The 144,179-nt window shown below is 46.2% G+C and overlaps 1 protein-coding gene and 1 long non-coding RNA gene across 4 annotated transcripts; one reads left to right on the top strand and one right to left on the bottom strand.

Annotated features, from left to right (window-relative positions):
- The first annotated feature begins 81,010 nt into the window (after nt 1-81,010).
- LOC123406395 (senescence-associated protein OSA15, chloroplastic) lies at nt 81,011-116,531 on the top strand. 3 transcript variants are annotated; one of them, XM_045099899.1, is made up of 13 exons: nt 81,023-81,190; nt 81,750-82,180; nt 82,624-82,794; nt 82,913-82,986; nt 83,071-83,147; nt 83,251-83,322; nt 83,545-83,613; nt 91,591-91,637; nt 91,804-91,885; nt 91,965-92,033; nt 92,115-92,218; nt 115,351-115,426; nt 116,132-116,531. In XM_045099899.1, the coding sequence occupies exons 2-13, from the start codon at nt 81,864-81,866 to the stop codon at nt 116,282-116,284; spliced, it is 1,311 nt and encodes a 436-aa protein (XP_044955834.1). In that variant the 5' UTR covers nt 81,023-81,190; nt 81,750-81,863; the 3' UTR covers nt 116,285-116,531. The 3 variants fall into 3 exon arrangements, with proteins under 3 accessions (XP_044955835.1, XP_044955834.1, XP_044955833.1); XM_045099898.1 differs by having other exon boundaries at nt 81,024-81,190; nt 83,059-83,147; XM_045099900.1 differs by lacking the exon at nt 115,351-115,426 and having other exon boundaries at nt 81,011-81,190; nt 83,059-83,147; nt 116,132-116,290.
- LOC123406396 lies at nt 88,345-90,205 on the bottom strand. The gene is made up of 2 exons (XR_006612110.1): nt 88,979-90,205; nt 88,345-88,743 (listed from the first exon to the last, which is right to left on the bottom strand). It is a non-coding gene; the product is annotated as an uncharacterized LOC123406396 (long non-coding RNA).
- Nucleotides 116,532-144,179: the final 27,648 nt, after the last annotated feature.

The following is a 144,179-nucleotide window of genomic DNA, read 5'->3' as shown; positions in this document are numbered from 1 at the left end:
TTGTGCACCTGCAAAAGTTGCACGGCACTAGAGGGACTAGCAATGGTTGAAGGTGAAAGTGCATCTATTCCATGGACTCACATTAGTCATGAAGAAGTCATATACTTATTGCGAAAGTTTTATTAGTAATCGAAACAAAGTGCTAAACGCATACTCCTAGGGGAAGGGTTGGTAGGTGTTGACCATCGCACGATCCCGACCAGCACACAAAGGATGACAATCAATAAATCAATTGTGCTCCGACTTCCTAACATAGCGGTTCACCATGCGTGCATGCTACGGGAATCACTAACTTCAACACAAGTATTTCTAGATTCACAACACCCTACTAACATAACTCTAATATTACCAAATCCATGTCTCAAAACTAATTGAGAGGAATCAAACTTCTCTTTGTAAGCAATGCACATGAATATGGAAGTTTTTATTGTATCCTCTTTGGATGCCTATCATCTTTAGGACTACTTTCATAGCACAAGACAATTACCAAGTTACTCAGAGAGAGCACTCTCAAAAAGATATAAGTGAAGATTGAGATTTCTTATTTCTCCAAAATATGACACCGTCGTGCTCTAAAAATATCTAAGTGAAGCACTAGAGCAAAGTTATCTATCTCAAAAGATATAAGTGAAGCACATGCGAGGTAAATTGCCTAACTCAAAAGATATAAGCGAAGCTCAATGAGTATTCTAGCAAAATCACGATGAGTGCATGTCTCTCTAAAAAATGTGTGCAGCAAGGATGATTGAGACACAACAAAAAGAAAAGACTCCTATAATATGCAACGCTCCAAGCAAAACACATATCATGTGGTGAATAAAAATATAGCTCCAAGTGACGTTACAGATGGATTGAAGACGAAAGAGGGGATGCCTTCCCGGGGCATCCCCAAGCTTAGGCTTTTTGGGTCCTTGAATTTGGCTTGGGAAGCCTTGGGCATCCCCAAGCTTGAGTTGTTCCCACTCTTTATCCCATTGTCTATGAGAACATCACCCAAAACTTGAAAACTTCACAACACAAAACTTAAACAGAAACTCGTGATATCATTAGCATAAGAAAACAAACCACCACCTCTTTAGGTACTGTAGAAAACTTGATTTCTATTTATATTGGTGTTATATTACTGTATTCTCACTTTTCCATGGCTAGTACCCCCCCCCCCCGATACTATCCATAGTTTCATCAAAATAAGCAATCAACACAACAAAAACAGAATATGTCAAAAACAGACTAGTCTATAGCAATCTGTATACTTTGTATACTTATGGTATCTCAAAAATTCTGAAAAATTATGACAATTAGGGCAATTGGCATATCAACCAGCAGCAAAAATAATCAACTCAAAACTCATTTTGGATATGAATGAAAAATAATTTCGTGAGCGCAAAGTTTCTGTCTTTTTCAACAAGATCAAACAACCATCACCAAAACTAGTCATAAACGTTTTACTTGGCACAAACACAAAAAGAAACTTAAAAAACACAATCATAACAGAATTATGATGGTGTGGACACAAAAGAACAGAAAGCAAAAGCAAAGATAAATTCATTGGGTTGCCTCCCAACAAGCGCTATTGTTTAACGCCCTTAGCTAGGCATAAGGCGATAGAATCAAGTATTGTCGTCTTTGGTGCTCAAACCATAAGTAGCCCTCATCATGGATTCATAAGGCAAACTTATTTTCTTTCTAGGAAAATGTTCCATGCCCTTCTTTAATGCAAACTGAAATCTAATATTCCCTTCCTTCATATCGATGACAGCATCAATAGTCCTTAGGAAAGGTCTACCAAGAATGATAGGACATGTCGGATTGCAATCAATATCAAGCACAATGAAATCTACGGGTACATAGTTCCTATTTGCAATAATAAGAACATCATTGATCCTTCCCATAGGTTTCTTATCAGTAGAATCCGCAAGATGCAAATTAAGGGAGCACTCATCAGTCTCATTGAAGCCTAGAACATTACATAAAGACTTTGGAATAGCGGAAACACTAGCACCCAATTCACACAAAGCATTGCATTCATAGTTTTTGATCTTGATTTTGATAGTAGGTTCCCACTCATCATGAAGTTTTCTAGGAATAGAAACTTCCAACTCAAGTTTCTTTTCAAGAGATTTCATCATAGCATCGATGGTATGATCGGTAAAGGCTTTGTTTTGGCTATAAGCGTGTGGGGAGTTTAGCACGGATTGCATCAAGGAATTACATTCAATCAAACAGCAACTATCACAATTGAATTCCTTGAAATCCAAAGTAGTAATTTAATTACTACTCAAAGTTTTGATATCCTCTACTCCACTTTCAATGTTTTTAGTATCAAGATAGGTAGACTACGAATCATTGGGGCGTTTCTCAACCAAAGTGGATTCATATCCAGCCCCATCATCATTAGGTTTGACATTAGAAAACAAGGATTCAATGGGAGTCACACCAAGCACTTTAAGATCTTCATGATTGTCATCACGAGAACACGCCTTTTTAAGCCATTCATGTCTAGCACGAATTTGTGCGGTTCTTTCTTTACTCTCATTCATGGAAAGACGCATAGCTTTCAAAGTTTCATCCGTATTGATCTTGGGAGGAGCACATCTCAATTTCAAAGCATCAGTATCAAGAGACATTCTATCAACGCTCCTAGCAAAGTCATCAATTTTGAGCAGTTTTTCTTCTATGGATGCATTGAAAATCTTTTGCGAGTTGATAAACTATTTAATATTACTCTCTAGATCAGAGGGTAATTTATCGTAATTTCCATGAGCATTGTTGTAGGAATTGCCAAAGTTATTAGAGGGATTACTAGGAAAAGGCCTAGGTATATAGTTTCCTCTAAAAGCATTTTTGTTGCCAAAATTATTCCTACCAACAAAATTAACATCCAAGCTCTCATTGTTACTCTCAATCAAGGAAGACAAGGGCATATATATCATTTGGATCTAAAGGAGCACTTTTACTAGCAAACAATTTCATTAACTCATCCATCTTAGCACTGAGAGAGTTAATTTCTTCTATAGCGTGCACTTTTTTACTAGTAGGTGACCTTTCAGTGTGCCATTTAGAATAGTTTGTCATGATATTGTGTAGGAGTTTTGTAGCTTCTCCTAATGTGATTTCCATGAAAGTTCCGCCGGAGGCGGAATCCAAGATATTTCTAGAAGCAAAATTCAAACCAGCATAGAAGATTTGTATAATCATCCAAAGACTCAAGCCATGAGCGGGACATTTTCTAATCATCAATTTCATTCTCTCCCAAGATTGTGCAACATGTTCATGATCTAGTTGCTTAAAATTCATGATATCATTACGGAGAGGGATAATCTTAGCCGGTGGAAAATACTTGGATATATAAGCATCTTTGCACTTGTTCCAAGAATCAATACTGTTTTTGGGCAAAGATGAAAACCAAGTTTTTGCTCGATCTCGCAATGAGAACAGAAATAGCTTAAAAAAATTGACCAGCTACTGTAGGGAAAACCCCCACAACCTTTTTTCCTTTATTCCCATATATGAGAGCAGTATGTACAATAGGAAATTAGAATGTACAAAGGGGAAGAGGAGCAAAGACTACAAACCTCAAGGAGGCAAAAAGGAAACCCATTTAAGGAGATCATCCCTGAAACTAGCCTTAATTCTATGAGCTAACAGGGAAATGTCATGAATGAATCCAGATCTCCGTTTTCTGAACTTTGGCTGCTCCTGGTTGAAGACCTTTGCATTTCTGATAGTCCAGATGTTCCAACATGCAGTGAAGACCACCTCAGCAAAGAAGGGGTTATGGAAGTCCCTTTTAGCAGCAACAGTAGAACTCCACATGGATGGACCCTGCCATGTGATCTGTAGGTAATTTCAGACCCTGGTACTGAAAAGACAGGTGAAGAATAAGTGATCCCTGTCTTCCTTGACTCGAGCGTGACATAGAACACAGAGATTGGAGTCCGAAACATTCCAGTGATGCCGTTCAAGCATGTCTTGAGTATTAAGCCTGTCCATGATGAGCATCCAGGCAAACATCTTAATCTTCATGGTACAGCAGCTTCTCCAGATCCAGTTGAGTCAAGGGTTTGGTGTAATACTGTTGTGAATGTGAGCATAGTAACTCTTGGCTGTGTAGGCCTTAGCATCCTTTCCCCAGACCCATCTGTCAGAGGCCTGATGATCAAGATCCAGGTCTTGAAGCAAAGATTCGACCGAAAGCAGCTCCTGGTAAGCTTGAGCAGACAGTGGTAAGTGGAACATGGAGAGCATGCTGTCATCATAAAAGGCTGTAAAGACCTCTTTAGCTGTGCACAAAGGATCGGTCACAAAAGAAAACAGTCTTTGGAATCTGGCAGCCAGTGGCATAATGGAGTTTCCAATCAACCAGGAGTCAGACCAAAACAGGAAGGAGTCACCCTTGTTCGGCAGAACATATGTAACTGATCTAAATTTGTCAAGCCGTTTACAGATATCCTTCCACCAAAAAGAACCACAAAAGGCAGTTCCCTGAGGTACTGTGTCATGATAATAAGTGTTCCAAATCAAGTGAACCCAAGGGATATCAGCATGATTGAGGAATTTATCAACATGCTTGAGCAGTAGTGCTTCATTCTGGACTGCTAGGTTCATAATTCCTAGCCCCCCTTTATTTTTAGGCCTGCACACCAGAGGCTAGGAAGCAAGAGAGGGTGCATGATCATTCCCATTTCTTCTCCATAGACATTGCCTTTGAATTCTCTCGAGCTGCTTTAGTATGCCTGGTGGGATATCCAGACTGCATAGAAAGAAGATAGGCACAGAAGACAGTGTTGAGTTTAAATACTGTAGCCTTCCCCCCCTGAGCAAGAAAGGATGAACTAGCACTGAGTCTTCTTTCCATGTTATCAACCAGTGGCATGAGATCAATGATTCTTGGTTTAGTTGTCCCAACAGGAAGGCCAAGGTATGTGAAGGGCAAAGATCCCACTTTGCAACCAATGGAGTCTGTCAGATCCTGTAGATGCTTAGGAGAAGTGTTAACAGGTAGAAGGGCAGATTTGTGATAGTTCACATGTAATCCACTGGATTGGGAGAAAAGTAAGAGCATTTTATTGAACTGCAACAACTAAGGTTTATCAGCAGGTAGGATGATAAGGGTATCATGAGCATATTCCACTACGGGGAAATCCTTATCATGACAAGGTATGGGCAGCTGAATCAGACCCTCCACCAGCAGTTGATTAACCAGAGTTTGTAGAAAGTCAGCAGCAATAGCAAAAAGCTGTGGAGACATGGGATCTCCCTGCCTGACACCTTTCTTGCACATAAACTTCTTTCCAGGCACACCATTGATCAGAACTGAAGATGAACCAGAAGTTAGGAGCTGCTTGACCCAAAGTATCCATCTGTCATTGAACCCTTTGTGCTTGAGAATCTGGAAAATGAACTCATGTTCCACATAATCAAATGCCTTTTCAAAATCCAGCTTGAGAATGACTATAGGTTTCTTGGATTGATGGCATTGGTGCAGGTACTCCAGAGTCCATCCAACACAATCTTGAATGGTCCTAGACTTGATAAAACCATACTGATTCTTGTGAAGACACTTCACAATCTGCAACTATAGCCTGTTAGCAATCATTTTGGACAGAAATTTGAGACCCATCCCAGTAAGTGATATTGGTCTGTAATCTCCCACATGTTCAGGTGATCTCTTCTTTGGAATCAGAGTAATATAAGATGAGTTCATGTTCTCAAGTTGAGCCTGACCAGCATGGAAAGCAGCACAAGTTGATAAAACTCAGGGGAGATAATGGGCCAGCATTTCTTGAAGAAAAGACCATTGAACCCATCAGGACCTGGAGCTTTGTCAATGGGCATATCCTGAACAGTCTTGTCCATTTCAGACTTAGAAAAAGGTTCTGTGAGAATATCTAGACCCTCCACCTCATGTAGCATGGATTGTAAATCAAATGCCATGTTAATGCCAAGAGAAGTTCCCATTCTATCCTTAAAAGATGCCCAAAAGCATGCAACAATTTGATCATGATCAGATATGATAGAACCATCATTTAACTTGAGAGATGCAATGGAATTCCTCCTATATCTCTCAGTAGCCATAGAATGGAAGAATTTAGTGTTTTCCTCACCAACCTTTACAAATCTGATAGTGGCTCTCTTTTTCCAGTATAAGCACTGAAGATGCAGAAGATGCTCCAAATGTAATTTGACAATTTTCCTGAAATTAGCTTCTGGTCTGAAAAGTGACCTCAACTCCTCAAGCTCATCCAAACATAGCACAACTTGATTACATATGGAAATAAAAAAAATTAACTGTGATAGATTTGTCTGCCATTTTTTCAGAGCCTGCCTCAGATGCTTCATCTTATCCATAATGACAGCAGTAATGTGGGTTTTCCTTGAAGGAATGAGCCAGGATTGCTGAACACATTCCATGAAGCCCTCCATTTCAACCCAGTGGTTTTCAAAGCGAAATAGGTTGCATTTAGGGATGGAAGTGTTGACAGTGACCACACAAGGAACATGATCAGAAGCAGTCTTTGCAAGGGGTAGCACTTGTGTAAGAGGATATGAGGAGATCCAGTTGGCTGATGTGAAAAACCAGTCAAGCTGCTCCAGAAGAGGGGAATGTTGCATATTGGACCAAGTGAGAGATCTGCCTTTAATGGGTAGTTCTAGCAATCCCAGATGCCCAATAATTTCATTGAAGATGAACATGTCATTTACATCAGCCCCAGGAAGGTTTCTGTTGTCAGGGGATCTAATGAAATTATAATCTCCAAGAAGCAACCAATTAGCCCCAGTGGGAATATGAAGATTATAGAGCCAGCTAACAAAAAGATCTCTGGCTTCACCTTGACAAGGACCATAGACATTCACTAAAGTCCATGATTCACCAGTGTGATTTGAGGTAAAAGAGATGATCAAGCCATAGGGTGTGCATTCCACTAATTGACCAGTAAGAATGGAAGAGTTCCAAAGGGTGATAAGCCCCCATGATGCACCCCTGGAAGGAGAGTAGGCAAACTGATTAAAGCGTTTGGGACAGAAACATTTAACTGTACGAAACTCGATTGACTACATTTTGGTTTCCTGCAAGCACACCACAGCAGCTAGGCTCTCATCAATCTTGTTACGGACCGCACGTTGCCTATGGTCCGAATTTAGGCCACGCACATTCCAACACAGCACACGCCAACTTCTCGTAGAATGACTATCCATTGCACAACATATATAGCAAATGCAGGGCTATGTAATAGCCAGTACGACCAAGGTTCAGAAAACCAAAAGACAGAGCAAGAGAAGTTTCACAGTACATGGAGCCAGTATAGTAACAAATTAACATAGGTGGATTAAACATCAGCAGACGATGGCGCGGAATCAGCAGGATCTTCCATAAGTCGATCCACCGTTAGCTTCTCAGGGGCAATGCCTAATGACTGCCCAACCTCCTGAATCACTGGAATAGGAGTGGCAGGAGGTACTTGCACATCCTCAGTCTCCTGCGATGTAGAGGGCATTGGCTTGGCCTTGGGCTTCCTCTTCTTGGGGACGTGCGCAGGCAGCTCCTGCAGGATTGGTTTGAAGCCGTCACGCTTGATGGAGCTACGAGTACAACGACGGACACAGGAGTCAACGACATGAGTGGTCTTCTTGCGGGTCCCCTTCTTCGATGGAACAGGAGAATGAAAAGATAAGTCCTCTACAGATGAAGAAGGACTGAGAGGGATTACCTCCTGCATTGAGAGAGAGCTACTAGTAGGCTCTGATAGTGGTGGTTCTGGAGCATCAGGGTCGAAAGCCGCCGCCCAGGATCGCTTGGGGATCATAATAGGCTCCAGAATTGGCATCTGCAGTTGGCGAGGCACGTGCATAGAAGTAGCAGCTCCCATCAGAGCATCGAAAGTGCGTGCCCAGGAAAGAACTGGCGACAGAGGAGGCCCGTACACAACCCTTGCAGCCCCAACAAAGATGTTGTCAGTCTGAATGTGAGGGGGTTTGTAGAGGACAATTGCCAGAGGATTGTCATCATGCGCCTCCTCCATCACAGGCGCATCTTCCTCTGGCTCAGCATCGCGGCCCTGGGCAGCCGGTGACATGTCAGCATCAGGGGCAACAGGGTTAGCCACTATCCCCTCCAGGTCAGGGGCCGGGGGTTCTTGATCAGCAGGTTCCGCCTCCATGTCACCCTGCGACTGAGGGTGGAGGTCCACAAGCTCATGAACCGAGTCCGAAGAAGAAGGACTCGGTTGATCAATCACCATAGACTCTTGATCCTGAACAGGATCGGCAGCAGGTGCTTCCGGGGCCGCTTCAGGTTCCCATCCTCCTCCATCAGCGGCAGCAGGCGGCTGTCCCCAACCTCCGGCATCAGCAGCAGGAACCACTGGATCTTCAGGCGCCAGCGGCACCACATTCCAACCCAACGCAGGATACGGGGGCAGAGGAAATTGCAGATTGTCATGGACGAGGTGTCCAGGGAGCGGGTGAGGTTTTCCATTGAGGGGCATGGGATCCTCATCATTAGGCAGAATCTCGGCAGCCGCCATTCCCAGGATGTATACCAGCGCAGACCAGGAGACCTTGGCACCCCCCCCAAGCAACATATTCAGAAAAGTTGATACTGCGAGGGACCAGTCGGTCATCTGGGAACGAAGCAAACACGATGGAGCAAACCAAATAAGGATCATCACTGACCCAATGGTGGAACTCTCCGAAGGTGTTGACAGCAGCCCGGAGATCTTCAGTGTTGCGGAAGTCGAGGGGGACCCCTAGAATCATGAGGCAGCCATGACGAAAACCCTCTTGTCCACGGAAACCAACACCCTGATCATGTCACAGGAAGCGCACAATAGAGTTATGAGCAATTTCCTGCAGAACCATGTGGACCGCAGCATAGCTCTCCGCCGCATCTCGGAGTTCAAACAATCCAACGCCCTTAATCCATGGCTGGGCAGACCGAACATGTAACCCTCGGTGAAGAAGAAGAGCAGCAACTTCTTGCCATACCTGGACCACGTTGTCAGCCGGAGGTGCTGGGTGGACGTCAGCAATGACGAAACGCTCATGATGTCTGGTGATGGGGACCACAGGCGTGGTGTAGGTCCGAGGCAGCCGGTCCGGACCTCCGTCGATGATGTTATGGCCAGGCGGGAGGAAGAACTCAGGATCAAGCTCGAAGTTCGCCATTGCGGGAGGCGTTGGCGGAGTGGCAGGCGGCGTCTCGGAGGGAGTTCAAGGATGCGACGGCGATGAGACAGGACGGAACTGTGTTGCAGGCGTTGCGGTTTCACCAAGAGTATCAGCAGTTCCCGAGATATCAGCGACAGGGGAGGTGGTGGGTCTCTTACAGTTCCAAGTAAGACAATTATTACGCATAAAAGAGGCTCCTCTAGATCGTGCGTGGCCCACAGTGCTATCAGCGAATCCAGGAGAAGCCGTGCTAGATGGCCCCGAGCGTTGCAAATTGAGCAAGAAAAGATATCCTCGACCATGCCATTAATGAGTTCATCAAAGGCCAGATGGGCTTCCTACGAGGAGGGAATATCCATCCTAGGATTAGGGTCGGGCCGAGAGAAGGAGGTAACCTTAGCAGGCTCATTAATGAGCGTAGAAATAGGCCGAGAATCCAAACTTGCCACCGAAAAGTGATTCTCATAATTCAAAATACCATAAATCTCGGCGAGATCAGCTGCAGCACCTTGTTGCACGGGAGAAGTTCCGTTTAATTTGGCAATTTGAAAATCATCGCCGGGAGATCCGGGGGATGAATCTTGGCGAGAAACTGTGCCGAACGTAATATGCGGCGTGGCTGTCGTCCACCGGAGTTCTGCCGGCGATGGCGCCGAGATGATGACACGTTCAGGAGAAGGCACCGAATAACCAGCCTATTCAAGCGTGAGTAGCTCGTCGTGGGAAATAGGACATCTGTAACCCTTGCAAACTTCATATTGCTGGAGGGATGCGAATGTGAGCTTCTTACGAACAGATGATCCAGATTTAAGAGAAGATTTTAGGGGTCTGGAATGCATCGCCATCAGACCTAATGAGGCTGTCCTCTTAGAAGGACTCACAATAATCCATTCAGCATCACATTGCTTCTTCCATAGAGCAAATTCCCGACGCCAATTAGGACCACCATGTCCCCATAGATGGAAAAGGCACTTAAAACTTGAGCACTTGAACGAGCGTAAATCCAGAATATGAAACCCGACTTGCATGCAGGACACTTTGAAGGAGAAAACTGAGTCTGTCACTTGAGAGACACGAAACTCAATAGCCGATCCCCCAATCACCGATTCCAGAGCTGCGACAACTGTGTTCGTCGAGAGATGGAACACATTACGACCAAAAGAAACCACCATGATGAAAGAGCGGCGGTGCTTCATAGGGTGCACCGTAACACCAGAGTGACGATAAACCTCATCAGAGAAAGCCAAACCATGCGAAAAATCCAGATCCAACATAGAACCACCCATGCAAGCCATGCATGACCACGTGAGGAGGGTCGGGAGGGTTCACCTGAGCAGAGGAGCGGCGAGGAGAGAGGATACGCCGGCTAGAGTGCCAGATCGCCATTGGGTCGCCGCGGAGGGAGGTGGGAGGTGGGAGTCGCCATCCTATTTTTGTATCTATTCCACTTCCTCTTCATATGCTTGAAATAGCTTAAAATTAATCACATAATTATCCACATCTTTCTTCTTTTGCATATCGCATAACTCAATGAAGGTATTAAGATGGGATGCGGCATCTTCACTACGAAGGCCGGAAAATTGCTCTTTCATAACAAGATTCAGCAAGGCAGCATTGATTTCATATGATTTCGCACTATTGGCGGGAGCAATCGGAGTACTAATAAAATCATTATTATTAGTATTCGAGAAGTCACAAAGTTTGGTGTTTTCAGTCATGGTGACTTCACCAAGCAAACAGGCACACAAGCGAACGAAAGCAAGCGAAAGAAAAGGGCGAACGAAAAAAGCAAACATTTTTGTATTTTTTGTTTTCCAGAAGTGTGGGAGACGAAAACGAGTGGCAAAAAAAGTAAATGCAAGAGATGAGTTTGCGACAGATACTTGGATGAGCTTCACTTGGAATAATCCCCGGTGCCAGAAATTGACACGTTGAAGGAAGACTATTCTTGACTTGATACTCCCCGGCAACGGCGCCATAAATTCTTCTTGCTACCTCTTGATCTTGCATTGGTTTTTCCCTTGAAGAGGAAAGGGTGATGCAGCACAGTAGCAGTAAGTATTTCCCTCAGTTTTGAGAACCAATGTATCAATCCAGTAGGAGTATCAAGGCAAGACTCCAACGTACCTGCGCAAAAACAACAAACTTGCACCCAACGCTATAAAGGGGTTGTCAATCCCTTCACGATTGATTGCAAGGTGAGATCTGAAGGTGGAAAGTGCAACAAAGTGAAAGTGTAGAGCTGAAAAATATGAAGTGAAGTAGACCCGGGGGCCATACTGTTCACTAGAGGCTTCTCTCATGATAGCAAGTATTATGGTGGGTGAACGAATTACTGTCGAGCAATTGATAGAACCGCGCAAAGTCATGACGATATCTAAGGAAATGATCATACATATAGGCATCACGTCCGAGACAAGTAGACCGATATTGTCTGCATCTATTACTATTACTCCACACATCGACCGCTATCCACCATGCATCTAGTGTATTAAGTTCATGACAAATGGAGTAACGCCTTAAGCAAGATGACATGATGTAGAGGGGTAAATTCATGCAATAGATATAAACCCCATCTTTTTACCCTTGATGGCAACAACATGATGCGTGCCTCGCTACCCCTTCTGTCACTGGGTGAGGTCACCTTACGGTATGAACCCAAAACCAAGCACTTCTCCCATTGCAAGAATTATAGATCAAGTTGGCCAAACGAACCCCACAACTCGAAGAGAATTACAAGGATACGATATCATGCATATAAGAGATCAGAGAAGACTCAAATAATAATCATATATAATCTGATCATAAATCCACAATTCATCAGATCTCGACAAACACACTGCAAAAGAAGATTACATCAGATAGATCTCCATGAAGATCACGGAGAACTTTGTATTGAAGATCAAAGAGAGAGAAGAAGCCATTTAGCTACTAGCTATGGACCCGAAGCTATATGGTGAACTACTCACGCATCATCGGAGAGGCAATGTTGTTGATGAAGAAGCCCTCCGTGTCTGAATCCCCCCGCCGGCAGGACACCAGAACGGTCCCTAGATGGGATCTTGCGGAGACAGAATCTTGCGGCGGCGGAAAAGTGTTTTCGTGGCTCTCTCCCGTGGTTTCATATTTTTAGGGAATTTATAGGCGGAAGAAGTAGGGAAAAGGAGCCACGGGGGGGGCACAAGCCTGGTAGGCGCCCCCCCCCCCCCCCCCAGGTCGCGACTAGGGGGCTTGTGGCCTCCCTCGGGACCGTTTGCCTTGATTCTCAAGTTCCCTGCGTATCTTCTGTTCCAGAAAAAATCATTCGGAGATTTTATTCCGTTTGGACTCCGTTTAATATTCTTCTCTCAAAGGGTCAAAAACACGGAAAAAACAGGAACTGGCACTTGGCACTGAGTTAATAGGTTAGTCCCAAAAAATATATATAATGCATACAAAACATCCAAAGTTGACAAGATAATAGCATGGAACCATAAAAAATTATAGATACGTTGGAGACGTATCACTCAACATCTCCAACATGACGACCAACGCCATCACCATGAATCATACAATCCTTTTCATGGAAATGGATTGCAACATCAACTTCGCGAGCGTGACTGATGTCACCAACAAGAACAAGAAGCTTTGGAGCAATAACGACAACAAGATCACCGTGAAGAACGAACAATTTAATCACAACATGTCCTTCATGATGCAACACGTGCGTTACAAGAACGTAACTGGGAAGCATGCGGGTAACATGAAGCACTCCAGTGTGAACATCAATAGGAAGTCGAGCGCCAAGAGGAGCACCAAGAACAATGACACCGGGTCCGAGGACCTCGCCAACGCCCTCAAGCACAATATGTTGAGCCCAATGAAGACTAAGACCCAAGGAAATAGCAACAATGTCAACTCGACAACAACAATGATGCACCTCCTCCAAGATCGCCAAAACAATCACAATGAAGAACAACGCTTCAGCAAGCTCAAGTTCACCATGCCTAAGTTTTCTGGAAGCAATGATCCCGAATACCATCTCTCAAGAAGAGAAGAAGATCAGCATGGCTTCACTTGGGTTCGAATACTACGTTCTCATTTGGTGGTAACAAGTGACTAAGCAACGAAGAGAAAAGGGTGAACCCCCTATCTCTACTTGGGCCCAAATGAAGGACCTCAGGTGAGCTCGCTTCGTGCCAACCGACTACAACTGTGTTCTCTTCAAGAAGCTACAACTCCTCAAGCAAGGCACCAACTCGGTAGAAGAATATTACCAAGAGCTGGAAGTGGCCATGATCTGAGCCAATGTCAAGGAAGATGATGAGCAAACAATGGCGCGCTTCCTGAATGGTCTCAATTACCAAGTCAAGAAGATTGCAGATTGATGTCTACTACACAACCTTCTTCTTGTAGACTCGTGTTGGGCCTCAAAGCGCAAAGTTTCGTAGGACAATAGCAAGTTTCCCTCAAGTGGATGACCTAAGGTTTATCAATCCGTGGGAGGCGTAGGATGAAGATGGTCTCTCTCAAGCAACCCTGCAATCAAATAAAAAAGAGTCTTGTGTCCCCAACACACCCAATACAATGGTAAATTGTATAGGTGCACTAGTTCGGCGAAGAGATGGTAATACAATTGCAATATGGATGGTAGATATAGATTTTTGTAATCTGAAAATATAAAAACATCAAGGTAGCTAATGATAAAAGTGAGCACAAACAGTATTGCAATGCTTAGAAACAAGTCCTAGGGTTCATAACTTCACTAGTGCAAGTTATTTCAACAATACTAACATAGTTGAATCATATGTAAATACCTCTCGTGCGACAAAGAGTTCACTCCAAAGTCACAAATAGCGGAGAACAAACGAAGAAATTATTGTAGGGTACGAAACCACCTCAAAGTTATCTTTTCCGGTCAATCTTATGAGCTATCCCTATAAGTGACACGAACAACCCTAGAGTTCGTACTAAAATAACACCTTAAGATACACATCAACCAAAACTCTAATGTCACCTAGATACTCCAATGTCACCACAAGTACCCATGGGCTTGATTATATGATATGCATCACACAATTTCAGATTCATCTTGTTCAATCCAACACAAAGAACTTCAAAGAGTGCCCCAAAGTTTCTACCGGAGAGTCAAGATGACAACATGTACCAACCCCTATGCATAGATTCCCAATGTCACGGAACCCGCAAGTTGACCACCAAAACATACATCAAGTGGATCAATAGAACACCCATTGTCACCACGGATATCCCATTGCAAGACATACATCAAGTGTTCTCAAATTCTTAAAGACTCAATCCGAGAAGAAAATTTCAAAGGGAAAACTCAATTCATCACAAGAAGATAGAGAGGGGAAAACTCCATATGATTCATATATATTAATAAAGATCGCAATACATCAAGGTCGTAACATCTCAAGAACACGAGAGAGAGAGATCAAACACATAGCTACCGGTACATACCCTCAGCCCCGAGGGTGAACTAATCCCTCCTCGTCATGGAGACCACCGGGACGATGAAAATGGCCTCCGGTGATGGTTTCCCCCTCCGGCAGGGTGCCGGAACGGGCTCCCAATTGGTTTTTCATGGCTCTGGAGGCTTGTGGCGGTGGAACTCCCGATCTAGGTTTCTTTCTAGGGGTTTCGGGATTTATAGGAATTTATTGCATGGGTCTCACGTCAAGGGAACTCTCGAGGGACCCACAAGCCAGGGGGCGCGCCCTCGGGGCTTGTGACTGCCTCGGGACTCCTCTCTGGTATCTTTTTGCTCCAATATTTTTTATATTTTCCAAAAATATTCTCTGTGAATTTTCAGCCCTATCTGAGAACTTTTATTTCTGCACAAAAACAACACCAGGGTAGTTGAGCTGAAAACAGCGTCAGTCCGGGTTAGTTCTAATAAAATCATACCAAAATTATATAAAATTATTGTAAACATGGCATGAATAGTTCATAATTATAGATACGTTGGAGACGTATCAACATCCCCAAGCTTAATTCCTGCTCGTCCTCGAGTAGGTAAATGATAAAAGAAATAATTTATGAAGTGTGAATGCTAGCAAGTGCAGAAGTTTGATCAATGAAAATTCCACTCACTTTTTTCTAGAATCATTATATATCATAAATAGTAGCTCATATTATAAAACTTCTCATGATGAAGTAACAATCTATTCAGATGTTAAAGTCTATACCATAAGTTTCTTGAAAACTAACAAACTATGCTTTCAGTCACCAAACATTTGTAATTCATCTTATTTTCAGGAAGGGTCTATGTAAGAAATATTGATTTAGCAAATTACACATACTCAACTATCATATATTCTTCCATGATTGCTAACATCAAAGCATATTTTTAGAGCAAATGGCATCCGTCGAACACAGAGAAAGATAGGGGCTTAAAGTTTCGCCTCCCAACTTATTTATCATATAGATAATTGTCAACAATAATAATTCATGATCAAATATATTTCTATGGATATATATGTCTAGATCATTCCCCAACACATGACGCTTGCCAAGAGAAAAAGGAAAAATATAGGAAGTGGTGAAGATCACCATGACTCTTGCATAAAGGTAAGTACCAGAAAGTAAAAGATAGGCCCTTCGCAGAGGGGAGCATTGATTTGCAAAGGTGCCACAGCTTGAGATTTTAAAACAGAGAAGAATAATAATTTTGAGCGGTATGATTTCATTGTCAACAAAACAAGCGAGAGATCTCGATATCGTCCATGCTAGATACACTATAGGTGGTTCCCAAACAGAATGGTAAAGTTTCTACTCCGCCTCCACCAATCAATCACACTCCACGGCGAGCCGAATCCACGGGTACCGTCCATACAAACAATAATCATGGGGGAGTTTTGTTTCATTATATTTTGATTTGATTTTTTTAGCATGGGACTGGGCATCCCGAATACCAGCCACTTTTTCATGAATGATGGCGAATCAACACATATCGTGAGAATAACTCACCTAGCATGGAAGATACTGACAGTCCCTAGTCACTATATTGAGCGATTCAGACATACAAAATAGATTATTATATGAAGGTTTAGAGTTTGGCACCTGCAAATTTACTTGGAACAGCAGGTAAATACCGCATATAGGTAGGTATGGTGGACTCATATGGAACAACTTTGGGTTTAAGGGTGTTTGGATGCACAAGTAGTATTTCTACTTGGTGCAGAAATTTTGGCTAGTATGAGGTGGAAGCAAGCACCACATGTTGGAGGATCCATAACAATATAACTTCTATACAAATATACCCAAGCATAACTCATTACGTTGTCTTCGTTGTCCAACTTCAACTAATTTGATAAAGTTTGATAATAATTAACGGGTATTCACAATCATAGAAGATTTCCAAGATAGTATATTTATATGTGAAATCTCTCTTCCTTCAATATCCTTTCATGAATTGTTCAAGTGACCAATGCTGTGTTTGCTAACTTTCAATAAATTTTACCACCTATACTTCTTATATGTGAAGCCATTACTCCCCATGGGATAAGCATATAAAACATATATAATCTGAGATTTATGATATTCAATTCATTCAACCATTTACTCATAGGATATAAGTGAAGCACGAAAGTAAATGACAAAACTACTCCAAAACATATAAGTGAAGATCAATAAGTAGTTAAACAATTAAGTACCTATGTGAGGACTTTCTCTCTCTCTCTCTCGTAATAAATATTTTCATATTTGAGTATTTTATTTAAACAACAAGTAAAATAAAAATAGCACTCCAAGAATAGGACGCATCCTGTGAACGAATAAAAATTTAGGCTCAACATAGGCTAACCGATAGTTGACGAAGAGAGGTGGGATGTGTAGTATCCTCAAGCTTAGATGCTTGAGAGTTCTTAAAATAGTAATTTGTGGTGCCTTGGGAATCCCCAAGCTTGAGCTGTTGTATCTTGTTCAATCCTCTCGTATCCCGGTTTCACCTATTCTCAAAAACTTCATCCACGCAAAACTTGTAAAGAACTCATGAGATAGGTTAGTGCACATAATAATAAATCAACTCTTTATGTATTGCCAAGACAAGTTGCATAATAATTGCAGACATCATCTACTATTTACTATCATTTCCACAATTTATATCTATCAATATAGGCTATGGAAACTATAGGACAAGTAGATAACAAAACTATGACAGCAATTTGTCCAAACAGAACAGTCCGTAGCAATTTATGGAAACAATGTACTTATGTAACTCAAAAAATTTAATAAAATTTAGTACATGATATAAAACTTATATTGTAACACTATGTAAAAATTTCATAAACTTTTCACGTTCTAGTAAAATATGAAAATTCAAACACTATAGTACCAGTTTCTGTTTTTACACAGCACCAATCAAAGCATGCAATGCAAGCATCCTAATGCAATTCTTGGAACTTTTTATTGAAACAAAAGATTATAAATCACACCTAATAGATAACAACATAATAAAATGATACTCCAAGAAAAACTTGTATTATGTGATGAATAAAAATATAGCTCCAAGGAAGATATACCGATAATGTTGAAGACGAAAGAGGGGATGCCTTCCGGGGCATCCCCAATCTTAGGCGCTTGAGTCTTCCTTGGATATTACCTTGGGGTGCCTTGGGAATCCCCAAGCTTATGTTCTTGTCACTTCTTATTCTCCTCATATCGGCATCTCACCCAAAACTTGAAAACTTCAATCACACAAAACTTAACGGAACTTCGTGAGATGGGTTAGTATAATAAATAATGATCATTCAGTTTGGTAGTGTCAAGACAAGATCCATAATTGTTCCCACATGTTACTTACTATATTATACTATTCCCATAATTTATATCACTTAATATAAGCTATGGTAACACTAAAACAAGCAAACCATGCATGCAAAACAAAATCTGTCAAAAACAGAACAGTCTGTGAAGATCTGTAGTGTAACCATACTTATCTGTCTCTAAACATTCTGAAAAATAAGGACAATCCAGATAATTTGTATATCAATCATGCGTAAAAAATTCATATCAAAAGCACATTCTAGTGAGTTTACAAAATTCCTGGACTGAGAGAAAATGTTTCTATTTTTGCACAGAATCAAGTCAACTATCATCCACACTATCCCAAAGGCTTTACTTGGCACTTTATCAAAATAAAAGGCATGAAACATGATTACTACGGTAGCTTAATAATGTGAACACCAAAAAACATAAAGTAAAAGTGTTGGGTTGTCTCTCAACAAGAGCTTTTCTATAAAGACTTTTAGCTAGGCATGATGATTTCAATGATGCTCACATAGGAATAATAATTATACCATGCAAAAGAGCATCACGAATCTCATGACAAGCACATTTAAGTCTAACCCAATTTCTATGCATAGGGATTTTGTGAACAAAAAATTTATGGGACCAATAATCAACTAGCATAGGACGGCAAAACAAGCATAACTTCAAACTTTGAACACATAGAGAGGAAACTTGATATTATTGCAATTCCTACAAGCATATGTTTCTCCCTCATAATAATTTTTAGTAGCATCGTGAAGTAATTTAACAGTATAACTAGCACATAAAGCATTCTTTTTATGATCTACGAGCATAGAAATTTTACTACTCTCCACACAAGAAAATTTCTTCTCATGACTAATAGTGGGAGTATCATAAAAGAATTGAATACTACAAATTTATTCCACATTAAAAGAGTAATATTCAGCAAAAGGATATTCATAATTATGGCAAGTATCATAATAGTAATAATCACTCTTTTTCATCGCATAAGTATCATCACAATAGTCATCATAAGTAGGTGGCATGCAATCATTATAACAAATTTGATCATTCAAAGTAGGGGGAATAAAAATATCATCTTCATTAAGCATAGCATCCACAAGCTTGGGAAAACCATTAATTGTAGCAAATAAATTCTCAAACATGTCATTTTCATCAAACATAGCATACCCAAGCTTGTGGATTTGTATATCATAAACATGATCACTCTCATCATTAATAGTATGAATAGCACCAATAGTATAGCAATTATTATCATCATCATCCAAGTTGGTGCCATAACTATTTTCAAGATTATAAGAAGTATCATTATCTTCCCAATTATAATGATCACAACAAGCAATAGTCATAACAAAATCATCCTCAAGTGTATCACCTTCCACAACTGTTTTTGATTCATTCTCATGAGTTCTATCAATAATGGGAGCAACATTATTTGGGAGAGATACCTCTTTACCTTTACTTTTCCAGCTTTTCTTATTCTTCACCGCATTATGTGTGGGTTTATTCGATTCCTCCAAGCTTCTTTTTGAAGAGATTCGTTGAATAAAAAGCTCCTCCTCATTACTTGATTCATCATAAGAAAAAATAGGAGGATATTGGGAAACCTCTTCCCCTTAATTAGTATTCTATTCATCTTCTATTTGTTTTCTTGTCTTTAAGTAATTCGTAATATAAGGATTCTCAATGCAATTTACCACGCAATACATATAGATTTTATTTAGATCAAAATCAATCATTTTCATGAGAACCCAAGCTGGAACATCCTTAGTTTTATGTTTCATTTCTTCATACCCCAAAAATAGACTAAGTTCATTACGATGCTCAAGGGTAATGAGGTTATCACAATTTTTGGACACAATTCGATCATGAAATAATCCACATTGGAAATTAAAATGACCACTTTCATTGCAAAGTTCACAAGGACGGCAGAAAATATTAAGTCTCTGAGCACAAACATATAGCCTCTCTTGCAACCATTTAGTTTCTGAATACTTATGTCTCTTACAAAATATATCTTCCCTTTTAGGCATGTCTTCACAAACTCTATGCACTCCACAAAACATGACATGCTTATAAGAAATCTTTTATCATGACTAGTCCAATCATCATTGGTACTATGGATATTCAAACAATTCATACTAACAACATTGCAATCATGCTCATCACTCACAGATTTAGTGCCAAACATTTTAATAACTTCTTATTCTAACACTTGAGCAAGATTTTCCTTTCCATCATTTTCACGAAAGACATTGAAAAGATGAAGCATATGAGGCAACATCAATTTCATTTTTTTTGTAGTTTTGTATTATAAAACCAAACTAGTGAAAAACAAGAAACTAAAAGATTTAATTGCAAGATCTAAAGATATACCTTCAAGCACTCACCTCCCCGGCAACGGTGCCAGAAAAGAGCTTCGATGACGGGTTGTGTGTGCCGCTTACCTAACCTCCCCAGCAACAGCGCTAGAAAAGAGCTTGATGCCTATTACACAACTTTCTTCTTGTAAACTCGTGTTGGGCCTCCAAGCGTAGAGTTTTGTAGGACAATAAAAAGTTTCCCTCAAGTGGATGACCTAAGGTTTATCAACCCGTGGGAGGCGTAGGATGAAGATGGTCTCTCTCAAGCAACACTGCAATCAATTAACAAAGAGTCTCTTGTGTCCCCAACACACCCAATACAATGGTAAATTGTATAGGTGCACTAGTTCAGCGAAGAGATGGTGATACAAGTGTAATATGGATGGTAGATATAGGTATTTTTGTAATCTGAAAATATAAAAACAACAAGGTAACTAACGATAACATTGAGCACAAACGATATTGCAATGATTAGAAACAAGGTCTAGGGTTCATACTTTCACTAGTGCAAGTTTTCTCAACAATACTAACATAGTTGAATCATATGTAAATACCTCACGTGAGACAAAGAGTTCACTCCAAAGTCACAAATAGAGGAGAACAAACGATTAAATTATTGTAGGGTACAAAACCACCTCAAAGTTATCTTTTCCAATCAATCTTATGAGCTATCCCTATAAGTGTCAAGAGCAACCCTAGAGTTCGTACTAAAATAACACCTTAAGATACACATCAACCAAAACCGTAATGTCACCTAGATACTCCAATGTCACCACAAGTACCCATGGGCTTGATTGTATGATATGCATCACACAATTTCAGATTCATCATGTTCAATCCAACACAAAGAACATCAAAGAGTGCCCCAAAGTTTCTACCAGAGAGTCAAGATGACAACATGTGCCAACCTCTATGCATAGATTCCCAAGGTCACGGAACCCGCAAGTTAACCACCAAAACATACATCAAGTGGATCAATAGAACACCCCATTGTCACCACGGATATCTCATCGCAAGACATACATCAAGTGTTCTCAAATCCTTAAATACTAAATCCGATAAGAAAACTTCAAAGCGAAAACTCAATTCATCACACGAAGATAGAGAGGGGAAAACTCCATATGATTCATCTACATTAATAAAGCTCGTGATACATCAAGATCGTAACATCTCAAGAACACGAGAGAGAGAGAGATCAAACACAATTGCAATATGGATGGTAGATATAGATTTTTGTAATCTGAAAATATAAAAACATCAAGGTAACTAATGATAAAAGTGAGCACAAACAGTATTGCAATGCTTAGAAACAAGTCCTAGGGTTCATACTTTCACTAGTGCAAGTTATCTCAACAATACTAACATAGTTGAATCATATGTAAATATCTCTCGTGCGACAAAGAGTTCACTCCAAAGTTACAAATAGCGGAGAACAAACGAAGAAATTATTGTAGGGTACGAAACCACCTCAAAGTTATCTTTTCCGATCAATCTTATGAGCTATCCCTATAAGTGACACGAACAACCCTAGAGTTCGTACTAAAATAACACCTTAAGATACACATCAACCAAAACTCTAATGTCACCTAGATACTCCAATGTCACCACAAGTACCCATGGGCTTGATTATACGATATGCATCACACAATTTCAGATTCATCTTGTTCAATCCAACACAAAGAACTTCAAAGAGTGCCCCAAAGTTTCTACCGGAGAGTCAAGATGAGAACATGTATCAACCCCTATGCATAGATTCCCAAGGTCACGGAACCCGCAAGTTGACCACCAAAACATACATCAAGTGGATCAATAGAACACCCATTGTCACCACGGATATCCCATTGCAAGACATACATCAAGTGTTCTCAAATTCTTAAAGACTCAATCCGATAAGAAAATTTCAAAGGGAAAACTCAATTCATCACAAGAAGATAGAGAGGGGAAAACTCCATATGATTCATCTATATTAATAAAGCTCGCAATACATCAAGGTCGTAACATCTCAAGAACACGAGAGAGAGATCAAACACATAGCTACCAGTACATACCCTCAGCCCCGAGGGTGAACTACTCCCTCCTAGTCATGGAGACCGCCGAGGTGATGAAGATGGCCTCCGGTGATGGTTTGCCCCTCTGGAAGGGTGCCGGAATGGGCTCCCGATTGGTTTTTCGTGGCTCCGGAGGCTTGTGGCGGCAGAACTCCCGATCTAGGTTTCTTTCTGGGGTTTTTGGGATTTATAGGAATTTTTAGCATCAGTCTCACATCAAGGGGACTCCCGAGGGACCCACAAGCCAGGGGCTCACGCCCCTAGGTTTGCGACTGCCTCGGGACTCCTCTCTGGTATCTTTTTGCTCTAGTATTTTTTATATTTTCCAAAAATATTCTCCGTAAATTTTCAGCCCATTCCGGGAACTTTTATTTCTGCACAAAAACAACACCATGGTAGTTCTGCTGAAAACAGCGTCAGTCCGGGTTAGTTCTAATAAAATCATACTTCCTCCGTTCCTAAATATATGGTGTATAGTTTTTGGCACAGAAATTAAAGAACGCACGTGGAGAGAAAATTTCACAAGTTCTGGGTGAGATTACACCTGACTAATTGACATCAGAAAATAGAGGAGCTTGCCTGATATAAGGAAATGTAATCAAATCCTTAAAAAATATCCAAACGAGTGGAGCAACGTAATACACCTTATATTTCGAATTTTTTTCAAAAAACTATACACCTTATATCAAGGAATGGAGGGAATACAAAAATCATATAAAATTATTGTATACATCGCATGAATACTTCATAAATTATAGATATGTTGGAGATGTATCACGGGTTTCCAACCCTACTCCAACTTACTCGAGCTAGTGCGTCAAGCAACCAAGGTGGTAGCCAAATTCAAGATGAATACAAGAACTCCAAGTTCTCTTCCAAGACCTACGACTCAAGTAGACAAGCTTCTCTGACTACAACGCCTTCGACTACGAAAACTCCAATGAATAAAGATGACAAGCCAAGTTACAAGGACAATACGACTTCATCAAACCGCCCTCCTACTACAAGTAACTACAAGCCAAGAGATTCATCATCTAGCCCAACACCGAATGCTACCGCTAAATCAAGCTCAATCAAGTGTTTCACGTGCCAAGAACGCGACCACAAGACATTCGAATGTCCAACAAGACGCACAATGATCCTTCAAGATGATGGAATCTATGACTATATGAACAATGATGAGATGGAAGCTTTGGAACACGTGGCCATGCATCAACAAGTCAATGAAGATGAAGATGCACAAATCTATTGCAACAATTATCCGAGCCCCACTATCGTTGTTTCCACAGTTTTGACTCCTCAACAACAACAAGACGAGGACCAACGTTGCCACATCTTACATACAAAGGCATACATCCAAGGAAAATCCATCAAGGTCATCATCGGTGGCGCAAGTTGCCACAATTTGGCAAGTGAGGATCTTTGTTCCAAGCTACAATTGGTCAAGAAGAACCATTCATGACTTTACAAGGTCCAGTGGCTTAGTGATTCTGATACCCTCCAAGTTGACCACACCGTGCAAGTATCCTTCAAGATGGGCGCATATGAAGAAACTATGGAGTGTGATGTGGTTCCCATGTCCATTTGCCATCTCCTCCTTGGGATACCTTGGCAATTCGACCGCGATGTCAGCCGCAACGGTCGGACCAATCACTATAGCTTCAAGATGAAGGGCGGGGAATATGTACTTCGATCAATGTCTCCAAGTCAAGTGACTGTTGATAAGCAAGCCTCATCCCACCGTGGAGATAAAAGTGAGAGAGCGGTACACCTAAAAGATAGTGAGCACCACAAGAAAAATTCGGTGACTCCATGATGACGGACAATAAATATCTAGTTCTTTTAGCCACAAAAAGAGACTTGAGGGATGTGAGTGAGAGCCCATCGAGCGTTCTTCACTTTGTGCTTGTGTGCAAATATGAAGTACTACGGACTAATACTTCACAACATCTAGCTCGTGTGTTATCTCGTTTGTTGCAGGAATTCCAAGATGTTTTTTCCCGATGAGCTACCTCTGGGAGTACCACCAAAACGAGGGATCAAACACCGCATCGACCTCATACCCGACGCACCACTTCCTAGCAAGGCACCATACTGCGTCAACCCTGACGAAACTAAGGAGATACAAAGGCAAGTGCGGAAACTCTTAGACAAAGGGCATGTACGCGAGAGCTTAAGTGCTTGAGCGGTTCCGGTGATACTAGTGCCTAAGAAAGATGGTAGCATGTGCATGTGTTCACATTGCCGACCTATCAACGCTACAACCATTAGATATCACCATCATATTCCTCGCCTTGATGATATGCTTGATGAACTTAGTGGTGCCACTATATTTTCCAAAATTGATTTGAAAAGTGGTTACCATAAAATAAGCATGCAAGAGGGCGATCAGTGTGAAACAATTAGTTATGCCAATGGGTCTATCTCAAGCACTCGGTACATTTAGGCGTGTCATGCATTATGTCTTGCATCATCTCACTCGATATTATCTTGTGGTGTACTTTGATGACATTCTTTTTTTAGCAAATTTATAGAGGAGCATGCTAAACATGTTAGGTAAGAATTGCAAGTTTTTAGGAATGAAAAGCTATATGGGAACATGGAAAAAATGCACTATTGGTGTTAACAAGGTTGTTTTCCTAGGATTTGTGGTATCTTATAAAGGTGTTCAAGTTGATGAAACTAAAATTTATGCTATTAGAACTTGGCTTATCCCTACAAATTTGTAACAAGCATGTAGTTTCCTTGGACTAAACGGATTTGACTGTTGCTTTGTTAATGATTTTGCCACAATTGCATCTCCTCTACTTGATTTGAGCAAGAATAATGCACCCTTTGTGTGGGGACCATCGCAAGACATCGAATTCCATGAGATTAAAAACTTGCTTGCTCATGCACCGTTGCTTGCCTTACCCAACTTTGATAAAACTTTTGAAGTGCATTGTGACGCTAGTGGTAATGGCATATGTGGCATGTTAATGCAAGAGAAATGCCCAATTGCATACTTTAGTGAGAATCGTTTCGAAGCTTAACTCAATTACCCCATATATGGTAAAGAATTGTATGCTTTGGTGCGAGTCTTGTATATTTGGGAGCATTATCCCCGCCCTCATGAATTTGTCATTCATATCAATCATGAAACTCTCAAGTATCTTAAAGTTCAAACCAACTTGAATAAGCGGCATGCTAAATGGAGTGAATTCATTTAGTACTTTCCTTATGTAATCAAATACATTAAGGGTAAATAAAATGTTGTGGTGGATGCTCTTTCCCGCAAATTCATTCTAGTTACTCAACTTGAATTGAATGACATTGGTTTTGAGAATATCGAAGATTTATATGAGCATGATATTTCCTTTGCGGCTCCATATGCTAAGTGACATGTTAAACTTTGTTGGGAAAACTATTACATGAAACATGGCTATCTTATGCGTGCTAATAAATTTGTATACCTGAGTCTTCTCTTTATTTGTTGATTTTGCACGAGGCTCACGGTGGAGGACTCATGGGTCACCTTGAACGCGACAAGACATGTGCCACACTCTCCAACAAGTACTTTTGACCAAAGATATTTCATGATGTTGCATGTTTTACCAACCGATTCTCTACATGTCGCAAAGCTAAGTCTAAAGCTCAATCACATGGTATTTAAATGCCTCTACCTATGCCTTTTCAACCTTAGGAAGATATAAGCATGAACTTTGTGCTTGGTTTGCCAAGAACTAAAAATAGTCATGATTCTGTGTTTGTTGTTGTGGATCATTTTTCCAAGATGGCTCGTTTCATTCCATGTCACAAGATAGACGATGCTTCACATGTTGCAAATCTCTTTTGTAGGGAAATCTTGCGACTACACGGAGTTCCCAAGACCTTCAAGTCGAACCGCGACATCAAGTTCCTTAGCTACTTTTGGAAAACGCTATGCGCCAAGATCAGAATCAAGCTCCTATTCTCGTCGGCCTACCATCCACAAACCGATGGCCAAACTGAGGTGACCAACTGAACGCTATCAACGGTTCTCCCACGTGTTGATCAGAAAGAACTCAAGGAATGGGAAGAATGTCTCCCCATATCCGAATACGCATACAATCACACACGTCACTTAACCACCGGCAAGTCTCCATTCGAGGTGGTCTACTGCTTTAACCCTTTGTCCCCATTGGACATACTTCCACTACCACTTCAAGGGCATGTAACACATGGACGCAAGTGCAAGGCAAGCTATATGAAGAAGATGCATGAAGATACAAGGTGCATGATAGAACGTAAAGTGGAACGCATCACGGCCAAGCACAACATCAACAAACACCTACATGGTGTTTACGACCGGTGATCTTGTGTGCCTACACCTTCACAAAAATTGATTTCCCAACAAGCAGAAGTACAAGCTATGACCTCAAGCCGATGGACCCTTCAAGGTATTGGAATGCTACAACGACAATGCCTACAAGATCGACATTCCACTCGACAAGTACAATGTAAGACACACCTTCAACATCAAGGACCTATCCCCTTATCATGGTGATGAAGATCTCAATCCGAGGACGGATCTTTACCAAGGGGGGGTGATGCGGAGCATCCCATGGTCATCCCATGGATCCACGACCAACACCTCAAGCTCAAATTGGTCCTATGATAAGAGCCCGTGCACGTGCCAATGAAACCTAGGTGACATCTCTCCTTCGTGACTCTTCCTTTGGTACTCTTGGAACTTGGATACTACCTCAAGAGTAAAGCCTATGTATACTTAGGTACCATGAGAACGACCTCAAAGGCGTTAGGAGTGAAGGCCAAGACACCATGAAGACGAGGGCACAAATGAATGAAGAAGGCTACCAAGGGAAGGCTGCAAGACCCTGCAGGCCCCGGACATTCGGCCCACTCTCTGAACATCTGAACCCTCCGGCCCACTCTCCGGACATTCGACCAGCGCCAAGGCAGGACCAGAGCAACTACACGTGCCATATGGCCCCTGGCCAACCATCCGGCCTTCACCCCGGAAATTTGGCTGAGAAATGCGAGAAACCAAAGCTCTCTGACTTCAATGAGCCCACACATCTGGCCAAAAGGCCCGGACATTCGGCCCCCACTTGATGTCCCGGACATCCGCCCCCCTGTGCTGGCCAACGCGGGCCTAAGACCATGTATCTCTCTTCCTCTCCCTTATTCCGTCTAGTACTATATAGAGGACCCCTCATCCTCTTTTTAGAGTTAGAAATGTGTTGGCTCATAAACTAGTTGAGCATTGCTCCGTCCATATCCTCATTCCTTGGAGTTGAACACCTCTAAGGCGGTCTGAGACTAAGGGGTTCTCGGGCCGCCAACCTATATCTGCAGGGCGGACTCCTTGGCCACTTCGGCTAGCCGATAACACATACGAGGAAGATTCCACAAGACTTGGTGATCAAGACAAGGACTCCTCTACACGGACATAGCCGACTAGGACTCTTGTTATCCTAGGCCTATGGAGCATTATATGAACCGAGGCCAGACCAATCGATAGACAATCTCATATAGAGACACATTAAGCTCATTACGATTAGGGTTTTAGACCACGATAGTCGATCTAGAGGTAGATCAACTCTGTACTATGTACTACTTCATCAATACAACAAGAGAATGGACGTAGGGTTATACCTTCATCAAGAGGGCTCGTACCTGGGTAAACACTGTTTCCTTTGTCTCTTGTTACCCATCGATCCAAGATCCACATTTCGGACCCCCTGCCTGAGATCCGTCGGTTTTGACACCGACATTGGTGCTTTCATTGAGAGCTCGGTTGTGGGATTGCCAAAGGATAGATGTCTCGTCTGCTTATTGTCAGTAATTTTTTCTGGACAACGAATTAGTGTTCGCCGTCTCCGCTTCCTCGAGCGCCTCTTTAATGATTCTGGTGAAATTGTGTAGAATTTTATCGACAACAACCCTATGAAATTTCTTTGCGTTCCCATGGAGGAATCTCCGGCGATCTTAAATATACCGGAGCCGTGTGGAATCTGGACAGGAATCTGGAAGAATTTAGGGCGAGGTGTCCACTATCTAGCTTGGACATCCATTGGAAAATCCCACCATTCATCGGCTCCGGAATTCCTATATTAATCACCCCTCAAACTTTCAGCTCGATCCGACTGTTGAAACTCTGGGAAACGTCCGATGAGTGCATCAATTTTTCGGATTTGCTTTCTTTGCGAAAACAAATCTAACCCGAGTTCATCTTTCTTCATGAACGGGGTTTGGACATCCTTTTTGAAGAAAGTTTTTAAGGTATTATGTGTTGTTCTAAAAACACATGCAAACAAATTTTGATCATTTTCCAAGGCAATCTTCACCGTCGCGCCAGTGTCAAACCGGCCCGACAGCGTTGCTCCACGACTTCCAAGTTGTGCCGGCATCGACTGTGCCGCCGCTCTATCGAGCCAATGACGACCATCTCGGATCATCATCTCGGTCAGCCGACCAAGAGTTCGTTTCACGAGGGCCAAATAATCATTAAGAGCACCTCGCCACCCACAGATTGCACGGGTCTGGTACGTTGTTGCTTCATCAAGCCAGCACTGACATCATAAAAAATCCAACCTCATCGGCATTGATGTGTCGTCGCTTTCTTCGAACTGGCGTTTAACACGCCGACCTCCTTCGATATGTCGACTGGCATGGGGGATCCAAAGTCACCATACCGACGTGCTTTGTCACCTCGGGTAGATCGGGGACTTCGTCATCTCTTCATCAACCAGCTCCACGGACTTCGGCATCACCAGCCGACCAGCTTCGTCATGTTAGCTAGACCGGGGCCTTCGCCTCGCCACATCGAATGTGCTGCGTCACCACTTCATCAAGCCGAGCTCTTCGTCGGCTACCTCGTGACCGACTTGGTGGTTGGGACCTCAACCTGCTACAAGATCGGCCCAGGTCATCAACACCGAGCACCTTAACCAGCTAAGTTGCTTTCATGCTCAACCTTTTCCAGTTTTTTACTTTTGTGCAGTTCAACCAACAATTATATTTGTGTTAAACAAAAAAAGTTTGTGAAAAACTTAGCTTGTTAAGAGCATTATTTGTTAGAAAAACTTCTTTTACCCATGTTACATGGGGATCTAAAAAAATTATACGAGCCATTTTTTAAATGTGTTTTCTTCTTGGTCATTGCAAAGTCTTTTTCTATTGCTCCTTTCTCGACTCAAGTGTGTGGCCGATAGCTGGATTGTCTGGTTTCTTTCTAAATCCACTTGAGTTTAGTTCGCTAAACTGACCTCGAAGAAACACTCCACCTCGGAATATGGAGGTTGAAGCCGAAGGCTGAGCCGCTTGAAATCCTGAGATCGGATGTGTCATGTTAAAGCACGACGGAAGCACAAACTAATTTTAAGACCAATTTTCGTATTGGCATCGAGAAACCTGATTTAGTTCAGAAGAAAAGCTTTTGCTAAAGTTTTTTGGTTTTTCAGGCTTGTGGCACCTTTAACCTATTTTTATATTTTCCTTTCAAGTGGCGGAACATCCTCTTGTTCGAGGTGTTCGACGTGGTAGTTCTGCTCGGGAAATCTTTTCCGACCCACAATTCGGCATCTTTCCTGCCGATGTGTACTCTGGCGTTGTCAAAACGTACACAACAAGTGCAGAACAGTTTCTGAGGAGATTATGATCCTTAGGTTGGTCGGCCGCATCCAACATGAGTATCGAGGACTATGCACACTACATTTTCTTTCCTAAGTAGTAAGTCTGTTGCCGAGCTAGGAGTTGATCCCCAGTCCGATTTTGCGAATCGACCTGGGTCTCACGGGCTACTGGTATCACAGGTTTTTATCCTTGAGGTGAAACTAGGGATTTAGACAAACACACGCCTTGAGGGCTATCGGCTATACATCTCGGTAGAGAATAAATTTCATCGATCGAAAATATCCACAAAAAATCAGCCCACGGCTGAGATGGTGCACCACCTCGGAAGCAGTCCGACATAAAACTCGGGCACAAGTAGCTAGCTTCATAGGAAGCATTTCCGGCGTTAAGCACGGTTGAATTCCTTCAACTTTTTTCAAAGACGAGGTAATCTATGACACCTCGGATGTCAACCATCATCGAAGCCCGAATGCAAGAAAGATACCTTGGATGCAATCCGGTGTTGGAGCTTGGACGCAAGAGGACACCTTGAATGCAGTATGGTGTTGGATCTTAGACGCCAGAGGACACCTCGAATGAAGTCCGACGTTGGAGCTCGGATGCAAGAGGACACCTCAAATGCAGTCCGGGTTGGAGCTCGGATGCAAGAGGACACCACCACATAAGAAACATTTCGAAACCGAGTTGTGGCGTGAAAAAAATACAAGGCATTAATAAAGGCCGATAACTTAAAGAGGCTCCTCGGATGTCCGACGTGTTAAATATTCGAATACACCTCGGCGATCCTCAAGATCAGTGAAGGGGAGATTTGTTGAGCCAATTTTCAAGACCGACGACCAAAGATGAAGAACGGTTTGGAAGAACCGAGGAGCGTCCCGAACTTGAAGACCTGTCCTCGACCTATGCTCGGAAATCAAGAAGTCATTGGCAGCCGAACTGGTGTTGGCTGGACATAAATGAGGAGAAGAACACACCCCGCAAGCCGAAGACTTTTGGTACTAGAAGCAGGTGGGAATCAAGACTACAACATTGGTGGCCAGTTCGGGGGCTACTGAGGGAGTCTGGGACTAAGGGGTCCTCGGGCCGCCGACCTATATCTACGGGAAGGACTCGTGTGCCACTTTGGGTAGCCGATGACACGTACGAGGAAGATTCCACAAGACTTGGTGATCAAGACAAGGACTCCTCTACAACGACGTAGCCGACTAAGACTCTTGTTATCCTAGGCCTATGGTGCATTATATAAACCGAGACCAGGCTAGTCGATAGACAATCTCATATTGAGACACATTAATCTCATTACGATTAGGGTTTTAGACCATAATAGTCGATCTCGAGGTATATCAACTTTGTACTCTATACTACTTCACCAATACAACAACAGTATGACATAGGTTTTACCTCCATCAAGAGACTCGAACTTAGGAAAACACCATCTCTCTTGTTACCCGTTGATCCAGGATCCACAGTTCGGACCCCTACCCAAGATCCGTCGGTTTTGACACCGACAACCTCCACGGAGAAGATCCTATGAATGTCAAGGTCCCTATCTCAAGAAGATCCCACTAGATATCAAGGCCACTCCTTCGAAGTGGAAGACTAACCTTACTTGTATCCTCTTGTTGTCTTTGGATCTATGTATTTTGTGTATTTCTATGGATCTAGTGGATGTGTGCTCGGAGATTGTTCTTGGGAGTTTGTGTTTTCTCGTTGGTTTCTCCCTCTCCCCTCTAAGTGCAAGAAGACTAACATCCACAGAATTGCCCCGTATCTATTGCCAAGGGATAGAAAACTGAAGAGAAAGCACCTCCTCATGACACCAATCCAGCCCCAGGAGAAGACCATCGGTAGATTGCGTGAGTTTGAGAGCTGCAACTTTTACCATAGTACAGGTGCAAGCGCTCACACACACACGCATACACTAACTCATATGAACGCACACACGCACACCATACCCCTATGAGCACCTTCGAGAGACTGAGCTGACATATCATCTTGAAATTTACGAAGTCATCGTAGGTACCTCGTCATCGACGGGAACGCCTGTTCCCACTGAATGCGCGTCGCCAAAAATCCTGAAATAAATCCAGAAATAAATACGAGCATCAGGGTTTAAACCCTGGTGGGTTGGGAATACCACAATTCCTCTAGCCATCCAATCACAGGTTGATTGGTTTGAGAGCTACATATACTATAACACTAATCTCCTTAGAATTGGAGAGCCCACATTAAATTGAGGTCTCCAGTTGACATTGTGACACCCGATTTTGACCTGGTCAACAATTTCTCAAAGCTCTTTCATTTAATTATTTTATTTATAACCCCATAACACTATACTCCCTAGATTTACAGAGTCACATTCAAGTGAGGTCTCCAAGATTCATACTAAAATTGGATCACCCAATTTTGACCCGGTCAACAATTTTTCAAAACCCTCTTGTCCAATTCTTTAGACAAATACACTATGCTCCTTAATGGATTTAGTTTACGATTTTCAAATCAATCAACAACAACCGGCCTATAGAAACATATCAATCACGCCCAAGCAATCGTTGACGTAGAAATTTTCCCACATATATAAGGTTGGTTAACATATAATATAGAATCACACCATGAAAGACCCATCAAATTACCTAACTATAAATAAAAATAAAACACATTATGCCATCTCCCCCACAAATCAACTGAAATATTCCATTAGTTTCAAAATATAAGGGACGTAAGTTTTTTGGAAAGTCAAATTCTTCAACTTTGATCAAGTTAAGAGCAAAAATATCGACATTCACAAGTTTAAATAAAAATATGAAAATTTTAAAAAGTGATACACATTATATTTTGAAATATAATGATTAGTTTTTCTAATCTAACGACGCAGCAAGCGTGTCCAATCCTTCTAGTTTTGTTGAAACTTGAAAGAGAGACGGAGGAAGAGCGACAATCGCCATAGAATATCAGATCACTAAATCATTGATGGCACGCGTTGCCGCACCCCATCTATTTTGCAAGTTGTAAGGTAATGTTAAAAATTGATGTCAAAAGATGGAGTTCATGTTCATTTTGAAATGACACATTGAACAGAAATGACACATTGAAATCACCCAATCTATTTATCATGTTCTTTTTAAAGGTTCCACTAGAGGACTACATACGGGCGTATATAGACATACTTTAGAGTGTAGATTCACTCATTTTGCTCCGGATGTAGTCCCCTAGTGAAATCTCTAAAGACTTATATTTAGGAACAGAGGGAGTATTTTACAAGCAATCATGGAGTATAAATCATTTTTCAGTTCAACTTACCTGCCCAAGTATGGTTTGCTTCTTTGGTTGGGAACATTCTGTCTTTACTTAGGAGGCTTATCGATCATATACATTAATGCTTCAAACACAAGACTGCTCGAAGTAAATTGTATATGCACATGGTTCAAATTAGTATCTATTGCAATATATATAACCTCACACAAAAGAACAATAACCAACTGAAACTGGACAAAGATTTTCCCAACTTCTCATGGATAAAGGATCTGCCCATCATCTACCCGGTTCACTAACCATCCAAAAATGGATTTAATAAAAATAAAAATATTAACAATTGATTTAACCGTATATTAGTATGATGCCAACACAAATAACATTATCCGGTAGCAAGGTGGTACCTGCAATGGATAATAGACTACAAGCTTGCTATTGGAATCTGAATAAGGCATTTTGATTATTTATTTAGAGATGAGACTACACTTTTAAGCCAGAGCAAATGAGTGAAAAACATTGAGGAAATATCATAACAGATTGTATAGCAAATCCAATCCCCCACCATATTGAGTAAGATGTGTGAACCTCCGTCATCTTCTACATGGCATGGCATAAGACAAGCGGTGTTCACGTCCAGCTCATAGTAGCTGCACTTGGAATCAGATAAAGAAAATGTTAAGATATCTTCATCATACATTAGGTGATTTCAGTATATTTCCTCCTTAAGCGCTTCAACTCTTAGGTAAAATTAACTGTACAAAAAGAAAATAATACATTGATTTCTCGATGTTCATAAATTCTGCTATTCCATCAGAGCAACTACTCGTACAAGCAACCATACTAAAACCTGCCAAACATTGGTGTGCATATCGTCATATCGACAATTTTGAACACCCAAAAAATATAAATTCCAAACAGGAACTTACCACTAAAGAATTGTATGCAAGTCACTCTCTAGTGTTTGTATGTTCGATATTGATATCCTAAGCAAGCTCCATCTGAAAAAATAGACTGAAACATAACAAGGGAATTACTATCATAGTAGTTTGGTCCCAAAGAATGTTGTTACACAAGTTCAAATTCAGAATTTTAGGTGCAGGAGACTCACCTATCCTAGGTTTCTCTTGGGTTTGTGGCCTGGCCACCAGAGGTGGTCGACATCACACTGTTGTGGAGGAGGTGTTCGTCTTGGCCACCCTAGGGTGCCGAGTAAAATGAGAGTTGCCGACGCTGATGATTGGTTGTGTAGTATATCGCGCAAGATTCGCTCTCCGAATGTTTTTGAGGCCGACAAGGTGACCTTTGTGGCGTACTTTCTGGAAGGACCCACCAATCTGTGGTGGGAGAACTTTGAAGCTACGCGTCCTGCTGAAACAGCAGCCACATGGGCAGACTTTAGTGCAACCTTCCGTCTGCACCATATTCCAGAGGGCCTGGTGGACAGAAAGAGAGAGGAGTTATGTGCATTCACCCAGGGAAAGTTGATCGTGGATGCCTATAGCCGCGAGTTCGGTAACCTCGCCCGCTATGCAACAGAGGAGGTGTCTACTGATGCCAAGAAGCAAGCAAGAATCCGTAAGGGTCTGAGCCCTCAGCTTCGTCGTGATTTGTGCCTCCATGAATGTACAAGCTTCCAAGCCCTGGTCAACAAGGCGATCAGTGCTGAGACTGGTCATACCGACTATGAAGCCACAAAGAAGCACTCCGTGACTCTGGCTCATCATCTGGTTCCGCGTTTCCGAAACGCAGGTTGTGGGTTCCAAATAGTTCCCTGCCGCCAAGATATACTCCGAGGCCATCCTATGGGGCGCCTCAGACGAATCAGACCAACCCTCCAGCAAAAACCTATGGTGGTCCAGCTAGCAATGCTGCACCACGTGCCAATCAGGTGATCGGTTACGAGTGTGGAGAACAGGGCACTATTCCCGACAGTGTCCTCAGAATGTGGGTGCCAAGCAACCCGGGAAGTCCGTTGGGCAAGGAAAGTCGAGCAAAGCTTATTATGTGAAGCCAACTCCTGCACGTGGCCGTGTGAACTATGTTTCAGCAGAAGAAGCTGCACGGGATCCCGACGTCATACTGGGTACGCTCCTTGTTAATCATCACCCAACGTCTGTTCTTTTTGACACTGGGTCTTCTCATTCCTTCATTTCAGAAAGTTATGCACAGATGCATAACATGTCTTTCTGTGATATTCCAATCCCATTGGCTGTCCAAACCCCTGGTAGTATGTGGCAAACCTCTAGGATAACCTATGACAATGAAATTCTAGTAGACAGGCTAGTTTTTCTAGCATCCTTGATAGCCTTGAAATCTTCGGATATCAATATCATCTTCGGTATGGACTGGATGTCAGCTCAGTATGCCAAGATTTATACTCATTTTAGAAATGTTCAGCTTACCCAACCCTCGGGTGAGATAGTGAATGTCTCTACTCGAGTTGCCAAATGCCAACTCACTGTTTGGATAGCTCTTGTCGTCCTGAATCCAACAAGCTTGGGTTTGCTCGATTCGGAGCTCGTATGCGAAAGTTATGGTTGTTTCAGTGGCGAGCGGTAATATCGCTGGACCTAGCGGTAGTACCGCTAGAGTTGGCGGTAGTACCGCTGGCCCTAGCGGTAGTACCGCTGGCTGGCGGTAGTACCGCCCCTTGGTCAGCGGTAGTACCGCTCCAGGAGCTTAGTACCGTCTGCCTAGCGGTTGTTCGTGGACGGACCTTTTTGCGAAGACTTTCTTGGCGTTGGTAGTGCCTTTGCACTACCAGGGGCCCAGCGGTAGTACCGCTGAGGAGCCGATCCATTGGTCTTATGGATTGGGGGTCACTGTTGACATGGCAGTACAAGATGTTGCCTATTCAATGCCGACAATCATGAGGGCTAGACATGCACTGCTGCAGAATTCAGAGTTCTGCTGTGTTCCTGCCTCTCAGCCACGTGAAGAAGGATACCTCAGTGGGGTCTTCTTGGATTCCTCTATGGAGGATCTGCTACTGCAGTCCACTACTGAGATGCTAGAGAATAGAGACAGCGATGCTCGTGCCCTTCATATGGAGCTCTATGCTACATGTGCCCGTCTGTGGACGGCTTTGACGCAGCTGGCACCTGTAGTCCAGACATGGTATGGAGATATGGAGATGTTGAACCCTGTTAAGACCCATCTTTCGGCTCATGTTGACTGGCCTGCTATAGGAGGAGTCACCCCTCTTCGGGGACCTCTACTACCACCAGTCAGGGGACCAAGGCCACACCCGTGTCCTTACGGATCCCAGGGGTCTCACGCTGGAGTATTTCCTGATCCACAGGTTGAGCTTCCAGGCCATGGGGGCAATCTTTATGAGATGTTCTATGCGGATGCCTGAACCGTGAGAGAAAGGATAGTATGGTAGTAGTTGTACTTCCACAGTCCTGTGTGACTTATGAGGTATGGTTGTGTCATGAAATGAATTCCGGAGGCATAGATAAATAATGTATAGGAAGCTTGGGAGACTCTGATGAGTAGTTTCATGTTTTCAGTAGTTTGCTCTTTGGTTAAGGTTGTACTGAACTATGTAATGGTGTGTAAGAACCATGGTGTATATATGGCAGTTGCTTGTTACCATGCTGTTCGGATATTCATTTCCGCATTCCATGTGTTCAGTGCATTCTTAATCCATAGTTAGTATTGATGTTGATATTGGTCTAAGCTGTGAGTTTGTTTGTCAGGATGGTGTTCACCAGGTTGAACCATGCCCCTGCTCATGAGCAAGGCGAGGGTAGTCAAGCGTCACAGGAGGAACTGCCTCACCCGCCCTCTCTGGCGGAAGTTATTCTTGAGGCAGAGAGAAACAAAAGGGAGACCAACCGTCTGTTAGAGCGTATTGAGCAAAATACGGCTCGTCAGCCTAGAAATGATGCAGTGTCCCTCAACGACTTTGTGAAGCTGAATCCTCCAAAGTTCCATCACTCCGTCGATCCCCTCGACGCTGATGATTCGTTGTGCAGTATATCGCGCAAGATTCGCTCTGTGAATGTTTCTGAGGCCGACAAGGTGACCTTTGCGGCGTACTTTCTGGAAGGACCCGCCAATCTGTGGTGGGAGAACTTTGAAGCTACACGTCCTGCTGAACCAGCAGCCACATGGGTAGACTTTAGTGCAACCTTCCGTCTGCACCATATTCCAGAGGGCCTGGTGGACAGAAAGAGAGAGGAGTTCTATGCATTCACCCAGGGAAAGTTGACCGTGGATGCCTATAGCCGCGAGTTCGGTAACCTCGCCCGCTATGCAACAGAGGAGGTGTCTACTGATGCCAAGAAGCAAGCAAGATTCCGTAAGGGTCTGAGCCCTCAGCTTCGTCGTGATTTGCGCCTCCATGAATGTACAAGCTTCCAAGCGCTGGTCAACAAGGCGATCAGTGCCGAGACTGGTCATACCGACTATGAAGCCACAAAGAAGCACTCCGTGACTCTGGCTCGTCATCTGGTTCCGCGTTTCCGAAACGCAGGTTGTGGGTTCCAAATAGTTCCCTGCCGCCAAGATATACTCCGAGGCCATCCTATGGGGCGCCTCAGACGAATCAGACCAACCCTCCAGCAAAAACCTATGGTGGTCCAGCTAGCAATGCTGCACCACGTGCCAATCAGGTGATCTGTTACAAGTGTGGAGAACCAGGGCACTATTCCCGACAGTGTCCTCAGAATGTGGGTGCCAAGCAACCCGGAAAGTCCGTTGGTCAAGGCAAGTCGAGCAAAGCTTATTATGTGAAGCCAACTCCTGCACGTGGCCGTGTGAACTATGTTTCAGCAGAAGAAGCTGCACAGGATCCCGACGTCATACTGGGTACGCTCCTTGTTAATCATCACCCAACGTCTATTCTTTTTGACACTGGGTCTTCTCATTCCTTCATTTCAGAAAGTTATGCACACATGCATAACATGTCTTTCTGTGATATTCCAATCCCATTGGCTGTCCAAACCCCTGGTAGTAAGTGGCAAACCTCCACGGTAACATATGACAATGAAATTCTAGTAGACAGGCTAGTTTTTCTAGCATCCTTGATAGCCTTGAAATCTTCGGATATCAATATCATCTTGGGTATGGACTGGATGTCAGCTCATTATGCCAAGATTGATACTCATTTTAAAAATGTTCAGCTTACCCATCCCTCGGTTGAGATAGTCAATGTCTCTACTCGAGTTGCCAAATGCCAACTCGCTATTTGGATAGCTCTTGTCGTCCTGAATCCAACAAGCTTGGGTTTGCTCGATTCGGAGCTCGTATGTGAAAGTTATGGTTGTTTCAGTGGCGAGCGGTAGTACCGCTGGACCTAGCGGTAGTACCGCTAGAGTTGGCGGTAGTACCGCTGGCTGTCGGTAGTACCGCCCCTGGTCAGCGGTAGTACCGCTCCAGGAGCATAATACCGCCTGCCTAGCGGTTGTTCGTGGACGGACCTTTTTGCGAAGACTTTCTTTGCAGTGGTAGTGCCTTTGCACTACGAGGGGCCCAGCGGTAGTACCGTTGGGGCCAGCGGTAGTACCGCTGAGGAGCCGATCCATTGGTCTTATGGATTGGGGGTCACTGTTGACATGGCAGTACAAGATGCTGCCTATTCAATGCTGACCATCATGAGGGCTAGACATGCACTGCTGCAGAATTCAGAGTTCTGCTATGTTCCTGCCTCTCAGCCAGGTGAAGAAGGATACCTCAGTGGGGTCTTCTTGGATTCCTCTATGGAGGATCTGCTACTGCAGTCCACTACTGAGATGCTAGAGAATAGAGATAGGGATGCTCGTGCCCTTCATATGGAGCTCTATGCTACATGTGCCCGTCTGTGGACGGCTTTGACGCAGCTGGCACCTGTAGTCCAGACATGGTATGGAGATATGGAGATGTTGAACCCTGTTAGGACCCATCTTCCGGCTCATGTTGACTGGCCTGCTATAGGAGGAGTCACCCCTCTTCGGGGACCTCTACTACCACCAGTCAGGGGACCAAGGCCACACCCGTGTCCTTACGGATCCCAGGGGTCTCACGCTGGAGTATTTCCTGATCCACAGGTTGAGCTTCCAGGCCATGGGGGCAATCTTTATGAGATGTTCTATGCAGATGCCTGAACCTTGAGAGGAAGGATAGTATGGTAGTAGTTGTACTTCCACAGTCCTCTGTGACTTGTGAGGTATGCTTGTGTCGTGAAATGAATTCCGGAGGCATAGATAAATAATGTATAGGAAGCTTGGGAGCCTCTGATGAGTAGTTTCATGTTTTCAGTAGTTTGCTCTTTGGTTAAGGTTGTACTGAACTATGTAATGGTGTGTATGAACCATGGTGTATATATGGCAGTTGCTTGTTACCATGCTGTTCGGATATTCATTTCCGCATTCCATGTGTTCAGTGCATTCTTAATCCATAGTTTGTATTGATGTTGATATTGGTCTAAGCTGTGAGTTTGTTTGTCAGGATGGTGTTCACCAGGTTGAACCATGGCCCTGCTCATGAGCAAGGCGAGGGTAGTCAAGCGTCACAGGAGGAACTGCCTCACCCGCCCTCTCTGGCGGAAGTTATTCTTGAGGCAGAGAGAAACAAAAGGGAGACCAACCGTCTGTTAGAGCGTATTGAGCAAAATACGGCTCGTCGGCCTAGAAATGATGCAGTGTCCCTCAACGACTTTGTGAAGCTGAATCCTCCAAAGTTCCATCACTCCGTCGATACCCTCGGCACTGATGATTGGTTGTGCAGTATATCGCGCAAGATGCGCTCTGCGAATGTTTCTGAGGCCGACAAGGTGACCTTTGCGGCGTACTTTCTGGAAGGTCCCGCCAATCTGTGGTGGGAGAACTTTGAAGCTACGCGTCCTGCTGAACCAGCAGCCACATGGGCAGACTTTAGTGCAACCTTCCGTCTGCACCATATTCCAGAGGGCCTGGTGGACAGAAACAGAGAGGAGTTTTGTGCATTCACCCAGGGAAAGTTGACCGTTGATGCCTATAGCCGCGAGTTCGGTAACCTCGCCTGCTATGCAACAAAGGAGGTGTCTACTGATGCCAAGAAGCAAGCAAGATACCGTAAGGGTCTGAGCCCTCAGCTTCGTCGTAATTTGTGCCTCCATGAATGTACAAGCTTCCAAGCCCTGGTCAACAAGGCGATCAGTGCCGAGACTGGTCATACCGACTATGAAGCCACAAAGAAGCACTCCGTGACTCTGGCTCGTCATCTGGTTCCGTGTTTCCGAAACGCAGGTTGTGGGTTCCAAATAGTTCCGTGCCGCCAAGATATACTCCGAGGCCATCCTATGGGGCACCTTAGACGAATCAGACCAACCCTCCAGCAAAAACCTATGGTGGTCCAGCTAGCAATGCTGCACCACGTGCCAATCAGGTGATTCGTTACAAGTGTGGAGAACCAGGGCACTATTCCCGACAGTGTCCTCAGAATGTGGGTGCCAAGCAACCGGAAAGTCCGTTGGGCAAGGAAAGTCGAGCAAAGCTTATTATGTGAAGCCAACTCCTGCACGTGGCCGTGTGAACTATGTTTCAGCAGAAGAAGCTGCACAGGATCCCGACGTCATACTAGGTACGCTCCTTGTTAATCATCACCCCACGTCTATTCTTTTTGACACTGGGTCTTCTCATTCCTTCATTTCAGAAAGTTATGCACAGATGCATAACATGTCTTTCCGTGATATTCCAATCCCATTGGTTGTCCAAACCCCTGGTAGTAAGTGGCAAACCTCCAGGATAACCTATGACAATGAAACTCTAGTAGACAGGCTAGTTTTTCTAGCATCCTTGATAGCCTTGAAATCTTCGGATATCAATATCATCTTGGGTATGGACTGGATGTCAGCTCATTATGCCAAGATTGATACTCATTTTCGAAATGTTCAGCTTACCCATCCCTCGGGTGAGATAGTCAATGTATCTACTCGAGTTGCCAAATGCCAACTCGCTCTTTGGATAGCTCTTGTCGTCCTGAATACAACAAGCTTGGGTTTGCTCGATTTGGAGCTCGTATGCGAAAGTTATGGCTGTTTCAGTGGCGAGCGGTAGTACCGCTCGACCTAGCGGTAGTACCGCTAGAGTTGGCGGTAGTACCGCTGGCCCTAGCGGTAGTACCGCTGGCTGGCGGTAGTACCGCCCCTGGTCAGCTGTAGTACCGCTCCGGGAGCTTAGTACCGCCTGCCTAGCGGTTGTTCGTGGACGGACCTTTTTGCGAAGAGTTTCTTGGCGGTGGTAGTGCCTTTGCACTACCACGGGCCCAGTGGTAGTACCGCTGAGGAGCCGATCCATTGGTCTTATGGATTGGGGGTCACTGTTGACATGGCAGTACAGGATGCTGCCTATTCAATGCTGACCATCATGACGGCTAGACATGCACTGCTGCAGAATTCAGAGTTCTGCTATGTTCCTGCCTCTCAGCCAGGTTAAGAAAGATACCTCAGTGGGGTCTTCTTGGATTCCTCTATCGAGGATCTGCTACTGCAGTCCACTACTGAGATGCTAGAGATTAGAGACAGGGATGCTCGTGCCCTTCATATGGAGCTCTATGCTACATGTGCCCGTCTGTGGACGGCTTTGACGCAGCTCGCTCCTGTAGTCCAGACATGGTATGGCGATATGGAGATGTTGAACTCTGTTAGGACCCATCTTCCGGCTCATGTTGACTGGCCTGCTATAGGAGGAGTCACCCCTCTTCGGGGACCTCTACTACCACCAGTGAGGGGACCAAGGCCACACCCGTGTCCTTACGGATCCCAGGGGTCTCACGCTGGAGTATTTCCTGATCCACAGGTCGAGCTTCCAGGCCATGGGGGCAATCTTTATGAGATGTTCTATGCGGATGCCTGAACCGTGAGAGGAAGGATAGTATGGTAGTAGTTGTACTTCCACAGTCCTGTGTGACTTGTGAGGTATGCTTGTGTCGTGAAATGAATTCCGGAGGCATAGATAAATAATGTATAGGAAGCATGGGAGCCTCTGATGAGTAGTTTCATGTTTTCAGTAGTTTGCTCTTTGGTTAAGGTTGTACTGAACTATGCAATGGTGTGTATGAACCATGGTGTATATATGGCAGTTGCTTGTTACCGTGCTGTTCGGATATTCGTTTCCGCATTCCATGTGTTCAGTCCATTCTTAATCCATAGTTAGTATTGATGTTGATATTGGTCTAAGCTGTGAGTTTGTTTGTCAAGATGGTGTTCACCAGGTTGAACCATGCCCCTGCTCATGAGCAAGGCGAGGGTAGTCAAACGTCACAGGAGGAACTGCCTCACCCGCCCTCTCTGGCGGATGTTATTCTTGAGGCAGAGAGAAACAAAAGGGAGACCAACCGTCTGTTAGAGCGTATTGAGCAAAATACGGCTCGTCAGCCTAGAAATGATGCAGTGTCCCTCAACGACTTTGTGAAGCTGAATCCTCCAAAGTTCCATCACTCTGTCGATCCCCTCGACGCTGATGATTGGTTGTGCAGTATATCGTGCAAGATTCGCTCTGCGAATGTTTCTGAGGCCGACAAGGTGACCTTTGCGGCGTACTTTCTGGAAGGACCCGCCAATCTGTGATGGGAGAACTTTGAAGCTACGCGTCCTGCTGAACCAGCAGCCACATGGGCAGACTTTAGTGCAACCTTCCGTCTGCACCATATTCCAGAGGGCCTGGTGGACAGAAAGAGAGAGGAGTTTTGTGCATTCACCCAGGGAAAGTTGACTGTGGATGCCTATAGCCGCGAGTTCGGTAACCTCGCCCGCTATGCATCAGAAGGGGTGTCTACTGATGCCAAGAAGCAAGCAAGATTCCGTAAGGGTCTGAGCCCTCCGCTTCGTCGTGATTTGCGCCTCCATGAATGTACAAGCTTCCAAGCCCTGGTCAACAAGGCAATCAGTGCCGAGACTGGTCATACCGACTATGAAGCCACAAAGAAGCACTCCGTGACTCTGGCTCGTCATCTGGTTCCGCGTTTCCAAAACGCAGGTTGTGGGTTCCAAATAGTTCCCTGCCGCCAAGATATACTCCGAGGCCATCCTATGGGGCGCCTCAGACGAATCAGACCAACCCTCCAGCAAAAACCTATGGTGGTCCAGCTAGCAATGCTGCACCACGTGCCAATCAGGTGATCTGTTACAAGTGTGGAGAACCAGGGCACTATTCCCGACAGTGTCCTCAGAATGTGGGTGCCAAGCAACCCGGAAAGTCCGTTGGGCAAGGCAAGTCGAGCAAAGCTTATTATGTGAAGCCAACTCCTGCACGTGGCCGTGTGAACTATGTTTCAGCAGAAGAAGCTGCACAGGATCCCGACGTCATACTAGGAACGCTCCTTGTTAATCATCACCCAACGTCTGTTCTTTTTGACACTGGGTCTTCTCATTCCTTCATTTCAGAAAGTTATGCACAGATGCATAACATGTCTTTCTGTGATATTCCAATCCCATTGGCTGTCCAAACCCCTGGTAGTAAGTCGCAAACCTCCAGGATAACCTATGACAATGAAATTATAGTAGACAGGCTAGTTTTTCTAGCATCCTTGATAGCCTTGAAATCTTCGGATATCAATATCATCTTGGGTATGGACTGGATGTCAGCTCATTATGCCAAGACTGATACTCATTTTAGAGATGTTCAGCTTACCCATCCCTCGAGTGGGATAGTCAATGTCTCTACTCGAGTTGCCAAATGCCAACTCGCTGTTTGGATAGCTCTTGTCGTCCTGAATCCAACAAGCTTGGGTTTGCTCGATTCGAAGCTCGTATGCTAAAGTTATGGTTGTTTCAGTGGCGAGCGGTAGTACCTCTAGACCTAGCGGTAGTACCACTGGACCTAGCGGTAGTACCGCTAGAGTTGGCGGTAGTACCGCTGGCCCTAGCGGTAGTACCGCTGGCTGGTGGTAGTACCGCCCCTGGTCAGCGGTAGTACCGCTCCAGGAGCTTAGTACCGCCTGCCTAGCGGTTGTTCGTGGACGGACCTTTTTGCGAAGACTTTCTTGCCGGTGGTAGTGCCTTTGCACTACCAGGGGCCCAGAGGTAGTACCGTTGAGGAGCCGATCCATTGGTCTTATGGATTGGGGGTCACTGTTGACATGGCAGTACAAGATGCTGCCTATTCAATGCTGACCATCATGACGGCTAGACATGCACTGCTGCAGAATTCAGAGTTCTGCTATGTTCTTGCCTCTCAACCAGGTGAAGAAGGATACCTCAGTGGGGTCTTCTTGGATTCCTCTATGGAGGATCTGCTACTGCAGTCCACTACTGAGATGCTAGAGAATAGAGACAGGGATGCTCGTGCCCTTCATATGGAGCTCTATGCTACATGTGCCCGTGTGTGGACGGCTTTGACGCAGCTGGCACCTCTAGTCCAGACATGGTATGGAGATATGGAGATGTTGAACCCTGTTAGGACCCATCTTCCGGCTCATGTTGACTGGCCTGCTATAGGAGGAGTCACCCCTCTTCGGGGACCTCTACTACCACCAGTCAGGGGACCAAGGCCACACCCGTGTCCTTACGGATCCCAGGGGTCTCACGCTGGAGTATTTCCTGATCCACAGGTTGAGCTTCCAGGCCATGGGGGCAATCTTAATGAGAAGTTCTGTGCGGATGCCTGAACCGTGAGAGGAAGGATAGTATGGTAGTAGTTGTACTTCCACAGTCCTGTGTGACTTGTGAGGTATGCTTGTGTCGTGAAATGAATTCCGGAGGCATAGATAAATAATGTATAGGAAGCTTGGGAGCCTCTGATGAGTAGTTTCATGTTATTAGTAGTTTGCTCTTTGGTTAAGGTTGTACTGAACTATGCAATGGTGTGTATGAACCATGATGTATATATGGCAGTTGCTTGTTACCATGTTGTTCGGATATTCATTTCCGCATTCCATGTGTTCAGTGCATTCTTAATCCATAGATAGTATTGATGTTAATATCGGTCTAAGCTGTGAGTTTGTTTGTCAGGATGGTGTTCACCAGGTTGAACCATGCCCCTGCTCATGAGCAAGGCGAGGGTAGTCAAGCGTCACAGGAGGAACTGCCTCATCCGCCCTCTCTGGCGGAAGTTATTCTTGAGGCAGAGAGAAACAAAAGGGAGACCAACCGTCTGTTAGAGCGTATTGAGCAAAATACGGCTCGTCAGCCTAGAAATGATGCAGTGTCCCTCAACGACTTTGTGAAGCTGAATCCTCCAAAGTTCCATCACTCTGTCGATCCCCTCGACGCTGATGATTGGTTGTGCAGTATATCGCGCAAGATTCGCTCTGCGAATGTTTCTGAGGCCGACAAGGTGACCTTTGCGGCGTACTTTCTGGAAGGACCCGCCAATCTGTGGTGGGAGAACTTTGAAGCTACGCGTCCTGCTAAACCAGCAGCCACATGGGTAGACTTTAGTGCAACCTTCCGTCTGCACCATATTCCAGAGGGCCTGGTGGACAGAAAGAGAGAGGAGTTCTATGCATTCACCCAGGGAAAGTTGACCGTGGATGCCTATAGCCGCGAGTTCGGTAACCTCGCCCGCTATGCAACAGAGGAGGTGTCTACTGATGCCAAGAAGCAAGCAAGATTCCGTAAGGGTCTGAGCCCTCAGCTTCGTCATGATTTGCGCCTCCATGAATGTACAAGCTTCCAAGCGCAGGTCAACAAGGCGATCAATGCCGAGACAGGTCATACCGACTATGAAGCCACAAAGAAGCACTCAGTGACTCTGGCTCGTCATCTGGTTCCGCATTTCCGAAACGCAGGTTGTGGGTTCCAAATAGTTCAGTGCCGCCAAGATATACTCCGAGGCCATCCTATGGGGCGCCTCAGACGAATCAGACCAACCCTCCAGCAAAAACCTATGGTGGTCCATATAGCAATGCTGCACCACGTGCTAATCAGGTGATCTGTTACAAGTGTGGAGAACCAGGGCACTATTCCCGAGAGTGTCCTCAGAATGTGGGTGCCAAGCTACCCGGAAAGTCCGTTGGGCAAGGCAAGTCGAGCAAAGCTTATTATGTGAAGCCAACTCCTGCACGTGGTCGTGTGAACTATGTTTCAGCAGAAGAAGCTGCACAGGATCCCGACGTCATACTGGGTACGCTCGTTGTTAATCATCACCCAGCGTCTTTTCTTTTTGACACTGGGTCTTCTCATTCGTTCATTTCAGAACGTTATGCAGAGATGCATAACATGTCTTTCTATGATATTCCAATCCCATTGGTTGTCCAAACCCCTGGTAGTAAGTGGCAAACCTCCAGGATAACCTATGACAATGAAATTCTAGTAGACAGGCTAGTTTTTCTAGCATCCTTGATAGCCTTGAAATCTTCGGATATCAATATCTTGGGTATGGACTGGATGTCATCTCATTATGCCAAGATTGATACTCATTTTAGAAAAGTTCAGCTTACCCATCCCTCGGGTGAGATAGTCAATGTCTCTACTCGAGTTGCCAAATGCCAACTGGCTGTTTGGATAGCTCTTGTCGTCCTGAATCCAACAAGCTTGGGTTTGCTCGATTCGGAGCTCGTATGCAAAAGTTATGGCTGTTTCAGTGGCGAGCGGTAGTACCGCTCGACCTAGCGGTAGTACCGCCCCTGGTCAGCGGTAGTACCGCTCCAGGAGCATAGTACCGCCTGCCTAGCGGTTGTTCATGGACGGACCTTTTTGCGAAGACTTTCTTGGCAGTGGTAGTGCCTTTGCACTACCAGGGGCCCAGCGGTAGTACCGTTGGGGCCAGCGGTAGTACCGCTGAGGAGCCGATCCATTGGACTTATGGATTGGGGGTCACTGTTGACATGGCATTACAAGATGCTGCCTATTCAATGCTGGCCATCATGAGGGCTAGACGTGCACTGCTGCAGAATTAAGAGTTCTGCTATGTTCCTGCCTCTCAGCCAGGTGAAGAAGGATACCTCAGTGGGGTCTTCTTGGATTCCTCTATGGAGGGTCTGCTACTGCAGTCCACTACTGAGATGCTAGAGAATAGAGACAGGGATGCTCGTGCCCTTCATATGGAGCTCTATGCTACATGTGCCCGTCTGTGGACGGCTTTGACGTAGCTGGCACCTGTAGTCCAGACATGGTAAGGAGATATGGAGATGTTGAACCCTCATAGGACCCATCTTCCGGCTCATGTTGACTGGCCTGCTATAGGAGGAGTCACCCCTCTTCGGGGACCTCTACTACCACCAGTCAGGGGACCAAGGCCACACCCGTGTCCTTACGGATCCCAGGGGTCTCACGCTGGAGTATTTTGCTGATCCACGGGTTGAGCTTCTAGGCCATGGGGGCAATCTTTATGAGATGTTCTATGCGAATGCCTGAACCGTGAGAGGAAGGATAGTATGGTAGTAGTTGTACTTCCACAGTCCTGTGTGACTTGTGAGGTATGCTTGTGTCGTGAAATGAATTCCGGAGGCATAGATAAATAATGTATAGGAAGCTTGGGAGCCACTGATGAGTAGTTTCATGTTTTCAGTAGTTTGCTCTTTGGTTAAGGTTGTACTGAACTATGTAATGGTGTGTATGAACCATGCTGTATATATGGCGGTTGCTTGTTACCATGTTGTTCGGATATTCATTTCCGCATTCCATGTGTTCAGTGCATTCTTAATCCATAGTTAGTATTGATGTTGATATTGGTCTAAGTTGTGAGTTTGTTTGTCAGGATGGTGTTTACCAGGTTGAACCATGCCCCTGCTCATGAGCAAGGCGAGGGTAGTCAAGCGTCACAGGAGGAACTGCCTCACCCGCCCTCCCTGGCGGAAGTTATTCTTGAGGCGGAGAGAAACAAAAGGGAGACCAACCGTCTGTTAGAGCGTATTGAGAAAAATACGGCTCGTCAGCCTAGAAATGATGCAGTGTCCCTCAACGACTTTGTGAAGCTGAATCCTCCAAAGTTCCATCACTCCGTCGATCCCCTCGACGCTGATGACTGGTTGTGCGGTATATCACGCAAGATTCGCTCTGCGAATGTCTCTGAGGACGACAAGGTGACATTTGCGGCATACTTTCTGGAAGGACCCGCCAATCTGTGGTGGGAGAACTTTGAAGCTACGCGTCCTGCTGAACCAGCAGCCACATGGGCAGACTTTAGTGCAACCTTCCGTCTGCACCATATTCCAGAGGGCCTGGTGGACAGAAAGAGAGAGGAGTTATGTGCATTCACCCAGGGAAAGTTGACCGTGGATGCCTATAGCCGCGAGTTCGGTAACCTCGCCCGCTATGCAACAAAGGAGGTGTCTACTGATGGCAAGAAGCAAGCAAGATTCCGTAAGGGTCAGAGCCCTCAGCTTCGTCGTGATTTGCGCCTCCATGAATGTACAAGCTTCCAAGCCCTGGTCAACAATGCGATTAGTGCCGAGACTGGTCATACCGACTATGAAGCCACAAAGAAGCACTCCGTGACTCTGGCTCGTCATCTGGTTTCGCGTTTCCGAAACGCAGGTTGCGGGTTCCAAATAGTTCCCTGCCGCCAAGATATACTCCGAGGCCATCCTATGGGGCGCCTCAGACGAATCAGACCAACCCTCCAGCAAAAACCTATGGTGGTCCAGCTAGCAATGCTGCACCACGTGCCAATCAGGTGATCTATTACAAGTGTGGAGAACCAGGGCACTATTCCCGACAGTGTCCTCAGAATGTGGGTGCCAAGCAATCCGGAAAGTCCATTGGGCAAGGCAAGTCGAGCAAGGCTTATTATGTGAAGCCAACTCCTGCACGTGGCCGTGTGAACTATGTTTCAGCAGAAGAAGCTGCACAGGATCCCGACGTCATACTGGGTACGCTCCTTGTTAATCATCACCCAACGTCTGTTCTTTTTGGCACTGGGTCTTCTCATTCCTTCATTTCAGAAAGTTATGCACAGATGCATAACATGTCTTTCTGTGATATTCCAATCCCATTGGCTGTCCAAACCCCTGGTAGTAAGTGGCAAACCTCCAGGATAACCTATGACAATGAAATTCTAGTAGACAGGCTAGTTTTTCTAGCATCCTTGATAGCCTTGAAATCTTCGGATATTAATATCATCTTGCGTATGGACTGGATGTCAGCTCATTATGCCAAGATTGATACTCATTTTAGAAATGTTCAGCTTACCCATCCCACGGGTGAGATAGTCAATGTCTCTACTTGAGTTGCCAAATGCCAACTCGCTGTTTGGATAGCTCTTGTCGTCCTGAATCCAACAAGCTTGGGTTTGCTCGATTCGGAGCTCGTATGCGAAAGTTATGGTTGTTTCAGTGGCGAGCGGTAGTACCGCTGGACCTGGCGGTAGTACCGCTAGAGTTGGCGGTAGTACCGCTGGCCCTAGCGGTAGTACCACTGGCTGGCGGTAGTACCGCCCCTGCTCAGCGGTAGTACCGCTCCAGGAGCTTAGTACCGCCTGCCTAGCGGTTGTTCGTGGACGGACCTTTTTGCGAAGACTTTCTTGGCGGTGGTAGTGCCTTTACACTACTAGGGGCCCAGCGGTAGTACCGCTGGGGCCACCGGTAGTACCGCTGAGGAGCCGATCCATTGGTCTTATGGATTGGGGTCACTGTTGACATGGCAGTACAAGATGCTGCCTATTCAATGCTGACCATCATGAGGGCTAGACATGCACTGCTGCAGAATTCAGAGTTCTGCTATGTTCCTGCCTCTCAGCCAGGTGAATAAGGATACCTCAGTGGGGTCTTCTTGGATTCCTCTATGGAGGATCTGCTACTGCAGTCCACTACTGAGATGCTAGAGAATAGAGACAGGGATGCTCGTGCCCTTCATATGGAGCTCTATGCTACATGTGCCCGTCTGGGGACGGCTTTGACGCAGCTGGCACCTGTAGTCCAGACATGGTATGGAGATATGGAGATGTTGAACCCTGTTAGGACCCATCTTCCGGCTCATGTTGACTGGCCTGCTATAGGAGGAGTCACCCCTCTTCGGGGACCTCTACTACCACCAGTCAGGGGACCAAGGCCACACCCGTGTCCTTCGGATCCCAGGGGTCTAACGCTGGAGTATTTCCTGATCCACAGGTTGAGCTTCCACGCCATGGGGGCAATCTTTATGAGATGTTTTATGCGGATGCCTGAACCGTGAGAGGAATGATAGTATGGTAGTAGTTGTACTTCCACAGTCCTCTGTGACTTGTGAGGTATGCTTGTGTCGTGAAATGAATTCCGGAGGCATAGATAAATAATGTATAGGAAGCTTGGGAGCCTCTGATGAGTAGTTTCATGTTTTCAGTAGTTTGCTCTTTGGTTAAGGTTGTACTGAACTATGTAATGGTGTGTATGAACCATGGTGTATATATGGCAGTTGCTTGTTACCATGCTGTTCGGATATTCATTTCTGCATTCCATGTGTTCAGTGCATTCTTAATTCATAGTTAGTATTGATGTTGATATTGGTCTAAGCTGTGAGTTTGTTTGTCAGGATGGTATTCACAAGGTTGAACCATGCCCGTGCTCATGAGCAAGGCGAGGGTAGTCAAGCGTCACAGGAGGAACTGCCTCACCCGCCCTCTCTAGCGGAAGTTATTCTTGAGGCAGAGAGAAACAAAAGGGAGACCAACCGTCTGGTAGAGCGTATTGCGGAAAATACGGCTCGTCAACCTAGAAATGATGCAGTGTCCCTCAACGACTTTGTGAAGCTGAATCCTCCAAAGTTCCATCACTCCGTCGATCCCCTCGACGCTGATGATTGGTTGTGCAGTATATCGCGCAAGATTCGCTCTGTGAATGTTTCTGAGGCCGACAAGGTGACCTTTGCGGCGTACTTTGTGGAAAGACCCGCCAATCTATGGTGGGAGAACTTTGAAGCTACGCGTCCTGCTGAACCAGCACCCAAATGGGCAGACTTTAGTGCAACCTTCCGTCTGCACCATATTCCACAGGGCCTGGTGGACAGAAAGAGAGAGGAGTTCTGTGCATTCACCCAGGGAAAGTTGACCGTGGATACCTATAACCGCGAGTTCGGTAACCTCGCCCGCTATGCAACACAGGAGGTGTCTACTGATGCCAAGAAGCAAGCAAGATTCCGTAAGGGTCTGAGCCCTCAGCTTCGTCGTGATTTGCGCCTCCATGAATGTAGAAGCTTCCAAGCCCTCGCCAACAAGGCGATCAGTGCCGAGACTGGTCATACCGACTATGAAGCCACAAAGAAGCACTCTGTGACTCTGGCTCGTGATCAGGTTCCGCGTTTCCGAAACGCAGGTTGTGGGTTCCAAATAGTTCCCTGCCGCCAAGATATACTCCGAGGCCATCCTATGGGGCGCCTCAGACGAATCAGACCAACCCTCCAGCAAAAACCTATGGTGGTCCAGCTAGCAATGCTGCACCACGTGCCAATCAGGTGATCTGTTACAAGTGTGGAGAACCAGGGCACTATTCACGACAGTGTCCTCAGAATGTGGGTGCCAAGCAACCCGGAAAGTCCGTTGGGCAAGGCAAGTCGAGCAAAGCTTATTATGTGAAGCCAACTCCTGCACGTGGCCGTGTGAACTATGTTTCAGCAGAAGAAGCTGCACAGGATCCCGACGTCATACTGGGTACGCTCCTTGTTAATCATCACCCAACGTCTGTTCTTTTTGACACTGGGTCTTCTCATTCCTTCATTTCAGAAAGTTATGCACAGATGCATAACATGTCTTTCTATGATATTCCAATCCCATTGGCTGTCCAATCCCCTGGTAGTAAGTGGCAAACCTCCAGGATAACCTATGACAATGAAATTCTAGTAGACAGGCTAGTTTTTCTAGCATCCTTGATAGCCTTGAAATCTTCGGATATCAATATCATCTTGCGTATGGACTGGATGTCAGCTCATTATGCCAAGATTGATACTCATTTTAGAAATGCTCAGCTTACCCATTCCTCGGGTGAGATAGTCAATGTCTCTACTCGAGTTGCCAAATGCCAACTCGCTGTTTGGATAGCTCTTGTCGTCCTGAATCCAACAAGCTTGGGTTTGCTCGATTCGGAGCTCGTATGCGAAAGTTATGGCTGTTTCAGTGGCGAGCGGTAGTACCGTTGGACCTAGCGGTAGTACCGCTAGAGTTGGCGGTAGTACCGCTGGCTGGCGGTAGTACCACCCCTGGTCAGCGGTAGTACCGCTCCAGGAGCTTAATACCGACTGCCTAGCGGTTGTTCGTGGACGGACCTTTTTGCGAAGACTTTCTTGGCGGTGGTAGTGCCTTTGCACTACCAGGGGCCCAGCGGTAGTATCGCTGAGGAGCCGATCCATTGGTCTTATGGATTGGGGGTCACTGTTGACATGGCAGTACAAGATGCTGCCTATTCAATGCTGACCATCATGAGGGCTAGACATGCACTGTTGCAGAATTCAGAGTTCTGCTATGTTCCTGCCTCTCAACCAGGTGAAGAAGGATACCTCAGTGGGGTCTTCTTGGATTCCTCTTTGGAGGATCTGCTACTGCAGTCCACTACTGAGATGCTAGAGAATAGAGACAGGGATGCTCGTGCCCTTCATATGGAGCTCTATGCTACATGTGCCTGTCTGTGGACGGCTTTGACGCAGCTGGCACCTGTAGTCCAGACATGGTATGGAGATATGGAGATGTTGAACCCTGTTAGGACCCATCTTCCGGCTCATGTTGACTGCCCTGCTATAGGAGGAGTCACCCCTCTTCGGGGACCTCTACTACCACCAATCAGGGGACCAAGGCCACACCCGTGTCCTTACGGATCCCAGGGGTCTCACGCTGGAGTATTTCCTGATCCACAGGTTGAGCTTCCAGGCCATGGGGGCAATCTTTATGAGATGTTCTATGCGGATGCCTGAACCGTGAGAGGAAGGATAGTATGGTAGTAGTTGTACTTCCACAGTCCTGTGTGACTTGTGAGGTATGCTTGTGTCGTGAAATGAATTCCGGAGGCATAGATAAGTAATGTATAGGAAGCTTGGGAGCCTCTGATGAGTAGTTTCTTGTTTTCAGTAGTTTTCTCTTTGGTTAAAGTTGTACTGAACTATGTAATGGTGTGTACGAACCATGGTGTATATATGGCAGTTGCTTGTTACCATGCTGTTCGGATATTCATTTCTTCATTCCATGTGTTTAGTAGATTCTTAATCCATAGTTAGTATTGATGTTGATATTGGTCTAAGCTGTGAGTTTGTTTGTCAGGATGGTGTTCACCAGGTTGAACCATGCCCCTGCTCATGAGCAAGGCGAGGGTAGTCAAGCATCACAGGAGGCACTGCCTCACCCGCCCTCTCTGGCGGAAGTTATTCTTGAGGCAGAGAGAAACAAAAGGGAGACCAACCGTCTGTTAGAGCGTATTGAGCAAAATATGGCTCGTCAGCCTAGAAATGATGCAGTGTCCCTCAACGACTTTGTGAAGCTGAATCCTCCAAAGTTCCATCACTCCGTCGATCCCCTCGACGCTGATGATTGGTTGTGCAGTATATCGCGCAAGATTCGCTCTACGAATATTTCTGAGGCCGACAAGGTGACCTTTGCGGCGTACTTTCTGGAAGGACCCGCCAATCTGTGGTGGGAGAACTTTGAAGCTACGCGTCCTGCTGAACGAGCAGCCACATGGGCAGACTTTAGTGCAACCTTCCGTCTGCACCATATTCCAGAGGGCCTGGTGGACAGAAAGAGAGAGGAGTTATGTGCATTCACCCAGGGAAAGATGACCATGGATGCCTATAGCCGCGAGTTCGGTAACCTCGCCCGCTATGCAACAGAGGAGGTGTCTACTAATGCCAAGAAGCAAGCAAGATTCCATAAGGGTCAGAGCCCTCAGCTTCGTCGTGATTTGCGCCTCCATGAATGTACAAGCTTCCAAGCCCTGGTCAACAAGGCGATCAGTGCCGAGACTGGTCATACCGACTATGAAGCCACAAAGAAGCACTCCGTGACTCTGGCTCGTCATCTGGTTCCGCGTTTCCGAAACGCAGGTTGTGGGTTCCAAATAGTTCCCTGCCGCCAAGATATACTCCGAGGCCATCCTATGGGGTGCCTCAGACGAATCAGACCAACCCTCCAGCAAAAACCTATGGTGGTCTAGCTAGCAATGCTGCACCACGTGCCAATCAGGTTATCCGTTACAAGTGTGGAGTACGAGGGCACTATTCCCGACAGTGTCCTCAGAATGTGGGTGCCAAGCAACCCGGAAAGTCCGTTGGCAAGGCAAGTCGAGCAAAGCTTATTATGTGAAGCCAACTCCTGCACGTGGCCGTGTGAACTATGTTTCAGCAGAAGAAGCTGCACAGGATCCCGACGTCATACTAGGTATGCTCCTTGTTAATCATCACCCAACGTCTGTTCTTTTTGACACTGGGTCTTCTCATTCCTTCATTTCAGAAAGTTATGCACAGATGCATAACATGTCTTTCTGTGATATTCCAATCCCATTGGCTGTCCAAACCCCTGGTAGTAAGTGGCAAACCTCCAGGATAACCTATGACAATGAAATTATAGTAGACAGGCTAGTTTTTCTAGCATCCTTGATAGCCTTGAAATCTTCGGATATCAATATCATCTTGGGTATGGACTGGATGTCAGCTCATTATGCCAAGATTGATACTCATTTTAGAAATGTTCAGCTTACCCATCTCTCGGGTGAGATAGTCAATGTCTCTACTCGAGTTGCCAAATGCCAACTCGCTATTTGGATAGCTCTTGTCGTCATGAATCCAACAAGCTTGGGTTTGCTCGATTCGGAGCTCGTATGCGAAAGTTATGGCTGTTTCAATGGCGAGCGGTAGTACCGCTGGACCTAGCGGTAGTACCGCTAGAGTTGGTGGTAGTACCGCTGGCCCTAGCGGAAGTACCGCTGGCTGGCGGTAGTACCGCCCCTGGTCAGCGGTAGTACCGCTCCAGGAGCTTAGTACTGCCTGCCTAGCAGTTGTTCGTGGACGGACCTTTTTGCGAAGACTTTCTTGGCGGTGGTAGTGCCTTTGCACTACCACGGGCCCAGCGGTAGTACCGGTGAGGAGCCGATCCATTGGTCTTATGGATTGGGGGTCACTGTTGACATGGCAGTACAAGATGCTGCCTATTCAATGCTAAGCATCATGAGGGCTAGACATACACTGCTGCAGAATTCAAAGTTCTGCTATGTTCTTGCCTCTCAGCCAGGTGAAGAAGGATACCTCAGTGGGGTCTTCTTGGATTCCTCTATGGAGGATCTGCTACTGTAGTCCACTACTGAGATGCTAGTGAATAGAGACAAGGATGCTCGTGCCCTTCATATGGAGCTCTATGCTACATGTGCCCGTCTGTGGACGGCTTTGACGCAGCTGGCACTTGTAGTCCAGACATGGTATGGAGATATGGAGATGTTGAACCCTGTTAGGACCCATCTTTCGGCTCATGTTGACTGGCCTGCTATAGGAGGAGTCACCCCTCTTCGGGGACCTCTACTACCACCAGTCCGGGGACCAAGGCCACACCTCTGTCCTTACGGATCCGAGGGGTCTCACGCTTGAGTATTTCCTGATCCACGGGTTGAGCTTCCAGGCCATGGGGGCAATCTTTATGAGATGTTCTATGCGGATGCCTGAACCGTGAGAGGAAGGATAGTATGGTAGTAGTTGTACTTCCACAGTCCTGTGTGACTTGTGAGGTATGCTTGTGTCGTGAAATGAATTCCGGAGGCATAGATAAATAATGTATAGGAAGCTTGGGAGCCTCTGATGAGTAGGTTCATGTTTTCAGTAGTTTGCTCTTTGGTTAAGGTTGTACTGAACTATGTAATGGTGTGTATGAACCATGGTGTATATATGGCAGTTGCTTGTTACCATGCTGTTCGGATATTCATTTCCGCATTCCATGTGTTCAGTGCATTCTTAATCCATAGTTAGTATTGATGTTGATATTGGTCTAAGCTGTGAGTTTGTTTGTCAGGACGGTGTTCACCAGGTTAAACCATGCCCCTGCTCATGAGCAAGGCGAGGGTAGTCAAGCGTCACAGGAGGAACTGCCTCACCCGCCCTCTCTGGCAGAAGTTATTCTTGAGGTAGAGAGAAACAAAAGGGAGACCAACCGTCTGTCAGAGCGTATTGAGCAAAATACGGCTCGTCAGCCTAGAAATGATGCAGTGTCCCTCAACGACTTTGTGAAGCTGAATCCTCCAAAGTTCCATCACTCCGTCGATCCCCTCGATGCTGATGATTGGTTGTGCAGTATATCGCGCAAGATTGGCTCTGCGAATGTTTCTGAGGCCGACAAGGTGACCTTTGCGGCGTACTTTCTGGAAGGACCTGCCAATCTGTGGTGGGAGAACTTTGAAGCTACGCGTCCTGCTGAACCAGCAGCCACATAGGCAGACTTTAGTGCAACCTTCCGTCTGCAACATATTCCACAGGGCCTGGTGGACAGAAAGAGAGAGGAGTTATGTGCATTCACCCAGGGAAAGTTGACCGTGGATGCCTATAGCCGCGAGTTCGGTAACCTCGCCCGCTATGCAACACAGGAGGTGTCTACTGATGCCAAGAAGCAAGCAAGATTCCGTAAGGGTCTGAGCCCTCACCTTAATCGTGGTTTGTGCCTCCATGAATGTACAAGCTTCCAAGCCCTGGTCAACAAGGCGATCAGTGCCGAGACTAGTCATACCGACTATGAAGCCACAAAGAAGCACTCCGTCAGTCTGGCTCGTCATCTGGTTCCGTGTTTCCGAAACGCAGGTTGTGGGTTCCAAATAGTTCCCTGTCGCCAAGATATACTCCGAGGCCATCCTATGGGGCGCCTCAGACGAATCAGACCAACCCTCCAGCAAAAACCTATGGTGGTCCAGCTAGCAATGCCGCACCACGTGCCAATCAGGTGATCTGTTACAAGTGTGGAGAACGAGGGCACTATTCCCGACAGTGTCCTCAGAATGTGGGTGCCAAGCAACCCGGAAAGTCCGTTGGGCAAGGCAAGTCGAGCAAAGCTTATTATGTGAAGCCAACTCCTGCACGTGGCCGTGTGAACTATGTTTCAGCAGAAGAAGCTACACAGGATCCCGCCGTCATACTGGGTATGCTCCTTGTTAATCATCACCCAACGTCTGTTCTTTTTTACACTGGGTCTTCTCATTCCTTCATTTCAGAAAGTTATGCACAGATGCATAACATGTCTTTCTGTGATATTCCAATCCCATTGGCTGTCCAAACCCCTGGTAGTAAGTGGAAAACCTCCAGGATAACCTATGACAATGAAATTCTAGTAGACAAGCGAGTTTTTCTAGCATCCTTGATAGCCTTGAAATCTTCGGATATCAATATCATCTTGGGTATGGACTGGATGTCAGCTCATTATGCCAAGATTGAAACTCATTTTAGAAATGTTCAGCTTAGCCATCCCTCGGGTGAGATAGTCAATGTCTCTACTCGAGTTGAGAAATGTCAACTCGCTGTTTGGATAGCTCTTGTCGTCCTGAATCCAACAAGCTTGGGTTTGCTCGATTCGGAGCTCGTATGCGAAAGTTATGGCTGTTTCAGTGGCGAGCGGTAGTACCGCTGGACCTAGCGGTAGTACCGCTAGAGTTGGCGGTAGTACCGCTGGCCCTAGCGGTAGTACCGCTGGCTGGCGGTAGTACCGCCCCTGGTCAACGGTAGTACCGTTCCAGGAGCTTAGTACCGCCTGCCTAGCGGTTGTTTGTGGACGGACCTTTTTGCGAAGACTTTCTTGGCGGTGGTAGTGCCTTTGCACTACCAGGGGCCCAGCGGTAGTACCGCTGGGGAGCCGATCCATTAGTCTTATTGATTGGGGGTCACTATTGACATGGCAGTACAAGATGCTGCCTATTCAATGCTGACCATCATGAGGGCTAGACATGCACTGCTGCAAAATTCAGAGTTCTGCTATGTTCCTGCCTCTCAGCCAGGTGAAGAAGGATACCTCAGTGGGGTCTTCTTGGATTCCTCTATGGAGGATCTGCTGCTGCAGTCCACTACTGAGATGCTAGAGAATAGAGACACGGATGCTCGTGCCCTTCATATGGAGCTCTATGCTACATGTGCCCATCTGTGGACGGCTTTGATGCAGCTGGCACCTGTAGTCCAGACATGGTATGGAGATATGGAGATGTTGAACCCTGTTAGGACCCATCTTCCGGGTCATGTTGACTGGCCTGCTATAGGAGGACTCACCCCTCTTCGGGGACCTCTACTACCACCAGTCAGGGGACCAAGGCCACACCCATGTCCTTACGGATCCCAGGGGTCTCACGATGGAGTATTTCCTGATCCAGAGGTTGAGCTTCCAGGCCATGGGGCAATCTTTATGAGATGTTCTATGCGGATGCCTGAACCGTGAGAGGAAGGATAGTATGGTAGTAGTTGTACTTCCACAGTCCTGTGTGACTTGTGAGGTATGCTTGTGTCGTGAAATGAATTCCGGAGGCATAGATAAATAATGTATAGGAAGCTTGGGAGCCTCTGATGGTAGTTTCATGTTTTCAGTAGTTTGCTCTTTGGTTAAGGTTGTACTGAACTATGTAATGGTGTGTACGAACCATGGTGTATATATGGCAGTTGTTTGTTACCATGTTGTTCGGATATTCATTTCCGCATTCCATGTGTTCAGTGCATTCTTAATCCATAGTTAGTATTGATGTTGATATTGGTCTAAGCTGTGAGTTTGTTTGTCAGGATGGTGTTCACCAGGTTGAACCATGCCCCTGCTCATGAGCAAGGCGAGGGTAGTCAAGCGTCACAGGAGGAACTGCCTCACCCCCCTCTCTGGCGGAAGTTATTCTTGAGGCAGAGAGAAACAAAAGGGAGACCAACCGTCTGTTAGAGCGTATTGAGCAAAATACGGCTCGTCAGCCTAGAAATGATGCAGTGTCCCTCAACGACTTTGTGAAGCCGAATCCTCCAAAGTTCCATCACTCCGTCGATGCCCTCGACGCTGATGATTGGTTGTGTAGTATATCGCGCAAGATTCACTCTGCGAATGTTTCTGAGGCCGACAAGGTGACCTTTGCGGCGTACTTTCTGGAAGGACCCGCCAATCTGTGGTGGGAGAACTTTGAAGCTACGCGTCCTGCTGAACCAGCAGCCACATGGGCAGACTTTAGTGCAACCTTCCATCTGTACCATATTCCAGAGGGCCTGGTGGACAGAAAGAGAGAGGAGTTATGTGCATTCACCCAGGGAAACTTGACCGTGGATGCCTATAGCCGCGAGTTCGGTAACCTCGCCCGCTATGCAACAGAGGAGGTGTCTACTGATGCCAAGAAGCAAGCAAGATTCCGTAAGGGTCTGAGCCCTCAGCTTCGTCGTGATTTGCGCCTCCATGAATGTAGAAGCTTCCAAGCCCTGGTCAACAAGGCGATCAGTGCCAAGACTGGTCATACCGACTATGAAGCCACAAAGAAGCACTCCGTGACTCTGGCTCGTCATCTGGTTCCGCGTTTCCGAAACGCAGGTTGTGGGTTCCAAATAGTTCCCTGCCGCCAAGATATACTCCGAGGCCATCCTATGAGGCGCCTCAGACGAATCAGACCAACCCTCCAGCAAAAACCTATGGTGGTCCAGCTAGCAATGTTGCACCACGTGCCAATCAGGTGATCTGTTACAAGTGTGGAGAACGAGGGCACTATTCCCGACACTGTCCTCAGAATGTGGGTGCCAAGCAACCTGGAAAGTCCGTTGGGCAAGGCAAGTCGAGCAAAGCTTATTATGTGAAGCCAACTCCTGCACGTTGCCGTGTGAACTATGTTTCAGCAGAAGAAGCTGCACAGGATCCCGACGTCATACTGGGTACGCTCCTTGTTAATCATCACCCAACGTCTGTTCTTTTTGACACTGGGTCTTCTCATTCCTTCATTTCAGAAAGTTATGCACAGATGCATAACATGTCTTTCTGTGATATTCCAATCCCATTGGTTGTCCAAACCCCTGGTAGTAAGTGGCAAACCTCCAGGATAACCTATGACAATGAAATTCTAGTAGACATGCTAGTTTTTCTAGCATCCTTGATAACCTTGAAATCTTCGGATATGAATATCATCTTGGGTATGGACTGGATGTCAGCTCATTATGCCAATATTGCTACTCATTTTAGAAATGTTCAGCTTAGCCATCCCTCGGGTGAGATAGTCAATGTCTCTACTCGAGTTGCCAAATGCCAACTCACTGTTTGGATAGCTCTTGTCGTCCTGAATCCAACAAGCTTGGGTTTGCTCAATTCGGAGCTTGTATGCGAAAGTTATGGTTGTTTCAGTGGCGAGCGGTAGTACCGCTAGACCTAGCGGTAGTACCGCTAGAGGTGGCGGTAGTACCGCTGGCCCTAGCGGTAGTACCGCTGGCTGGCGGTAGCACCGCCCCTGGTCAGCGGTAGTACAGCTCCAGAAGATTAGTACCGCCTGCCTAGCGGTTGTTCATGGACGGACCTTTTTGCCAAGACTTTCTTGGCGGTGGTAGTGCCTTTGCACTACCAGGGGCCCAGCGGTAGTACTGCTGGGGCCAGCGGTAGTACCGCTGAGGATTGGTCTTATGGATTGGGGTCACTGTTGACATGGCAGTACAAGATGCTGCCTATTCAATGCTGACCATCATGAGGGCTAGACATGCACTGCTGCAGAATTCAGAGTTCTGCTATGTTCCTGCCTCTCAGTCAGGTGAAGAAGGATACCTTAGTGCAGTCTTCTTGGATTCCTGTATGGAGGATCTGCTACTGCAGTCCACTACTGAGATGCTAGAGAATAGAGACAGGGATGCTCGTGCCCTTCATATGGAGCTCTATGCTACATGTGCCCGTCTGTGGACGGCTTTGACGCAGCTGGCACCTGTAGTCCAGACATGGTATGGAGATATGGAGATGTTGAACCCTGTTAGGACCCATCTTCCGGCTCATGTTGACAGGCCTGCTATAGGAGGAATCACCCCTCTTCGGGGACCTCTACTACCACCAGTCAGGGGACCAAGGCCACACCCGTGTCCTTACGGATCCGAGGGGTCTCACGCTGGAGTATTTCCTGATCCACAGGTTGAGCTTCCAATCCATGGGGGCAATCTTTATGAGATGTTCTATGCGGATGCCTGAACCGTGAGAAGAAGGATAGTATGGTAGTAGTTGTACTTCCACAGTCCTGTGTGACTTGTGAGGTATGCTTGTGTCGTGAAATGAATTCCGGAGGCATAGATAAATAATGTATAGGAAGCTTGGAAGCCTCTGATGAGTATTTTCATGTTTTCAGTAGATTGCTCTTTGGTTAAGGTTGTACTGAACTATGTAATGGTGTGTATGAACCATGGTGTATATATGGCAGTTGCTTGTTACCATGTTGTTCGGATATTCATTTCCGCATTCCATGTGTTCAGTGCATTCTTAATCCATAGTTAGTATTGATGTTGACATTGGTCTAAGCTGTGAGTTTGTTTGTCAGGATGGTGTTCACCAGGTTGAACCATGCCCCTGCTCATGAGCAAGGCGAGGGTAGTCAAGCGTCACACGAGGAACTGCCTCACCCGCCCTCTCTGGCGGAAGTTATTCTAGAGGCAGAGAGAAACAAAAGGGAGACCAACCGTCTGTTAGAGCATATTGAGCAAAATACCGCTCGTCGGCCTAGAAATGATGCAATGTCCCTCAACGACTTTGTGAAACTGAATCCTCCAAAGTTCCATCACTCCGTCGATCCCCTCGACGCTGATGATTGGTTGTGCAGTATATCGCGCAAGATTCGCTCTGCGAATGTTTCTGAGGCCGACAAGGTGACCTTTGCGGCGTACTTTCTGAAGGACCCGCCAATCTGTGGTGGGAGAACTTTGAAGCTACGCTCCTGCTGAACCAGCAGCCACATGGGCAGACTTTAGTGCAACCTTCCGTCTGCACCATATTCCAGAGGGCCTGGTGGACAGAAAGAGGGAGGAGTTCTGTGCATTCACCCAGGGAAAGTTGACCGTGGATGCCTATAGCCGCGAGTTCGGTAACCTCGCCCGCTATGCAACACAGGAGGTGTCTACTAATGCCAAGAAGCAAGCAAGATTCCGTAAGGGTCTGAGCCCTCAGCTTCGTCGTGATTTGCGCCTCCATGAATGTAGAAGCTTCCAAGCCCTGGTCAACAAGGCGATCAGTGCCGAGACTGGTCATACCGACTATGAAGCCACAAAGAAACACTCCGTGACTCTGGCTCGTCATCTGGTTTCGCGTTTCCGAAACGCAGGTTGTGGGTTCCAAATAGTTCCCTGCCGCCAAGATATACTCTGAGGCCATCCTATGGGGCGCCTCAGACGAATCATACCAACCCTCCAGCAAAAACCTATGGTGGTCCAGCTAGCAATGCTGCACCACGTGCCAATCAGGTGATCTGTTACAAGTGTGGAGAACCAGGGCACTATTCCCGACAGTGTCCTCAGAATGTGGGTGCCAAGCAACCCGGAAAGTTCGTTGGGCAAGGCAAGTCGAGCAATGCTTATTATGTGAAGCCAAGTCCTGCACGTGGCCGTGTGAACTATGTTTCAGCAGAAGAAGCTACACAGGATCCCGACGTCATACTGGGTACGCTCCTTGTTAATCATCACCCAACGTTTGTTCTTTTTGACACTGGGTCTTCTCATTCCTTCATTTCAGAAAGTTATGTACAGATGCATAACATGTCTTTCTGTGATATTCCAATGCCATTGGTTGTCCAAACCCCTGGTAGTAAGTGGCAAACCTCGAGGATAACCTATGACAATGAAATTCTAGTAGACAGGCTAGTTTTTCTAGCATCCTTGATAGCCTTGAAATCTTCGGATATCAATATCATCTTGGGTATGGACTGGATGTCAGCTCATTATGCCAAGATTGATACTCATTTTAGAAATGTTCAGCTTACCCATCCCTTGGGTGAGATAGTCAATGTCTCTACTCTAGTTGCCAAATGCCAACTCGCTGTTTGGATAGCTCTTGTCGTCCTGAATCCAACAAGCTTGGGTTTGCTCGATTCGGAGCTCGTATGCAAAAGTTATGGTTGTCTCAGTGGCGAGCGGTAGTACCGCTGGACCTAGCGGTAGTACCGCTAGAGTTGGTGGTAGTACCGCTGGCCCTAGCGATAGTACCGTTGGCTGGCGGTTGTACCGCCCCTGGTCAGCGGTAGCACCGCTCCAGGAGCTTAGTACCGCCTGCCTAACAGTTGTTCGTGGACGGACCTTTTTGCAAAGACTTTCTTGGCGGTGGTAGTGCCTTTGCACTACCAGGGGCCCAGCGGTAGTACCGCTAGAGTACTGCAGCCGGCGGTAGTACCGCCCCTGGTCGGCGGTATAACCGCTGGAGTGCCAGCGGTAGTACCGCTGGTGCTCGGGCAGAGAGTGGGGGTAACGGTCTGATTCCTTCCCCCACTATATAAAGGGGGTCTTCTTCCCCCTTGGCTTTATCCATCCGTTGAGCTCTTGTTCTACCTCCATTGTTGACATTCTTAGAGCTTGCTGACTCTCAATCCCTCCAATGATTCTTGCTTGTTCTTGAGGGAAAAGAGAGAGGAGATCTAGATCCACATCTCCACCAATCACTTTCTCCTCTATGTGAGGGGAACCCCTTGGATATAGATCTTGGAGTTCTTTGTGAGCTCCTTGTTCTTCCTCTCATATTTCTCCATAGCTTTTGTTGTTGTGGAGGGATTTGAGTGTGAGGGACTTGACCACTTCGTGTGTTCTTTCCATTGCATTAGTTGCATCGGTTTGAGTTCTCCACGGTGATACGTGGAAGTGAGAAGTTGAGAAGCTTACTACCTTTGGTACTTAGTACCCTAGATATTGTTCTTCGTGGATGCTTTGGCATCCTAGAAGCTTGGTGGTGTCTTGGAGCTCAATCATTGTGGTGTGAAGCTCCGGGCAAGCGTCGGGGCCTCCAATTAGGTTGTGGAGATAGCCCCGAGCAATTTGTACGGGTACTGGTAACCGCCCCCAAGGGTTGCCACGTGTACGGGTTCGGTGACCGCCCCCAAGGTTTGCCATTTGTACGGGTTCGGTGACCGCCCTCAAGGGTCCCTTAGTGGAATCACGGCATCTTGCATTGTGCGAGGGCGTGAGGAGATTACGGTGGCCTTAGTGGCATCTTGGGGAGCATTGTGCCTCCACACCGCTCTAACGGAGATTAGCATCCGCAAGGGTGTGAACTTCGGGATACATCATCGTCTCCCTGTGCCTCGGTTATCTCTTACCCGAACCCTTTACTTATGCACTTTACTTTGTGATAGAAATATTGTTTATTGTAATATATCTTGCTATCACTTAGTTGTTTATCTTGCTTAGCATAAGTTGTTGGTGCACATAGGTGAGCCTAGTTGTTTTTAGGTTTTGTGCTTGACATATTAAACGTTAGTTTTATTCCGCATTTGTTCAAGCCTAAACCTTAATTGTTTAAAAGCGCCTATTCACCCCCCCCCTCTAGGCGACATCCACGTCCTTTCAGCCGGCAAATCGACGTTGGATCGCCGGCTACAGCACCTCCCCGAGCCGTCTGAGCCTTCCATCATCTCCACCGTGAGCTCGCGCGCGTTTCCCCTCTGTTTCCCCTTATTTTCTTGCACTCTAGCAACCAGACCGACGAACCCGAGCTCCGTTAGCCGCCCCGGCTCGTCGCCGGCGTCCTCCGACCACCCTCAGCCCCTCCTGATGCCGGAGTGGATGAGGCTGAGCCTGGGGATCATCCCAGTGCTCTCGGCACTCGATTCCGAGCACCACAGCAAGCTCTGGTGCTTCTCCGGTGAAGATCCGCCGCGGATCTGGTCGCCGCCGGTCAGTATCCGACGGGGAACGACGTGGCCAGCCTAATCCCTGTTAGTTAGCGCTAATAAGACACTGGTAGTGGGCCCTAGCAGTGGATCAAACCCACTTCGGGGCTGGTCAGCGCGGGATTATCTCCTATGTCGCTGATCAATGGCCCCCACCTGTCAGGTTTGACCTGCTGACGCAGTGCTAACGTAGATCTGACGCAATAAAGAGATTTTCTAATTTAAAAGAAATCCATAAAATGCCAAAAACTTCTTAAAATCATAGAAAATAATCTATAACTCCAATGGAAATAATTTATATATGAAAAATGATCAGAAAAATCCAAAGAATCTGATTTTGATATTTTCAAACATGTTTGAAAATGTTAACATCACCAAATAGATAAAATGATGAATAGGATAATCTTATTAAATAGTTTGGATTTGGAATTTAAAACCTATTTGAATTCCACTTCAACTATTATGACCAAACAATGATCAAGAACAATCAGCACCTCAAAATACCATCTTCATGCATGCTAAAACAAGACTACCTGAGCATCAGGTCGAATCAATTAAAAGGGTATTTGAAAATACCTTGTTTGAAGTGATATTTGAATCTTGATTCAAATCAACTTCAACTTAGGAAAAGGTAGCTACATTAGCCTACCACCTTTCATTTTCATGCCATGCTCATGCATCATCTTGTTGCATATGAATGTTATTGATTGATGTTGTTTTAACGGTAGGCCCCGCTCCTCTGGATTCCATCGAATATCCGACTGACGGATATTATCCCTCTGCTGAGCAACAAGGCAGGCAACCATTTTGATCATCCCGATAAATCCCATGTTCTCGCTCCTGCTCCTACTTATTGCATTAGGTCAAAATGCTTTCACTGCTTTTACCACGTTAGTTGAACCCACTTCCTTTGCATGACCTCTCCTTGTAATAGTAAATAGCTGAACCTTGCAACCTAGCATACCTGGTAGATGCTTGAGCCATGATGTGCCCTATCCTGCTATGCTTAGAGTTGTGTATGGTCTGTCATCTGGGTGATGAACAAAATTGTGGAAACGTGTTCAGTAAGTAAACGTTGTGTGTTGAACCTGATTTGGTAAAGGTACCGGTGAAAGGCTATGTAGGAGTACATGGCGGGTTGTTTCATTGGAACCGTCCTTAGGAACTGAGTTCCGTGTATGTAATCCAAGACGAGATACTACCACATGCTGGACCTTGAAATATGACCCCGCTCGACTTATTAATCGCTTAGTACTCGGTCCAGGAGTTGCAAGTAGTTTCTGGTGTTTATAGTCATGCTGGAGGCCGTGCGTAGCGCTTACCTTCGAGGTGGGCTATGATGCGGTAGGCAGTGGCACGGTGTACCAAGTGGCACCCGGATGGTGGACTTGGGAACCCTGCGCACATCGTTTGGGGCCGTGGCGGAAACCTCGGCCGGACTTCCATGCGGGTTACCCTCAGATAGGCGATAGACCTGGACTAAGTATTAGCGTGGTTAACGGTCGTGGCCGACTCCCTTGTTGGGCTTCCGCTTTAAGGTTGCCGAGGTGCATGACGTGCACATGGCGATAAGTGGCGAGAGCGTGTGTGAAGAAGTACACCCCTGCAGGGTTATGATCTATTCGAATCGCCGCGTCCGCGGATATGGACTACTTGGAAACATATGTTGTTCATAGATAACTACAATGGCTACTCATAAAATTGTCAAGATAAGCGTGAGTGTCGTGGACGGAATTTCTGTATGGAGACGGAAGGATTCCACGATGAAGTATTGTTGTGGTGTTAGTGGACTCGCGTGCGAGAAACATAGTTGTCAAAACTATTTAAAAATACAAGTTGTCTAGCCAAGAGTCAAATGTTGGCTTTGTGCATGAAACCCCACCACTCCTTGTTGATACCTTGCATGAGTACATAGTTCATCCTAAAGTCTTGCTGAGTACTTTTGTACTCACGTTTGCTTAATAAATTTTTGCAGAGGTTGTTAATGACCCTAATGGAGGGTTCTACCTAGACATCGATGACGACGAGTAGCTGGTATCCCAGCTACGATCTGGCCCTAGGATGGGTATGTAGATAGCCAGGCCATGTGCCTTTATCTTTCCATCTGTCTATACTCAAACAATTTTACTCTTCCGCTGGCTTGTAAGAATTGTGTATATGACTTGTGATGATGGTTCGTGAGACCCCTACCTTGTAATATTATGTGTGTGGCTCTTCCGAGCCCTCTAAATAAAGTTTGTATGTTTATGGTTATGTTGTGATGCCATCGATGTATCTATACATATCGGTATGCCATGCGTACGTGTGTTGTACTTGATATGTATGGGGTTCGAATACCTAGTCGTAGGCTTTAGTAGCACTCATTACAGGGAAATGCCCCTTTGTGATTCCAACGAGCCATGATAGTTCGCTAGTGCTCCGGACACATTGGTTGACCGGCATGTGTCCTTCTTAGCTGTTGTGTCTGTCCCTTTGGGGAAATGTCACGCGATGTAATAGAGTCCTTGTAGCTTGCTACGACTCGTCTACATTCGCTGGTGATCGACACCTGCTTTGCTGGGTCATGTATGCATGTCCCTGTGCGGAACTGCCACTTTGGTTTATGACTAGACATGTCGATCCGGGTTCTTTGTCATTGGATTGCTAGCGATACAATTGCATATGCGAGTCAAAAGGCACAAACGGTCCCGGCTAAGGTAAAGTTGCAGCCGTGGGGATAACCGTGCGTGAGACCGCAAAGAGATGCGATGTGTTACAGCCTGGATTCCTATGGCTTAGGATCGGGGTCCCGACAACGTTGGTATCAGAACCTGACTGACTGTAGGATTACTAAGCCAAACTGGTCGAAGCTGAGTCTAGAATTGCTTTAGTTATATATAAGGGAATTGTTTGTGGAAGGGAACGTAAGACTCTTGCTTCTCTTCTCAAGTTATTCTATTCTGGTCATCCTCGTCTTTTCTGTGGGGATTAACGACTAGGTTACTTATATTCTCTTAGGCTCGTGTTTCTGATCGGTAGGTTATAGGACAATGGGTCGAGAGTTACTTCGGGTTTCTTTTATCCCAAGGAAAAGGAAGTAAGTTTTGATGACCAGGGAATTGAACTTGATAGTTGAGTGGTTACGCTATCTTATTTTCATGGGTTGTCTCAAAATTGTTTTTGAGCATTTACAGCCTTTATGCTGCCCAATTTTGTCTTCAGAGCTCTAATGCTTCTGCATTACTCTCTATTTTCAGATGCATGGTCGTCCTTCTCGTCAGGTGGTTTGTCTGACTAGGTGCATTGATGTGCCAGGTCATAAGGCCATGCTAGTCAGGATGATGTCAGTATCCGGTTATCGCTGGTACCCAGAGTACACAGTGGAGGAGCAGTACCGGGATTTTAATCAGAGCCAGTACCTCTATACTGTTAGGGTATTCCCAGATTACCCTGGAGCTGAGGAGCCGATCCATTGGTCTTATGGATTGGGGGTCACTGTTGACATGGCAGTACAAGATGCTGCCTATTCAATGCTGACCATCATGAGGGCTAGACATGCACTGCTGCAGAATTCAGAGTTCTGCTATGTTCCTGCCTCTCAGCCAGGTGAAGAAGGATACCTCAGTGGGGTCTTCTTGGATTCCTCTATGGAGGATCTGCTACTGCAGTCCACTACTGAGATGCTAGAGAATAGAGACAGGGATGCTCGTGCCCTTCATATGGAGCTCTATGCTACATGTGCCCGTCTATGGACGGCTTTGACGCAGCTGGCACCTGTAGTCCAAACAAGGTATGGAGATATGGAGATGTTGAACCCTGTTAGGACCCATCTTCCGGCTCATGTTGACTGGCCTGCTATAGGAGGAATCACCCCTCTTCGGGGACCTCTACTACCACCAGTCAGGGGACCAAGGCCACACCCGTGTCCTTACGGATCCGAGGGGTCTCACGCTGGAGTATTTCCTGATCCACAGGTTGAGCTTCCAGGCCATGAGGGCAATCTTTATGAGATGTTGTATGCGGATGCCTGAACCGTGAGAAGAAGGATAGTATGGTAGTAGTTGTACTTCCACAGTCCTGTGTGACTTGTGAGGTATGCTTGTGTCGTGAAATGAATTCCGGAGGCATAGATAAATAATGTATAGGAAGCTTGGAAGCCTCTGATGAGTAGTTTCATGTTTTCAGTAGTTTGCTCTTTGGTTAAGGTTGTACTGAACTATGTAATGGTGTGTATGAACCATGGTGTATATATGGCAGTTGCTTGTTACCATGCTGTTCGGATATTCATTTCCGCATTCCATGTGCTCAGTGCATTCTTAATCCATAGTTAGTATTGATGTTGATATTGGTCTAAGTTGTGAGTTTGTTTGTCAGGATGGTGTTCACCAGGTTGAACCATGCCCCTGCTCATGACCAAGGCGAGGGTAGTCAAGCGTCACAGGAGGAACTGCCTCACCCGCCCTCCGTGGCGGAAGTTATTCTAGAGGCAGAGAGAAACAAAAGGGAGACCAACCGTCTGTTAGAGCATATTAAGCAAAATACGGCTCGTCGGCCTAGAAATGATGCAGTGTCCCTCAACGACTTTGTGAAGCTGAATCCTCCAAAGTTCCATCACTCCGTCGATCCCCTCGACACTGATGATTGGTTGTGCAGTATATCGTGCAAGATTCGCTCTGCGAATGTTTCTGAGGCCGACAAGGTGACCTTTGCGGCGTAGTTTCTGGAAGGACCCGCCAATCTGTGGTGGGAGAACTTTGAAGCTACGCGTCCTGCTGAACCAGCAGCCACATGGGCAGACTTTAGTGCAACCTTCCGTCTGCACCATATTCCAGAGGGCCTGGTGGACAGAAAGAGAGAGGAGTTATGTGCATTCACCCATGGAAAGTTGACCGTGGATGCGTATAGCTGCGAGTTCGGTAACCTCGCCCGCTATGCAACAGAGGAGGTGTCTACTGATGCCAAGAAGCAAGCAAGATTCCGTAAGGGTCTGAGCCCTCAGCTTCGTCGTGATTTGCGCATCCATGAATGTACAAGCTTCCAAGCCCTGGTCAACAAGGCGATCAGTGCCGAGACTGGTCATACCGACTATGAAGCCACAAAGAAGCACTCCGTGACTTTGGCTCGTCATCTGGTTCCGCGTTTCCGAAACGCAGGTTGTGGGTTCCAAATAGTTCCCTGCCGCCAAGATATACTCCGAGGCCATCCTATGGGGCGCCTCAGACGAATCAGACCAACCCTCCAGCAAAAACCTATGGTGGTCCAGCTAGCAATGCTGCACCACGTGCCAATCAGGTGATCTGTTACAAGTGTGGAGAACCAGGGCACTATTCCCGGTGTCCTCAGAATGTGGGTGCCAAGCAACCCGGAAAGTCCGTTGGGCAAGGCAAGTCGAGCAAAGCTTATTATGTGAAGCCAACTCCTGCACGTGGCCGTGTGAACTATGTTTCAGCAGAAGAAGCTGCACAGGATCCCGACGTCATACTGGGTACGCTCCTTGTTAATCATCACCCAACGTCTGTTCTTTTTGGCACTGGGTCTTCTCATTCCTTCATTTCAGAAAGTTATGCACAGATGCATAACATGTCTTTCTGTGATATTCCAATCCCATTGGCTGTGCAAACCCCTGGTAGTAAGTGGCAAACCTCCAGGATAACCTATGACAATGAAATTCTAGTAGACAGGCTAGTTTTTCTAGCATCCTTGATAGCCTTGAAATCTTCGAATATCAATATCATCTTGGGTATGGACTGGATGTCAACTCATTATGCCAAGATTGATACTCATTTTAGAAATGTTCAGCTTACCCATCCCTCGGGTGAGATAGTCAATGTCTCTACTCGAGTTGCCAAATGCCAACTCTATTCCCTCAATGCCAACCCTCTTCCGAAACTTGAAGACATTCCTGTAGTCCGTGACTTCCCGGATGTTTTTCCAGAGGAACTGCCAGGAATTCCACCTGACAGAGATGTAGAGTTTGTGATACACCTTGTTCCGGGTACTATTCCAATAGCCAGAAGACCATATAATATGGCACCCCTAGAGCTAGCCGAACTTAAGAAGCAACTAGATGAGGCCTTGAATAAAGGTTTCATTCGTCCTAGCTCTTCTCCTTGGGCTTGTCCCGTCCTCTTCGTCAAGAAGAAAGACAGAATGGATCAGATGGTTGTAGATTACCGACCAGTTAATCTGGTCACCATAAAGAACAAATATCCGCTCCCCAGGATCAACGATCTGTATGATCAGCTCGTTGGATCCTCAGTCTTCTCAAAAATGGATTTGAGGTTGGGATACCATCAAATCTAGATCAAGAACGGTGACATTCCAAAAACGGCTTTTGTCACTCGTTATGGCCAATACGAGTACACCGTCATGTCCTTCGGTTTAACCAATGCCCCAACCACCTTCTCTCGCTTGATGAATTCAATCTTCATGTAGTATTTGGATAAATTCATCGTAGTATACCTCGACGATATTCTCATCTACTCGAAGAACGAACAAGAACATGCCGCGCATCTAAGGCAGGTATTGATGAAACTTCGAGAGCATCGCCTTTATGCCAAGTTTTCAAAATGTGAATTTTGGTTACCAGAAGTGACCTATCTAGGTCACCTAATCTCTGGTAAGGGTATTGATGTCAATCCCGAGAGAGTTCAAGCTGTCCTTGATTGGACTCAACCTGAATCGGTTAAGCAAGTTATGAGTTTTCTTGGTCTAGCGAGCTATTGTTGCCGCTTTGTCGAGAATTTCTCCAAGGTTGCAAAGCCTCTAACTGAACTCCTCAAGAAAGATAAAAAGTTTGAGTGGACACCACAGTGTGAGCATAGTTTTCAGGAACTGAAAAGACGCCTAACTTCCACACTTGTGTTGCTACCACCAGATTTCTCTAAGGACTTTGTTATCTACTGCGACGCCTCGCGACAAGGATTAGGTTGCATTCTCATGCAGGATCGTCATGTGATTGCATACGCATCTCGACAGTTGCGTCCACATGAGGAGAATTATCCCACACATGATCTTGAGCTTGCAGCTGTAGTCCATGCACTTAAAACCTGGCGACATTACCTTCTTGGTAATCGTTGCGAAATTTTCACCGATCACCAAAGTCTGAAATATATCTTCACCTAGCCGGATTTGAATCTCAGGCAAAGATGGTGGGTTGAATTAATCACGGATTACGACTTAGGGATAACTTACACCCCGGGGAAGGCCAATGTTATGGCTGATGCACTAAGTCGTAAGTATTATTGTAACAATTTGATGCTACAACGAGGTCAACCACGTCTCTATGAGGAATTTCGGAAGTTAAATCTTCATATTGTTCCTCAAGGATTCCTTTCTACCCTGGTGGCGAAGCCTACTCTTAAGGATCAAATCATAGCTGGGCAGAAGCATGATAAGGGTATATCACGGATCAAGGAGAATATTATTAGCGGAAACGCTAATGAATTCTCCATAAATGATCAAGATGGTGTGTTCTTCCAGAATCGTCTAGTGGTTCCTAAGAATCCACATCTAAGGCAGTTAACCCTTAAGAAGGCTCATGATTCTCCTCTCACCATTTATCTTGGTAGTACTAAGATGTATCAGGACCTACGCCAGAGGTTTTGGTGGACTAGGATGAAGAGAGAAATTGCTGAGTTCGTTATTAACTGCGACGTTTGTCGTCGAGTTAAGGCAGAACATCAAAGGCCTGCTGGCACCCTTCAACCTTTAGCTATTCCTGAATGGAAATGGGATAAAGTCAGTATGGATTTCATTACCGGATTTCCCAAGACCAAGAAAGGAAATAATGTTATCTTTGTGGTCATTGACCGTCTTTCCAAAGTAGCTCATTTTCTTCCAGTTCGTGAGAGTATAACAGCTAGCCAGCTAGCAGAGTTATATATCTCTCGAATAGTGTCTCTTCATGGTGTTCCTTTGGAGATTAACTCAGACCGTGGAAGTATCTTTACTTCTCGCTTCTGGGAGAGTTTTCAAAATGCCATGGGGACTCACTTATCTTTTAGCACTGCTTTCCATCCTCAATCAAGTTGTCAAGTAGAAAGAGTGAATCAAATCCTAGAAGATATGCTCTGAGCTTGTGTTATATTGTTTGGTATGAATTGGGAGAAGTGCCTTCCATTCGTCGAATTTGCCTATAACAATAGTTATCAATCAAGCTTGGGCAAAGCTCCTTTTGAAGTTCTCTATGGACGAAGATGTCGAACACCTCTTAATTGGTCAGAAACTGGAGAGAGGCAACTCTTTGGCCCGAATATGATCCAGGATGCAGAAGAGCAGGTTCGCATTATTCGTGAAAAGATGAAAACAGCCCAGTCTCGTCAAAAGAGCCAATATGATCGTCATCATAAGGCTGTGACCTTTGAAGTTGACGAGAAGGCCTACCTTCGGGTTACACCTTTGAAGGGTACCCATCGATTCGGTATCAAGGGCAAGTTGGCTCCTCGTTACATTGGTACTTTTCGCATTCTTGCCAAACGAGGAGAAGTTGCCTACCAGTTGGAACTTCCTCCGCATCTTTCCAAGGTTCATGATGTTTTCCACGTCTCGCAACTCAGGCGTTGCTTTTCGGATCCTATCCGTGAAGTGGACCATGAAACGCTTGATCTCCAAGATAACCTTTCATACCGAGAATACCTTGTGTGTATTCTTGATCAAGCTGAGCGTACCACTCGACGTCGAAACCTCAAGTTTCTTAAAGTTCAATGGTCAAATCATTTCGAAAAGGAGGCAACATGGGAAAGAGAGGATCGTCTCCGACTTGAGTATCCCGCGCTATTCCCGACGACTTTCAGATCTCGGGACGAGATTCTTTTGAGTGGGGGTGAGTTGTCACATCCCTGATCCCTGTTAGGGTTTAGTAACTTGTGCTCATGTTTTATTTCATTGCATCCAAGTAATTGAAACAAACCCAAAGGAAGTGGTGAAACACAACCCAAAAACCCTAGCCACTTCTTAATTCAAAGGAAATTAAAACTTGCCAAAATCAATGAACCCAAAATGGCCTCAAGAAAAGTTCATCTTTTCTGATAAATTTTGAAAACAAATTATCAGGGGATAAAACTATTTTCAAAACACCCTTGGCATTTATTTAAATTCAGAAAGCCCCTGAATTCAAACTTAAATTTGAATTCAAAAACATTCAAGTTTTCAAAAATGTTGAAAACTTTAGGAGTAGTTGGGGAATATTCCAACTAACACTCACGGCTATTCAAACTAATTTTTAAATTGCTTTTTGAAGCCAAAATAAATAGCAATTAATATCAGCAAATAAAACAGAAAACAGAAACATAAGAAAAAGAAAAAAACCCTATCCTACGCTCACCTGCAAGGCCCAGCCCACCAGGGGCACGGTCGACCTCTTCCTCTGCCTTCTGGCAGAGGAGAGATCGACCATGGCGGCTCCCCTCCACCTCCTGCTTCGCCGTGGCGCTCCCCGGTGCCCCGAGGACAGCCCGACGTCGGGAATGACTCCCCCGAGCGCGTCCTTATCCTCCCCCGCTCTCCATTCTTCCCCCTCCTCTCGGTTTTCTTCTCTCCTCTCCCTGCCTCCATTAGCAGGAGCTTGAGCTCGAGCCAACCGAGCTCTCTGGCCACAAGAAAGCCTCCCCGAGTACTCCATCTTCTCCGCCTCATCGAGCTCGACGCGCACGCCAAAGGAATCGACCTCCCTGAGCTCTGCAACGCCCCATTGCCGTCGTCTTCAACCTCCAGCCGCCGGCAAATCAACGTTGGATTGCCGGCTAGAGCACCTCCCCGAGCCGTCTGAGCCTTCCATCGTCTCCACCGTGAGCTCGCGCCCGTTTCCCCTCCGTTTCCCCTCGTTTTCTTGCACTCTAGCAACCAGACCAACGAACCCGAGCTCCGGCAGCCGCCTCGGCTCGTCGTCGGCGTCCTCCGGCCACCCTCAGCCCCTCCTGATGCCCGTAGTGGATGAGGTCGAGCCTAGGGATCATCCCAGTGCTCTCGGCACTCGATTCCAAGCACCACGGCAAGCTCTGGTGCTTCTCCAGCGAAGATCCACCGCGGATCTGGTCGCCGCCGGTCAGTCTCCGGCAGGGAACGACGTGGCCGGCCTAATCCCTGTTAGTTAGCACTAATAAGACACTCACAGTGGGCCCTAGCAGTGGATCAAACCCACTTAGGGGCTGGTCAGCGCGGGATTATCTCTTGTGTCGCTGACCACTGGCCCCCACCTGTCAGGTTTGACCTGACCAGGTCGGCTGACCTGCTGACGCAGTGCTGACATAGATCTGATGCAATAAAGAGATTTTCTGATTTAAAAGAATTCCAGAAAATGCCTAAAACTTCTGAAAATCATAGAAAATAATCTGTAACTCCAATAGAAATAATTTATATATGAAAAATGATCAGAAAAATCCAAAGAATCTGATTTTGATATTTTCAAACCTGTTTGAAAATGTTAACATCACCAAACAGATAAAATGATGAATAGGATAACCTTATTACACAGTTTGGAGTTGGAATTTAAAACCTATTTGAATTCCACTTCAACCATTATGGCCAAACAATGATCAAGAACAATCAGCACCTCAAAATACCATCTTCATGCATGCTAAAACAAGATTACCTGAGCATCAGGTCGAATCAATTAAAAGGGTATTCAAAAATACCTTGTTTGAAGTGATATTTGAATCTTGATTCAAATCAACTTCAACTTAGGAAAAGGTAGCTACATTATCCTACCACCTTTCATTTTCATGCCATGCTCATGCATCGTCTTGTTGCATATGAATGTTATTGATTGATGTTGTTTTACCAGTAGGCCCCGTCCTTCGGATTCCACCGAATATCCGACTGACGGATATTATCCCTCTGCTGAGCAACAAGGCAAACAACCATTTTGATCATCCCGATAAATCCCATGTTCTCGCTCCTTCTCTTACTTATTGCATTAGATCAAAATGCTTTCACTGCTTTTACCACGTTAGTTGAACCCACTTCCTTTGCATGACCTGTCCTTGTCACAGTAAATAGCTGAACCTTGCAACCTAGCTTACATGGTAGATGCTTGAGACATGATGTGCCCTATCCTGCTATGCATGCTATGCTTAGAGTTGTGTATGGTCTGTCATCTGGGTGATGAACAGAATTGTGGAAACGTTTCAGTAGGTAAAGGTTGTGTGTTGAACTTGATTTGGTAAAGGTACCGGTGAAAGGCTATGTAGGAGTACATGGCGGGTTGTTTCATTGGAACCGTCCTTAGGAACCGAGTTCCGTGTATGTAATCCAAGACGAGATACTACCACATGCTGGGCCGTGAAATATGACCCCGCTCAACTTATTAATCGCTTAGTACTCGGTCCAGGAGTTGCAAGTAGTTTCTGGTGTTTATAGTCATGCTGGAGGCCGTGCGTAGCGCTGACCTTAGAGGTGGGCTATGATGCGGCAGGCAGTGGCACGGTACCAAGTGGCACCCGGATGGTGGACTTGGGAACCCTGCGCACATCGTTTGGGGCCGTGGCGGAAACCTCGGCCGGACTTCCGTCCGGGTTACCCTCATATAGGCGATAGACTTGGACTAAGTATTAGCGTGGTTAACGGTCGTGGCCGACTCCCTCGCTCGGCTTCCGCTTGAAGGTTGCCGAGGTGCATGACGTGCACATGGAGATAAGTGGCGAGAGCGTGTCTGAAGAAGTACACCCCTGCAGGGTTATGATCTATTCAAATAGCCGCGTCCGCGGATATGGACTACTTGGAAACATATGTTGTTCATAGATAACTATAATGGCTACTCCTAAAATTGTCAAGATAAGCGTGAGTGTCATGGACGACATTTCCGTATGGAGACGGGAGGGTTCCACGATGGAGTATTGTTGTGGTGTTAGTGGACTCGTGTGCGAGAAACATAGTTGTAAAAACTATTTAAAAATACAAGTTGTCTAGCCAAGAGTCAAATGATGGCTTTCTGCATGAAACCCCACAACTCCTTGTTGATACCTTGCATGAGTAGATAGTTCATCCTAAAGTCTCGCTGAGTACTTTTGTACTCACGTTTGCTTAATAAATTGTTGCAGAGGTTGTTAATGACCCTAATGGAGGGTTCTACCTAGACATCGACGACGACGAGTAGCTGGTATCCCAGCTACGATCTGGCCCTAGGATGGGTCTGTAGATAGCCAGGCCATGTGCCTTTATGTTTCCATATGTCTGTACTCAGATAGTTTTACTCTTCCGCTGGCTTGTAAGAATTGTGTGTATGACTTGTGATGATGGGTCGTGAGACCCCTACCTTGTAATATTATGTGTGTGGCTCTTTCGAGCCTTCTAAATAAAGTTTGTATGTTTATGGTTATGTTGTGATGCCATCAATGTATCTATACATATCGGTATGCCATGCGTACATGTGTTGTACTTGATATGTATGGGGTTCGAATACCTAGCCGTAGGCTTTAGTAGCACTCCTTACAGGGAAATGCCCCTTTGTGATTCCAACGAGCCATGGTACTTCGCTACTGCTCCGGACACATTGGTTGACCGGCATGTGTCCTTCTTAGCTGTTGTGTCTGTCCCTTTGGGGAAATGTCACGCGATGTAATGGAGTCCTTGTAGCTTGCTACGACTCGTCTACATTCGCTGGTGATCGACACCTGCTTTGCTGGGTCATGTATGCATGTCCCTGTGCGGAACTGTCGCTTTGGTTTATGACTAGACATGTCGATCCGGGTTCTTTGTCATTGGATTGCTAGCGACACAATTTCATACGCGAGTCAAAACGCGCAAACGGTCCCGGCTAAGGTAAGGCTACAACCGTGGGGATAACCGTGCGTGAGACCGCAAAGAGATGCGGTGTGTTACAGGCTGGATTCCTATGGCTTAGGATCGGGGTCCCGACACAAAGATCCGAAACTGATTTACATCGATGCACGAAGGAATGCTTGCGCTTGTATACTTCAAAGACAAAATACCTTTGATTCACAAGGTTCAATGCTTCATAGAGCCTTTTTGTAAATTTTGCCTCAGTATCCACAAGAGCCTCTCAAGCACAATGACCCCAAGATCTTCTCTCTGTTAGCACGAGGTTGGCGACAAAGTGCAGGATATTGAACAGATGGAGGAAACAACACGGGGCACCATCATAGACATGATCTTTTTTTTCATGCAAAATTTGTAGCCTCAACTTAGAATGACAACGATCTGAGCGGCTCCAGTTCGCAATTATGTGCCCTGACTTTGATCCAATTCTTTTTTGGCGCGAGCGCCCTTTTGGGGAGGGAAGGAGTGGGAGGGAGTTTACCGCCCTCCAGTGATGCATCTCGGGGAGGGGCAGGCTGCCGTCGAGGATGTGGTGTGGCCGCCACATCGAATTCCGCGATCATGTCCGGATCCCATGGAGAATAGGAACTCGCGATCTAGTCGGGGCCATGCGGGTGCAGAAGTAGGGTTAACGGCGGCGGCAAGATGTGGGCAGTAAGGATAGGAGCGGTGGAGACGCATCGCTCGCTTAGGCCTGGTTCCGTTAATCCCTCCCAGGAGCGGATTGGAGATGATTTAGATGGAATTTGACTTGTAAGGGATTTAATCCCTTTCAAACCCTTCTAAATCTAAAGGAACTGAACAAGGCCTAGGGCGAGTGGACGGAGCGGGGAGCAGGGAGCGGGTGGGGCGTCGCGACATGGGTTGAGGTGGCGATCCACTTCAGTCGGCCGTTATCATTGTTGTCTCTCTCCCTCTATCCCAAACATTGGCGGCACATTTGCTTTTCAAACACCAAGAGGATGCGGCAACGAGGATGTGGACCTGAATAGGATCATACGTTTGACATCAGACGTGAGGGTATGTCACTCAACTAGAAGCTTACGAATCGGCTGTAGGAATAGGAGCCCAGGACAACTGGCCTAATATGAGCCCATGCGGGACATGGGTTGAGGTGGCGATCCACTCCAACCCGCCATTACCATTATCGTCTTTCTCCCTCTCTCTCAAGCATCGACGGCGCACCTGCTCTTCAAAGCCAAGAGGATGGGGGCAACGAGGACGTAGACCTGAATCAGGATCGTACGTTTGGCATCAAACGTAAGAGTATGTCACTGAACATGAAGTTTACGATTCAGTCGCGGGAATAGAGCCGAGGACAACTGGTCCATATGAGCCCATGCGGGACAAAGGAGAACCTTGAACGGCCATGGATGGCCAAGATGTACGATCCAATAACTAAAATCAGTGGATGCGTGAGAGAGCTCGGAAAGGGTTAAATTTTAGAGTAAAATGCACTCATGGTCATTGAACTTATCGTATATGCTCACTTTGGTCATTGTACTCAGGAATACGGTCAATACGATCACTATATACGTGTTGAGGTGGTTATACGATCACTGCCAAATCATATAGCTCCCTATTTTATCTATTTGATCAGTCAAATAATCTCTCACTTTCTATGTCTGCTTATGTGGATCCTACTTGTCAATGGGTGAAAGAAATAAGTAGAGCAAAAATAAAAGTATGCGCAAACGGAGTTCAAACCACACTCGTCTAGCTTATGTGCCAGCAGGCTAACCAACTCTAGAGGACTCACATCACGTTTGGCTAGTTGAGTAGTGAACAAAGTACCGCGATTAAGCATGTCATGCATGCGTGGATCGGTCGTGCAGCGATGCAGCTAGCTAGCTGCTACTTGATGAGATTCAATTTGATCAAATAAGGAAGGCATTGAAAAGCAGCTATGCACATGGTATGTGACGAACGAGATGGACCAGTGAGGGTGGACGGACGTGTTAAGTCTCAGATTTAGAGATCGCTACCTACTGCTACTTAATAAGGTCCTGTTTAGAACCATAATAGATTATGATAATCTGAATTATGAAGATAAATTATATAATCTGGTTTATAAAAATAATTTAGGTGGATATGTTTGTAGGTCAGATTATATAAACTGTAATCCAGGTTTTACATTATATAATGACCTATCTATCCTCTGTTTTTTTAAAAGAGGGGGGTAGCGGTGGTAGAAATGTTATTATCTCCAACTTTACAAGGGTAATGGGTCATTAGCAATTCATAATCTGATTTTAGCTGGTATAGAGTAGATTATGAGTTTTTAATAATCTATTTATCTAGTTTTTATAATCTACACTATAAGTTGTCCTGTTTGAAAACATAATAGATTATAAAAACTGGATTATATAATCTAGGTGGTTCCAAACAGGGCCTAAGAGTAGTAGCTGATAATCGGTTCATAAGTACTCCGCTTATTTAGGCTCCCGCGTGATGCGCGTGCCGATCCATCCAAACTATGATTCGTTGTCCATGCTATTTGTCATAGCCAATAGGTGGCTCGGCATCTAGCTAAGCTTCGTCGGTCCCGTCGGCCGTCGATTGATTGGATTGATGCAAGATTACATGGATGCCTTGAAAGGCAAACCTAAAGCTAATTAATCATGACGCGATACTGGTGCAACTGGGTAGCCTGCTGGAACACGACCATGCAGTCTCTAAAACTAGCTCGACACGATCATGAGCTGATGAGGCACCACATGGTAGTTTGACTGGTCAAATAGATGAAAATACGGAGCTATACGATATGCCAGTGACTATAATCACGTCATCAACATATATATAGTGATCATATTGACAATATTTCTAAGTACAATGATCAAAATGGAGATATATGTTAGGTCCAATGACTATGAGTGTACTGTCATAACGCGGTCGCACCCCGTTCAGATCTGGCCAAACGGGCCGTGCTAGTCGGGCTGGCCCGACACGGGTTAATCGTACTCGGGCCAGGCACGAGAATGTCGTGGCCGTGCCCGGGCCGCCACCCCGAGCCCGCGTGTCAGCACGACACGACACGATTAGGAGGGAGCGACGGGGAGCGGGGCGGGGGCGGCACGGCACGCCTTGGGCTATGGGGGAGCGGGGCCGACCGTTGAAGCGGTCAGCGAGGCAGGGACGCGACTCGCGCGTGGCTGGGACGGGACCGCGTGGGGGAGGGGGCGCGGGAGAGGGGTGGGTTTAGGAGGGATTGGAGAGAGATTAGGAGGGTCTAGGAGGGATTAGGAGGTATTTTCATGTTTTTTTGCTTTTTTTTAAATCAAACCGCCCAGCATGCCGCGGAGGCACGGTCCCCGGACACACGGGCCGGCGGCGGGCCGTGCCGTGCGAGGCACGAATATAGCTGGCCGGCCCATTTGGCCAGGTATGACCCCGTTGGTTTCCCTCCCGCCGCAGGGACAACTGGTGGCTGCCATGACACTTCGCCACATGTGTGGCCTCGCGTTGCTCTCCTTGCGCCTCTGGATTCTCCTTCCCATACTCGTTCGTCCATACTGTCTCCTACCTTGCTCCTTGTGCTGTCGCGCCTGACACCCCCCCCCCCCCCCCCCCCCCCCCGGCGGGCGCGCGCGCGTCTCTCGTCCTGGCGCTCCGCACGAAACAGTAAGTGCAGGGGCTTCTCATCGCTGCTTCTTTTGGGTAGACATAGGCAGCAATAGATCCGTACCGCCGAACGTGTTCTGTTGCAGGTTGCGTGTGTGATAGTGTGCCGGTTTCTCTCTTTTTTTTAGGGAATGTGCCGGTTTCTCTAGCGAGACTGTGGTTGTGAGAGGCCACTGTTGTTTTTCGGGGGCTGCTTTATGAAACACACACTACATGTTCACTCCCAACAATGTTAAACTAGAAATAATTGCTCATGGTGTCACAAAGCGTACAACTTCATTCGGTATGTAGTTGTAATCCTGACAATACTATGCACGTCAGTTATTAGTATAAGAAATATAGGAGTATATAGTTGCTGACATCGACCACCTATATTATCCCCAACGTGCTGCTACCTTTGATGTATTTAGTAACTGTTTTTCTCTTTACCTTTTTGTCCAGAAATGATTCTCTGTACCTGTATTATGTAGAATTAAGTTTGTGCACCGCGAAGTAGACTCTTGGTGCTATGTGTATTCATTTGTTTTGACTTGAAACTAATGCCCGTCTTTGACATCAGGTACTGAAATATCAGAGTTTCAAATTGACCAGAAATCTGCTTAATGAAGGCATAATTGGGATTTTGTCGGGCCAAAGGTTCATAATCTGTAGTACACATACAGATTCCACACATATGGCTAGCCAAATCTCTGGTACCATAACATCTAGTGGGGTGTGCTATAATGATAAACACAGAATGCCATGTAAGCTGAAAGGACTACATTGTGTAGCATCGAATTGTTTACCACAAGAGGTAGAGGTAAGGAAGTGGATGAATGGATATCATATCATCCGGTCCTATCCAAACGATAGACATCGGAAAACGAATGCGAAGTCCAATGGTTACCTGCTCCAACAAGGTCTGAATCTTCGGTGCCTTTCTTATGGTTCTCGTAGTAGCAGTGAAACTAAAGAGTGCACTAGTCCTGAAGATGGCAATAATCCTTACAGGTAAATTTAGAACAGCAATTACTCCCCCAACACACACACACACGCACACAAACGAATAGTCCATCAGATTCCATGTCCCTTTGTTAGCATGAAAAAATATATAATATTGAATACTTTGTCCGTATTTTGTTTCATTTACGCTGAACTCATTTAATACATATTATCGTAAAACTAACACCTGCTATCATAATGCTTCGTCAAATATTTTTGACTTGTAATATTAAACTCAGCCTGCTGAAGACATAAAAACAATTCCATTGTGAAGAAAAGACTTCCTCTAGTTTTATATAGTAGTTCTCATGATTTTCACATATCTAGTGTCTTCCAACATAAATTGAAGTGTTGTGCCAGAATTCTAAAATCATATATGGTAAACTGCACATGGTCATTAAGCAGATATAATTCACCATTTTTATTTCCATATTCTTAATCTTCTGTTGCAGGGGTTTTGATGAGCATCCAAGAGGAATGTCACATTTTTCAGATAGTCAAGCTGCAGCTCAGAAAAAAACACTCTATTCTACTCAAGGGCTGTCTAAAGCGTGCGAATTTGTCTATAATGATGCAAAGTTTGTGAATGAAAGAGCTCAGAGTGATATTCTTTTGCTTTCACGGTATTCTTGTTCCCTGTGCATCATTGATATTCACTCACGTAATTGTCTTGTCGGTAGAAACAATGTATTTATTTGTATTGCTATTCTGAATTTTGATATTTGAAATCCTTTCTCTCAGTGGAATCACAAGGTTGAACAAACGTGCATCTAAGGATGTTGCTGTATTAGGTTTGGGGTTTCTCAAGCTTGATGGTACATGCTCTTTCACATAACAAGCTATAAGATTTTCCTTCCATAGGATTTAATTCCTCATCTAAATTTAAGATTCCCTGAAAGCTCGTGCAAGGAAGGACACCCAAAAGATTGACAACAGTGTGAAGGAACGGGCAGCCCACCTGACAAATTTTGCTAGAGTATGTACTAGATCTGTTCGTATGGAATGTTTCATATGCTTTCTATGTATTATTGGTTTCGTTATACTTCTAATACTTTAATTTGACCTCTGTACATAATCAGATATTGAAGGAGCGAGCTCATTCGGACTTGAAGAAAGCAGCAGATCAACATTGGAGTGATGGAGCTTTGGAGGTAGATCTATACAAGTTCTTTCTTCACTCATTTTGTAGGAAGCATTAATAGATTTAAGTAACAAATATTTCTCATTCATACTGTCGAGAAAGCTGCACCCATGTCTATGTCATTGGAGTACCCATTTAAATTGTTTAATAACCATGCTAATATGCAATTAGTATGTTACTGTTTAATCCAGGGTTTCATGCTGATCTAATACAACAGTTATTTGCAACCCAGGCAGATCTGCGACGAGCTGACATGGTTGTTCGACGACGTGCCATGGAGGATGCTTTCATGGCTTTAAAGGTAGCTTAATTAAGTGTCTATATAGCTCTAATGTCTTGAAATTCTGTGGGTTTCATCAGACAGTGACGTTTAATATCAGAATAGTTGGGTAAATCCACCGGCGCCCACTGGAACATCCTGGCACTTGCTAATTTTCCTCATGAATCATTATCAGAGGTACTAATGACAGTATATAATGAAAAATCACAATTAGCTAATGCAACATCAGATGAGATATCTAACATAGTTACAACTTACAAGTTAAATAAAGTGTAACTGGCAACGGATTATTATATACTAAGCCTGCATTGAGGATAAAAAATTAGAATGAAATAACACTAAATCAGTTATCTTTAGTTTTGCAAACAGGACGTATAATTTCTGGGCCTTTCCTTATGCAATCTTGCAGCTTTTACTGAATCAATTAATATGGCATTCTAACGGTATCTTACTCTTGAGGGAATAACTAAAATCATACCTGGGGTCCCTCCCAAGTCTTACATAGCAATCCACGTGGCCGCTCAACAAAAACAAAAGCAGTCAACACAAGCCCGGGAGGCCAATGAAAGTCCAAGTAAACTACCGTGGGTCTAGACAAGCTACCCTGGTCAGCGAAAGTCAACGAAAGTCTTTATGGCCGTTAAGTCAAAGGAAGTAGAGCACATAAACAAACAAGTCAAAGATGAAGGCAAAAGACCAAAGAAGCCCAAAGCCCAAGCAAGAAATCCTTCATATGGTGGACGGAATCTTCCTTCCATGGGCCACAACTCCCCTCCTAGCCCAACTAGGAGCCCATGGACTCATGGACGAAAGATTACATGGTTCTACCCTCGCACCTCTGCTTTTCAAGGGTAGCATTGGTCATTTATCAAGGAATCATAGGCTATATAACCCCCGCCCCCTCCACCCCGGGTATGTAAATCATTCACTCCCACTTGAATAAACTCAATACACTCTCCCACCTTCCTAGAGCCCGACTTGACCAAAGGACAGGAATCAGAGTCTGAGGGACCTAGTAAGGCTTGTGCTATTGTGAGTTGTGGTACTTTGGAGACAACAACACTCTTAAGTGTTCCATGCGTCGAGCACCACTCTCGAGGACTTCATCGTAGGACGCAGATCGCGCTCCAACAGTGCCATGAATGGTTGGCATTGGGCACCAGTGCGAACCCTACTGGTGCACGCAATTTTGATCGCCAGGAAGTCAATCGGAGAGGTGGGGATAATGGGAACCTTTCCCTTCCCACGACCATTTGACCTAGAACCGCAGATATTTTCGATAAAGGGAATATATTAATATCGCGAAGATACCAATTACACCCAGCCTCTCCAACAACGCAATACCCTAATGGCATTACGGATGCACACAACCAAAAAAAGAAAGAAAAAAAGCTAAAAAAGAAAGGCCCCGCTATAGAGTTTCAGTACTTTGCACGGCGAGGAACTCTTTCTCGTACGTCGACAATTGCTGATTGTGAACGCCTAGAGCTTTGTTGAAGAAGGCGATGGGGTGGCCGTCCTGGATCAACACCGCGCCCACGCCGGTGTCGCAGGCGTCCGTCTCAATGGCGAAGGGCTTGTCAAAGCTGGGCAGAGCCAACACTGGAGTGGTCGTCATCGCCGTCTTGAGCATGTCGAACACAGCCCGTGCTTGCTCATTCCACGCAAAGCCTTTCTTCGTGAGCAGCTGCGTGAGGGGCTTGGCGGTGATGCCATAGCGAGGTACGAACTTCCTGTAATAGCCTGTCAGGCCAAGGAATCCTCGGAGCTCGGTGGCATTTGTCGGCGACGGCCATTGTTCCATGGCATGCGTCTTCTCCTTGTCCGTGGCCACGCCCTCCTTGGAGATCACATGTCTGAGGTAGACGATGTGGTCGCACGCGAAGCTGCACTTCGACTCCTTGACGAACATCTGGTGCGCACGAAGAAGCTCGAAGATGATGCGCAGATGCTCGAGGTGTTCCTCCATTGTTTCACTCAACACGAGAATGTCATCCAGAAAAATGATAATGAATTTGCGCACATGCTTACTGAATATGGCGTTCATGAGATATTGGAACGTCGCCGGCGCGTTGGTGAGGCCGAATGGCATGACCTGGAATTGGAAGTGGTCGTGGTGCGTCTTGAACGCTGCCTTGGATTCATCCTCTTCGCATATGCGTATCTGGTGGTTCCCTACGCGGAGGTCCAGTTTAGAGAACAGGCCGCGCCAACCAGTTTGTCCAGGAGTTCGTCGACGATGGGTAGGGGAAACTTGTTCTTGATGGTGGCGTCGTTTAGGCGACGGTAGTCAACGCGGAAGCGCCACGTCCCGTCCTTCTTCTTAACGAGCAACACCGTGTCGGCGTAAGGTCTGACGCTGTGTGTGATCACCCCGGCGTCCAGCATCTCCTTGACCTGGCGCTCGATCTCGTCCTTCTGGAGGGGCGAGTAGCGGTACGGCCGTGTGTTGGCGGGAACCGCACCCTCCACCAGAGTGACCGCGTGATCATACCGGCAATGGGGAGGAAGGCCGCACGGCGTCGCGATGTCGGCGAATTTGTCGAGCAGGTCGGTGAGTGGAGTACTGCTGACGCCCTTGCGTGCCGGAGGAGGGGGCCGGCCACCAGTATCCACCATGGGCATGGCCCAAACATCGTTGCCCGTGATCATCTTGTTGAGCCCCTAGGTGTCATGGGCTTAAGCGTCGGGGTTGCTGCCGTTTGTACGCCGCGGAGGGTGACCACCTCCTCGGTGTGCTGGAACTTGACCCATTTGTCTTGCTAGTGGCAAGTCATGGGACTGTGCTGGGCTAGCCAGTCCATCCCCAGGATGCCATCGTACGCGCCAATCTCCAGCTCGCGCATCGGTGTGGAGAAGGTGTGTCCCTCCATCCACCATTTGAGCTCGGGCACTATGCGATTGCAAGTGAGCCGATCTCCATCTCCCTTCTTCCCGTCTCACAACATGTGGTGGTGATGACGAGCGTGTCGTGGTGAGGAAGTCCGAAACTGAGCCGTCATTGGTGGGCGAAGCCACGAGGCCAGCTGCCGAGGCATCGGGCAAGGCGGCGGTCAAGGGCGGGCCAGCGGCCCCACCAAAAGAGGTGGGCGAGACCCCAACCACGGGGTCCATAGTCGCGTCTTGAGAAAATGCGAGCGAGGAAGGGCCCTTGGCTAGCGGCGGTGTCGGCGTGCCATGTGTCAAATGAGCGGAAAGCCAAGACGGACTACCTCGCCAGGAGCGAGAAGCGTCGGGTAACCCCAATGATGATGAAGCAGAGGCTGCAGCCGGAGGTAGCTGGTGAAACGGAAAAACTCTCTCGTCAAAGTAAACGTGCCTCGAGGTACCTGGTGAGACGGGATCGTAGCACCGGTAACCTTTAGTGTTGGAGGGGTAACCGAGAAAGGTGCACGCAAGCAAGCTGGGGCTAGTTTGTGAGGGGTGGTGGAAGCTATACTGGGATAACAGAGACACCCAAATATACGGAGGTCATCATAGGATGGTGATAGAGGGAAAGGTGTCCCGTCTTTCGATGAGATGGTGGCTATCGTTTTTGGTGGAGTAGACTTTGACGATCCGAGTACGAACGTGCGAGGACGTCGCGCCTTAGCAATCGCTAAACCAACTCCGAGAGGTTATTGACCATGCCGGAGCACGATCAACCTGACCACGAAGGTCTATTTCGTGCACGCAAACGAAGAACAAGCAAGAAACTGAAATTGCAATCTGGATATTGCGAATATAAGAGGAAAACTTTATTGATGAAATGGGGTTCTGACGTCTTGGTCTGGTCACAGAACACAAACGAAGGACGCGAAGTTGCAGCTATGGCGAACTTGTAATCTAAACAAAACCCAAGTCTAAACGGCGCCCTAAGGGTTGTATATATGGGGGAATAGAGGGGAATTTCGTGACCCCTTGGAGGAGGGGTACGAAACCAACCCTAACTTAGTTTTCCCACACATACGGACTCTAAAAACAGCATATAATGTGGTATTTTGAAATTACATGGGCCTGACCCAAAAAAAGGTGACGCAGCACCAATAATAGCCTATGGATGAAATTTATGAAGTGACAGCTTGTATATTTCGTCCAAGCCTTCATGTTCTCCTTATAGTGGCTTCAAAGTATGAAAATGACCACTAGAAACTCCGTTGTTCTTTGCCGTGTGCGCACCTTCTTCTCCATGCTTGACCCCGCTCCAATGGCCATCCTTCTTCTCCATGCTAGGTCCTTCATTCATAAGTAAAACAAAAGTATCTAATTTAGGCAGCATCATATGTCATGAACATTAGAAGGATTTCTAAGAAACGAAAGTACCTGGTAATTCAATTGGCGTTCGCGAGCTCTAGTAATTGGTCCAATATGTATATCAGCGCGGGCTGTTGGTGTAACAATGGTATTGATGGCCTCATCAGATGGGGAGGTGCCAAAGAGTAACTGGTGGGCAGCGAGGATGACATGGGCGGATGTTGAGAAGAAGGGATGCCGTGGCAAGCGTGTCAGGCCAAAACCTAGGAGGCACATTGGCGTGAAAAAGAAGAGTGCTAACACAGTCGTTGAAAGTGCGGAGTACACGTTCAGCGCGGCCATTTTGCCGCGATGTGTAAGGACATGTGAGGCGAAAGATGGTGCCATGAGAAGTGAGGAGATTGCAAACAACAAGGTTATCGAATTCTTTCCATTATCAATTTGGAGTGTGTGTATGGGACAACCAAATTGTGTGGCGACATAAGAATAAAATGTCGTAAGAGTAGATAAGATATCAGATTTGCGGCGAAGATGAAAAATCCACACATAATGAGAAAAATCATCTAAGATCACAAGATAGTAAAGGTAACCAGTGTTGCTTGCAACCGGAGATGTCCATACATCACTATGAAGTAATTGAAACGAAAAAGAAATAGTGGTAGATGCACTAAAGGAAGACGAACATGCTTTCCAATAAGGCTAGCATGACAAGTATGATTGTCAATCTTATTACACGTGAATGAAAAGCTCTTAATAATATGATGAAGGGTGGCAAGTGTGGATGACCCAAACGAGCGTGCCAAAGGTTTACACCGGCGGAGAGAGCGACGGGAGCGCCAGAGGTGGTGGATGAAGAATGAACCAGGTAGAGCTCATCGGGGCTGTCACACGGTGAAGAACCATCCGGGAACAGGCGTCCTTAACAGAAAAACCAACAACGTCAAATTCAACAGTGACAAGACTGTCACGTGTAAGATAACGAACAGAAACAAGATTTTTAACACGGTCAGGAGATACGAGTATATTAGACAGAGATATTGGCATGGAGAAGAGGGAGACGAACTATGACCAATACGAGTGATGGGTAAAGAAGAGTCGCCACCCACTGTGATGCGCATGGAGGTGTTGGTGGGAAAGTAGGAAGTAAGATTACTGAGGGTGGATGACATGTGGGTGGTAGCCCTCGAGTCCATGTAGCAGTCGCTGCCTCTGACGTACTGGTTCGGCGAAGGTGCGGAGCGGAAAGCTGCGAGGAGGGCGGGATTCCATGGTGCGGGAGCCGGCGGCTGCATGTGGCCGTAGCCACCGGAAGCCGACGGTGGTGGCAGCAGAGGGTAACCACCCGTCAGCGATGGTGAGGGTGGCATGGAGTAGCCGCCGAGCTGCGGCTGAGAAGTCGCTTTCTATGCCTGATGCCCAGCAGGTCGTGAGCCAAGGATGCCAGGAACAGGGCCGCGTGGAACTGGCATGCTATAAGCATGAACAACACGAGTCTACAGGTTGGTGCCAAAGGACTAGGGTGGGTAAGGCTGAGGCTGGCGAGGCTCCCCCTGTACCCCTGGTTCTGCTGCTGCTGCTTGGGGCGACCCCCACGCTTGTTGCGCCGGCCACGGTCGGCCGACGGCGGCGCGGATGGCGGCTGGTAGTAGGCGGCCGACGCGGCAAGAGGCCACTGTTGCGACTATGGTGGAGCCGGCAGCGGGAGCGCGGGTGCACCGCGTGAGGCGTTGGCGTGGAGGGCGGTTTGCTGCACCTGTGTTTTCACCATCTTCATTCGGCGCTTCTCCAAGCGCAGGTAGGTGACGGTGGTGGAAAGGCGGTGAGGGCAGCAAGGTCATGTTAGATGCCGCGTTACCAAAATCCTCATTGCGGCCGGCGTGAGGGTGCTAAGCATGAGCTCGTCGGAGACCTTGGCGCCGATGTCGCGTAGTTCGTCGGCGAGCATCTTCATGCGCATGCAGTAGTGGTCAATGGAAGAGTCGTTTTAATGGCACCCGAAGAATTCTTGCTGCAAAAAACCCATACGTTGGAGCTTGTTGTCGGTGAAGAGCGTGTTGATCTTGTTCCACAAGGAGCATGCGTCGTCGTCATCGGACACGACCGTGTAGAATATCTCCTTCGAGATGGTGAGGTAGAACCATCGGATGAGCGTAGCTTCGATGGCGGACCACTCGGGATCACCCTTCATAAGCACAGCATTGACGGAACCGTCGATGTGCTCGGTGAGGAAGTACTCGCGGAAGACGAGGGAGAAGTAAGTCTTCCATGCATAGTACGTGGAGTTGTTTTGCTCAAGACAGATAGGAACGCGATCAAAGATGTTAAGATCGCAAATGCCAACGGCAGATGGGGGATCGGGGCCGGCAAACGGGTTGGAGGTGCCGGAGAGAGATGAGGATGGGGAGTCCATGGCAGCGGCGTGGTAGGGTTAGGGTTCTTGGGTGGGTGCGAGAAGAAGGGAGCAGCAGCGGTGAGGGGTGTGGCGGATGCGATGGGTAGGGAGAGGCGGCGGAGGCAATGCGGCGGCGGCCAAGATGTGCGGAAACTAGGGCAGGAACGTGGATGCAAAACTGATACCATGTAGATTGGAAACAAGAGATTGCATGCGACAATAATTCAAATCATGTGCAGATGCACATATATAGTACAAGGAGGTACTTCCTCTACGTGTCTCCCAAGCTATACCCAATATAGAGGAGACAGGAGGCGTATAAATACAAGGCCCTAGACCATGTTCAACACCTGGCCCAGAGGCCATGCATCGCCCAGGTTCATCCTAGTTAATCTTCATGTACTAGCCAACACAATCAAAATTCTGAACTAATAGAAAGGGCTAGGCAATCCACATATACACTTCAACACCCCCTCTCACTTGTGACGCGGGAAGTCAATACGTGAATAGACTCAAAGGTATGACTCAACAAGCCTATACATCGACACAGAGGGGGGCAACATGCAATTTTTGGATAAATTACGAAAGCCAGGACTTGAACTCAAGACCTTTGGCCTTGATACCATGTTAAATTATGCGCTAGCCAACGCAATCAAAAGTTCAAACTAATAGAAAGGTCTAGGCAATTCACATATAGACTTCAACACTAGTCAAGGACACCTGACGTGCCCCCAGCGGGCCATGAGCTAGGCCCGAGCCATCCGGGTGTCCGACGTCTTCTCCCTGGACTTTTCCTCATAGACATGAACGCGTTCTCCCAGGCGCCATTCGGGATTCCAACCGGTTGCCTAGATGTGAAACGTACCGCCAGGTATACGGCCTTCTCGAGAGAGATCCAACACACCCAGTCTGCGACCATGAACATGTAATCCAAGAAACATCTTTCTCCAACGATCTTCCCGATTGCCGACGACCACTCAAGCAATAGAACAACCACAAGCAGGAGTAGGGTGTTAGTTCTCCAGGGAGGGCCTGAACATGGGTAGATCGTTTGTCTCGTGTGGTACCATCTTGATCTGCCACTCTCAGAACACACCGGCAAGTAGCTAGCGAGGTGCCTCACTGTTTATACTTGGCCACTTGGCTAATAGTATATGTGATGCCTAGTGCCCCTAGTCCATTTATTCCTATTATATACATGATCATGACTTACTAATAGTTTATTGGGCAAAACAATCACTTATAGTTTAGATCTAGATGATACAAACTAGTTTAATCAATTTTGATCCTTACTTGCCAATTATCATGCAGCTATTACATCAATGCCATCCTGTTTATAGACTCTTATACTTGCATGTAATATTATAATACAGTTTGTTCGGGATATTCATGACATGATGGCAACCAAACTACAATATCAGTAAGTTTTTCTTATGAATTATAGATGCAAGTTCTGTAAAGCAAAACAATGTTGAAGGAGTAACCTATCCCTATTGCATATTCACTATGGATTAGTCTTATTTAAACTATATGTTTACTCGCAAACTTCCAATGGATGGTTCATTTTCCCTTACAAATTCAACAAGGTTCATCACACTCGAGAAAAATGGGAAGATTCTTAAGTTGTTCCCTCGTGAAGTTTCTACTGATCAAATCGCTGCCATAGAGGTTGTATCTTCAGTAACTTGTTACTTGTTAGCAGCATAGTCGTTGATTTGCTAACATGTGCTTAATTTATTTTTCACAGGATGCATATCTTAATATGGCATCTGCCTTATCTGAGGCTGATGGTATCGACTACACCAATCCCGAGGAGGTGGACCATGTTTAAACTCATATGTAAAACATGAACTTTGCTATATTCATGTTCCAATAATCTTTTTTTATGTTTATGAAGCTTGAATTATTAGTAGCGGCTCTTATTGACCTGGATGCCATGGATGGGAAAAAGAGTGTTTCCTTGATAGTTGAATGTTCAAGTTCTCCAGATGTTAATACCAGGTGCACAGCAGCATTTTGTGACATTATTTCATTGCATTTTCCTTTCTTGAATGTAATTTGTAACCAGGTGCTATTTGTAGTTTACATTGATCTTCTCATAATTAGTTATAACTTTAGACTAATAAGCTATTGCAGAATCTCATTGAAACACAAATTTGCCCATGCATCTAAACATACAATTGCATTTTGTTCACATCATTAAAGACTCCCACACATGGTGCCTTACTTATTCTACACCACAATGCCCGCCGAATCAGTTCTGGAGCTGCGTTTATGGTCATCATATGAGCATAACTGATACATTGCAAGCCGTTAGGGTGGCCCGATCTTCATGAATTGGAGGCGGATTTTAGGTAGAACATGAGGGGAAACGGGAGGAATCATAAGAAAAGCTAAAACAAATCAACATACAAGACCTTGGAGCTTTCGATCCAGACTCCGCGCCTTGCTCCTTCGCCTTGGATGCTCATCACTACTTCTTCGCCTTCTTGCTTCTTGATATGGGCTTGGCCTTCCTTCCTGCTTTATGATTGTTGTCGATGTACCTAAACACACATAGAGTTCTGCTTTGAGATAGTAGCCATGTATCATCCAAATGCATAAGGAGCTCAAAGAGGAGTAAAGTCACCTCGACTTCAGTAGCACCTCAACTTCAATAGTTTGTGCACATGCCCTTGTCATCGGTACACTTGGCCTTGGCAGTGGGTCTACAACGATATCAGTGGGATGCTCCACATCATCTCCCCCTTCCTCGTTGGGAAATATGTGTCCTCAGACCAAGATCATCATCACCATGAAAAGGAGCAAGGTGGGTGACATTGAAAGTATTGCTCACCGAGTATTTGTTCATGGGAATATTAATCTTATATGCATTGTGTTGTTCCTTGGATACCTTGAAGGGGCTGTCTACACGGGGAAGTAGCTTGGACTTCCGTCTTTGAGGAAGCGATTTTTTGGAAGGTGCACCCAAAACGAGGCCACCGGGGTGGAACACCAGAGGCTTCTTGTTGAACTTGACCTTGTCGATGTGGCATTGAACTTGACGCTCGATGTTGAGTCTTGTTTCTTTGTGTATTCTCTTACGAACTCGGCATGTGTGCATGCGTCTATGTTGGTGTGCTCTTGGAGAGGTAGAAGGAGTACGTCCAATGGTGAAAGAGGGTTGAAGCCATAAACAACCTCAAATGGAGATTTGCGCGTTGTTGAGTGGCATGCACAATTGTATGCAAACTCGGTGATGGGCAAGCAATCCTCCCATTCTTGAGGATTCTTTTTGATGAGCACTCGAAGGAGGGTGGATAAGCGGTTGTCACTGTTAGTAATAAGCAACTTGTATTCCCATGAGGCCATAGGCCGGTATATGTACATGTACAGGTGATGGACTATATGCAGGAAACCCCTTATATGTTGGGATAAATACAAAAGGGTACATGACTTATATTATAACTCTAACACCCCCCCTCAAACTCATGGTGGATGAACAACACTGAGTTTGGAGAGATAAAAGCCATGTTGTACTCTAGTCTGGGCCTTCGTCAGGAAATCCGCCAACTGTAACTCGGAAGGCACATACTGAAGAGCAACAACCTGATCCTGCACAACAGCGCGCACATAGAAATCATCAACACCAATATGCTTGGTGAGCTCATGCTTCACAGGATCGCGCGCAATGCTAATAGCACTTGTATTGTCAGATAATAGCAGAGTCGGTGTAGTGACAGAAACACCAAAATCCTGAAGTAACCACCGTAACCAAGTCACGTCCGCCGTCAAAAGAGCCATCGCTCGCAACTCAGCCTCTGCACTCGAACGGGAAACTGCAACCTGTTTCTTTGTCTTCCAGGCAATGAGAGAACCACCAAGAAAAACACAGTAAGCAGAAAGTGAATGGCGATCTGGAGGATAACTAGCCCATGTGCATCCGAATAGGCCTGAAGCTGTAAAGAACTGGAGCGAGGAAAGAATAGACGGTGAGAGATCGTGCCCCAAAGATATCATAGAACACGGAGGAGATGACTATAGTGAACCGATGTGGGAGCAGAGACGAACTGACTCAGAATATGAACTGGATAAGAGATATCCGGACGAGTGACAGCTAGATAAACAAGACTGCCAACAAGATGACGATAACGCGTCGGGTCAGGCAGGGGATCACCATCAGTAGCAGAGAGGTGAACATTGAGCTCCATAGGAGTCTCAACAATGCGCTCATCAGTAAGAGCAGCACGAGCAAGAAGATCCTGGATATACTTTTCCTGGGATATAAAGAAGCCATCAGAGGTAGAAGAGACTTCAGTCCCAAGAAATTAGCGAAGAGGTCCAAGATCAAACATAAGGAACTGCTCACTTAGGCGGGCCTTGAGAAAGACAATATACTCGGGGTCATCCCCAGTGATGACCATGTCATCAACATAGAGAAGAAGAAGAGTCCGACCACGAGGAGAAAGGTGAATAAACAATGTTGGATCATGAACACTGGGTGAAAAACCAGCGGCAGTCACCACAGAGGCAAAACGCTCAAACCAGGCGCGTGGGGCTTGCTTAAGGCCATAGAGAGAGCGACGAAGACGACATACCATGCCATCAGGAACAAAATACCTAGGTGGTGGCTGCATGTACACCTCCTCACGCAGCTCACCATTAAGAAAAGCATTCTTAACATCAAGCTGAGAGATAGACCAGTGGCGTGTAGAGGCCACGGCAAGAAGTCTACGAACAGTGGTCATATGAGCCACAGGAGCAAAAGTCTCGTCATAATCACGACCATGCCCCTGCTGAAAACTACGAGCCACAAGACGAGCTTTGTGACGCTCAAGAGAACCATCGGAGCGAGTCTTAACCTTGTAGACCCACTTACAAGTGATGGGACACACTCCGGGAGGAAGGGAAATAAGATCCCACGTACCAGTGCGTTCAAGAGCAGCAATCTCCTCTGCCATCGCAAACTGCCATTCAGGATGAACAACAGCCTGATGATAAGTAGTCGGCTCAAGAACGGCAGCACCAGCGGTGGAAAATCCAAAGCGATAAACAGGCGGACGAGGACGAGAACGCAAGCCGTAAGTAGGCTGAGATGAGGATGACGAGACATCCACAGAGGCATCCACATAACGTGAACGACGAGTGTAACGCTGAGGAAAAGATGGAACAATGGAAGGAGGAATCTCCAAGATAGAATCGGGGAGTGGCGACGAAGAAGTCACCGGAGATGAAGGTGTAGAATCTGGTGACATGCTAGACGAGGAGACCGTGGAAGATGGTGGCGACAAATCGACAGGAGGTGGAGAAGCACAGGGAGCGGAACGAAGAGGCAAAGGCTCGACGGGTGTGATAGGTGTGTCAGGAAAAGTGAGGAAAGAGATATCCTCCACGGAAGAAGTCGAGGAAGATGGGCGTGGGTAGAAGGGACGAGACTCATCAAAAGTCACATCCCGAGAGATACGCATCCGACGACCAATAGGATCCCAACAACGATAGCCCTTATGCTCATCACTATAGCCTAAGAAGACACACTCAACAGACTGAGCGGTCAGTTTGGTGCGTTCGCGGGGGGCAAGAAGAACATAGCAAACACAACCAAACAAGCGAAGCATCGAATAATCAGGAGAACGATCAAAAAGACGCTCGAAAGGAACACCACCCTGTAGAGCAGCGGAAGGCTCGAAATTGATGAGATAGGTGGAGGTGGAGACGGCCTCAGCCCAGAAATGAGGCGGGAGAGAGGCAGCAATCATCAATGCACGAGCCGTCTCAAGAAGATGACGATGCTTGCGCTCAGCCACGCCATTCTGAGCGTGAGCACCAGGACAAGAGAATTGAGAGAGAGTCCCTTGCTCAGCAAGAACACCACGCAACATCTTAGAGATATACTCGCCAGCGGAGTCAGCACGGAACGCACGAATGGGAGAAGAGAACTGAGTATGATCCATGGCAGCAAAACGCTTATAAATGGACAACACCTCACTACGAGAAGTCATGAAATAAAGCCATGTGTAACGAGAGAAGTCATCTATGAAAATAATATAGTATTTATGACCCCCTTTCGAAGCGAAGGGAGCCGGACCCCATACATCGGAATGAACTAAATCAAAAGGACGCTTAGACACTGACTCACTATGTGGATATGGTAACTGAATCTGCTTGCCAAGACGACAACCCTGACACTCTAAAGAGGCATCTCCTGAGACAGACCCCAGAAGACCTCGACGAACTAACGACGACAAACGAGAACCACACAGATGACCAAGTCGATGATGCCACTTCTGGAGGGAACCAGTAGCCGAGGCGACCAAAGCGGAAGAACTGGCGATAGAGTGTGCAGCGGAAGGAACATGAAGCCAGTCCAACTCCCAAAGACCCTCATAATCACGGCGGCGAGGACCAGCCCCAACCAGAGTGTGCGTGCGACGGTCCTGAACAGAACAAGAGTCAATGTCAAGGATGACAAGACAACCAGAATCAACAAGTTGACCAGCGGAAAACAGATTCATGGTAAGTCGAGGAACCTGAGCAACATCAGGAACACAATAAGGAGTGGTAAGAGTGCCTCTACTAACGACAGGAAGGGGAGTACCATCATCGGTGAGGACATGAACAGGAGAATCAAGCGATCGAAGAGAGGACAGAGTGGAAGAATTAGAAGTCATATGAAAGGAAGCTCCAGAGTCCAGAACCCATGGGGATGTACCTGACTGTGTAGAAGGTGGTTGCTCAGTGCGGGAAGCCTCAGTCACAGAACCAGCAGTACCCGTCGAGGAAGAACCTGAAGCAGCGAGCAGACGCTTAAGTCTCAGAATATCCTGCTCAGTCAAAGCGATGGCTGAAGCTGTCGAGGTAGATGACGAAGTCTCTGTAGATGATGATCGCGCCTTGCGCAAGTGTTTCTTCTTCGTGTAGCAGTGGGACTCAATATGACCATCATTGTTGCAGTAGCCACAATGTGGACGGGGGCGACCTGAGCCTCCAGAAGGAGTGGGCAAGAGCGGCGGAGCACTCGAGCGAGAAGGTGTCGGTGCAGCAGGTAGCGTAGAAGGAGACCAAGCAGCGAGCACCGAGGGAACCTCTAGCAAACCAGCACCACATAAGCGAGTCTCCTCAGCATGAATCTCAGAAAGCGCCTCCATGAGAGAGATACGGCCACGAGCAAACAACTGAGCACGTCGGGGGTCAAACTCCTTACGGAGCCGAGACAGGAACTCGTAGACGCGATGAAACTCCAAATCGGCCTGGACAGCCTGGCAACATTGGCAAGTACGACAACCAGCAGTGCGGAGAGAATCAAGCTGACGCCAGATAGCAGAACTCTGTGCGTAGAAGTCATCAACAGTAGTCACCCTGCTGAAGAGCATGCTCCTGACGGACCATAGAGAGGTATAAGGCATCACCCGAGGGCTCGTAGCGTTGACGAAGGCGAGTCCACATCTCAAACACAATAGGAAGGCCTAGAAACTCAGAGGCAAACTGAGGCAGAATGCTAGCAGTGAGAATAGCTGCAGCACGAGCATCATCATCAAGCCACTGGGTGTAAGCAGACAGAGCACCATGATACGTCTGAAGAGCCTCCTCATAAGCCAAATCCTTCTCATCATAAGCACGGATAGCGGCCTCATCAGCAATCTTAGCCGCATCCTTTGCGGCCTTAGAAGCATCCGCAGGAAGAGCCGGTGGGGTCGGCGGAGTGGGAGCCACGGGAGGAACCGGACAGGCGGACAACAGACCTCGCCAGAAAGAAAACCCCATAGGCGGATGCCACGCATGTGAATGCGCATGAAGCCAATGAACTCGGTGTAATTAGTGCCGTCAAAGATCACCGGACAACGAAGAACAACAACGTAGCCGGATGAAGCAGACATTTTTTTTTGGAACTCACGGGAGCTGCAGATCAGAGAGGGCCGGCGGAAGCCAAGCTTGAGCGGGAGCAAATCAGACGACGAGGCAGCGGCTTGCGTCCCGATCGAAGTCAAAGCAGGAGGAGGCACTCTTCTCTCTGGATCGAGGCGCTGTGCCGTCTGGATGAAAAGCGGCAGCAGGAGGAGGCGCTCGATCCCGTCTGGATTGGATCGGTAGCGCTCGATCTGGAGCCCGTCTGGATTTGGATCGGCAGCAGGAGGAGGCACTCGATCCCATCTGGATTGGATCGGTAGCAGGAGGAGGCGTTATCAGAGATCGATACGAGACGGAGCCTTCCCACCAGAAGCTAAAAAAAGAGCCGGCCTTCCTAGAGATCGATCCGAGACGGAGTAGAGGCTGGATACCAGGTTCGATCCGAGACGGCTTCTCGCTGGATCCTGGCGGATCGAGGCTGGGCGAGATCCAGGGAGCGGATTGGCGCCTGAAGTCCGGGAACCGCCGCGAGAGCAGAGTCGGTTCTGGACGGGCGACGAGGATGACGAGGAGGAGCGGATCAACAGCACGAGTTGCGGCGTGCAAAAGTTAACGTAGCTCTAATACCATGTTAGGAATAAGCAACTTGTATTCCCATGAGGCCATAGGCCGGTATATATACATGTACAGGTGATGGACTATATGCAGGAAACCCCTTATATGTTGGGATAAATACAAAAGGGTACATGACTTATATTATAACTCTAACAGTCACCTCCGTTTGGCCATCGGTTTGTAGATGGTATGCCGATGAGAAGAGTAGCTTGATGCCAAGCTCGGCACACAAAGTCTTCCAAAAGTAGGTAGGGAACTTGACATCACAGTTGGAGACGATGGTCTTGGTCACTCCATGTAGTTGCGGATTTCCCTACAACATAAAGTTACAACATGTGAAACAACATCCCTCTTACCGCAAGGAATAAAATGCGACATTTTTGAAAAATGATCTAATACCACAAAGGTATAATCCTTTCCATTTGTAGTTCTAGGCAACCCAAGTACAATCTCCCTACAAAGACACTGGGAAAGAGCTTTATATTTAGCTTTGCATGAGGAATAGGCAAAGGAGTATAAAGACACTGGGAAAGGCTTTATATTTAGCTTTGCAACATGTAGTGCAATGGCAAACAAAGCGGCCAAGATCTCAAAACATCCTTGTCCAAAAGAACTTGTTGGAAAGCGTGGCATAGGTCTTGTCGTGCCCAAAATGTCCCAATGGTCCACCAACATGAGATTCCTCCAAATGTAACAAACGCAAAGATCTCTCGGGAACACAAAGTTTGTTAGTGCGTATAAGATGTGAGATCCTAGCTTAATAGGAATGATAGAGTACTCATATCAACAAGGAATTCCTTTCTTTTCTAAGAGCCCATTCGCAAGGAACCTCAAGTTATGCGTGCTTGGGTTGGAGCGAATGAGGATGGCTGACAAATTGGAAGGTTGATCTCGGGTGCGCATGAGTGAGGACAAAGTGTGCAGGAAACACCAGTGTTTGTCTCTTGGGCTAGTCTAGATCCTACCGGGCGTAACGGCCGGGAACCAGTGGCTGTGGCTGGGGCGTTACATAAGATAACCATCATTCAAGTAGTAGTGCTCCCAACATGGAAATTAGCAAAAGGCTTAGCACATAAAGCATTACTTGCATATAAATCTTTGATGTAATCAAATCCAATAACATTAAGCTCACGCTTTTGAAACAACTTCCGCTACAACATTTTATTTACCCTTCTTTTACAGGATGACACATGAAAAAGACTCCACGTATTCACTCCATATAGCATGCCAACGGTTAAGTTTTGCTTGGGTCTTAAGATACTTTAATGATGTTATGAAATATGCAACTTGTATTTCCATGAGGCCATAGGCCAGTATATATACATGTACAGGTGCAGAATATGCAAGAAACCCCTTATACAATGGGGTAAATACGAAAGGTTACATGGCTATATATATAGCACTCTTAACACCCCCCCCTCAAACTCATTCTGGATGAACAGCATTGAGTTTGGAGAGATAGAAGTCATGCTACGCTTCTAGTCTGGGCCTTCGTAAAAAAATCCGCCAACTGTAACTCGGAAGGCACATACTGAAGAGCGATAACCCGATCCTGCACACCAGCGCGCACATAGAAAGCATCAACACCAATATGCTTGGTGAGCTCATGCTTCACAGGCTCACGTGCAATGCTAATAGCACTTGTACTGTCAGATAATAGCAGAGTAGGTGTAGTGACAGAAACACCAAAATCCTGAAGTACCCACCATAACCAAGTCATCTTAGCCGTCAAAAGAGCCATAGCTCGCAACTCAGCCTCTGCACTCGAACGGGAAACTGCAGTCTGTTTCTTCGTCTTCCATGAAATGAGAGAACCACCAATAAAAACACAGTAAGCAGAAAGTGAACGGCGATCTGAGGGATCACTAGGCCACATAGCATCCGAATAGGCCTAAAGCTGTAAAGAACTGGAGCAAGGAAATAATAGACGGTGAGAGATCGTGCCCCGAAGATATCGGAGAAGACGAAGGAGGTGACTATAGTGAACCGAAGTGGGAGCAGAGGCAAACTGACTCAGAATATGAACCTGATAAGAGATATCCGGACGAGTGACAACTAGATAGACAAGAGTCCCAACAAGGGATCAGGCAAGAGTGTCAACAATGCGCTCATCAGTAAGAGCAGCACGAGCAAGAAGATCCTGTATATACTTTTCCTGGGATATAAAAACTTCATCAGAGGTAGAAGAGACTTCAATCCCAAGAAAGTAGCGAAGAGGTCAAAGATCAGACATAAGAAATTACTCACTAAGACGGGCCTTTACAAAGGCAATATACTCGGGATCATCGCCTCGCCAGTGATGATCATGTCATCGACATAGAGAAGAAGAAGAGTCCGTCCAGGAGGTGAAAGGTGGACAAACAACGCTGGATCATGAGCTGGTAGGAGCTAGGATCCTACCGGGCCTCGGCCTGAGGTTGTAGGGGTAGGAGGGAAAGCTGGCGAGGGCGTGAGCGCGGCGGCCGGCGCGAGGGCGCCGTCTCGCACGGTGGAGAGGTGACGGCTAGGGTTAGGGATTCCGGCTCCTCTGGGAGCCGGGCAATAGAATATGTCTTATTGCTTAATTCCAAAAGGTTGTCTTACAACTGTTTATATAACATTGCTGCTAATAAAAATAAGATAACTTGGGCTAAGCCCCTAACTAAACGGGCCCATTGGGCCTCCTCCGGCTATAATTGGTGTCGGTCATAACATCTCTCCCCGCCTGCGCAAACAGCTCGTCCTCGAGCTGGAAGTCTGGAAAATGTCGGCGGAACTCCTCGCACTGCTCCCAAGTGGCATCCTCCTCCGGAAGGCCTTGCCACTGGATCAATAAATGCCACACTCCGCGATGTTGTTGGACCTGCAACACCTTGGACGGTCCGGGAAGAAGTCGGCCGTCGGAGGTCAGTGGTAGCGTCGGTGTGGTCGCTGGCGGGGCTCCATGGAAGGGCTTCAGCAATCCCACATGAAATACGTCATGGATGCGGTCACTGGCCGGAAGCTGCAGGCGGTAGGCCACCTTGCCTATGCGCTCCACCACAGAAAATGGCCCCGCGTAGCGAGGGCCCAGCTTGTGCTTAGCGCGCGGGTCCAGGGACTGCATGGACCGGTGAAGAAGGCGCAGCCACACCCAATTGCCCACCGCAAACTCTGCCTCCCGGTGATGGTCGTCATATTACCGCTTGGACAGCTGCTGGGCCTGGAGAAGGCGTTGGCGCACCTCCGCAAGCATCTCGTCCCTGCTGCGAAGAAGATCGCCCGCCGCCTCGGTCCGAGCCGTCTCAGGGTCAACCGGCAGGATGGGCGGGGGCGGTCGGCCATAGACCACCTCGAACGGTGTGGCACGCAGGGCGGAGTGATAAGAGGTGTTGTAGCAGTACTCCGCCCATGCGAGCCAATCCACCCAAGCACGGGGACGATCATCTGTAACACAACGCAAATACATGGCAATCACCTTGTTGACCACCTCGGATTGGCCGTCCGTTTGAGGATGGAAGGCCATACTCAGGTGGAGCTTCACGCCCACCAGACGGAAGAGATCACGCCAGACATGCCCTGTGAACACCGGGTCCCGGTCGCTGACGATCGAAGACGGAAACCCGTGGAGGCGGACAATGCCGTCGAAGAAGGCACGAGCCATGGAGGCGGCCGTGTAGGGATGGCCGAGCGCGATGAAGTGAGCGTAATTGGAGAAGCGGTCGACCATCGTGAGGATGACGGACTTGCCGCCCACCTTTGGGAGGCCCTCAATGAAGTCCATGGAGATATCGGCCCAGACCTGAGAGAGCACCTCCAGGGGCTGTAGTAGCCCAGCCGGGCGCAGTGTCTCTGTCTTGTTACGCTGGCACGTAACACACGACCGCACCCAGTCGCGGACCAAGGCCCGATCGCCGGGGATGTAGAAATCTGCATGGAGACGGTGGAGGGTCTTTTGCACATGCTCGTGGCCTACCGAGTGTGCCAACAACAGAATCTGGTGTCGGAGATCGCCTTGATCTGGCACGAAGGGGCGACGCCCATGCAGTAGCAAGCCGTCCGCCAAACGCCACGGCTCTGCCAGGTCGCCGACGTCGAGGCACTGCCGAAGGACCTGAGCGTCCGGCGCATCCGCGGTAGCCCGGCGGATGTCGTCGAGGAGAGCGAAGGAGGGCCCCGAGTGGATGCAGAGAGCCGCCCCGGCGGAGTCGCCGTTGTCCGTGTCGTGGTCGGCGTCGCGGCGGGACAGGGCGTCGGCCATGGTATTAAGGCGGCCTGGACGATACTCGACGGTGAAGTTGAAGCCAAAGAGCTTGCTGGTCCACTAGTACCGCGGCACAGTAGACAACCTCTGGTCCAATAAGAACTTGAGGCTGTAGTGGTCCGTGCGAATCTGGAACGGTCGTCCCCAAAGATATGGCTGCCAGTGGCGCACGACCTGCACCAACCAATGAGCTCCCTCTCATAGGCCGTGAGCTTATGATGGCGCGCGGAGAAGGGCCTGCTGAAGAACGCCAGCAGTCCGTCGCCCTGATGAAGGACGGCGCCGAACCCCACACCGGAGGCATCGCAGTCTACCATGAACGGCCGGTCGAAGTCGGGCATCTGGAGGACGGGACCCGTTGTGAGGGCCTGCTTGAGGGCCTCGAACGCCTCCGCTGCCTCCGCATCCCAGGCGAAGGCGTCGCGTCGCAACAGGAACGTGAGCGGGGCGCGATGAGGCCGAACTCCCGGATAAATTTCCGGTAGTACCCCGCGAGGCCCAGGAAGCCACAAAGAGCCCGCGGTGAGTGCGGCGTCGGCCAGGCCGCGACAGACGCCACCTTGTCGGTGTCCATAGCAACACCCTCGGCCGAGATGACATGGCCGAGGTAGGCGTGCCGAACGAGCACTTCGAGCGCTTAATATGAAGATGATGCGCCCGAAGCTCGTTGAAGATGATGGCGACATGCTGAAGGTGCTCCGCCCAAGAGGCGCTGTAGATAAGAATGTCATCAAAGAAAACGAGCACAAACCGACGCAAGTAGGGGTGAAGGACGCGTTCATCAAGGCCTGAAAGGTCGCCGGAGCGTTGGAGAGGCCAAAAGGCATCACCAAGAACTCAAAGTGGCCGTGATGCGTCCGAAATGCCGTCTTCGCGACATCGTCTGGGTGCATCCGCACCTGGTGGTAGCCCGAACGGAGGTCGAGCTTGGTGAAGAAGCACGCCCCATATAGCTTGGTGCGGTTCGACGCGAGCGTCTGTTGCCCCCGGAAGAACTGGTCACATTGGTTGAGCCAATTCAGGGGGTCCTCGGTGCCGTCGTAGGTGGCGAAGTCCAGTTTGGCGAACCCCGGCGGCGTGTGGGTATGGGCGCCGTGGTGGTAGGGCTCGTCGGCGCGGAGAAGTGCAGGGGTCGGCCCCGGGTAATCGTCGGGGCCATCGTGAGGATCGGCGAAGCTGGAGGACGACCGGCGAAGCTGGGGGACCCGCCGGACTGCGGGGGTGGCGCCGGTGGCAACTGGATGTACGGTGGTGCCGATGTCGGGACCCCGATCCTAAATCATAAGAACCCAGCCTGTAAAACATCACATCACTTTGCGGCCTCACGCACGGTAAACCCCACGGCTGCCACCTTACCTTGGCCGGGACCGTTTGCGTCTTTTGGCTCACGTATGTGAATATGTTGCTAGCGTTCAAAGGACAAAGAACCCGGGTCGACATGACTAGTTATAAACCCAAGTGGTACATCCGTACAGGGACAGGCATACATAACCCAGCAAGGCAGGTGTCGGTCATCAGCGTGTGTAGACGAGTCGTAGCAAGCTACAAGGACTCCATTACACCGCGTGACATTTCCCCGAGAGGACAGACACAGCAGCAAAGAAGGATACACGCCGGTCGATCAATGTGTTCCGAGCAGTAGCAAGCTACCAGGGCCCGATGGAATCACAAAGAGGCATTTCCCTGTAAAGAGTACTACTAAAGGCAACAACTAGGTGTCGAATCCCACACATATAATGCATTTCAAACATACACACATTATGCACGATATGTGTAGATACAACATGGCATCACAACATCACTCTATGACTCAAGCATTTATTAAAGACTCTTAAGAGTCAACATGGTATGATATTACAAACAGGGGTCTCGTGACCCAACACTCAAGTTATACAAGCAACAAGCGGAAGCAATTCATGTCTGGGTACAGACATCTACTAAAAATGGCTGGAAGAGCCTGAAAAGCTACTACGACCCTACCAAAGGAGCCAGACCTCTGTCTGGGATTTTCCAAGCTATTCCGGTCAACATCGAACACATCGCGTAGAACCTTTTAATGAGACTAAATCTTCTCTGCAAAACATAAATAAAGCAACCGTGAGTACAAAAGTACTCAGCAAGTCTTACATCAGAACTATCTACATATGCATCATGTTTCAAAGAAAGGATTGTGGGGTTTGATTGCAGCAAGCCAGCTTTGACTCTTGGCTAACCTGTACTACGACTACAAGCTCTTTCTTTGAGGTGGGATAGCGCACACGAGTCCACATATTCATCAATTCAATACACCACTATGGATCCACTCTCGTCTCCCTACGAGAAGGCCTTCCATAGCACTCACACTTATCTTGCATGTTTTAAAGTATTCATTTAATTTGTCTATGTACCACGTAATGTTTCCAAGTAGTCCATAACCGAGGACGCGGCTATTCGAACAGATTGAATCACCCTGCAGGGATATACTTCTTCACACATGCTCCCACCACTTAGCACCATATGCACGTCATGCATCTCGGCAACCTTCAAGCGGAAGCACTGGCGTGGGTGTCGGCCACGACCGTTAACCACACAAGACCCTAGTCCAGGTTTATCGCCTATTTGAGACTGAACCCGCAAGGAAGTCCGGCCGAGGTTTCCTCTACGACCCCAAACGATGCGCGCAGGGTTCCCAAGCCCACCATTCGGGTGCCACTTGGTACACCGTGCCACTGTGTATCTAACCGTAGTGAAGCCTACCCCGTCGAGCAGAGCTAAACACGGCCGCCAACACTTTTCCTACAAACACCAGAAACTAATTGCAACTCCTGGACAGAGATCTAGGCAATTAATAAGCCGAGCGGGGTCATATTTCAGGGCCCAATGCATGGTAGTATCTTGTCTTGGATAACACACACATAACTCAGTTCTTAAGGACGGTCCCAATGAGACAACCCGCCATGTACTCCTACATGGCCTCTCATCGCTACCTTTACCAAATCAGATTCACACCTTTACTCTCACACTGTAGGACATGAACACAACCATTCCGATACATCATTCAGATGGATCAGACCCGACACGACTCTAAGCATAGCAGGCATTGTAAACAAGCATGGATGAGTAAGCACAACAAGGCTCAAGCAGTTGCTACTCATACTAAGTGGTTTCAACTATTTACTGTGACAAAATCAGGTCATGCAGAGGAATGGGTTCAACTACCGATAACATGTACAGTTGAATCGTGTTTGTCCTAATGCAGTAAAAGAGAGAGTAGGAGCGAGGGAGTGGGTTTATTTCAATATGCTCAAGGGGGGTTTGCTTGCCTGACACGTCTGAAGATAGCAATGAGTCTTCATCAATGTCAACGATCACATCGTCGGAGACATCGTTTACCGAGGGGGAACAACACCGACAAACAAGAAAGAACAACAATTGCTTCACGGAAATGCAACACTATGATGCATGCTCAAGACATGAAATGAAAGGTGGCAGGGCTATTGTGGCTATCATTTCTTAAGTTGAAGTTGGTTTGAATTAGGATTCAAACATCACTTCAAGACGGGTATCTTTCCAAGTACCCTTATAATTGATTCGACCTGATGCTCAAATCAAATTGTTCCAACATGTACGGAGTTAGTATTTTGAGGTACTGATTTGCATTGACCAATGTTTGAGCATAGTAATTGAAGTGGAAATCAAATAAGTATCAATTTCCAACTCCAAACTATTTATTAAATTTACCCTATTCATCATTTTGCCTATTTGGTGTTGTTAACTTTTTCAAACATGCATGAAAATGCCATAATCAGATTCCTTGGATTTTTCTGATACTTTTTCATATATAAATTATTTTCATCCGAGTTATATTTTAATTTCTATGATTTTTACAAGTTTTAGCAATTTCCTGGATTTATTAAAATCAGAAAAGCTTTATTGCGTCAGGCTGATGTCATCCCTGCGTCAGCAGGTCAACCAGCCGGTCCAGGTCAAACCCTGACAGCGAGGGCCCACCAGTCAGTGAAATAGGGCTAATCCCCGGTCAAACCTAAGACTAACTAGGCTTTGACCCCTGTGGGGCCCTCTATCAGTGCCTGGGGGGGGGGGTTATTAGAGGTTAATTAGGTCTAAACTAATCCCTGACCGATCGGGCCCACATGGCAGTGGCTCGGGCCGGCGAGGTCGACGCCGGCGACCAACAGAGCGACGGAGGCTCGCCGGAATCGCGACGGAGGCGTCCATTCAGGGCGCGGATGGGTGGAAGGGGTTACTGGGGGTGCGTTGCATCTTTTGGTGGCAGCTAAGTGGCTGGAGGGGCACCGGAGGTACGCCGGCGACGAGCCTAAGCGGCGGCGGGGTTCGGCCGTGGCGGGGAGCGGGGCTACGGGGCATGGGAGAACGTGGAAAGAGAGGGGAAAAGACGGCGAGCTCACGTCGGTTCCATTTGCGGTGACGGGGAGGTCGGGGTCGCGTCGGAGGGGGTGAATCGATGGAAGGGGGCCGGCGGCCGGAGGTGAGGAAGACAACGGCGATGGCGACGACAGGGGTCGTCCAGGCTCGATTCCAATGGCGAGGAGGAGCAGGGCGTCGAGGCGGTTCTTCTGAGCTTCTCGGAGAGGCGAGGGAAGGTCTGTGGCCACATGGGCGACGAACGGCGGCGAGCTCGCTCGGTGGTCGCGGAGAGGGAGCTAGGGGAGAGGAGAGACGCGTGCGAGGAGAGGAAAGAGAGGAGGGCACCTCGGGGCTTCTCAGCACGAGGAGATAGGGTCGGAGGGGGGGGGGGGGCTCCAGCGCGAAGCAGGAGGTGGCCGTGCCTCTTGTGCGCTTGCCACGCCCTCGTGCCTACTGGCACGAGGTTGAAGAAGGCGGCAGGGAGGTGGGCTGGGCCAGGCGAGGAGCGCAGGTTAGTTTTTCTCTCACTTTTCCTTTTTCTATTTTTTTTATTTCTTTCTGGCATTTAGGTTTAGGATTTTTAATAAACATTTAATCATTTTATAAAACCCTAAAATAGTATTATGTGACAGTGATAAAAATAAGCAATGCCACATAATAGTTTCAACATTTTGTAAAACTAGGAAGTATTGGAAATCAATTAATTAATTGATTTCAGTGGCTTTTGAGTTTAAAATAAAATGCCAAAAATATTTTTAAAAAGAAAACCAATCCTAAATTTTGTTTTCCAAGATTTATCAAAATGACAGACTTTAATGGAGGCCATTTTGGGTTCATTGATTTGTCACCACTTTGAATTGTTTTGCATATAGAGTTGCTAGGGTTTTTCTCTTGTTTTTCCGTTTCACTTCTAATGCAATAATGAAGATATGAGCACAACCTTGCTATTCATCAAAGGGGTAACTAGGGATGTGACAGCCGAGGCCTTCGTATAGACCGGCTGCGTCCCGGTCACCCAGGCCGGTAGCGGCGACGACGAGGGGGGGAACCGGAGCTGGTGAATAGGGACCCCCGGCGCCGAGGTGGGGCCTGGCCCGGTGGTGGCGGGTGGTGGCGGCGGTAGCTGCAATGTCGGCTGCAGCGGCCCGACGGGCGCTGTAGATGCCGCCTGGTGCGGCGGCTGCCACGGAAGCAACGGCGGCCTGTTGGCGGCGGTTGGTGGCGCGGCCGGCGGTGGCCCGTAGTGACCGGCCTGGTAGAGGCGGATCCCCTAAACGGCGGTGGCGAGGTCGCGGATCGCTCCTGTGAGCTCCTCCAGGGTGAGGACGGCGGGAAGCGGTGCGACGAAGGTGACCGACACGGGCACGTGCGGGGTGCCGACTGTGGTGGCAAGCGGGGCGGTGGTGGAGGTCGGCAGCGGAAGGGATGGGGAGGGCGGCGACGAAGACATGATGGAACCCAAGCTTCCTGATACCAAACCGGTAGGAGGTAGGGTCCTACCGGGCCTCGGCCTGAGGTTGTAGGGGTAGGAGGGAAGCTGGCGAGGGCGTGAGCACGGCGGCCGGCGCGAGGGTGCCGTCTCGCGCGGTGGAGAGGCGGCAGCGATGGAAGAGGCGGCAGCTAGGGTTAGGGATTCCGGCTCCTCTGGAAGCCGGGCAATAGAATATGTCTTATTGCTTAATTCCAAAAGGGTGTCTTACAACTGTTTATATAACCTTGCTGCTAATAAAAATAATATAACTTGGGCAAAGCCCCTAACTAAACGGGCCCATTGGGCCTCCTTCGGCTATAAGTGGTGCTGGTCATAACATGAGCACTCGCTGAAAACCAGCGACAGTCACCACAGAGGCAAAACGCTCAAACCAGACTTGGGGGGCTTGCTTAAGGCCATAGAGAGAGTGACGAAGACGGCATACCATGCCATCAGGAACAGAATACCCAGGTGGTGGTTGCATGTGGCATTCTTAACATCAAGCTGAGATACAGACCAGTGGCGTGCAGAGGCCACGACAAGAAGAGTACGAATAGTGGTCATATGGGCCACATGAGCACAAATCTCGTCGTAATCACGACCATGCTCCTGTTGAAAGCCACGAGCCACAAGACGAGCTTTGTAACGCTCAAGAGAACCATCAGAGCGAGTCTTAACATTGTAGAGAAACAAGATCCCATGTACCGGTGCGTTCAAGAGCAGAAATTCCTCTGCCATCGCAAACTGCCATTCAGGATGAACAACAGTCTGACGATAAGAAGTCGACTCAAGAACAACAGCACTAGCGGTTGAAAAACCAAGGCAATCAACAAGCGGAAGCGGATGAGGACGCATGCCGTAGGTAGGCTGAGACGAGGAGGACGGCACATCAGTAGACGCATCCACATTACGTGAACGACGAGTATAATACTGAGGAAAAGACGGGAGAATACGAGGAGGAATCTTCGGAATAGGCGAGGGTGACGCAGACATCGGGGATGAAGGTGGAGAATCCTGTGATATGTGAGGTGTGGAAACCATGGGAGATGATGGCGTCAAATCTGCAATAGTCGGAGAAGCAGGGACAGTAGGACGAACGGGCAAGGGCTCAACAGGAGTGGTAGGTGTGTCAGGAAAAGTGAGGAAAGATATATCCTCCACTGCAAAGGTCGAGGAAGATGGACACGGGTAGAAGGGACGAGACTCATCAAAAGTCACATCACGAGAAATACACATCCGACGACCGGCAGGATCCCAACAACGATATCCCTTATGCTCATCACTATAACCTAAGAAGACACACTCAACTGACTGTGCGGATAGTTTGGTGCGTTCACGAGGCAAGAAGAACATAGCAAACACAACCAAACATGCGAAGCGCTGAGTAATCGGGAGAACGATCAAAAAGACGCTCGAAAGGAACGCCACCTTGGAAAGCAGTGGATGGCTGAAGATTGACGAGATTGGTGGAAGTGGAGACAGCCTCTGCCCAAAAGTGAGGCGGAAGAGAGGCAGTGATCATCATCGCACGAGTCGTCTCAAGAAGGTGACGATGCTTGCGCTCAGCCACGCCATTCTAAGCATGAGCACCAGGAGAAGAGAACTACCCTTCTCAGCAAGAAATCCACGCAACATCTTGGCGATATACTCTCCAGCAGAGTCAGCACGAAACACTCTTATAGGCGTAGAGAACTAAGTGTGAACCATGGCAGCAAATCGCTTATAGATAGATAAGACCTCACTATGAGAAGACATGAAATATATCCACGTGTGTCGAGAGAAATCATCTATAAAGATAATATAGTAGCGATGGCCTCCCTTCGAAGCAAAGGGAGCTGGACCTGTTTACCAAGCCGACAACCCTGACAGTCTAAAGACACACCGCCGGAGACGGATCCAAGAAGACCACGCCGAACTAAGGATGAGAGACGAGAGCGACATAAGTGACCATGGCGATGATGCCACTGCTGAAAAGAGTTGATAGACAAGGCAACAGAGGTGGAGAGACTAGCTACGGTGGTAGCGGATGGAAGGTGAAGCCAGTCAAGCTTCTAGAGACCCTGAGAGTCACGGCACCAGGGGCCAGCACCAAGAAGAGCACCAGTGTGACAGTCCAGAACTGAACATGAGTCAAAGTCGAGAATGATCCTGCAACCCGAGTCAACAATCTGACCACCAGAAATGAGTTGCATGGTAAGCCGAGGAACATGAGCAACATCGGGAACATGAAAAGATGAAGTGCTAAGAGTGCCTCAGCCAGTAACCGGGAGAGAAGTACCATCAGCAGTAAGAACATAAACAGGAGAATCGAGAGGTCGAGTAGATGACAGAGTTGAATAATCATGAGTCATATGAAAAGATGCTCCAGTATCAAGAATCCATGGAGATCTACCTGTTTGTGTAGAAGGTGGTCCTCACAATGTCAGAAGAGTCCGCAGCAGAACCAACATACCCTGTCGCTGAAGAACCAGAAGATCGAGCTATCAGGCATCGAAATCGCACAATCTCTTGCTCAGTCAGGGGCACAACTGAAGATGTCGATGTAGATGCACCCGACAACAGAGAGACCCTGAGAGTCACGGCACCAGGGGCCAGCACCAAGAAGAGCACCAGTGTGACAGTCCAGAACTGAACATGAGTCAAAGTCGAGAATGATCCTGCAACCTGAGTCAACAATCTGACCACCAGAAATGAGTTGCATGGTAAGCCGAGGAACATGAGCAACATCGGGAACATGAAAAGATGAAGTGCTAAGAGTGCCTCAGCCAGTAACCGGGAGAGAAGTACCATCAGCAGTAAGAACATAAACAGGAGAATCGAGAGGTCGAGTAGATGACAGAGTTGAATAATCATGAGTCATATGAAAAGATGCTCCAGTATCAAGAATCCATGGAGATCTACCTGTTTGTGTAGAAGGTGGTCCTCACAATGTCAGAAGAGTCCGTAGCAGAACCAACATACCCTGTCGCTGAAGAACCAGAAGATCGAGCTATCAGGCATCGAAATCGCACAATCTCTTGCTCAGTCAGGGGCACAACTGAAGATGTCGATGTAGATGCACCCGACAACAGAGAGTCGGAGGTAATCAGCAGGGACCGAACTCGCAATCTCCTCCTCGGTGAAGTACATAGCTGAAGTAGGCGACGTAATGGCACCGGGAGCGAAGCGACCACCACCACCTATGGAAGCCGCTAAGTGTGGCGATGTAGCATGACCAATATCGTCTGCAAAGGCCGGTGGTGAAGACGAGGCCGTATGCAGACAAGCACCAAGTGCCAAGGGAAGACGCGTGTGCGAAGCACGGTCGATGGAGTCATATGCACCAGTACAACCGATGAAAGTCGCGAGAGGTGTCGGGGAAGAGCGACATACACCGGTGAAAGTCGTGAGAGGGGTCGGTGTAGAGCGACAATCATCATATGTGAAGCTCGTAGGAGGAGCAGCAGTAGAGCTACCAACACAACCTACGGAAGACACCGACGGGGACGGCGGTATAGACGAACGAGCATCAAGCGTCGTGGAACGACCCAGATGCGAGACATGAGTAGTAAAGAAAACACCATCAGGAGTCACCGGGCAGCAAGGGACATGCAGACCCGAGGGAAACATCTCTTTCTCTTTTGTCTTTTTTGTCTTTTTTCGGTCGACAGACCAGGCAACAGTAGCGAACAACACCGCAACCAGCAAACAGGAACGTAGCCAGGGCTAGCAGCGGCAGGTCGAGGAGGAGGAGGCAGCAGCAGGAAGCAGAAACACACGGGAATTAGATATCGTGTGATAGCAGCAGTAGCAGGGAGGGCCGGCAAGATCCAGCGGCTGGCGACAGGATCCGCCGAGAACAGCGGCGGCCGGCAGCGGGATCCGGAGCAGTAGCAGCAGGAAGGGCCGGCGGCGGGATCCGGGGAGAACAGCAGCAGGCCGCGAGGATGGCAGCAGGAACGGTAGCTTGCGCGGGATCCGACGAGGACGACGGCAGGACCCGGCGGGGACGTCTGCTGGTGGTGAGGATGGCAGAGGGAGCTGCAGCCAGTGGCTCGGGCGGGAGTTGGAGCTGCAGCCGACGGCTCGGGCAAGAGTTGACTTGCAGTGGATGAACATCGGAGAGCAGCGCCGTTCATAGAGGACGGACGACGACCATGTAGACGGAGGATTGGATTGAGAGCACGAGTTGCGCGTGCGAAAAAACCCTAAGGTTCTAATAGCATGTTAGGAAATATGTAACTTGTATCTCCATAAGGCCATAGGCCAATATATATACATGTACAGGTGTAGAATATGCAAGAAACCCCTTATACAATCGGGTAAATATGAAAGGTTACATGGCTATATATATAGTACTCTAACAAGTGACTCATGATCGGAATGGATTGCGAACTATTTAGGCTAAAGGTAATGGCACCAAACTTGTAAAACACGAACCAAAGCATATAGTTCCTTATCATAGGTATGGGATAATTCAATTAAGCACCAGAAAGTTTCTCACTAATGTGACATATCATACAATGGCAGTAGACATAGAGCTAGGAAGGATGTGTGAGGTGTTATTCAAAATGGCTTCATCTTCGTACAAGAGCACAAAGTGAAGCACCGATGGGTTTTAACTCACTTCCCTCAAATCAAATTTGATGGTTAAGAGGACAACTTCCTCATTGGAACTCATCATGAAAACTCTTTTTTTTTCACTTATGACACTCTCTTCTTGGTGGTCCACATGTGAAGGACTTGTTCATGCTTGAGTCTTGTCGGCGATAATTTGGTTGGGGGTCATAGCATGAAGCACATATTCCTTGCCCTTCCACTTGAAGATATAGTGATTGATGTGCCCGTCGTGAATGACTCCATAGTGAAATAGCCATGGGCATCCCAAGAGAAGGTGACACACGGTCATGAGAACCACTTCACATTCTATGGTATCCTCATAGGCACTTATCTGGAAGGATGATGAGGATTGAGGACATGGCTACCTTGGATATGATCACAAATATTGCATATGCGTATTTATTTGAGGCGATTTCTGATAATAGTTATGCAATGATTTATTTATGCTATATAAAACAAAAGTACTTCACCTCTTATAAATACGCGCATATGCAATATTTGTGATCATATCCAAGGTAGCCATGTCCTCATCAAAGGAGACTTCAATTGTGTGCTCTACCTTGATAGTGCCGGTGTCACTAAGCCACTAGACCATGTCTGGTCAAGGATGGCACTTGTACTTGAAACGCAACTTGGATCAAAGTTCTTCACTTGCCAAGTCATGGCAACTACCACCATCAATGAATCTAGGAGATAACGAGAGTCGGGCTCGAATCATTGTCATAGAAGACATGAACATCTTTGCCTTTGTTTACTTGGTTGTGTCGAGCAACACGTTGCAAAGCTTCCAATTTTCCTTCACCCATAGATTCGTATTCTTCGTCTTCATTGGTCACCATAATGCGCTTGGTAGGCACACATGGTATACCAACTCAGGCAAGTTTTTGTATAGGGTTGAAAGTCCGTAATTTTCTTGATGAGGTAATTAGGGTGCCATTGTTTGCTCATTGGACTTCTTGGCATTAGCGTGGATCATTGCAATTTCCATCTTCTTGTAGTACTGTTCGATGGTCTTGGTCCCTTGCTTGAGAACTTGGAGCTTCTTGAAGAGGTCGCTTCTATAGTGCGTGGGCACAAATCTCTCTCTCATGACTTGCTTCATTCCATCCCAAGTGGCAAAGGGGGTTTCTCCTTTCTCTTGTCAAAGTTTTTGTACTTGTTCAGACCATATGAGTGCATACTTATTGAACTAGAGGGAGGCCACGGCAATTGCCTTTGGCTCGTCGAAGTCGTGGGCCCGAAGATCTTGTCTACCTTGAGCGCCCATGATATTTGTTCCTCGAGGTCAATGCCGCCGTATAACTTAGTCATTGTGAACTTGAGCTTGCCAAGGCTTTCCTCTGCTTCATGATGGTTGCGAGATTGACGTTGTTCTTGTTATGGAGGCAGTGGTTTTTCGTCATGCTCTTCCTTGTGTAGTTGGCCATCAATGCAACGTGCATTGGCCAAGCGTCGCATCTTGTGGCGTTGCTCAAGGCAAGCTTCGTCCTCTTGCCAACTTCTCTTACTTGAGGGGCATGCTCTTGATATTCGTGCTTTGAGCACAAAAGGTTTGATTTGCTTGATCAGCGTTACGAGCTTCTTCTCTGTGGTGCGCATTGCGTTCTTCATCTTGTAGGTGACACTCTTCTTGTTGACGGCGCCTTTATTTTTCTTGATGCATTTGGCATTCTCGGTTTTCATTCACACGTTGCTCTTGAGTTTCACGGTGTCCTCGTTCACCTTCTAGGATTAGGTCTTGTAGTTTGTTGCCGCGAGGAGGGTTTGGAGCGCGAGAGGGCTCGAGGTCTTCTTGGTCATGGTGTCAGCGAGACCGGTCTGAACTTGAGCCGGATGGTAGCTCGGAGACCAGTGTACTTGAGCCTTTTCTTTGTCTGGATCTACAAATAGCAAATAAAATGAATAAGTAGTTTGCTAGAATTACTGCAGGACCTTTGTAGCTCAGTGTCCCGATCACTGAGCTGTGTTTTGTTCTATACTATTTTGGTGTTATATGTTGAATCGGTGTCAATTATTTGCTTTTACTCCTTGTAGGAAAGCTTTGGCTAATGCATTGGCTGCCGCTCCATCCATGTGGACCCTAGGGAATGCTGGGATGGGCGCATTACAGGTTAGCATAAATCCCTCATATGTTACCGAAAGAAGAACCATATGACTGTTGGGTTGTTCATGTCTGAAATTCTTATATGTGGCTTCAACCACTGAGATCCCCAATCAATCTGCGCTCTGTTACAACGTCAGATTGTAAATAGGTGATGTTCTGGACATTTGACATGAAATGCAATTTGAGTAAATTTATATTTTTTCCCGAAGAAAATGCAAAACATGCATCTCGACTCATTGATAGAAACACTAGAGTTACAACTTTACAAGTCTATAAGACTAGACTAAAACAATCAGCTACTCAAATTAATATGGACATGTGAATCAGAGGCTAATTCAATACTCCCTCCGATCCATGTGTAAAGTTGAGTAGCTATACGACTAGTACAAAGTTAGTTTGTACTAAACCAGCGACAAGTAATATGGATCGGAGGGAGTAGAATACTTATGCCCCCGTTGCAACCCATGGGCAATTATCTAGTTCTCTTTGAAGATGTCATCTATTTGTATGCTTCTCCACCATGAAAGCTCCAAGCCATTGAATCTATTCGTACACTTTTCCACCATCAAAGCTCCATCCATTGAATGGGAAGCCCTCTCTATATAATTCTCACTTATCGTTACATGACCTGTGTTATTGATTTTACTTTGGAAAGTAAAGTTGTTTCAGTGTTTTCCTTTAAATATGGGTTGACCCTTCTTTTAACTGCAGAGATTGGCTCAAGATTCCAATCCCGCTGTAGCTAGCTCTGCAGCAAGAGCCATTGGTGAACTCAGAAAGCAGTGGGAGCTTGAAGAGGGTGACAGTCTGAGGTTTGTCATGAACCAAAACTTGGTTTCCGATGAGACTGATGATGACAGTTGAGTAGCAGAGATGGTATCACCACGTGAGGTGTAAATCAGATGAATGACTCAACTAAAGATCAATGAACCTTCCACTGTAACACGTACAGACTGTAATAGGAACCGAAAAAAGTGTAACTAAGTCGACTGCATTTCTGTGTGTTCCGTCGCAGCATAAAATGGTTTGCTTGTTGACTACCTCACGAGAAGGCATGTCTATGATATCTGGTAAGTGCTAAACAAATGGGAAGTGGTGCAATGAGAACTCATTTCCTCCGACCCAGTTATTTTATACTACTCCCTCTGTTCACTTTTATAAGACGTTTTAGACATTCACTGCCTAAATTAGTGCAAAACAAGCTATCTGAAACATCTTATAAAAACGAACGGAGGGAGTAGATGAATTTGGCCAGAGGTCTTGCAGAGTCATCCTTTTTTATTTATGTTTTCGGTTTCTTTAAAGGGAAACAATAGAACTCTGCTGCTATTTCTTTTGTGATTTTCAAATAAATGTTACATACTATATTCACAAACCAAAGTAATCAGATAAAGAAAAAGTCTATATGAAGGAAATAATAAAAGCTAGAAACATAGAAAGGCCAAAATAGAAAATACAACAACAGACATCAAAAGGATAGATCATCCGAAGGAAACCACCTAATCAGAAGCAAATCGTATTGCAAAGTATTCCCTTTGAAATAAATAAAATATAAGAGTAGTTTAGATCACTTCTTTAGTAATCTAAACGGGAAATTTTATGGTGCACTGCAATACACGAGAGCACGTGTATTATATGGACGATCCAGTGATTGAGGGCCTTATTTAAGCACAAGAGCATTTTTGACCTAGAAAAATATTTAAGTTTAGTTGGCCCAATTAAGTCTAGGGGTATTATTGTCCTAAAATTTTAAATCAAGTTAATTACATTAATATAGCACTTAATTAGAACTAAATGTCATCGTGCATGGTCATTTAAATTTGCATTAGAGTGATTCCTCGCCTCCTCTCAAACCCTAGTCTCCAACGAACACATCATCGCCCTCGATCACTGTCGATCAACACCGCACGCACTCGTCGTGCCACTCCCTTCTCATCCTCCTCCCTCGCACGCGATCCCTCGGGTTATGCGGTGCCAGATCTTTCGAGAAGCTACCTAATCCCCTACTTCCCCGATTGGACGCCCCTTCCCCGACGCGAGGCTAGATCATCGTCATCGTTGTCCATCAACTTTATCATGCCGGTTCTTGGCAACGACCTTTGAGATGTAAGTTCCTAGCCATCTCTAATCTTGTCTGGTCCCTTTTGCATAGTACCGAAAGGATCAGATTTGATTAGGGTTTATAGGATATGTAATCTGAGGAAGTTTTGACTATATTTGGATTCAAAGGAAGTGTAATTCGGATTTAGTTAGGATATCTTTTGGACTTAGTTTGGGTTATGTGGCATGAGAAAGTTGTCAGCAGATTTGGATCCAAAGAAAGTGTAGTTTGTATATAGTTATGACATATTTTGGATTTAGTTAGGAGATATTTTGTATTGAGTTTGGAGTTATTTTGGATTTAGTTAAGAGATATTTTGAATTGAGTTTGGAGTTATTTTGGATCTAGTGAGGAGATATTTTTGAATTGAGTTTGGAGTCATTTTGGATTTAGTTAGGAGATTTGATCTATGAGGGTGATCTATCAGGGCGTGATTGCACTACAAGAAATATGTCAACTAGTGACCTTATGGCATTTACCCTGGCAGAAATGGTTGTAAATCTACGACTATTTGAGATCAATTGGTCGTAAGCTGTTCGGGAGGCTCCAACCCCAAAGCATAACGTCCAATTTGGTCAAAAAAGGTCGTAATTTCCTTACGGGAAATGGTCTTAAAGCAGATAACACTCGTCTGCTGCCTAATTTCTAGCTAATTATGACCAATATAGATGGTCATAGCTATGACTAGGCGCCACATCATTAGCTTTGCCTATGTGTCATGTCCATGTGTCAATTTTTGCCCTTGTTTGTGAAGCAACCTACTATTCTGCCATTCCCAAAATTCTCCAAAAATTCTCATAAATTCTTTGGATCATATACTCCTCAAATATGTCAAAACCATTCCTTTCCTAGTTCAAAAATAATTCAGCAATATTCATTTTCCTATTCTGTTCAGAATAGCACTTTGTGAAGGAAGTGCTATTTATATTTTCATAATTTCCCATAAAATTTTTGGGCACTCTTCCTATCCATATCATTGCCTCATGAAAAAATTCATCTCCATTTGCCAAGTAAATCTTTCTCAGCAAATTTCCAAAGTTTTTGTTCAACTAGAAGCTTTGTGAAGGCAGTACTATCCACGAGTAACCTAATGACTTGAATTTTTGCCACATCTTATATATGCCCAAATAATAGCTCTCCACAAAATTTGAGCGCCATCTAACAATCCATGTGAGCTCACCATTGAATCTTTGTTTGTGGTAATATTTTTAGTTTGCGAAGCAACTACATTTTATATTGCTTTATAAATGATGAAAATTTACCAGAACATGACCCTGACCATGTAACCTCCCTCCACCAAATTTTCGCTCATTTAATTTAGCCAATTTCCATCAATATTTTTCCCAATGTTCTGTTGAGTGGAGAGCATTGTGAAGGAAGTACCAGTTTTGTTTATTCAAATGGTATGAAATGTTTATAGTGTCTTCATATGACCAAATTATCATACTCCTCCAAATTTCAGCTCCATCCAATCATTTATGTGGGCACATCTTCAATTTCTATTTTCTGTCCAGATTGGCACATTGCAAAGCAAGTGCTATCTAGACACATCCTATTGTCCGCAAACTTTTTTTGCTATCTTAGATATCCAAATAATTACCACATGCCAATATTCAGCTCTATTTGCCTATTAAATCTTCCTCAGCAAATTTCCAAATTTTCTATCCAAAGAGAAGCTTTGTGATGGAAGTACTAGCTAGGAATATCCAAATGATCTAAGATTTTTCCAAATATTCTATATGCCCAAATGATCACTCTCCACAAAATTTGAGCTCTATCCAGAAATCCATGTGAGCTCATCATCTAATCTTTTATTCTGGTCATATTTTTAGTTTGTGAAGCAAATATATTTTAGATTTCTTAATTATTGCTAAAAATTTACCAGGGCATGTTCCTACGTGTATAACTTATCTACACCAAATTTGAGCTCATTTCATTTATCCAATTACTCTCAATAATGTTTACAAGTTTCTGTCCAAAGAAGAGCATTGTGAAGGAAGTACCACTTTGGCATGCCCAAATGGTATAATTTTTGTACAGTACTTTCCTATGCCCAAATCACCATCCTCCACCAAATTTTAGATCAATCCATTCATTCATTTGAGCTCAGCTTCAACATCCATATTTCTGCCCAGTCTGGTACTTTCCAAAGCAAGTGCCACCTAGGCTCCTTCATTTGAGCTGAAAATTTGCCAAGACAGTCTCCTTAGTAGATGATCATTCTCACCCAAAAATTAGGCCCATTGGCCATGTAAATTTCCCCCACCACTGATCAAACACTTGGCTGCTAATTCATGTTTGAGCTTATTTCAGTCTACTCGTGAGATTCTTCTGTTCTATTATTCTTACTAACACATAACGTGGGAGTGATCAACCCACCAGACATGCCTACGCTGTCCAGAATGCGTGGCAATGCCACAGTCACGCGGTGACCACGCGGTTGGCATGCTCGTTTACACGCTCTGGAGTTGGGGCCCTCAAACACCATCCAAACCTCGATGTCTTGCCACCACACCATGTATCTCTGATTAAATGGACACTTATGTACCTAAAAATTATTTTTGGGAAAAATAAAGAGCAAAGTATAATGCAGTTGCAGTTCAAATTTGACATGCTTCCATCTGAATCGGCAGAAATTTGTCTTTTTCACGAGCGGTGGATAAAATACACCGAACCATCTGGTCAACTGTACATTAAATATGTCCTAGTATTTTATAAAAAAATATTTGGTCCAATTTTGCAACAAATATATTGTAGGTCCTTCACAAAAAAAATCATTTTGGGCACTCGAAAATGGAAAATGAATTTTCCGTCCAAAGAAACTGAAAACTTCCTTAGGCAACATTGCTTGCCATTCCAAGATGCACCATTGTGCACAATATTATATCATTTGTACAAATTATGCCATGAATGTGGCCATAAGATTGATCATTTGGCTGGAAAGCTATGAACCTTCACACGTGATAGCTCATTTATGAGAACACTTTTTAAAAATAATTATCGTATTACAAGTTTATTATTTTTCCTGGTAACTTAGTCACATATAATGACACAATATGAAGGTTTTACATTTTTTTTATTTTTTTTGAATTTTTCATGCCCATTTCAAAATTCGGTCAAAACAACGGTCATGACCGTTCCTAGCTGGTCGTTGAATCTTGAAAAACTTTTGGTGTTTTTCTGATTAAATGGTACTTATGTACCTAAAATGATTTTTGGGAAAAATAAAGAGCAAAGTACTAAGTCAGCTACAGTTCAAATTTGACCTGTTTCCAACTAAATCGACAGAAATTTGTCTTTTTCACCAGCGGTGGATAAAAGGTTTTGACACCGAATCATTTGGTCAATTGTACATTAAATATGTCCTAGTATTTTATAAAAATGATTTCATCCAATTTTGCAACAAATATATTGTAGGTCCTTCACAAGAAAACTTATTTTGAGCACTCGAAAAATGGAAAATGAATTTTTCGTTCAAAGAAAATGAAAACTCCTTAGGCAACATTGCTTGCCATTTCAATATGCACCCTTGTGCACAATATTATATCATTTGTACAAACTATGCCATAAACGTGGCCATAAGATTGATCATTTGGCTTGAAAGCCATGAACCTTCACACATGATAGCTCATTTCTGAGAACATTTTAAAAAAATAATTGTCGTATTACAAGTTTCTTATTTTTTCTAGTAACTTGGTCACATATAATGACACAATATGAAGGTTTTCCAATTTTTTGATATTGTTTGAATTTTTCATGCCCATTTCAAAATGCGGTCAAAACTACGGGCATGACCGTTCCTAGCTAGTGGTTGAATCTTCGAAAACTTTTGGTGTTTCTCTGATTAAATGTATACTTATGTATCTAAACATGATTTTTGGGAAAAATAAAGAGCAAAGTATAATGCATCTGCACTTCAAATTTGACCCTCTTTCAACTGAATGAGGAGAAATTTGTCTTTTCCACGAGCGGTGGATAAAAGGTTTTGACACTGAACCATTTGGTCAATTATACATTAAATATGTCCTAGTATTTTATAAAAATGATTTGGTCCAATTTTGCAACAAATATGTCGTAGGTCCTTCACAAAAAAACTCATTTTGGGCACTCGAAAAATGGAAAACAAAACTTTTACGCAAAGAAAATGAAAACTTCCTTAGTCAACATTGTTTATCATTCCAAAATGCATCCTTTTGCACAATATTAGATCATTTGAACAAACTATGCCATGAATGTGGCCATAAGTTTGATCATTTGGCTTGAAAGCATTGAATCTTCACACATGATAGTTCATTTCTGAGAACACTTTTCGAAAATAATTGTCGTAGTCCAAGTTTATTAATTTTCCTAGTAACTTGGTCACATATAATGACACAATGCAAAGGTTTTTTTTAATTCTTTATGCCGCTTTCAAAACGGGGTCAAAACGGCGGGCACGACCTTTCGAAGCTAAGGGTGGAAGCTTGCAAAACTCTTGATGTATCTCTGATGAAATAGATACCTATATACATGAAAATATTTTTTGGAAAAAATAATGAGTAAACTATGAGGCAGCTGTAGTTCATATTTGACCCGGTTCCATGTGATTCGATAGAAAACCGTTTGAATGAGTGAAAATAGCTAGAAACATGAGAAGTGCATACACGTTGGTGATCATCCATAAAATATGGTCTAACTTTAGTGAAAATTTTAATGTTGTCATTTTGTATATTATTTTTGGTAGCTGCTTCACAAAATTTCTTGTGTTTATAGCACTAAAAACTATTTTCAATGACACATATTTTGAACCAATCAGGAGGTAGAAAGCACCCTCCCATGGATCACCCCACTGTAGCCGATCTAGGCCGTCCACACCCTACGGATCCAACGTATCTCGTTTGACCTAATCTAAAGAAAACCACTAGCCCCCTTCTTCCCCCACGAGCCCTCTCTCTGCCCCTCCCGCAACTCCTCTACCGCCGTCACCTGTGTCGTTCGATTCCGGCGAGTTGACGCGGCTCTTGCCGGTGCGCAGCACACCTCTGGGGTCCCCTCGTGTCGCTCTCTCCTCCCCTCCCGTCAGATCCATATCTCGTGCCCGCAACCCTCAGCCATGGTGGACCTCGTTGCCAGATCGCTGGATCCGCTCCTCTCCAACAAGGCCACAACTAGATCGACTCCTCCGCAACAAGGCCACCACCAGATCCCCTCCTCTCCTCCGCTCCGCCCTCTCCAGCAGCTCTCCATCTCCCTTGCGCCCCAGATCCAAACCACCACCAGTAGGTATAGGGATACCGATGATCGAATCTCGGGCAAGTATTATACCGGTAGACAAAGGGAATTGCATACAAGATTGACCGAATCCCCGACATCGTGGTTCATCAGATGAGATCATCGTGGAACATGTGGGAACCAACATGCATATCCAGACCCCGCTGTTGGTTATTTTCTTTTTGAAGGAAAACTATAAGGGAAAGCCCCCACAACGAGTTTTTTTTTTAAATAATAAGAACCCAAATTCGCGCCCGTGGGGACTTGAACCTGGGTGGCTGGGTTGTACATCTACTCCACTAGCCAAGTGAGCTAGGCTCACTTCCTCCGCTGTTGGTTATTGACCGGAGAGGTGTCTCGGTCATGTCTGCATGGTTCTCGAACCCGTAGGGTCTACACACTTAAGGTTCGATGATGCTAGGGTTGTAATGGGAATCGTATGTGGTTACCGAAGGTTGTTCGGAGTCCCGGATGAGATCCCGGATGTCACGAGGAGTTCCAGAATGGTCCGGAGGTAAAGATTCATATATAGGTAGTGGAGTTTTGATCATCGGAAGAGTTTCGGAGATCGTCGCTATTGTACAGGGACCACCGGAAGGGTTCCGGGGGTCCACCGGGAGGGGACACCAGCCCCAAGAGGCTACATGGGCCAAAAGTGAGTGGGAACCAGTCCCTAGGTGGGCTGGTGCGCCACCGCCAAGGGACCAAGGCGCAAAAGAGGGCTAAGGGGGGCAAACCCTAGGCGCGGGAGCTGCCTTGGGGGCCAAGCCCACCCTAGGGCGCCGCCCCCTCCCCCTCCTGGCCGCCGCCCCTCTCCCATCTAAGGGGCTGCTGCACCAACTAGGGAAACCCTAGGGGTGGCGCGCACCCCTCCTCCTCCCCCTATATATATGTGAGGGTTTAGGGCTGCTAGACACACAAGTTTCACCTCTCCACGGCGCAGCCCTACCTCTCCTCCTCCTCCTCATCCTCCGTAGCGCTTGGCGAAGTCCTGTCGGAGTACCACGCAGCTCCACCATCACCACACTGTCGTGCTGTCGGAGCTCTCCCTCAACCTCTCCTCTCTCCTTGCTGGCTCAAGGCGCAGGAGACGTCACTGGGTTGTGTTCGGGAACGTCGCATGGGAAACAAAAATTTTCCTACGCGCACGAAGACCTATCATGGTGATGTCCATCTACGCGAGGGGATGAGTGATCTACGTACCCTTGTAGATCGTACAGCAGAAGCGTTAGAGAACGCGGTTGATGTAGTGGAACGTCCTCACGTCCCTCGATCCGCCCCGCGAACAATCCCGCGATCAGTCCCACGATCTAGTACCGAACGGACGGCACCTCCGCGTTCAGCACACGTACAACTCGACGATGATCTCGGCCTTCTTGATCCAGCAAGAGAGACGGAGAGGTAGAAGAGTTCTCCGGCAACGTGACGGCGCTCCGGAGGTTGGTGATGACCTTGTCTCAGCAGGGCTCCGCCCGAGCTCCGCAGAAACACGATCTAGAGGAAAAACTGTGGAGGTATGTGGTCGGGCCGCCGTGGAAAAGTCGTCTCAAATCAGCCCTAAAACCTCCGTATATATAGGTGGGAGGGAGGGGGGCCTTGCCTTGGGGTCCAAGGACCCTCAAGGGGTCGGCCGAGCCAAGGGGGAGGACTCTCCCCCCCCAAACCGAGTTGGACTAGGTTTGGTGGGAGGGAGTCCCCCTCCCTTCCCACCTCCTCCTTTTTTTTCCTTTTTCCTTTGATTTCTTATCCTTGGCGCATAGGGCCCTTTTGGGCTGTCCCACCAGCCCACTAAGGGCTGGTGCGCCACCCTTATGGCCTATGGGCTTCCCCGGGGTGGGTTGCCCCCCCCGGTGAACTCCCGGAACCCATTCGTCATTCCCGGTACATTCCCGGTAACTCCGAAAACCTTCCGGTAATCAAATGAGGTCATCCTATATATCAATCTTCGTTTCCGGACCATTCCGGAAACCCTCGTGACGTCCGTGATCTCATCCGGGACTCCGAACAACATTCGGTAACCAACCATATAACTCAAATACGCATAAAACAACGTTGAACCTTAAGTGTGCAGACCCTGCGGGTTCGAGAACTATGTGGACATGACCCGAGAGACTCCTCGGTCAATATCCAATAGCGGGACCTGGATGCCCATATTGGATCCTACATATTCTACGAAGATCTTATCGTTTGAACCTCAGTGCCAAGGATTCGTATAATCCCGTATGTCATTCCCTTTGTCCTTCGGTATGTTACTTGCCCGAGATTCGATCGTCAGTATCCGCATACCTATTTTCAATCTCGTTTACCGGCAAGTCTCTTTACTCGTTCCGTAATACAAGATCCCGCAACTTACACTAAGATACATTGCTTGCAAGGCTTGTGTGTGATGTTGTATTACCGAGTGGGCCCCGAGATACCTCTCCGTCACACGGAGTGACAAATCCCAGTCTTGATCCATACTAACTCAACTAACACCTTCGGAGATACCTGTAGAGCATATTTATAGTCACCCAGTTACGTTGCGACGTTTGATACACACAAAGCATTCCTCCGGTGTCAGTGAGTTATATGATCTCATGGTCATAGGAATAAATACTTGACACGCAGAAAACAGTAGCAACAAAATGACACGATCAACATGCTACGTCTATTAGTTTGGGTCTAGTCCATCACGTGATTCTCCCAATGACGTGATCCAGTTATCAAGCAACAACACCTTGTTCATAATCAGAAGACACTGACTATCATTGACCAACTGGCTAGCCAACTAGAGGCATGCTAGGGACGGTGTTTTGTCTATGTATCCACACATGTAAATGAGTCTTCATTCAATACAATTATAGCATGGATAATAAACTATTATCTTGATACAGGAATTATAATAATAACTATATTTATTATTGCCTCTAGGGCATAATTCCAACAGTCTCCCACTTGCACTAGAGTCAATAATCTAGCCCTCACATCACCATGTGAATTACATTGTAATAAATCTAACACCCATACAGTTCTGGTGTCGATCATGTTTTGGCCGTGGAAGAGGTTTAGTCAGCGGGTCTGCTACATTCAGATCCGTGTGCACTTTGCATATATTTACGTCCTCTTCCTCGACGTAGTCGCGGATGAGGTTGAAGCGTCGTTTGATGTGTCTGGTCTTCTTGTGAAAACGTGGTTCCTTTGCTAAGGCAATGGCACCCGTGTTGTCACAGAACAAGGTTATTGGATCTAGTGCACTTGGCACCACTCCAAGATCCGTCATGAACTGCTTCATCCAGACACCCTCCTTAGCCGCCTCCGAGGCAGCCATGTACTCCGCTTCACATGTAGAATCTGCTACGACGCTTTGCTTGGAACTGCACCAGCTTACTGCACCCCCATTAAGAATAAATACGTATCCGGTTTGCGACTTAGAGTCGTCCGGATCTGTGTCAAAGCTTGCATCGACGTAACCTTTTACGGCGAGCTCTTCGTCACCTCCATATACGAGAAACATCTCCTTAGTCCTTTCCAGGTACTTCAGGATATTCTTGACCGCTGTCCAGTGATCCACTCCTGGATTACTCTGGAACCTACCTGCCATACTTATGGCCAGGCTAACATATGGTCTAGTGCACAGCATCGCATACATGATAGAACCTATGGCTGAAGCATAGGGGACGGAGCGCATATGCTCTCTATCTTCATCAGTTGCTGGGCACTGAGTCTTACTCAATCTCGTACCTTGTAAAACTGGCAAGAACCCTTTCTTGGACTGTTCCATTTTGAACCTCTTCAAAACTTTATCAAGGTATGTGCTTTGTGAAAGTCCTATCACGCGTTTTGATCTATCCCTATAGATCTTAATGCCTAGAATGTAAGCAGCTTCTCCTAGGTCCTTCATAGAGAAACTTTTATTCAAGTAACCTTTTATGCTCTCCAAAAGCTCTACGTTGTTTCCAATCAGTAATATGTCATCCACATATAATATTAGAAACGCCACAGAGCTCCCACTCACTTTCTTGTAAATACAAGATTCTCCAACCACTTGTATAAACCCAAATGCTTTGATCACCTCATCAAAGCGTTTGTTCCAACTCCGAGATGCTTGCACCAGTCCATAAATGGATCGCTGGAGCTTGCACACCTTGTCAGCATTTTTAGGATCGACAAAACCTTCGGGTTGCATCATATACAACTCTTCCTTAAGGAAACCATTAAGGAACGCCGTTTTGACATCCATCTGCCAGATTTCATAATCGAAAAATGCAGCTATTGCTAACATGATTCTGACGGACTTAAGCATCGCTACGGGTGAGAAAGTCTCATCGTAGTCAACTCCTGGAACTTGTGAAAAACCCTTTGCCACAAGTCGAGCTTTATAAACGGTCACATTACCGTCAGCGTCCGTCTTCTTCTTAAAGATCCATTTGTTCTGAATAGCCTTGCGGCCCTCAGGTAGTATCTCCAAAGTCCACAGTTTGTTCTCATACATGGATCCTATCTCGGATTTCATGGCTTCTAGCCATTTGTTGGAATCTGGGCCCACCATTGCTTCTTCATAATTTGCAGGTTCATTGTTGTCTAACAACATGATTGATAAGACGAGATTACCGTACCACTCTGGAGCAGCGCGTGATCTCGTCGACCTGCGTGGTTCAATAGAAACTTGAACTGGAGTTTCATGATCATCATCATTAACTTCCTCCTCAACCGGCGTCGCAATGACAGAGGTTTCCCCTTGCCCCGCGCCACCATCCAGAGGGATGAGAGGTTCGACAACCTCGTCAAGTTCTATCTTCCTCCCACTCAATTCTCTCGAGAGAAACTCCTTCTCGAGAAAAGCTCCGTTTTTAGCAACAAACACTTTGCCCTCGGATTTGAGATAGAAGGTGTACCCAACTGTCTCTTTTGGGTAACCTATGAAGACGCACTTTTCCGCTTTGGGTTCCAGCTTTTCAGGCTGAAGCTTTTTGACATAAGCATCACATCCCCAAACTTTAAGAAACGACAACTTTGGCCTCTTGCCATACCACAGTTCGTATGGTGTCGTGTCAACGGATTTTGATGGTGCCCTATTTAAAGTGAATGCAGCTGTTTCTAATGCATAACCCCAAAATGATAACGACAAATCAGTAAGAGACATCATAGATCGCACCATCTCTAACAAAGTACGATTACGACGTTCGGACACACCATTACGCTGTGGTGTTCCAGGCGGTGTTAACTGCGAAACAATTCCACATTGTCTTAAGTGAGCACCAAACTCGAAACTCAGATATTCACCCCCACGATCAGACCGTAGGAACTTGATCTTCTTGTTACGATGATTTTCCACTTCACTCTGAAATTGCTTGAACTTTTCAAATGTTTCAGACTTGTGCTTTATCAAGTAGACATAACCATATCTATTTAAATCGTCAGTGAAGGTGAGAAAATAACGATATCCGCCGCGTGCCTCTACACTCATTGGACCACACACATCGGTATGTATGATTTCCAACAAGTCACTTGCACGCTCCATTGTTCCGGAGAACGGAGTCTTAGTCATCTTGCCCATGAGGCATGGTTCGCACGTGTCAAGTGAATCAAAGTCAAGTTACTCCCAAAGTCCATCAGCATGGAGTTTCTTCATGCGCTTTACACTAATATGACCCAAGCGGCAGTGCCACAAAAATATGGCGCTATCATTGTTTACTCTAACTCTTTTGGTCTCAAGGTTATGTATATGCGTATCGCTATCAAGATTCAATATGAACAATCCTCTCACATTCGGTGCATGACCATAAAAGATGTTACTCATAGAAATAGAACAACCATTATTCTCAGACTTAAAAGAGTAACTGTCTCGCAATAAACAAGATCCAGATATAATGTTCATGCTCAACGCAGGCACTAAATAACAATGATTTAAGTTCATCACAAATCCCGATGGTAGCTGAAGTGACACTGTGCCGACGGCGATTGCATCAACCTTCGAACCATTTCCTACGCGCATCGTCACTTCGTCTTTCGCCAACCTTCGTCTATTCCGCAGTTCCTGCTTCGAGTTGCAAATGTGAGCAACAGAACCGGTATCGAATACCCAGGCACTACTACGAGAGCCGGTTAAGTACACATCAATAACATGTATATCAAATATACCTGATTTTTCTTTGCCCGCCTTCTTATCTGCCAGATACTTGGGGCAATTGCGCTTCCAGTGACCCATACCCTTGCAATAGAAGCACTCTGTTTCAGGCTTAGGTCCAGCCTTGGGTTTCTTCGGCGGATTGGCAACAGGCTTGCCGCTCTTCTTCGAATTGCCCTTCTTGCCTTTGCCGTTTCTCTTGAAACTAGTGGTCTTGCTCACCATCAACACTTGATGCTCTTTACGGAGTTCAGACTCTGCGACTTTCAGCATCACAAACAACTCGCCGGGAGACTTGTTCATCCCTTGCATGTTGTAGTTCAACACAAAGCCTTTATAGCTTGGCGGCAGTGATTGAAGGATTCTGTCAGTGATAACTTCTTGCGGGAGTTCAATCCCCAGCTCAGCTAGACGGTTTGAGTACCCAGACATTTTGAGCACATGTTCACTGAGAGACGAGTTTTCCTCCATCTTGCAAGCATAGAATTTATCGGAGGTCTCATACCTCTCGATTCGGGCGTTCTTCTGAAAGATAAACTCCAACTCCTGGAACATCTCAAATGCTCCATGACGCTCAAAGCGACGTTGAAGTCCCGGTTCTAAGCCATACAAGACTGCACATTGAACTATTGAGTAGTCCTCCTTACGTGCTAACCAAGCGTTCTTAACATCCTGATCAGCCGTAGCGGGTGGTTCATCTCCTAGCGCAGCATTAAGGACATAATCCTTCTTCCCAGCTTGTAAGATTAGCTTAAGATTACGAGCCCAGTCTACAAAGTTGCTTCCATCATCTTTCAACTTAGCTTTCTCTAGGAACGTATTAAAATTCAGGATGACTGTCGCGTGAGCCATGATCTACAACACAAATATATTCAAAGTGGACTTAGACTATGTTCAAGATAATTAGAGTTTAACTTAATCAAATTATATGCTAAACTCCCACTCAAAAAGTACATCTCTCTAGTCATTTGAGTGGTTCATGATCCACTTACACTATCCCAAGTCCGATCATCACGTGAGTTGAGTATAGTTTCAGTGGTAAGCATCCCTATGCTAATCATATCAACTATATGATTCATGATCGACCTTTCGGTCTCATGTGTTCCGAGGCCATGTCTGCACATGCTAGGCTCGTCAAGCTTAACCCGAGTGTTCCGCGTGCGCAACTGTTTTGCACCCGTTGTATGTGAACGTTGAGTCTATCAAACCCGATCATCACGTGGTGTCTCGAAACGACGAACTGTAGCAACGGTGCACAGTCGGGGAGAACACAATTTCGTCTTGAAATTTTAGTGAGAGATCACCTCATAATGCTACCGTCGTTCTAAGCAAAATAAGGTGCATTAAAGGATTAACATCACATGCAATTTCATAAGTGACATGATATGGCCATCATCACGTGCTTCTTGATCTCCATCACCAAAGCACCGGCACGATCTTCTTGTCACCGGCGCCACACCATGATCATCCATCAACGTGTTGCCATCGGGGTTGTCGTGCTACTTATGCTATTACTACTAAAGCTACATCCTAGCAAAATAGTAAACGCATCTGCAAGCACAAACGTTAGTATAAAGACAACCCTATGGCTCCTGCCGGTTGCCGTACCATCGACGTGCAAGTCGATATTTCTATTACAACATGATCATCTCATACATCCAATATATCACATCACATCGTTGGCCATATCACATCACAATCATACCCTGCAAAAACAAGTTAGACGTCCTCTAATTTTGTTGTTGCATGTTTTACGTGGTGACCAAGGGTATCTAGTAGGATCGCATCTTACTTACGCAAACACCACAACGGAGATATATGAGTTGCTATTTAACCTCATCCAAGGACCTCCTCGGTCAAATCCGATTCAACTAAAGTTGGAGAAACCGACACTTGCCAGTCATCTTTGAGCAAAGGGGGTTACTCGTAACGATGAAACCAGTCTCTCGTAGGCGTACGAGTAATGTCGGTCCAAGCCGCTTCAATCCAACAATACCGCGGAATCAAGAAAAGACTAAGGAGGGCAGCAAAACGCACATGACCGCCCACAAAAACTTTTGTGTTCTACTCGAGAAGACATCTACGCATAAACCTAGCTCATGATGCCACTGTTCGGGAACGTCGCATGGGAAACCAAAATTTTCCTACGCGCACGAAGACCTATCATGGTGATGTCCATCTACGAGAGGGGATGAGTGATCTACGTACCCTTGTAGATCATACAGCAGAAGCGTTAGAGAACGCGGTTGATGCAGTGGAATGTCCTCACGTCCCTCGATCCGCCCCGCGAACAATCCCGTGATCAGTCCCACGATCTAGTACCGAACGGACGACACCTCCGCGTTCAGCACACGTACAGCTCGACGATGATCTCGGCCTTCTTGATCCAGCAAGAGAGACGGAGAGGTAGAAGAGTTCTCCGGAAGCGTGACGGCGCTCCGGAGGTTGGTGATGACCTTGTCTCAGCAGGGCTCCGCCCAAGCTCCGCAGAAATGCGATCTAGAGGAAAAACCGTGGAGGTATGTGGTCGGGCTGCCGTGGAAAAGTCGTCTCAAATCAGCCCTAAAACCTCCGTATATATAGGTGGGAGGGAGGGGGGGTCTTGCCTTGGGGTCCAAGGACCCTCAAGGGGTCGGCCGAGCCAAGGGGGAGGACTCTCCCCCCCAAACCGAGTTGGACTAGGTTTGGTGGGAGGGAGTCCCCCTCCCTTCCCACCTCCTCCTTTTTTTTCCTTTTTCCTTTGATTTCTTATCCTTGGCGCATAGGGCCCTTTTGGGCTGTCCCACCAGCCCACTAAGGGCTGGTGCGCCACCCTTATGGCCTATGGGCTTCCCCGGGGTGGGTTGCCCCCCCCGGTGAACTCCCGGAACCCATTCGTCATTCCCGGTACATTCCCGGTAACTCCGAAATCCTTCCGGTAATCAAATGAGGTCATCCTATATATCAATCTTCGTTTCCGGACCATTCCGGAAACCCTCGTGACGTCCATGATCTCATCCGGGACTCCGAACAACATTCGGTAACCAACCATATAACTCAAATACGCATAAAACAACGTCGAACCTTAAGTGTGCAGACCCTGCGGGTTCGAGAACTATGTAGACATGACCCGAGAGACTCCTCGGTCAATATCCAATAGCGGGACCTGGATGCCCATATTGGATCCTACATATTCTACGAAGATCTTATCGTTTGAACCTCAGTGCCAAGGATTCGTATAATCCTGTATGTCATTCCCTTTGTCCTTCGGTATGTTACTTGCCCGAGATTCGATCGTCAGTATCCGCATACCTATTTTCAATCTCGTTTACCGGCAAGTCTCTTTACTCGTTCCGTAATACAAGATCCCGCAACTTACACTAAGTTACATTGCTTGCAAGGCTTGTGTGTGATGTTGTATTACCGAGTGGGCCCCGAGATACCTCTCCGTCACACGGAGTGACAAATCCCAGTCTTGATCCATACTAACTCAACTAACACCTTCGGAGATACCTGTAGAGCATCTTTATAGTCACCCAGTTACGTTGCGACGTTTGATACACACAAAGCATTCCTCCGGTGTCAGTGAGTTATATGATCTCATGGTCATAGGAATAAATACTTGACACGCAGAAAACAGTAGCAACAAATTGACACGATCAACATGCTACGTCTATTAGTTTGGGTCTAGTCCATCACGTGATTCTCCCAATGACGTGATCCAGTTATCAAGCAACAACACCTTGTTCATAATCAGAAGACACTGACTATCTTTGACCAACTGGCTAGCCAACTAGAGGCATGCTAGGGACGGTGTTTTGTCTATGTATCCACACATGTAAATGAGTCTTCATTCAATACAATTATAGCATGGATAATAAACTATTATCTTGATACAGGAATTATAATAATAACTATATTTATTATTGCCTCTAGGGCATAATTCCAACAGGTTGCACGTGTGTTGAACGCAGAGCCGCCGTTGTTCGGCGCTTAGATCGGAATCCACCGTGATCTGAATCGCTACGAGTACGACTCCATCAAACGTGTTGTAATAACGCTTCCGCTTAGCGATCTTCAAAGGTATGAAGATGCTCTATCCCATTGCTCGTTGCTGGTCTCTCCTAGATAGATCCTTGTGAAGCGTAGGAATTTTTTGAAATTACTACGTTCACGAACATGCCCCGTAGCGTATTGGTACCAAGAGCCATGTTTCTCACGAATTTGGAGTCCCTCCCTTCGTTTTCTACCCTTAATTTTGTGTGCTTTCGTCCCATTTCAAAAATCCCCACCAAAAATAGCCATACCAAAAAATTTGTGATTTGTTGGTTCTTGTGAGATTTTGTTTATTTTGATCCATGGAATTCTTGTTTAGCAGGTAGAACTAGCTTCCCCTCCATGAAATTCCCCCTAATTTTCTTTTTCCCCATCAATTTTGACCTTGGAAATCGAGTTTTTTCACCCCCGTTTTCATATATGAAAACTAGGGTTCATCTCGGAAGAAAAATCGCGACCCCTGGAACTTTTGGTATCACCCCGGACCTTCCGGAGCCCGAAACTTCCGGCGAGCCCGGAACTTCCGGCCTAACCAGAGCGTGTGCATAGTTTCAGTTTCAGCCTTTTCACCGTTTCGGCAGTAACTTCTACTTTCGAACTCCGATTTGAGTGTTCTTTGGCTCGTTTTGAAGCTATCGACGTGCCCGAGAAGCTTTTACTCCATCAAGTTTTTTTTCTTTTTGGCATCTTTTCGTAGGCCTCCACCACAACCTCCACATAGTTTTCCCACCATACTTTTCCGCCGACATAACCCAATTTTGTTTGAGATTTTGAGTTGTGGTTGACATTTCCTAAGGTGTTTAGGCTAATTAGGGACGGTTCTACATCAACAACACGGCAGCTCATCATCACCTCGGCCTCGACATCAACATCGGCCACTTCACCTTTTGGCACCCCAACCGTAAGCAAGGACGGTAACCTCAACGACATTCATTGTCTATTTCCTTGCCATTGCTTTGATCGCTCCGAACCTATTGCGTACCTTACCCATTGAGACTATCGAGTTGAGAATTTCCGGATCACGTTATTTGTGGATTGTAGTGTTCATCTTATGCTGCATAGCTACATTTAGCGTCCAAACATCTTGTTGTCTACATTGTGCCATAAGTCTCTCACATGCATATCCATTATACTTGTATCATATACATTGGTTCGAGCATCAAGCATTGTTTATCAAGAGCAATTGAAGAACAAGCTTTTAAGCAAAAGAGGAGATACAAAAGAGTTTCTAAGCAATAGCAATAGCATCGCCAAAATTGCATATCATATTGGTAGCATATCATAGCATACATGATCATCTTGGATCATACATACATAGAATACTTGGCATTGAAGACGACACATTTACTCTTATAGGTTGGTGCACAAGCGCATATCTAGCACATTTGAGCAATCGAGCTGTTGTCTCTCGAGTATCCGTGCAACAAGAGCTTTTCCCGGGTTTCACATATTTTGTGTTCATTCTTTGGTTGTGCGGATCCCACTTATCTATCCATGTGTGTGTTTCTAGTGCCTTCATAGCTATCGATCTATTTGCTTTGCATTGCAATTTTGTGAATCTTCCTCAATATTTTTGATATCTTGGCTAACATTTTGCTTGAATTTTGTGCCACTTGTCCTAACCGATCCAGTCAATAAGCTTTACTTGTAGGTGTGAGTGAACAAGTCCGGTGCCAATTCCACTATTCTCTCCTTTCACATTGAGTGAAACGGGATACATCTTCAACTTTGGGAAACAATATTGGTGTTGTTTATCTCATTTTGCACTCACCGTTTCTCGAGTGTTGTGATGGATAGGCAAAGAACATCTTCTCCGGTCTTCAACGACAACGACGACAAGAACAACTACATCACCCAAAAACTTGAGCGACTCGCCATCGACATACGACACTCTGAAGCTCAGAAAAGAGACTACATCGACAACAAGTTGGATGCACACATGGAGCAACTTCGACATGTGTTGGCCAACTACAAGTATTCTTCCCCTTTGTCATCTTCAAGGCGGAGACGCTCAAGTCGTACATCTTCAGAACGCCATCGACTACAAGCTTCGCCGCCAACATCACAGTGATCGACTACACGCATGGATGATCCTTCCATCTTCGGAAGCATCCCAAGGAAGATAGCCGAGCGTGAGAATTTCCCTTCGGTCATGGAGGATAGTTATGATGTGACATCTTAGGCCTTTATCCACGATGACGGAGACAAGATGGTCGAACGTGGGACATTCCCTTCGACCACGATGGCATTTGGAGATTAGTTGAGAGACTTTTGCCATCATATTGAGAGTGTGAGTGACTTCACCACTAGCCCCATATATGATGAGTTGCCCCATTTCCCATGTGAGGAGAGCCACAATCCCCACCACTTGAGTGAGATGAGTGACTCCACCATATGTGACTTTGAGTGCAACTACGTAGAGGGAGTGAGTGAGCCAACACCACATAGAGCGAGTGAGGTAGTTGATACGGCGTGTGAGGCCATTTTCATTTCTAACAACTTCACTTCTACCTCTATTGTGTCTTATCCTTTGGTGCTAGGTCTCATATATGATGATGCGCCGATCCTCGACGACTTCGTCCTCCCTTTGGACAAGACGATGGCCATGGTGGATGGTGATGCACCCCCCACATGGTTCCATCACGATGAAGATGATCACGAGTTGGTCTATGCCACCTCAACTACACCACATGAGCGGATTGAAAAAGGTAAAATAGGTGAATGTGATTCTCTTGTACCACTAGTGGACTATGTTGACATTGATTGCTTGCATGATGTTGATCACCTTATGAATACTTCACATGCTATTTATTCTTCATGCTTAGATGTGCCACCTATTTATGATGCATATGATGATGAGCATGTCGAATTACCTAGTTGTGATGCTATACTCCATAGGATATCTTGCAACAGTTCTTTTGGTCACATCATGTTTGACAATCTGCTTGACTTGTCATATGCTATGCATGAGATCACCCATATTGCATCTTTGCAATCTCTTCATAGTAACTATACATTTGCCATTAAAATTAATCCAATTTGTGAATATGGCATATATGACAAGCCCATGGTTTTTGACATTTGTTTTTCTTGTGATGATATTGCATGCTCCCTTTGCATCATTTGCGCAATTGTTCACATATGTCGTGCCATGATTAGCATGCTTCGGATATGCATTGTTTTGGATGTTGTCCATATTCTCCGAATTATGCTTCCCCTATTGCACTTGAGGAGACCCCTATAGTCCCCTCATACATTTTAGGAGATTTTGATACATCCCATCCATTGCATGCTCCCGATAATTGTGTGCACCATATGCTTGTGCCAGATAATTGCTATAAAGCCTCAGTGGGTTTGGAGAAGTCATGACTTTAGTTGATTATAATCCCACTATTTTTGAAGAGCGTCAACTTTGCATGCATGTGGATCATGAAAAGAATATCCTATGTGATATTTATATTGTTGAATTTGAATATGATCCCACATTTAATTATTATGAGATAGGAAAATATGGTTGTAGAAATTTTCATATCACTAAATCACCTCTCGTTATGTTGAGATTGCTATTGTCTCTTTCTTCTTCCTTGCATATGGTAGCTATTGGTTGTCTTGATAATTTTTTTTCCTATAAAATGCCTATGCATAGGAAGTATGTTAGACTTAGATATGTTTGTCACATGTTTCATGATGCTCTCTTCGTGTCCGATTGCTATCTTTTATGTGAGCATCATTGAATTATCAATGCGTAGCTAAAAGGCTTTAAAGAAAAGCGCTTGTTGGAAGGCAATCTAATGAATAAATTTATTTTTGCTTTTTTTATTTCTGTTTTGTTGTGTCCACACCATCATAATTCTGTTATGATTGTGTTTTTATGTTTTTTTAGTGTTTGTGCCAAGTAAAACCTTTATGATTAGTTTTGGTGATGGTTGTTTGACCTTGCTGAAATAGACAGAAACTTTGCGCTCATGAAATTATTTTTAATTCCTATCCAAAAAGAGCTTTTGAGTTGATTATTTTTGCTGCTGGTTTATATGCAAATTTCCCTAATTTTCATAATGTTTCAGAATTTTTGGGATAACAGAAGTATACGAAGTATACAGATTGCTACAAACTGGTCTGTTTTTGACAGATTCTGTTTTTGTTGTGTTGATTGCTTATTTTGATGAAACTATGGTTAGTATCGGGGGGGTACTAGCCATAGAAAAGTGAAAATACAGTAATCTAACATCAATCTAAATAGAAATCAAGTTTACTACAGTACCTAAAGAGTTGGTGGTTTGTTTCTTATTGTAATGATATCACGAGTTTCTGTTTAAGTTTTGTGTTGTGAAGTTTTCAAGTTTTGGGTGATGTTCTCATGGACAATGGGATAAAGAGTGGAAAGAGCTTAAGCTTGGGGATGCCCAAGGCATCCCAAGCCAAATTCAAGGACACCAAAAAGCCTAAGCTTGCGGATGCCCCGGGAAGGCATCGCCTCTTTCGTCTTCAATCCATCGGTAACGTTACTTGGACCTATATTTTTATTCACCACATGATATGTGTTTTTCTTGGAGCGTCGTGTATTATAGGATCCTTTTATTTTTGTTTTGTCACAATCATCCTTGCTTCACACCTTTTTGAGAGGGACACACAATCATCGTGAGTTTTCTAGAATACTCATTGAGCTTCACTTATATCTTTTGAGTTAGGCAATTTAGCTCTCATTGTGCTTCACTTATATCTTTTGAGCTAGATAACTGTGCTCTAGTGCTTCACTTAGATCTTTTTAGATCATGGCGGTGTCATATTTTGAAGAAATAAAAATTATCGATCTTCACTTATATCTTTTTGAGAGTGCTCTCTTTAAGTAACTTGGTAATTGGCGTGTGCTATGAAAGTAGTCCTAAAGATGATAGGCATCCTAAGAGGGTATTATAAACACTTCCATATTCTTGTGCATTGATAAGTAAGAGAAGTCTGATTCCTCACAACTAGTTCTGAGATTTGGATATGGTAATATCAGAGTTATGTTAGTAGGGTGTTGTGAATCTAGAAATACTTGTGTTGAAGTTAGTGATTCCTGTAGCATGCACGTATGGTGAACCGCTATGTTAGGAAGTTGGAGCATAATCGATTTATTGATTGTCATCCTTTGTGTGGCGGTCGGGATCGCGCGATGGTTAACACCTACCAACCCTTCCCATAGGAGTATGCGTTTAACACTTTATTTCGATTACTAATAAAACTTTCGCAATTATATGAGTTCTTCATGACTAATGTGAGTCCATGGTATAGATGCAATTTCACCTTCCACCATTGCTACCTTCTCTAGTGCCGTGCAACTTACGCGTGTGCACAAACCCACCATATACCTTCCTCAAAACAGCCACCATACCTACCTATTATGGCATTTTCATAGCCATTCCGAGATATATTGCCATGTAACTCCCACCGTTCCGTCTCATGACATGTGCTATCACTTTCATATTGCCATTGCATGATCGTAAGATAGCTAGCGAGATGTTTCAACGTCATACGCTAAGCTAGATCGTTGCACATCCCGGTACACTCCCGAAGGCATTTCCTATAGAGTCATCATTGTTCTAAGTATTGAGTTGTAAGTAAAAAAAAGTGTGATGATCATCATTATTAGAGCATTGTCCCATGTGAGGAAAAAAGAGAGGCCAAAGATGCCCACCAAAAAAATGAAAAAAGAGGCCAAAGAGCCCAAACAAAAAAGAAGAAGAGAAAAAGAGAGAAGGGACAATGCTACTATCTTTTTCCACACTTGTGCTTCAAAATAGCACCATGTTCTTCATGATAGAGAGTCTCTTGTTTTGACACTTCATATACTAGTGGAAATTTTCATTATATAACTTGGCTTGTATATTCCAGTGATGGGCTTCCTCAAAATTGCCCTAGGTCTTCATGAGCAAGCAAGTTGGGTGCACACCCACTAGTTTTCCTTTTGAGCTTTCACACACTTATAGCTCTCGTGCATCCATTGCATGGCAATCCCTACTCATTCACATTGACATGCCAAGTCAATGTGACCATCTCCTCCTTTTTGCCTCACAACCTCCACCACACTCTATTCCACCTATAGTGCTATATCCATGGCTCACGTCATATATTGCGTGAGAGTTGAAAAAGTTTGAGAAAGTAAGAGTGCGAAAACAATCACTTGACCAATACCGGGGTTGTGCATGATTTAAATTTGTTGTGTGGGGATGATGGAGCATAGACAGACTATATGATTTTGTAGGGATAACTTTCTTTGGCCTTGTTATTTCAAAAGTTCATGATTACTTTGCTAGTATGCTTGAAGTATTATTGTTTTCATGACAATAGTAAACTATTGTTTTGAATCTTACGGATCTGAACATTCATGCCACAAGAAAGAAGTTACAAAGGACAAATGTGATAGGTAGCATTCCACATCAAAAATTCAGTCTTTATCACTTCCCTACTCGAGGACGAGCAGGAGTTAAGCTTGGGGATGCTTGATACGTCTCCAACGTATCTATAATTTTTGATGGTTCCATGCTATTATCTTGTTAACTTTCGATGTTTTATATGCATGATTATACTATTTTTGGGACTAACCTATTAACTCAGTGCCAAGTGCCAGTTTTTGTTTTTTCCGTGTTTTTGAAATTTTTCAAAGAAGAATATTAAACAGAGTCCAAACGAAATAAAACCTGCGGAACGATTTTTTTCCATAACAGAAGATACGCAGGGGACTTGAGAACCAAGGCAGGAGACCTTGGGGGAGGTCACAAGCCCCCTAGCTGCAGCCTGGGGGGGGGGGCGCCTAGTAGGCTTGTGGGCCCCACGTGGCTCCTTTGACCTACCTCTTTCGCCTATAAATTCTCTAAAAATACAAAACCACCAAAGAGAGTCACGAAAATACTTTTCCGCCGCCGCAAGCTTCTGTCTCCGCAAGATCCCATCTGGGGCACATTCTGGTGCCCTGTCGGAGGGGGGATTCGGACACGGAGGGCTTCTTCATCAACACCATTGCCTCTCTGATGATGCGTGAGTAGTTCACCATAGACCTTCGGGTCCAGAGCTAGTAGCTAGATGGCTTCTTCTCTCTCTTGGATCTTCAATACAAAGTTCTCCATGATCTTGATGGAGATCTATCCGATGTAACTTTCTTTTGCGGTGTGTTTGTCGAGATCCGATGAATTGTGGATTTATGATCAGATTATCTAAGAATATTATTTGAGTCTCCTCTGATCTCTTATATGCATGATTTCGTATCCTTGTAATTCTCTTCGAGTTATGGGTTTCGTTTGGCCAACTTGATCTATATTCTTGGAATGGGAGATGTGCTTGGTTTTAGGTTCATACCGTGCAGTGTCCTCACCTAATGATGGAAGAGTTAGCGAGGCACGCATCGTGTTGTTGCCATCAAGGGTAAAAAGATGGGGTTTATATCATATTGCCATCAAGGGTAAAAAGATGGGGTTTACATCATGTCATCTTGCTTAAGGCTTTACTCTATTTGTTATGAAGTCAATACACTAGATGCATGCTAGATAGCGGTCGATGTGTGGAGTAATAGTAGTGGATGCAGAAAGTATCAGTCTACTTGTCTCGGACGTGATGCCTATATGTATAATAATTGCCTTAGATATCATCATGACTTTGCGCGATTCTATCAATTGCTCGACAGTAATTCGTTCACCCATCGTAATACTTGCTATCATGAGAGAAGCCTCTAGTGAACACTATGCCCCCTGGGTCTACTTCACATCATATTTTCAGATCTACAAAATTACTTTGTTGCACTTTCCACCTTCACATCTCACCTTGCAAATAATCGTGAAGGGATTGACAACCCCTTTATAGCGTTGGGTGCAAGTTTGTTTGTTTTTGCGTAGGTACATTGGTGCCTCATCTTGATACTCCTACTAGATTGATACCTTGGTTCTCAAACTGAGGGAAATACTTATCGCTACTGTGCTGCATCGCCCTTTCCTCTTCAAGGGAAAAACCAACGCAAGCTCAAGAGGTAGCACCATGCCTCATGACATATATACCTTATGTGTTGCATCCGACTTGTGGATTATTTGCTCCTATCATATGCTTGGTTGAAAGAGTGTCTATTTTTCACACTTGCCATGCCACATTGCTTGCTATATGCTTGACTTGATTGCCTCACACATGTTGACAAATTTCTCTTTCTTTTGTGTTGAGTGTTGCACTATCTTCACTACACCATGTGCAAATTATGCTTGGATTGTCTTGAACTTTGGATTGCACCATGTGTTTAGACACTTCATTTTAATTGGTGTCGTGGATGATTCCTATGCCTACCATAGACTATTTGTTGAGCGCTTCATGCATGCTTGCTATGACCATGAGGTAGATGCATCTTGTTTTGTCACACACATTTGCAGCCCTACCTCACCTTTGCACAATAGTTCCCATGCTTACCTTGTTTGTGCTCAATTTACATGCTTACATGCCATGACACAATCGTTTATCACACCATATGATATGCATGACGACAACACTTGTTCGGTGATTCACCACTTGAATGTTTGGTTTTGCACTAACGCTAACCACATTTGCTTTTCCAAGTGTTTTTCGTATTTTCTCCTCCCGCAGGAATTACTAGACGGTGAGACATTGGAGAGTGCCCACTTAGAGCTTCATGATGATGATTGCTTGGTGATCATCCACTTCTACACGGCGACACCATCTCCTTCCCATGGTGATTTGGATCTTGATCTTAGGACGGATCTTTCCCAAGGGGGAGGGGATGATATGGAGCATCCCACAGACATCACCATGGCAAGAGCCCCTTTGCTAAGTGACACGTGCTACATCTACTTCATACATATAAAGGTGAGTCTTCTCCTTTACACGTGTGAGATTGTGCCCTTTGAGGATGGTATACTACTTGACACTCCTCTCGTGTGCATGCATAGGTATTGTTGAAGCTTCACGGCCGAGGAGGAGGAGTGCTAGCACCTGCGTACGACTAGACCATCCACGAGGCAAGCCTAGAAGAGAAGGAAGAAGACGGAATATCAACTTCTGGGAGGCCCGAAACTTCCGGCCTGCCCGGACCTTCCGGCCTCCGGCGACAAGAGAAGCACCGAGGCGCGCCAACTCTCGGGTTAGCCCGGACCCCGCCTGGAATCTCCGATGCCCGGAACTTCCGGCTGGACCAGAACATCCGGCGTCAGCACACCCGGAGTGCACCAACACTCGGGAAACACCAGACCCTGCCCGGACCTTCCCCGAAACTTTCGGCCGGCCCGAAACATCCGGCCTGGGCGTGCCACCACTCGGGCCCGAGGCCCATGTACCCCTCCTCCCTTCTATCTCATCCTAGACTATAAATACTTGTCTCCCACCTCTGTTTTAGGGTTAGCTAAGCTTATGCATAACATTTGTTGCGCATAGCTCCATCTACTACCTCCTCCCATGAAGATGCCTCCATGTGAGAAGACCCCGTAGTGGATGCCAAGGCCCCTTTCGAGGGAAGATCCCTGTCGAATTTCGGGCTCCGCAAAACCATAAAGATTCAAACTCAGGGGCATGTACGAAGATCTCTCATGGCCTAACCTCGCCCAGCATGCTACTCGATGGGAACAACGAAGAACTCACTCGATGGTGAGAGAAACACATAACACAACAGTTTAGCCACGTTCGGGCCGCTGCGAAGCGTAAAACCCTACTCCTGCTTTGGTGGATTGTGTCTCGTGGAGGTTCGTGGATGAACTAGTACAATGTTCTTTGGCCTCCTAAGGCTAGATGGCCTTAGTGGTGTGAAGATGAGTGAATGTGGATGAATCCGGCCTGGCCCTATGAAGTAACCTACTCTCTCTATATAGTGGTGGCCCTGGTCCTCTTCCCTTATCGTTTCGGCAGGAAGGGATCCCATAACGACCAATTTCGAAGGGGGACAGGGGAACATGCATCCCCTGTCCAAAAGTGGTCTTCGCCTGCAAAGTAGCTGCCAGCGCCTGTAGGGGCTATTTCAGGGATGACGTCTGTCCTGCCGACGGGCGGCCATGGTCTTGTTGCACCAGAATGGAAACCTTTAAAAGATGCCTTGGGAACCTGCGTTCGTCCTTGCCCCCTTGGCACCAAAGGGGAAACTGCTCGGTCCTGCCGTCTGGTGCCCGCCTGTCCTTCCTCTATGTCAGCCTTGACTCTTGAGGCCGAACCTCACCTCAGAATATCCGCCGCTCCGGAGGGGTCCTGAGGAGGCCCCCTGCGGATCTTGATGTCGTTCCTCCTCGTGATGCTTGGCCCCTCACGAGGGCTTTGCCTTGAGTGATGCCGGGGCTATTAATTTGCTTGATGAAGTGGGCCAGCCCTGGGCCATAGGCAGGCAGGTCTAGTTACCCCCATTCCTAGAACGCCGACAGTAGCCCCCGGGCCCAAGGAGAGCTTGGGTTGGCTTCTCGGTGAAGCCTTGAGGGCGCCCCGAAGCGTCGCAGACCCTAGTTGCCCGCAGGCCAGGCCGAACACGTGTCCAGGGGCCATGTGGTGACGCTCTTGCTCCTCGAGGCGTCCGGGGTGCGCCAGGCCACGGTGGCACGATCTCCAAGAACCACACAGGCCATCATTGTTCTCATTGAATGGCGTCGGTGCGGCCTGACCACACCCAATGGCCCTCACGGATGTGACCGCTCGGTGGACAGATGAAGCGCCATGGGCGACAACGTTTCCGTCGGCCCACGTCGCGACCCCCATGGGGCGCGCGACGCTCGCGCTCCCGCGATGGTTGGTGGCCGTGGTTCGCCTATAAATACGCCCCACCCCCGTCAAGGGGGAGTCACTACACTTTGAGATTCCACTGTGCTTCCTTTCGCTCCATCGAGAAAAACCTCTTCTCCCCTTCGTTCCTCGTCTTCATGGACTCTTCCGAAGGTGATCTTAGCCAGGGGAAGCGCGCGACTCCTTCCATATATTCGTCCATCTCTGAGTGCAGCGGCGGAGGGCCCTCTGAGTCGTCGCGCGTCCACCATCATTGGGCCCAGGGCGACGGGTAAGTCCCTCGTCTGCATCTTTCTCCTCGTCGTCCCATCTGCTGCTTGTTGGTTGATATTTCCTTTATTCCAGAGCACCCTCGACCAAGAAGCTTAGGCTAGGCGAGCTTCAGGAGGAGATGGAGGGACTGCGGGCTCAGCTCGTGAGTGCTGAGGCTGCCCTCTAGGCCGCCCGCGAGGGCGAAGTGGAGGCCAAGGACGAGCTGACGTCGTTGAAGAAGCAGGTCCAGGAGGCGTCCGACACTGTCTTGTCCGCCAAGGACGAGGCAT

The sequence above is a fragment of the Hordeum vulgare genome, chromosome 6H, assembly GCF_904849725.1.
Source record: "Hordeum vulgare subsp. vulgare chromosome 6H, MorexV3_pseudomolecules_assembly, whole genome shotgun sequence".
Taxonomy (NCBI): Eukaryota; Viridiplantae; Streptophyta; class Magnoliopsida; order Poales; family Poaceae; genus Hordeum; species Hordeum vulgare.
This window is presented reverse-complemented; position numbering and strand designations above follow the sequence as displayed.

Excerpts from the sequence above, each read along its gene's own strand:
- LOC123406395 (XM_045099898.1), top strand. The coding sequence starts at position 81,864 with ATGGCTAGCCAAATCTCTGGTACCATAACATCTAGTGGGGTGTGCTAT. Across the intron at positions 82,795-82,912 it reads GATATTCTTTTGCTTTCACG|TGGAATCACAAGGTTGAACA; the intron begins GTATTCTTGTTC and ends CCTTTCTCTCAG. Across the intron at positions 83,614-91,590 it reads ATGCTTTCATGGCTTTAAAG|TTTGTTCGGGATATTCATGA; the intron begins GTAGCTTAATTA and ends ATTATAATACAG.